A 138,084-nucleotide genomic window follows, 5' to 3' on the forward strand; every position below is an offset into this window, starting at 1 on the left:
ACCACTAATTGTATCAAGAAACATTATAAATACCACCACTAATCGTATCAAGAAACATTATAAATACCACCACTAATCGTATCAAGAAACATTATAAATACCACCACTAATCGTATCAAGAAACATTATAAATACCACCACTAATCGTATCAAGAAACATTATAAATACCACCACTAATCGTATCAAGAAACATTATAAATACCACCACTAATCGTATCAAGAAACATTATAAATACCACCACTAATCGTATCAAGAAACATTATAAATATCGTATCAAGAAACATTATAAATACCACCACTAATCGTATCAAGAAACATTATAAATACCACCACTAATCGTATCAAGAAACATTATAAATACCACCACGAATCGTATCAAGAAACATTATAAATACCACCACTAATCGTATCAAGAAACATTATAAATACCACCACTAATCGTATCAAGAAACATTATAAATACCACCACTAATCGTATCAAGAAACATTATAAATACCACCACTAATCGTATCAAGAAACATTATAAATACCACCACTAATCGTATCAAGAAACATTATAAATACCACCACTAATCGTATCAAGAAACATTATAAATACCACCACTAATCGTATCAAGAAACATTATAAATACCACCACTAATCGTATCAAGAAACATTATAAATACCAACCAGAATCGTATCAAGAAACATTATAAATACCACCACTAATCGTATCAAGAAACATTATAAATACCACCACTAATCGTATCAAGAAACATTATAAATACCACCACTAATCGTATCAAGAAACATTATAAATACCACCACTAATCGTATCAAGAAACATTATAAATACCACCACTAATCGTATCAAGAAACATTATAAATACCACCACTAATCGTATCAAGAAACATTATAAATACCACCACTAATCGTATCAAGAAACATTATAAATACCACCACTAATCGTATCAAGAAACATTATAAATACCACCACTAATCGTATCAAGAAACATTATAAATACCACCACTAATCGTATCAAGAAACATTATAAATACCACCACTAATCGTATCAAGAAACATTATAAATACCACCACTAATCGTATCAAGAAACATTATAAATACCACCACTAATCGTATCAAGAAACATTATAAATACCACCACTAATCGTATCAAGAAACATTATAAATACCACCACTAATCGTATCAAGAAACATTATAAATACCACCACTAATCGTATCAAGAAACATTATAAATACCACCACTAATCGTATCAAGAAACATTATAAATACCAACCAGAATCGTATCAAGAAACATTATAAATACCACCACTAATCGTATCAAGAAACATTATAAATACCACCACTAATCGTATCAAGAAACATTATAAATACCACCACTAATCGTATCAAGAAACATTATAAATACCACCACTAATCGTATCAAGAAACATTATAAATACCACCACTAATCGTATCAAGAAACATTATAAATACCACCACTAATCGTATCAAGAAACATTATAAATACCACCACTAATCATATCAAGAAACATTATAAATACCACCACTAATCGTATCAAGAAACATTATAAATACCACCACTAATCGTATCAAGAAACATTATAAATACCACCACTAATCGTATCAAGAAACATTATAAATACCACCACTAATCGTATCAAGAAACATTATAAATACCACCACTAATCGTATCAAGAAACATTATAAATACCACCACTAATCGTATCAAGAAACATTATAAATACCGACCCGAATCGTATCAAGAAACATTATAAATACCGACCCGAATCGTATCAAGAAACATTATAAATACCACCACTAATCGTATCAAGAAACATTATAAATACCACCACTAATCGTATCAAGAAACATTATAAATACCACCACTAATCGTATCAAGAAACATTATAAATACCAACCAGAATCGTATCCAGAAATATTCTAAATACCATCACGAATTGTATCCGGAAACACATATGATAGTACTTACCGACTGTACATTCTTTATAGGATGCTAATATCATTATAAAATATTCCAAGAACTTGGCCTGCATATTTAGAATACGTTACGTCATGTTTGTCGACGCTGCCATTTTCGAAGTCCATAGATGAAGGAAAACTTATCGAAATACTCCCCCACTGTCCATACAAAACCATATGAACATTAGCATCAGTACCAGCACCATTTAAGGTTCCCGTCTCCAGTTCGATATGATACTTGACTAAGATTGGTACACCTGTAAAATGATAATCATAATCTATCCACCGTCAGAGTTCGTAAGAGTTATTCCCCTTTTCAAGCATGAGCGACGAAGATATACAGATACTAAGTGGGACAGAGACAGACATGTAGTCGGCGGATAGAGAGGTTGTCGTGGGGCACGACCATATCCCCGGGGGATGGACAGGTTATTGTGGTGCAATGCCATGTCCCTGGGATTGAAAGGTTACTTTGGGGCAAGACCGTATACCCTGGGATATTCAGGTTTGCATGCGGCACGGTCTTATATTCGGGTGCAGGACCGGTTGACATGCCGTACGGATATGTCCTAGGGTGGACAAGACACTATGAAGTACAGATATGTCGTAGGATGGAAAAGGCACCATGCAGTACGCATATGTCCTAGGATGGACAAGACACTATGAAGTACAGATATGTCCTAGGATGGACAAGGCACCATGCAGTACGCATATGTCCTAGGGTGGACAAGATACCATGCAGTACGGATATGTCCTAGGGTGGACAAGACACCATGCAGTACGGAGATGTCCTAGGGTGGAAAGACACCATGCAGTACGGATACGTCCTAGGGTGGACAAGACACCATCCAGTACGGAGATGTCCTAGGGTGGACAAGACACTATGAAGTACAGATATGTCCTAGGATTGACAAGACACCATGCAGTGCGGATATGTCCTAGGGTGGACAAGACACCATGCAATACGGATATGCCCTAGGGTGGACAAGACACTATGAAGTACAGATATTTCCTAGGGTGGACAAGACACCATCCAGTAAGGATATTTCCTAGGGTGGACAAGACACCATGCAGTACGCATATGTCCTAGAGTGGACAAGACACCATGCAGTACAGATATGTCCTACGGTGGACAAGACACCAGGCAGTACAGATATGCCCTAGGGTGGACAAGACACCATGCAGTACGGAAATGTCCTAGGGTGGACAAGACACCATGCAGTACGGATATGTCCTAGGGTGGACAAGACACCATGCAGTATGGATATGTCCTACGGTGGACAAGACACCATGCAATACGGATATGTCCTAGGGTGGACAAGACACTATGAAGTACAGATATGTCCTAGGATGGACAAGGCACCATGCAGTACGCATATGTCCTAGGATGATCAAGACACCATGTAATACGGATATGCCCTAGGGTGGATAAGACACCATGTAGTACGCATATGTCCTAGGGTGGACAAGACACCATGCAATACGGATATATCCTTGGGTGGACAAGACACCATGCAAAACGGATATGCCCTAGGATGGACAAGACACTGTGAAGTACAGATATGTCCTAGGGTGGACAAAACACCATGCAGTACGGATATGCCCTAGGGTGGACAGGACACTATGAAGTACAGATATGTCCTAGGGTGGACAAGACACCATGCAATACGGATATGTCTTAGTGTGGAAAAGACACCATGCAATACGGATATGTCCTTGTGTGGACAAGACACCATGCAATACGGATATGGCTTGGACTGGACAGGTCGTCATGAAGTACGGACAATGTCCCCAGATGAACAAATCACCGTGTATCACTCATATGTCCTAAATTGAACAAGTCGTCGTGAAACACAGATTTTGGAACAATTGATCTGAAAAGTACGTTGGTTTAATGAATAAAATATGAGAGTTTTGGGCTTCAGTATGTCGTAAAGCACGATTTGAATTAAAGTTTAAATAACACATTCGGTGGTGTTTAAGCTTATTTTAAATGCTCCAAAATTAGGTAAAGAAAAAAGCTAAACGTTTTGTTTGGTTCTGCCTTTAGAACGCATTATTATATTTTATTTTAAATATAGCAATCCGTTCTTAACCATGCCGTCTTGTCCAGTTCTTAAATTTACTAAAACTCACGACGATTACATTTTAAGTCTCTAAAGTATTGTTGGAGTACATTGATAATAACAGCAACTCAATTTTGTTAACGAAAGATAAACGGGGAAATATATTCAACATGATACGTTATGGTATGAAATTTCCACATTATATGGCCAAGCATTAGGAATTACGAATTAATATACACTGATAGTCGCTCGGGGCCCAAGTCTCGTCCTCCTGACACGTGATCACGCTGGAGTTAATAGATGTTGGCATTCTGTGGTAGCCATGGTTACAGTTGTAAGTAGCGTTACAACCTGTATAAGTCATCACAATAGCGTTCGATATTTGTCGTGGTGTTGCACATTCTGAAAAGATAAACATTCCGTTGAAATCACACACACACACACACACACACACACATATATATATATGTTTCGTTCACGTTTTTCTTTCTTTCTGCTGTAAATAATAATAAGAAGCAATATAACTTATACACATATGGTCAAAATCAAAGCCTAGGGTTGACTCCTGATATATATTGTCAGAAAAGCTAAGACATTTTATGAAAACTGTTCACAACTGATGAAATGTGGTCCTGTTGTATCCTACTAGGTTTCAACTATTCACAAATAATTACCTGTGAATTGTTGTATCCTACTAGGTTTCAACTATTCACAAATAATTACCTGTGAATTGTTGTATCCTACTAGGTTTCAACTATTCACAAATAATTACCTGTGAATTGTTGTATCCTACTAGGTTTCAACTATTCACAAATAATTACCTGTGAATTGTTGTATCCTACTAGGTTTCAACTATTCACAAATAATTACCTGTGAATTGTTGTATCCTACTAGGTTTCAACTATTCACAAATAATTACCTGTGAATTGTTGTATCCTACTAGGTTTCAACTATTCACAAATAATTACCTGTGAACTGTTGTATCCTACTTGGTTTCAGCTGTTGACAACTAATTACCTGTGGTTTGCAGTAACCTTCTCGGTTTCGACTGTTGACAACTAATTACCTGTGATTTGTAGTAACCTTCTCGGTTTCAGCTGTTGACAACTAATTACCTGTGATTTGTAGTAACCTTCTCGGTTTCGACTGTTGACAACTAATTACCTGTGATTTGTAGTAACCTTCTCGGTTTCAGCTGTTGACAACTAATTACCTGTGATTTGTAGTAACCTTCTCGGTTTCGACTGTTGACCACTAATTACCTGTGATTTGTAGTAACCTTCTCGGTTTCAGCTGTTGACAACTAATTACCTGTGATTTGTAGTAACCTTCTCGGTTTCGACTGTTGACAACTAATTACCTGTGATTTGTAGTAACCTTCTCGGTTTCGACTGTTGACAACTGATTACCTGTGGTTTGTAGTAACCTTCTCGGTTTCAGCTGTTGACAACTAATTACCTGTGATTTGTAGTAACCTTCTCGGTTTCAGCTGTTGACAACTAATTACCTGTGATTTGTAGTAACCTTCTCGGTTTCAGCTGTTGACAACTAATTACCTGTGATTTGTAGTAACATTCTCGGTTTCAGCTGTTGACAACTAATTACCTGTGATTTGTAGTAACCTTCTCGGTTTCAGCTGTTGACAACTAATTACCTGTGATTTGTAGTAACATTCTCGGTTTCAGCTGTTGACAACTAATTACCTGTGATTTGTAGTAACCTTCTCGGTTTCAGCTGTTGACAACTAATTACCTGTGATTTGTAGTAACCTTCTCGGTTTCAGCTGTTGACAACTGATTACCTGTGGTTTGCAGTAACCTTCTCGGTTTCAGCTGTTGACAACTAATTACCTGTGATTTGTAGTAACCTTCTCGGTTTCAGCTGTTGACAACTAATTACCTGTGATTTGTAGTAACCTTCTCGGTTTCAGCTGTTGACAACTAATTACCTGTGATTTGTAGTAACCTTCTCGGTTTCAGCTGTTGACAACTAATTACCTGTGATTTGTAGTAACCTTCTCGGTTTCAGCTGTTGACAACTAATTACCTGTGATTTGTAGTAACCTTCTCGGTTTCAGCTGTTGACAACTAATTACCTGTGATTTGTAGTAACCTTCTCGGTTTCAGCTGTTGACAACTAATTACCTGTGATTTGTAGTAACCTTCTCGGTTTCAGCTGTTGACAACTAATTACCTGTGATTTGTAGTAACCTTCTCGGTTTCAGCTGTTGACAACTAATTACCTGTGATTTGTAGTAACCTTCTCGGTTTCAGCTGTTGACAACTAATTACCTGTGATTTGTAGTAACCTTCTCGGTTTCAGCTGTTGACAACTAATTACCTGTGATTTGTAGTAACCTTCTCGGTTTCAGCTGTTGACAACTGATTACCTGTGATCTTGTTGTATCCTACTTGGTCTCCATTGCCGCTGATGAGAGTCTTGGAAAACATGTGACATGTCTTGTTATTGTCGTCAAACACGAACGACATACACTCACATGCGCTCTGTATACATAGAGAGGTACACCTCATCCTGGTGTTTGCTACCTTCTGCCTCGTCAACAGATGATAATTACTCTCTATTTCCACATCACCGACAACACTAAACTTCCTCGAAACAAAATCTTCTTGTTTAGTTCCTGACAAAGAAGATCACTTTTGTTATAATAGTAACTTAACGGTTACCTTACCTATTCATGTTTATATAAAATGTATTTCATCTAAAAAAAAAAACACTATCCATTGTATCAAGAGTTCACGATATGTAGAATCCAACAGTCATGTACAATAGGATTCATGTTTCGGGGGAAGGATAGGGATATTTTGCCCTAAAGATAATAAAATGCTGTCGAACCTGAGACTTTGTCGAGGGTAACCTTGAGGACAAAATATCTCACCATTCACACCATTGAAAGAGTATTTTTGTCTTATCTCTAATTCTAAAATTTTGAGAGAAAAAAGGTTCAGAAGAAGGATGCCATATTACACAAAAATCATTGTTATTATGCAGTTTATCATCTGATCATAGAAAACGAATTCTTGGTACCTAGATTTGGCAAACAAAGTTTGCCCTAGAAAATTAAAACAGAATATAATAAGTCACTGCAGATAACTACCTGTACACATGTGTGTATACATTGTATCAGGGAATGATGTTAATCAGAAGGGTCACATTTTATCGCCCGTGTGCCTGTATTGAATAGGTGTGTGTGTGTCATTTAAAAGATTCACACAGATACACCTTAAAATGTACAAGAGAATCAAACCATTTTTATCGGAAGTGTTATGGTCTTTAAATTTCAAATATTCCCAAACTGTTGCTGAGCAAAGATGTTGACGAACCGGCCAGAACTAAGACGAGAGACATACTTTACTAATTCGTCGTCAGCTGACGAACACAATGACTGACACATTGCACAAACATCATGCGCATCTTTTGAACACTTGTGTTCAATAGATAGGTGAATAATCCATAAACGTTGCTTTTATCATGTCGGTGTTCTAGTTAAAGAGCCAGACTAATAATATTAACACTTTTACTGGTATGAAAAGTACTAAAATGGTATAGAAGTAGATAGCATCCTTTAATACAAAGTTAGAAGTAGATAAAATGATGTCAAATAAAGAACTAAACAACGTTATATAACTGTTTCGTCCTTCTAGGTCTCCTCATTGATAATGTATCAAACAGAACAACATGTTGTTTCGTCCTTCTAGGTCTCCTCATTGATAATGTATCAAACAGAACAACATGTTGTTTCGTTCTTCTAGGTCTCCTCATTGATAATGTATCAAACAGAACAACATGTTGTTTCGTCCTTCTAGGTCTCCTCATTAATAATGTATCAAACAGAACAACATGTTGTTTCGTCCTTCTAGGTCTCCTCATTGATAATGTATCAAACAGAACAACATGTTGTTTCGTCCTTCTAGGTCTCCTCATTGATAATGTGTCAAACAGAACAACATGTTGTTTCGTCCTTCTAGGTCTCCTCATTGATAATGTGTCAAACAGAACAACATGTTGTTTCGTCCTTCTAGGTCTCCTCATTAATAATGTATCAAACAGAACAACATGTTGTTTCGTCCTTCTAGGTCTCCTCATTGATAATGTATCAAACAGAACAACATGTTGTTTCGTCATTCTAGGTCTCCTCATTGATAATGTATCAAACAAAACAACATGTTGTTTCGTCCTTCTAGGTCTCCTCATTGATAATGTATCAAACAGAACAACATGTTGTTTCGTCCTTCTAGGTCTCCTCATTGATAATGTATCAAACAGAACAACATGTTGTTTCGTCCTTCTAGGTCTCCTCATTGATAATGTATCAAACAGAACAACATGTTGTTTCGTCCTTCTAGGTCTCCTCATTGATAATGTGTCAAACAGAACAACATGTTGTTTCGTCCTTCTAGGTCTCCTCATTGATAATGTGTCAAACAGAACAACATGTTGTTTCGTCCTTCTAGGTCTCCTCATTAATAATGTATCAAACAGAACAACATGTTGTTTCGTCCTTCTAGGTCTCCTCATTGATAATGTATCAAACAGAACAACATGTTGTTTCGTCCTTCTAGGTCTCCTCATTGATAATGTATCAAACAGAACAACATGTTGTTTCGTCCTTCTAGGTCTCCTCATTGATAATGTATCAAACAGAACAACATGTTGTTTCGTCCTTCTAGGTCTCCTCATTGATAATGTATCAAACAGAACATGTTGTTTCGTCCTTCTAGGTCTCCTCATTGATAATGTATCAAACAGAACAACATGTTGTTTCGTCCTTCTAGGTCTCCTCATTGATAATGTATCAAACAGAACAACATGTTGTTTCGTCCTTCTAGGTCTCCTCATTGATAATGTATCAAACAGAACAACATGTTGTTTCGTCCTTCTAGGTCTCCTCATTGATAATGTATCAAACAGAACAACATGTTGTTTCGTCCTTCTAGGTCTCCTCATTGATAATGTATCAAACAGAACAACATGTTGTTTCGTCCTTCTAGGTCTCCTCATTGATAATGTATCAAACAGAACAACATGTTGTTTCGTCCTTCTAGGTCTCCTCATTGATAATGTATCAAACAGAACAACATGTTGTTTCGTCCTCCTAGGTCTCCTCATTAATGATATACATAACAGAACAATGTTCCCGGGTTTGTCTACACCTCTCTCACCAATCACCCTCTGGGAGCGTTCCCGGGTTTGTTGACATATTTCTCACGAACCATCCTCTGTATGCGTTCCCGGGTTTGTGTACACCTCTCACACCAATCACCCTCTAGAAGCGTTCCCGGGTTTGTCTACACCTCCCTTAACACCAACCCTCTTGAAGCGTTCCCGGAGTCAGTTTGTGTACACCTCTCACACCAATCACCCTCTAGAAGCGTTCCCGGGTTTGTCTATACCTCCCTTAACACCAACCCTCTTGAAGCGTTCCCGGAGTCAGTTTGTCCACACCTCTCACACCAATCACCCTCTTGAAGCGTTCCCGGAGTCAGTTTGTCTACATCTCTAACACCAACCATCCTCTGGAAGCGTTCCCGGTTTTTTTTTTTTTTTTCTGAACCTTTCCAACGGATCATTTAACAATGTCGTGTTTTTAAGTGGACTAAACTCACGGAATGTCATTTAATCGAACAAATTTTACAACACCTTGTCTAGCCAGAATTGACAGTACAGATAAAACGGCAGGGATCATTATGTCTTGACGGTTCTATCAATACAAACAAATGATATTGATTGGGGAAATGCGAAAAATGTGTAAAAAAAAAATATAAAAATATCTCTTAATACTTACTGGCTGCCATTTCCACAATTATCAGAATAATCAGCATCAACAGCGTTTTAAGTTTTAAAGCCTCTTTATGTTGCATTTTTGTGTAGTTTCCGTCAATGTGAAGAAGGCGTGTGCTGTGTCGTTGATCCTGGCAAATGTTGCCTGTATAACCTATCTTATCTAACATTCCCAAGGACACATACAGAACGGCATGAGAACATGTTTACAAGGCGTTTAACTATTTCATGGGTAATTAGCACAAAGCAACCTGATTGACGCATCTTAATGTACAATCAATAGGTTTTATGTTAACACGCGTATCGGTACGTATAGCAAAACCTATTTCGTTTAATATATATTTAATATCAGAAGTGTTAGGAATAAACTTGATTATGTAGAAGATATAGCAGGTGAGTATGATATTGTATGTCTAACAGAAACTCATTTCGATGATCAGATACCTACAGATGATTTACTTATAGCTGGATTTCATGAACCTTTTCGATTTGATAGGAATTTTGCTGGTGGAGGTGTTCTGGTCTACATAAACGATCTTCTAAAAGTAAACCGCTTAAAGGAGTTAGAATTTCCCGGAGATAGGTAATTTGGATTAAAATCACACTAACCAATTCGTCTTTCATTATAGGTACAGCATACAGACCAGAAAATTCTGTGTTACTCTTTTGGGACAATGTGCGTACTTCTATTAATAATGCTTAAGACATAACACCAAATATAATAGTAACTGGTGATTTAAACGTCGACTTATTGACTGCATCTCCTGACCAATATCTTTTCGAAATTATCAGTTCTTTTCGTATGATTAATGTCATAAACGAACCAACTCGTACTGGACCAACTCGATCCAGCCTTCTGGATCCCATTCTCTTAACTCAGTCTATTTCTTGTATTGATTCTTCTATAATACCAGTTGATAAATCCTTCAGTGATCATGATAGCTGTACTGCTTGTATTAATCTTCCATGTGCTTTTAAAGCTTAAGGTAGGGTAGGCTTGCCGCGATGTCATGGACAAAAAGGGGATTTCCCAGTTTATAATGACGTCAATTGTTTATGCGCGCGAAAAATTGCAATGGTGTGAGTGTCACGCGTGTGTTCATTCAGAATCAGAGTCATAGATGATCCCCCGACGTTTATTTGTGTTCACTGGACAAGGATTGTTATAGTTAATGTTAACTGTGCTGTTACAGTCGCGCATTACGGAACCTGCAAACAAAGCATCCACTCGTCGGTTTGAGTCAGTTGTGACAGCCGACTGAGGTCACCGGGTGCAGTCATGTGAGATAAATGAAATACGTGATGTTTTACAGATATTGAAGCTCATATGTTATGAAATACATCACAAACTATTTGTATTCCACTTGAAATTATTTTTAACATGTCTTTATCGTCAGGTATATTTCCAGCCAATTGTAAAGTAGCAAAAGTTATGCCACTGTTTAAAAAAGGTGACAGACATTCTCCCTCTAACTATAGACCGATTTCTCTTCTATCTACTGTTGGAAAAGTCTTTAAACGTGTTATTTTCAAACACCTACATAATTATTTCGCAGAAAATTCATTGTTTTATAAACACCAGTCTGGCTTTATGCATGCGCATTCTACTGTATATCAGCTCATTGAAAATCACAATATTTGTATTGCTCTTAAAGAGAAAAACAACATGTAGGTATGGTCTTCTGTGATATTTCTAAAGCATTCGATCGTGTTTGGCATAAAGGTTTAATGGCAAAATTAAAATCGTACGGACTTGGTGGTGAGCTATTTACGTGGCTAGGAAACTATGTATTTAATAGGCAGCAGAAAGTATTCCTAAAAAGTGTTTATTCTCAATTAGGTTCAAACTCAGCAGGGGTTCCTCAAGGTCCATTCTTGGACCACTTTTGTTTCTTATATACATATACATATACTTCTTTATTAAAGTCTTCCTCATCATGTCTTGAAACTCAAACTGTCTTAAATAGGGATCTTGATTCTTTAAACTTTTGGATTAAAACTCGGTTGGTTACTTTCAATCCAGACAAAACTGAGGTAATATTTATTTCTAATTCGATTGACATAGATGATGATTTAGATCTCTTAACATTTACAAAGCTTTTATTTTCCCAATTTTAGAGTATGCGTGTGAATTGTGGGACGGTTGCACTAATACTGAATCAGATAAATTAGAGAAAGCCCAAAGAGAAGCTGCTCGTATTATAACTGGCCTTCCTTCTTATGCACGTATAGAAAATTTATATTTTGAAACTGATGATGATGATGATGATGATGATGATGATGATGATGATGATGATGATTAATTTTGATGATGATGATGATGATGATGATGATGATGATGATGATGATGATGATGATGATGATGATGATGATGATTAATGATGATGATGATGATGATGATGATGATGATGATGATGATGATGATGATGATGATGATGATGATGATGATGATGATGATGATGATGATGATGATGATGATGATGAATGATGATGATGTTAATGATGATGATGATGTTAATGATGATGATGATGATGATGATGATGATGATTTGTATGGTGATGATAATGATGATGTGTTAAATGATGATGATGATGATGATGATGATGATGATGATGATGATGATGATGATGATGATTGATGATGATGATGATGATGATGATGATGATGATGATGATGATGATTATGATGATGATGATGATGATGATGATGATGATGATGATGATGATGATGACTAATGATGATGATGATGATGATGATGATGATGATTAATGATGATGATGATGATGATGATGATGATGATGATGATGATGATGATGATGATGATGATGATGATGATTTATGATGATGATGATGATGATGATGATGATGATGATGACTAATGATGATGATGATGATGATGATGATGATGATGATGATGATGATGATTAATTTTGATGATGATGATGATGATGATGATATGATGATGATGATTAATTTTGATGATGATGATGATGATGATGATGATGATGATGATGATGATGATGATGATGAACATGATGATGCAGTGGATGGATGTATGAATGAATTTAAGCATGTTTTTAAAAACTTTGAAAATAAAAAAAAGGAATTGTAAGAACAATAAAACTAGGATACCAGTGTAACACCTACTGTAGGCAAACAGAATAATGTCCGTGATTTCTACTCTAAGAGTAAAACAACCTTAATAAAAAGGACGTATCATGCTTGACAGAGCATAAGATGGTGTTAGTTATGTTTGTGGTACAAGAAAACACATCAATGATTGATTACGATAATGTTCCTGACTGTTGTAAACAGACCATGAATGACGTGTGGACATAGTGTTATTGGTTGTATTTAAGATTAATGTACAAGATCTATGTACATCCATCAATAATGTATACCAACACCAAGGATGAAAGAAGTTTTATGTTTTGAAGCATAAAATCAACATTAAATAGTAAATACTGATCTATAAAGTCACCAGTACTCTGGTGCCTTGAAATATTTTTTGTAAAATAACACGAAAGTTTGAGATTGGGTGTTTCGGTAGAGTCCACGTGCACATGTTCCATGAGAGTTTAACCGTACATAATCAGAGAGAGAGAGGGGGGGGGGGGAGAAAATACTTCAGGGTCAAGTTGATGGTTTGTGTATAAAAAAAAACCAATATTTTATTCTATTTACACTTTTACATAATTTGAAAAACACAGAAGATCACGTTCATTCTTATTGGCTTACCAGTTTTGGAGCAAGTTACCTCTCTCCTTTCTTCAAAAATTTGTCCATCGTTCAGCTGACAAATCTATCAACAGGAAAGAGGATAAAAAGCAGTTACTTGTATTTATTAAAAAAAAAACAATCTTTTTATTCAGTTTATGTTTTGATCATGATTAAAACTACACGTTGTTAGCGAACAACTTGAGGGCTTTTCAATTATATTCAACCTCTTACGTAATAAAGGTCATTACCACAAACCATTCAAGCAATTTATATATTACATGTCTAGACTGTAGACTGTACAACATCAGATCATTTGTTTGTGTTACCTGAAAACTTAAAGTTGACCTGTGACTCAAAATTTCCTTACTTATATCAAAAGCAAGTGACCAATCATCATCATCACCCCGAACCTGTTGCTGAAAAGAAGCAATTACAAAATTGACACTCGTGATCTTGAAAGAGGGTCAAGATCATTCATTTGATCAAACTCGATAGCTTACGCCCGAGGGATCTTTCAAAGTATGTTGCCCAGCACTTCTGAATTTTAACCCATAAACCGGAAGTTGACTAAGTACAATGCTTCTACCTACAATTTTCGCTAGCAATTGGCCTCAGCAATCAACTAGCTAAATATCGTCATACTTTGCGTCTTGGATACTGGTTGTAAGATAGTTCTAGATTTTAACAAAATACACTTCTGTGACATTGAAAGCGGGTCAAGGTTGTTAATATTAGCAAAATTGAAAATCAATGACCAGAGCTTTCTAAATATGGAAGATCAATGATCTAGACCCTGTAGAACTTTAGAAGAAGTTTTTCAATTTTTGTTACCCAAAATAGAAATTTTCAACTTCGAACCCTACCGAGACAAGAAGTTAAATTTTTAATCATATTTTCATCAATACATTCAATAACACTTCATTACAATATGATGTTGACAGCATTTCATTACTGTGTGCCCCATGGTCATTGAAAACATAATATTTAAAACATTTTGACATACAAAATGTAATTGATCCCTGTGACCATGAAAAAGAATAAAGGTCAGTTATGTTATCAAACTTTGTAGCCAAAGACCCAAAAATATTCAATTTAAAATATCTGGCCTTTAGGCATGTACAATTTAAGATGAAGCATTTAAAAAAGTTGTTTCCTAAAATTTCCATTTCGAACTTTGACCTCTACCGGAAACGTAAGCTCAGATTTCACATAGAAATACAATGTATCATTGATTTGTTATTTTAAATAACATATTTTAAAAAAATTAATATATTCAGTCGTTATTGAGATACAGTAATAAAAGGTTTAATCATAGTGGCCTTTTTGGTTTTCTTGTGTTTTACCAATTTGTTGACATCTTAAGATCAAAGAGAATGTTCAAAATGGCGTAAAAAATAAATGGTAAATGCTAACAGTAAAAACCGAGGACATCAAATTCATCGGAAGAAGACGACGACGAAAAAGAAGAAGATGACACGTAACAAGACCAATAGGGTCTATCAGCTACTGAAAAGCCCTGTTGATAAGAAACTTATTTTCTTACGTCGCAATGGTGTTTGAGGCATGCATTGCGAAATCTTCTATCCGAAACGAAAAGGAAAGACAACATTTATTTTCTTAAACAAACATGAATGATGAAATTGGCATAATCATATCTTTGTTCTACTCTTAGATTTTTTTCACAAACTGTCTCTACGAGAATATTTTTATTGACAAGCTTCTATACAGTCAACCCTGAAATCGAAGACAAAATATATATGGGATAATTTTGAATCTTGATTTTGTTTTAGTTTTAATTATCCTCCTGGGACTGATCATTGTTGTAATCCGTACAAACGTGTCAGTAATCGATAACCATTACATCGAATCAATATCACAGTAAACCATAAGTGTTCAATCATTTATATACAGAAATAAATCGATATACAAATTATATTCTTAGCAACAGATAAGCCGGAGTTGACAAATTTATTAACTGAGATGGTTAGATAATTAATATTTTTTTAGAAGAAATGAAAATGATTGGACATACGATATCAACTGGAAATCGTTGGAAATTTCTATCCAATCGGTGTTAACTGGGTTCATCGTCCCGTAAACCTCCGGGGGCATTTTAGGCGGTTGAACAACATGTGCGATGCCCGTCGCGTGTCGTCCACAGCTACGAGTCGAGCGTCGAACCACCCATCTTAAGTGAAGTTGTCAAATGCTCTCAAGCAGAATGCAATGTACTGGAGTCAACCCAGCATGTTTTATAACTGGTTTAAAGCTGACAATGCATGTTGAATACTTCTTAGAGCTCTCGCCTAAGCTAACGATATCTTCCAATCATCTAAGGAAGTGGAAAACATTTTAGCCCAAGTCTCTTTTTTACTATCTCGTCACACAATTTTCTACCTTAGTAAACTCTGTACATATGATTGTTATTGGTAATTTTAAGAAATGTGACTCTTGTGATCTCATTTCATCAGTTTCAGCATAATTCAAGTTTTTTCATGTTCTTTTATTCGATAAAACTCAAAATCTTCATTTAAAGAGGCTGTAAATTTGTTAGAGAAAAAATATATCCAGATAAGAGGCAAATAAAGATGAAAATGTTATTTGAATAGGGAGTGAAAAAGATGTTGATGTATACCATCACAAGTGGTAAATAACATGGGAAACAACTAAATTAATCCTACTCCAATAGTCAGGGACATTTCCTTCATGTTGGTCATGTCCATGGTAGCTCCTTTAACACAACCAGTTGAAGATTGTGACGTCACTACTACTTCTACTATTACCCTACTCTGATTTCTGTTAATTTGGGAGACAAAGGTGATTAGGCAACGCATTGTGCAACATTTGGTCATAATGAGCGAGAGACCATAGTGTTGCTGACTACGGTGCACGGTAACATCTTGTATATTTATGATGTTTTGCCATCTCGTCACACAATTTTCGATCTTAGTGTACATAGGATTATATTACAGCCGAAAGTGTTGATCGATTCCTAACCATCCGGTACATCAGTGCTCTGCGCATTAATTATTTATCTTATGACACTGACTGCGCAGTTGGTATTGCTGGACAGTAACGTATTTCTCGCATTATTTATCCGAAACGAAATAACTACGCTACATCAATACATAGCGACATCATCTTAAAACTAGGCTAAAACACTGCTAGAACAGACCACAGAGTCTTAAAACTAGGCTAAAACACTGCTAGAACAGACCACCTTAAAACTACTGCTAGAACAGACCACATAGTCTTAAAACTAGGCTTAAACACTGCTAGAACAGACCACAGAGTCTTAAATCTAGGCTAAAACACTACTAGAACAGACCACAGAGTCTTAAAACTAGGCTAAAACACCGCTAGAACAGACCACAGAGTCTTAAAACTAGGCTAAAACACTGCTAGAACAGACCACAGAGTCTTAAAACTAGGCTAAAACACTGCTAGAACAGACCACAGAGTCTTAAAACTAGGCTAAAACACTACTAGAACAGACCACAGAGTCTTAAAACTAGGCTAAAACACCGCTAGAACAGACCACAGAGTCTTAAAACTAGGCTAAAACACCGCTAGAACAAACCACAGAGTCTTAAAACTAGGCTAAAACACTGCGAGAACAGACCACAGAGTCTTAAAACTAGCCTAAAACACTGCTGGAACAGACCATAGTCTTAAAACTAGGCTAAAACACCGCTAAAACAGACCACAGAGTCTTAAAACTAGGCTTAAACACTGCTAGAACAGACCACAGAGTCTTAAAACTAGGCTAAAACACCGCTAGAACAGACCAAAGTGTCTTAAAACTAGGCTAAAACAATGCTAGAACAGACCACAGAGTCTTAAAACTAGGCTAAAACACCGCTAGAACAGACCACAGAGTCTTAAAACTAGGCTTAAACACAGCTAGAACAGACCACATAGTCTTAAAACTAGGCTAAAACACTGCTAGAACAGACCACAGAGTCTTAAAACTAGGCTTAAACATTGCTAGAACAGACCACATAGTCTTAAAACTAGGCTTAAACACTGCTAGAACAGACCACAGAGTCTTAAAACTAGGCTAAAACACTGCTAGAACAGACCACAGAGTCTTAAAACTAGGCTAAAACACCGCTAGAACAAACCACAGTGTCTTAAAACAGACCACAGAGTCTTAAAACTAGGCTTAAACACTGCTAGAACAGACCACAGAGTCTTAAAACTAGGCTTAAACACTGCTAGAACAGACCACAGAGTCTTAAAACTAGGCTAAAACACCGCTAGAACAGACCACAGAGTCTTAAAACTAGGCTAAAACACTGCTAGAACAGACCACAGAGTCTTAAAACTAGGCTAAAACACTGCTAGAACAGACCACAGAGTCTTAAAACTAGGCTAAAACACTGCTGGAACAGACCATAGTCTTAAAACTAGGCTAAAACACCGCTAAAACAGACCACAGAGTCTTAAAACTAGGCTAAAACACCGCTAGAACAGACCAAAGTGTCTTAAAACTAGGCTAAAACACTGCTAGAACAAACAGTCTTAAATCTAGGCTAAAACACCGCTAGAACAAACCACAGTGTCTTAAAACTAGGCTAAAACACCGCTAGAACAGACCACAGTGTCTTAAAACTAGGCTAAAACACCGCTAGAACAGACCACAGAGTCTTAACACTAGGCTTAAACACTGCTAGAACAAACCACAGAGTCTTAAAACTAGGCTAAAACATTGCTAGAACAGACCACATAGTCTTAAAACTAGGCTAAAACACTGCTAGAACAGACCACAGAGTCTTAAAACTAGGCTAAAACACCGCTAGAACAGACCACAGAGTCTTAAAACTAGGCTAAAACACCGCTAGAACAGACCACAGAGTCTTAAAACTAGGCTAAAACACCGCTAGAACAGACCACAGAGTCTTAAAACTAGGCTAAAACACTGCTAGAACAGACCACAGAGTCTTAAAACTAGGCTAAAACACTGCTAGAACAGACCACAGAGTCTTAAAACTAGGCTAAAACACTGCTAGAACAGACCACAGAGTCTTAAAACTAGGCTAAAACACTGCTAGAACAGACCACAGAGTCTTAAAACTAGGCTAAAACACTGCTAGAACAGACCACAGAGTCTTAAATCTAGGCTACAATGCTAGAACAGACCACAGGCTAAAACACTGCTGGAACAGACCATAGTCTTAAAACTAGGCTAAAACACCGCTAGAACAGACCACAGAGTCTTAAATCTAGGCTAAAACACTGCTAGAACAGACCACAGAGTCTTAAAACTAGGCTAAAACACTGCTAGAACAGACCACAGAGTCTTAAAACTAGGCTAAAACACTGCTAGAACAGACCACAGAGTCTTAAATCTAGGCTAAAACAATGCTAGAACAGACCACAGTCTTAAATCTAGGCTAAAACAATGCTAGAACAAACCAGATTCTTTTCATTCTTTCTTCTCTTTTTTTCTCTTTTTTTGTTTTGTTTTTTTTTGTTTTTTTTGTTTTTGTGTTTCCTTTTTTTTTTACAAATCCAGATGGTGGAGTATGAAGGAGATGCAATAAAGATGTTGTCTTCTTCTTATCAGTTAGCGAATTAAAATATAAAACTGTTTGGCGACGGTGAAGAACGACAAAAGTGACGAGGCTTTGGCGATCCCCTTTCGTCTTTCTGTCCCGAGCCAAAACGCAGCTTATATTTTAAGACACTGACAATGCATTCCATTTGTCATGAAAACTTTGTGAAAATTCATACTATCGTGAACTTCATCACTTTAAACCTATTCAATCTGTGTTTATTTGCCGTTGAGACCATGATAAATTGTACTTGATTACGAATTACGCTCCGCGCGGAAATATAGGTCAACATTTATATGGATATAAAAAGCAATTTTATTAGATTTTGTCAATAAATTTGATTGTTACAACAAATAAACTCACTTATCTAAACAGTCATTTCCATTTTTAATGAATCATTCAGTATATCCGGAAAAAAATTGACGAATTAATGCACACGTTAAAATACAATTTTCCAAATATAGCAAAAATATGCAAGGCACATATATGTAGAGTCAGATAATTAATTAAACACCATTAATTATACAGCTGTATGTACTGTAGTAATACTATGGGACCTAGGATCAAGGAGGCGACTGATGAAAATTAAAAAAAACAATATAAGATATCAATATCTATATGGTGAGGCGCTCTTATTCAATGTTTTAATAAATTCATAATTTGCATGTATCTAACCATTACAAAATAGCATGAAACACATGAATTGATGACGTAGAAATTTTTATCCCAATTCAATCCGAACATCATAGTGAACACATCAGCAATGTTAGTAATGGTTAAGGCACAATGTTAAACAAGACACACAGTTAATGGCACTCTTGTTAGACATGTTTCCATCAGGAGCATTTACGTTAACCATCAGTTATAAAAAGACAAGAGGCCAAAGGGGCCTTAACGGTCACCGACGTGAACTCACAACAGGATACAATTGTAATGAGTAGTATACAGCAAATGAGAAAATGAGAAATGCTATTTGTACAGGGACCGAGGAATTTTTCTTTGAGACCATTCCATCCATGAAGAATATTTGATTCTACCATTTTTGAATATTGAGAATTTTTTTTTTTAATCTCAGTCAGTTTGACCTTTTTTTTTTTGGAATGCTGCTAAATGACCCATGGGGATGGGGACCATATAATTTTACAACTTTGATTTAACTTTGACCATGGAAGGTTTCTATCAAGTTTCATTAAAATCAGTTCAATGGTATTCCAGAATATGTCAAAAAATGAAAAAAGTTTTCGGACGTACGACGGAGGACGGAGGACGGAGGACGGACGCTAGACGATGGACGATGGACGATGGACAAAATTGTATCGCTATAGGTCACTAGAGACTTTGTTTCCGATGACCTAATAAAATTTATCTATTTTACAACAATTGCGAAACAAATTATTTCAACATAAATTAATTGCTCTAGTTGGTCCTGATGTAACCACGCAGGTGGTCTTATGGTGGAAGGACATGGAGAACCGTAGTTAAAACCTTTACACATCCGTTCGGGAACTGAAGCCCGGGCGGCTGGCTAAAAGGCGTCATCCAATCACCCAAATATCGTAAATATTTGAAAGCGAAAGCCATGAGATTACACCAAAATATTCAAAAATAAAAAAACATCAGATGTATCAAAATCACAGGTGTACCTAAGTAGTTCTTGAAGCACTTTTTTTTAATCAATATACATAACTGTAGTTCATCGTTTTACCATAATTCACACATACATATATAAACACACAATATAAAATATCAATTTCAAACGTTAATACAAAATTTAATTGTTAAAGGAACAAGAAAATTTGTTAGAAAATAGAGATGACGTAAACTTAAATACGTTTGTATAAACATATCAAACACAAATATTAAAATTATAATATCATACACACAACTCTATATTTCAGAGTGTTTTTTATTGTTTATATGAAAGGCACATTTTTTTTAATAGATAGCTTTTTCTATCTCCGACAAGTCTTTTTGAAAAAAAATCTTTTGCTTACTCTCATTAAGAATTACATTCACTTTAATGTTTGACATCCTTTTTATTCGATAAAAACAAAATAATGCAGTTATCTAAAGAACAGCATATTAACAAAAACAAAAATAGAAATAACATGATATTAACAAAAAAATAAAAACATGATATTAACAGAAACAAAAATGAAAATATAGTGAAGATTCCACAATGCTGTTAATTGTCAGTAGTCTCAGATGCATTCGAAACCAATTTAAGTTGGACTTACAGCAGCCTACCACGAGTATTTATATTTTTACGAAACACGATAAAAAATAAAGATAAATTCTGTCATACGAGTGATACACTATATTATTATTTACTGGAAAAACAATCCATTTTCTTTTTATCACATGTTTGTAATAAAAAAGGAGGTCCAACACAAAAAAGTGGAGTTCATAAAAAGTTACTTGGCATCAGATAGTTGAACGATACGCTTGGCAACAAGACGACGCCGCTGTAAATAGGATGTTTGTTGTCGACGTCATTTTAAATAAGGTGTTTGACGCGGTACTCTACCCTTTTAAGGCATTAGCTGACTCGAATTGATTTCAAAACTATTTCAATATACCAAATTAGAGAAAAAGTTAACGGGAAAGTATTGATGTATAACCACCTTATTTAACTTTTGATTCATTTGCGTCCTAACAGTAAAATTGACGAATTTCAATGTCCAGAAAGCATCGCTCTAATTGCTAAAAGCTACAAAACTTAAATCATCAATTCTAAAAGTTATATCATAACCAAAGATAAAAGATGAATTCTTACATTATCACCACAGTGTAAATGCTAATCAATAACAGAGCTAAGATTTTTTTTTCAATTCTATTTCATTTTACAAATTCCACATCCATTTTTTTTAATTCCACTTCATATAATATATATGTGCATTCCCGTTTTCCGTGTTTGCCGGTTACCTATTTGTATATAACTGAACACTTCCTGTTTATAGTTTGGATAGTAACGGCGATACTTCTTTAAACTATTATTTTGAATGACAACATTTAAACCACTACCGCTCTTATTGGTTTCTTATCATTCTTATCAATTAAAACAACTAAATGGTCTTGAATGACAGAGATCTGCCGCGATACTGATGTAGTTTCATGCTCATAAACATTGTCCTTCGAAGAACTATTCCTTCTTTCACTTAGTAACGTGTCTTTTTTATCAGATTCTGAGGTTTCAGAGAGAGAGCTGAAGCGTTCTGCCTTCAACAGATTTTCCTCTGACTGGTCCCGAATTTCATTGCCTTCTATATCATTCACCCCGACTGTTTGATCGGGCGATACCTGAGTATTAGTAATTTCGATATCCGCCACTGTCCAGGACTCATCATACTCTCTTATTACATCGTTTAACACTTCGCGAAAATGGAGATTTTCAATGTCAACCCCTATGTCCTCAGGTGCCTGCAAATATTTTCTAAATAACCAGGGAATGAGACCTCCAGCTATGGCTGTGAGCGTTTGGTTTGTGCTAATGGAATCAGATTCTTCACCGAACGACAAAGCTACGATCATGATGAAAAATAAGAAGAAGAAAATTCTTAAAATGCTGTTGATGACATCAATAAGATTCTGGCCCAGTGGCCCAGGCACGCCTACACAATCCATTATACACGCCTGCGAGAAGAAATTCCTTGGAATATAAGGCGTGTCTTTTCTGTCCAAAAAGAACATCAGCCGTTTTGTTTTCCAGAACAGGTTTACATCATCGTGACCTAAGCTGAAGTTGTCACTTGGTATGGTGCTCGCTTTCTCTGCATCGGGATCGCCAAGAGGTGTTTCATCCTTTAATTGGAATGCCGTATTTTTCTGGATATTTTCATTCAGTAGAGATACCTTGAGGATGTCCTCTTTTGTTTTCTTCATTGCCTCAGCGATAATGGTATTATTAAACTTAATGTAGCGATTTGTCACACCGCCAAATAGATCCCGAATATAAAATCCGAGCATGAGAGCTAAGATCACGTATTTCGTTGTAAATGACGCGTTTAAAAGCAGACCAATCAAAACGTAGATCATGATATCAATGTAGAAAGACATACAATCTAGTACAATGAAAATTATCAAAGGCATGGAACAAACTAGAATTAGTATAATCAACATATCAGCGGGCGAACACAACTTACTATCTTCGTCATTCTCGTCGTCTTCGTCGTCCTTTGTATCTACTCCATCCGTATTTTGTATAAAAATGGGATCGAGCCCTAATCCATCCGACACGTGCTTGGCGATTGCTCGTACACAGCTACTTCTAGACAAACAGCCACACTTGTTAGATAGGACATAAGTGAAAAGGTAGATTGGCATTGACAGAGTCAGGTTGACAGTAGGGAGTAGGTAGAAGATGAAGTTAAACACGACGAAAGGAAGAAACAGTACGAAATAAAACAGAGCAAGAATCCGACCTAACATGTTACTCTGTTGTACGACGGAACGACACGCTTTATATATCGTTTGGAAGGCTAATTTTATCCGCCGTTTACGCGAATCCCGTAAACACTGTTTCAGAATTTCAATAACTACATCTATTCGGCGTGACCCTCGAATCTTGAAGAACTGTACAAGAACGAAAAGTCCTAGAAGAATTAGATATATAATGTACAGCTCAAGACGAGGAATAACACTGACTCCAAAGCTGTTATATTGTAGAAGGTCAGCATTCAGCTGAAGCTTTTCTAAGCTGTTGACAATAAACCACGCTGGTTCAGTATACGAAAAGAAGACCGCTAATCTTATTATAACTGGGATATTAACCAAACTAATGATCAGTAACAAATACGCAGTATTCAAAATCTTTCCTGAAAGTACACTAAAAAATTCTCGAACTGACCTACTGTCGCTAAAATCACGTCTCCTCAGTTCGTATCGGGCAAGCATATCGTACAGCATAGTGAAGGGTCCAAATGGATCGGCGTCCTTTTCAATTAACTCGTCTTTGTCGACGTAAAAATGGATCTTCTCCAGCGTACAATCATACTTGATATTTTCATTAAATGTGGCAAGAGATTTACAGAATCTCGGCATATCTTTAAAATACCTTTCTGGTATTTCAATCGGAACCTTTTCTTCGTGATGGTCATCAGAACGTTTCGTAACATTGACGTGAAGTGGAATGTCGAGCTTATGTTGGAAGTATACGTCACTTGTGTTACTGCGGAACAGATCGAAGGGTATCAGCAAAGGAGCAAACATAAGAGCTACCAATGGTAACACGATGATACACAAAAAGAAAACATCCATCCATTTGTTACGTTTTAGTTCATTGCAGGTTGTCTGAAATTCTTCATCCTTTGTACAACACACAAAATAAACTTCAGTGCCCGTCTCACCGTCCCTGAATCTAGCGTTGCATATTTCGCTTCCTATCCAGGTGTTGTTGTTGACGGGGTCAGCAATGTTATTAAGAATAAAATTTTGTACATCTTCTGCTATTTCCGACGCCGATTTTGAACTTAAACATCCCCCTGGATTATCTGATAGTTGAATATCCATACTGGCGACTCCGTATCTCAAACTCGTCAGGGACAACGTCTCAAAGTTCTGTCTGAGCCAAAGCAGACCCTTTCCATGGTTTCCTGACACGTGGACCCATGTAAGGGGTTGAGGAGTATACATAGAAATAGGGATTTCTTGGCTTATATTACTGTACGAGAAGATCATGAATAGCATATTGTACCCAGTGTCCAATGCGTTTTTAAAATCCTCACTGTTTTTATCAGCAGATAAACTGCAGCTTGTACCCTGTGAGGAAATGTTTTGTCCGTCAGCTATAAGACACACCATCATTAGCGTAAACGATACCACCAAAATTCCATTCATACCGGCAGCCATTTTCGCTTCTCTATTTAATGGTCTGGTAGGTTATCCTTATATCTGGCACGAATTTATTTCTGTAAAATAAAGATATCAAATTAAGTTAATAAGTAATATGTACTAATGCAGTATAAAATCGAAAATTAAAAAAAAAAATACCAACATGTCAACATAATCATAATCCAAACTCAAATTCCATAAAACTAGGGCGAAAGCTATGAACAAATGAAAGTACCAAAAAAAGTACAAGGAGAATAAGGCCAGGTGTTGCAGTCAATCCAAGTTAGTAATGTCGCGTTCTCAAATGAAAACAAGGTATGCAACAACGGAACCAACAGGCAAACTGAAGCCGTTTCAGCCGTTTCCTCAATGTTTTCCTACAACGAAACCAACATAGACAGCTTTCCAGCAAGTTGTATGATAAGTGCGATTATTTTAATTTCCCTGTTGTGAATTTTCCATTTTTCCAATTTCCCAAAGCATATGGCGTTTACACGTCGCGTTTGATACAAAATACGAAGACCTGTTCCCAATATCACGATTTTCGTGCAAGATGTCAATTTGCGGACTGACTGATGCACAGGGTTTGAAAGGATGCAGGTTAATGAAAATCATAAGGAACATTTACGGTCGTCAGTGATCTCATAGAGAAAATATTATATTCCTTTGTGCGATATAAAAAAATGGCGCTTGAAGCTCGTTAGTTTACCTGTTGGTTCCGTCGTTATAAACCTTGTGTTGAAAACATGTCACGATTTATGTGAATTAAATAAAATTTACATTGCTGGTGTCGTCAATGATAATATATATATATGACTTTACTTCTAATTGTGAAGGGAGATTTTTTAAAAACATATACTAATCAGTATAAACATTCAAGGAGTTACCTCCCCTGTCTCAATTATCCTCGATATTCCAGGGATTACGCTTATTTTCGCTCTCTGCACCCCCGGAACATGTCATGAAAAAACTGAAGGTTCCATGTGCGACACCTCGTGGACAAGACGAAATAACTAGTTTGCTAATTGAGATTTAAAGCGCAAGTCCAAACCCCAAATGTATGTACATTATTATACTTTTACACTCCTTCACCTAGTACATCTCTGTGAGACCTTACGAACCCACCCCTCCTCCCCTTCCCCCTCCTCGCCTTTGCTAAACCACTTTTCTCCCAGCATCAAACATTTCATAAGCATACTTTTGTACACCTATGCCAATTAAATTCGTGTAATTGCGTTCGAGGGAGTTCAGTATTGAAATGTTGAAGAGCAGATAGTCTGAAACGACATATTATTCCCGGAGGCACAGGGACTTGGCACGAATTTCCAACCCACGGTCCATATGTATGTATTATTTGCCAAGTCCCTGTGCCAGGATATACACCCCAATCACCATATCACGTAAGCATATTTAGGATGCTATTTTTAGAACTGAAAGTAATTACGTACATGTGTATTTATTAATATTGACAAATGTAATTATCCAAATGATTCGGTGAATCACATCTGTATAAAGTTAATCATTCCTCAGCAACGTCATACCATAACTATGCATAATTAAAATGAATTAATAATTGAATATAGTTATTTAAATATATCAATCATAGTTTGTTGATATATGAGAGTGGCGAGAGTCGTAGAATAACAAACATTTGTGTCATTAGAACTTAGAACGTTTAGACACGATAGGACTGAAAAGTAACAGGTCTGATTGTAAGATAACAATAGTACGCTCTAGTGTTGTTGTTCTTCCGTCGACACCAGGAACGAGGAAGTCATATGCAGAAAGTATACACATGCCATTCACGAGAAATAAGACCGTGCAGCTCTATATATCATCACATGAATATGAAGCATGTTAAAATTGGAAAGTCAGTGTAGTGTAATACTTCAACATACCATCCCCTAGTCCCACACTTACCGCGCGTTCTGATTCCTCGTTTCCTGCGCTAAAACTCTTAAGGGGTTGGGAAATGATCTTAAATTAGTGTTCAGCGATGTTTTAGGATTTCAGCTGCTAGCACTAACGTCTGTTTAATAAATCCGAAATACTACTTGCATTTTTCTGCTTTAACATTTATATTTATTATTTACATGATTTTATTTTGTAAAATTCTATATAATTCTGAGCAAATCTCGGTTCCGACCATACCTTTCATGTCACAATATTAATTTTTCATGCAAAACAGAGGGTTGTGTTGTCGATCTGATGTAATCATTTATTAATAGTGTTTCCTTAAAAATGCTCGGTCCATAGGAATAAACGGAAGAATTTATGTTAGTGCAATATACAAACATGACATATAGCAGGATATTACGGTCTAGTCTATATATAGAAACCCACGCCGTAATTATCTAGGTCAGACTCAGTCCCGTGAAGCAAGACAAAAACATTTTGATATCGCCTCTGCTTCAATCAACGTTCCGGCATCAAACGCTGTCGTGAATCTGTGACGTTTCGTTAACAGCAGTGAATATATTGTCAGTATGTGTTGTCAGCAGTGTAAAGCAAATACATACCTTTAAACTATAGGCATGCAATGTTCAAGCGGATATCGTAGAAGGCACACATTATATTAAAGGTCACGCCCATGTACAGTAACTTTCTGCATCATTGCGGTCTATGGCTCGGGAGAAACACTCTATGTAGAGTGTGCCTATGGAGAGACTTAGTACAATTATCTTATGTGTGTGTACACAACATAAGGATGATGTGCTCAGTCAGTAGACTACGGATGTTTAAGTGTATAGGCAGATGTGTAATGTCTTATCTATTCAATGACATGTCGATTTTGTCTCTCTGATGTTCCACAATTTGATTCACATAAGATTTTTTTTCTCCAAAAATGGTTCAGCATAATTGTTATTAGTCTTCAGCAATACTGGCTACGTAGATAAAAACATAAAATAACGATTTTTAAATTCAAATGAATTTTAAAGTAAAAACAACGTTTCTTAGCTTTTATAAAATATAAAATGTACTTGTTTCTTAATAATTGGCCTGCAAAATCCAGCATCATTTTGCCACTGACGAGTCTTAGAGGGCTAAATAGTTGTAAATACAGTTTAATTTATTATTTGCCAATCAGTAAGCTGCTTTAGGACCTCGAAGTTTGTCATGACCCACATGTCACGTTTCAATACATTAACATGCATTTGGCTTTCTTTTGAATTTGTCTAATATCAGAATTACGAAATGTATTCCATTTTAGGGTAAATGCAACTTTCTATCTGATATTTGACTTCCGACTATTTTTGGACTAGACTTCAAACTTTAGGCCCTATGTATCACTGACGAGTTCTAGATGGGAGGAAACAGTTGTATGATGCAGTTCAATTTATATAGTTGACTTTGTTTATTTCAAACATTCTATACGAAGGTAATTATTCACTTACATGTCTTTTGTACAATCCTTGGTTCCATTGTTTATACCTTGTTCTCATTTAAGAACATGGCATTACTTACTTGAATATACCAAGGTTTACATGGCGGATGTCATCGATATAGCAGAAGACGCCTACTTTTCGGAACACATGGTCTTATTCACATTATGTTTTTTCCAGGAGTCTCTGCGTTAATCTTTATTTTGATGATTTGTTGTCCTCGATTTATTGAATCTGAGTTTTGATTATAATTATGTTATCATGCTGGTATTTCCTTTCTTTTAATCTCAGGATGAAAAATTACTTTTGGACATTCGTCAGAAGCCCGCGGTCTAGAAACTACGTATGAATGTATTATGTCATCTTCCTCTTAAATTTCCTAAATCTTGATCAGTGTTGTAAACTGCAGAGAGCAAGATGTTGTTCTCTCTGTATATAATGGATACATCCTTGCATCTTCAACCTACGATTGATTGTATTTGAATGAGTTGACATGGATGGACCAGAAACCTTTACACAAACGGTTAATTAGTTCTCTTATTACACATCAATCCAGTGGGTTAGATTACAAAAATACACATAGATGTATAGAGGTTACACAATGACCGGTTGTTGTACAATATTTCTTTCACTCGAGTTACAAAGTTACAAAAAACACCAGCTTTAGCATTCGTGCAAATATATTTCATTGATTAAAAAAAACAACTAAAGGAATTGGGCTAAAGTTCTGACAACTTGCTAGGCCCTCTCCTGACAACACAAGACATGACTTAAGATATAACGTGATGGCAAAAAGGTCTATCGTATACACAAACTACTAAAAAATGTGACAGTAAGAAGAGAAAGGAAGAATTAGGATGGAGGAGAAAGAAGGGGACATAAGGATGTGGGTAGGTGGGGTTCTGGTTGCAGCAGCTGTCCACTAGTTAGTATCAAACGTGTTTTTATAAATGACTGTACAACAAATATTATGTTACCATTTGTTTCAAAAAGGTACCAATGTTTGACAGAGCATCAAACAATCTGATTCGAGGATAAGAAAATTTTGAACAGACAAAATAAATAATGGTACGTTTCTTCATTACCATCACCACACTGACATGCAGGTGAAACACAAATACCTACGTCCGTTCCGTGAATCGAACCCAGGACGCCTAGGTGAAAGGTGAGTGTGTTAACACTGTGCCACCCGACCACCCAATCGATTTTCGAACCTAAATCTGTGCAGTAACACCACTTCTCTCAACTGATTCATAGACCCAAAGATTAGCAAATTCGCTGCTTTGCAGGGCCCCAGAAGGCCTACATCAGTGCTACATATGTGTAGCAAGAAAACCTCCATCCAGTACACCCGCCAATTATCGTCTTTTTAGTACAATTTAATTTCACAATAAGTTGCTCAGTTATTATGAACCATATTATTTTCAACCATTACATTAACGTATGATTATCGATATATTTATATTGACAATATTCTCCCAGGTGATGCTCCTATGCTTTTCAAAGAATTTGTATTAGCATATATTACCATAGGATAAAGATTTTCACCTCTAACAGCTGTTGCCTATAGTATGAGCTGAGTTTTATTTTTACTTTCACTTGTCTTTCGTATGTATTAGGTATATACACTTCCCCTTTACAGAACCCCGGATATGTGTACTTCAATAAGGACAAATAGGGAAATTAAATGAAACTTTCCACAGGGCATACACTACTGGAGTACAAACCGTACTACACCGTTAACAAAGTTCACTGAAAAGGTAAGTTATAGCAGGTAGTCTCGGGTATTGTTTGAAGGATATTGAAATAACATTCAAAATTTCACATATTTGATGTGATCCTAAATACATATTATTATATAGATATTTAACACATCTATCATAACATGAACAAAAAGTTAGGATGAAAGTTTTTTTGCATCATCATATACTTTAAAAGCTGTGGATTTAAGTTTTTACCCACTAAGATTTATTATGCAACTATTCATTTTGATAAAACGTACTGTATAGTGACACTAACAGGTGAAACAAGGGGCTACTTCATCACTTGATTAATAATCTTCCGTTTCCTATAATCTCCTTCACGAGTTCCCTCAACTATATAACAAGTATAACTCATCACTTGGCTATAGAGTATCTCATTTCAAATCAGTACTGAATAAAGACATTTGCTTATGTATCTTGTATCATTGGCCATTTCAACATAACATGATGTAACCTGAAAATTCACAATATTTACACATAAGCAAAATATATTGTTAAATAGTGCTCTTTTTAAAATTATAAATGGTTATTATTTTTATTTTAGTTTAATGTCGAAATAAAAATATTCTGAAAAGTTACTATATAAATTATTTTATAACAGAATTCGTTTTCAACTATTTAAAAGAATAACCGATTTTACGGCCGAAAGAACGCGAGAAGACATCTTCAAGTATACCAAGTATATCAATTACAACATAGATGAACTGACAGCCACTTCAAAACTCATTTACATATGACACACAGCTTTATGGTTCTAAAAAGGAAATTGCTTTCAAAGTTCATTTTCTCACTTCTTATAATCCAATAAAACCAGGGAACAATTTTCCTCTTTTTTTATTTTGCAAATATTTACGTTGGTTGCAAGTTCTAAACACATCGAAATCTACCAAGCTTTTAAATAACAAAAGTACTTGTGCAATTTCTATACAAAGTATTCTGTAAGTAATGATATGTGGAAAAAAAGAAGGATACAATCACTTGTGTTTATTAGTATAATCAAAACAATGACCCTAAATGTAAAATATAGTATGCTTATCTTCCAACGAATAACTGTTTTTGTTGGATAAATGTGTGTTTTAATAAAATCTTATATAATTATCATAAACATTAGTTATGGGCTATGCATATTCCTTCTTTGTTTTTTAACTTCTTTCTGCTATTTAAAGTATTTAAGATCGACATGTGGATTGGAAGTAATACTACAGTATGTTCCATTTCCAGGGGAAATTACAATCCCATCAAGTCCAGGAACGGGAGAAATCGGGAAATATCAAGATGCTTTTCATCGTCCTGCTGTCACTTATTGTAGCGGTTGATTGTCAAAATATTTCTACGAATGTTAGCAACGACAGATTTTCTACCGTTCGAAGTCTTCCGGACAACACCAGTACCATTTTTAACCCTGATTCTACTGGAACTGAACCTTCTTTCCCGTCACTGTCCGGTAAAAACTGCAGCCTTGTCGTCAATAAGGATTCGGAGGATTTGAAGCAAGCGTTGATCTTGGGGAACCATATGCTCATCGTGACTTTCTCCTTCAAAAATGAGAATCGAGAGACCCCTATTTCTATGGAAACCCCGCAGCCCTTGACATGGGTTCACGTGTCAGGAAATCATGGCAAGGGTCTACTCTGGCTTAGGCAGGACTTTGAGATGTTGTCCCTGACGAGTCTGCGATACGGCGTTGCTAGATTAGACGTTCAACTAACAGACAGTCCAGAGGGATGTTTGGGTCAAAGGTCAGCGTCGCAAATTGGAGAGGATATTCAAACCCTTATTCTGAACAACCTTAATACTGATCCTATTACAAATACCTCCTGGATTGGCAGTGACATATGTAACGCGAGATTCAGATTTAACGAGACACCAACAAATACCCAAGTGTATTTTGTATGTTGTCAAAAGGATGCTGTTTTTGAGACAAGTTGTTATGAACTGGAACGAACCACTTGGATGAACATTTTCTTACTAAGCATTCTCGTCTTACCATTCATTGCACTTATGTTCGCACCATTGTTGATCCCTTATGACCTGTTCCGGGACGATAGCACTGATATATTCTATCAACACAGGGTTGGCACCCCACTCCAAATCCATGTTACAAAATTGTCTGACCGTTGTCGTGTGACAAAAGGATCACTTGAAATTCCAAAAATATATTTTAATGATATGCCAAGATTTTGCAGCACTCTGGCCACTCTGAATGACAATCTCACGTACGATTGTACACTCGAGAAGATACATTTCTATGTTGAAAGGGACAACTTAATTGGTAAGGACACAGATCCATTTGGACCCTTTACCATGCTATTCAATATGTTTAGTCAGTATGAACAGCGCAGACGCTCATTTAACGAAGGAAATTCGTTTCGAGAATATTTCAGCATACTCAAAGGGAAGTTATTGAATACTGCACATCTACTTGTTATCATTACGTTTGTCAACATTCCATTCGTTATAAGAATAATTTTCTTCGTGGTTCAAACCATCCCAGATTGGTATATTACCAACAGTTTAAAAAAACTCGAACTGAACGCCAACGTTTTACAATATAGTAGTTTTGGAGTTACCTTTATCCCGCGGATACAGATATATCTCACATATCTAATTCTCATTGCTCTTTTTGTACTTGTACAATTCTTCAAGATTCGAGGAACACATCAAGTTGATATCGTCTTGGAGATATTGAAACAGTGTTTACGGGACTCGCGGAAAAGGCATACAAAACAGGCATTCCAAACGATATATAAAGCGTGTCGTTCCGTCGTACAACAGAGTAACATGTTAGGTCGGATTCTTGCTCTGTTTTATTTCGTACTGTTTCTTCCTTTCGTCGTGTTTAACTTCATCTTCTACCTACTCCCTACTATCAACCTGACTCTGTCAATGCCAATCTACCTTTTCACTTATGTCCTATCTAACAAGTGTGGCTGTTTGTCTAGAAGTAGCTGTGTACGAGCAATCGCCAAGCACGTGTCGGATGGATTAGGGCTCGATCCCATTTTTATACAAAATACGGATGCAGTAGATTCAGATAACAATGACGATGAAACGGACAAGTTGTGTTCACCAGCCGACACATTTATCATACTCATTCTGGTCTGTTCGATTCCGGTGCTAATATTTGTGTCACTTGACAGTATATCGTTCTATGTCGATATATTCATTTATGTCCTGATCGGTCTGCTGCTTAACGCGTCATTTACAACCACATACGTCATCTTATCGCTAATGCTGACTTTTTATATTAAAGACTTATTTGATGGTGTGACAAATCGATACATAAAGTTTATCAATATCATTATTTCTGAAGCGATGAAGAAAACAAGGACAGATGTTATTAAAGTGTCATTACTCAATGAAAACCTCCAAAAAAACACGGCATTTCGGTTGACTGGTGAGGCACCTTTAGGGAAACCAGAAATTCTTCAAGAGACCAGTAACGACCTCAAACTCTCACACGAAGCAGATGTCTTGCTGTGGAGAACGAGACAGTTGATGTTCTTTTTGGACAAAAAGGACACGCCTTTTATACCGAGGAAATTTTTCACTGAAACGTCTGTCATGGACTGTTCGGGAATCCCAGGACCTCTTGGAGAAAGCCTCCGAGCTGTTTTGATAACCATTTTGAAGATTTTCGTTTTCTTGTTTTTGATCTTGCTAGTTGCGTTGGCGTTCAGCGAGGAGACAGAAACCCCGGGCACTAACCAAACCCTCACAGTGATCGCTAGTGGTATGGTCCCCTGGTTATTGAGAAAGGTTTTACAAGCTCCAACGGAGCAAAATGTTGACGTCGACAACCTGCATTTTCGGGAAGTTTTCAATGACGTCATAAGACATTATGAAGAGACTTGGACTGTAGCAGATATTGAAATTGCACGTGTGCAAGTGTCTGAAAACCAAATAATTAATGATATCGATAGTCACGATGACCTAGATAAACCACGTGAGGAAACTTTTAAACCTAGTTCTTCAAGTCACGAATCTAGTTCTGAAACTGTGGAGACTATGGCAAGCGGCAGCAGAAATCCAACAGAAAACTCTGGTGAGATAGTATCAAAGATAAAGCGGAAATCAGACTCGCAAAACCACTTAGTGATCCTAGTGGACAAAAAGTCATCAAGAGCTCATGTGGTTTAGAAATAAATGACAAAAAAAAAACACAAATTCTTCATTAATATCACAACACTTCTGAAAATCTTGCATCAGGTTTTGTGGGAGTAAACTGGAATTCACGAAATAGTGAACTCTGATAATGTTTACACAATGGTGAAAACTGCATTTTACAAAAACAAATGTAGTGATAACAATGTTATTAATAACTTGATGTGACATTGAGTCATAATTGAAATATGTATTATATGCGACAAACGAGTGAATGGCATCAGATTTAAAACACTGTTTTGGCAGATCTAGAATGAGATATAGACAGATGATATAGATTCACTCCAGGATTCGTCAGTGACACTATGGCCCAAGATGCAGAAGAGTAACGCTACATTGTTTCAAAATATATTTTGACAACATAGAGAGACAGACCTCATTTCTACTTGACCAACGAAAATCGTGTTTATATGATATCAATTCATTTTGATTGTATATACTTCTCTTCAGTTGTCGATATTTCCTATTTTAGTCCATTTTATAATTATTTCAGCCCTCCTATGTCGATATTTCTTATCTCAGTTCTTTTACATCTATTTCAGCCCTCCTATGTCGATATTTCTTATCTCAGTTCTTTTACATCTATTTCAGTCCTCCTATGTCGATATTTCTTATCTCAGTTCTTTTACATCTATTTCAGTCCTCCTATGTAGATATTTCTTATCTCAGTTCTTTTACATCTATTTCAGCCCTCCTATGTCGATATTTCTTATTTCAATCCTTCTATAATTATATCAGTCCTCCTTTGTCGATATTTCTTATCTCAGTTCTTTTACATCTATTTCAGCCCTCCTATGTCGATATTTCTTATTTCAATCCTTCTATAATTATATCAGTCCTCCTTTGTCGATATTTCTTATCTCAGTTCTTTTACATCTATTTCAGCCCTCCTATGTCGATATTTCTTATCTCAGTTCTTTTACATCTATTTCAGTCCTCCTTTGTCGATATTTCTTATCTCAGTTCTTTTACATCTATTTCAGTCCTCCTATGTCGATATTTCTTATTTTAGTCCTTTTTATAATTATTTCAGCCCTCCTATGTCGATATTTCTTATCTCAGTTCTTTTACATCTATTTCAGTCCTCCTATGTCGATATTTCTTATCTCAGTTCTTTTACATCTATTTCAGCCCTCCTATGTCGATATTCCTTATCTCAGTTCTTTTACATCTATTTCAGCCCTCCTATGTCGATATTTCTTATCTCAGTTCTTTTACATCTATTTCAGCCCTCCTATGTAGATATTTCTTATCTCAGTTCTTTTACATCTATTTCAGCCCTCCTATGTCGATATTTCTTATTTCAATCCTTCTATAATTATATCAGTCCTCCTTTGTCGATATTTCTTATCTCAGTTCTTTTACATCTATTTCAGCCCTCCTATGTCGATATTTCTTATCTCAGTTCTTTTACATCTATTTCAGCCCTCCTATGTCGATATTTCTTATCTCAGTTCTTTTACATCTATTTCAGCCCTCCTATGTCGATATTTCTTATTTTAGTCCATTTTATAATTATTTCAGCCCTCCTATGTCGATATTTCTTATCTCAGTTCTTTTACATCTATTTCAGCCCTCCTATGTCGATATTTCTAATTTCAATCCTTCTATAATTATATCAGTCCTCCTTTGTTGATATTTATTTTTTCAGTCCTTTAACAATTATTTCCGTCGATTTTTTTTAATTCAATATTTTTTCATCGCATTTGTACCTATGGCTATCTCAGATTTAGTTTGGTCCACGTCTGTTATTAATCCGTGAGTATCTAATTCTTGCGGATTTTTTTCGTTCATTTAAATATCAGACTATCTGTATTTATCGTGTAATGCTTTAGCAAGAAATAGATATATGAAATAAAACAGTTTGTTTCACTGTAGGCAGGATTCCGGGAATAAATGGTTCGGAACCGGTAGTAAGTACTTTGGCAAATAAAGTATTTTTGAGTAAGTACTCGAAATATATTTCCAAATTGCTTTGTTATTCTTGTTCAATATTCCGGAGTAGTCCAAAGAACAGTGTACCGGCAATTTTTGTCAATAAAACATATCAATATGTAATTAATACGAGAAAAGTAGAAGTTTATTCATTCACAGAACTGAGAAAGATCTTTCTATGATGGACCGCAATATTCCCTCTTGGGACTTTTGTAAAGTGCCAAGATGACCTCAAGGCATGCGGTTACACAGCCTTAAGACCAACAGTGTATATATTTGAACGTTGTCAACAAAGACAAAAATCCCGCGTTTTGTAAATCCGTATCTACATTTATTTGGAATCACAATGTGGACAGAATTGAGGAAGCGACGACAGCTAACAGATGTGGTATTATTATATTATAATTTATTATAGAATAACCAGTGTCTTAATTGACTGTAATTATCAAATGTTCCTTCATCAGGATTTAACTGTAACAGTCGGTATTGAGACAAACACATGGGTAGATCGTTTTCGGACAGAATCGTCCAATATCATTTAGAAAGAAGAAAAACTTGGATATGGGACAGGAAATAGGAAGACGGGATGGGAATTGGAAGTAAGGGGCGGGAACAGGGAGTGTGGGGTGGGAACAAGGAGTACGGGATGGGAACAGGGAGTACGGGTTGGGAACAGGGAGTACGAGGTGGGAACAAGGAGTACGGAGTGGGAACCGGGAATTAGTAATCCAAATTTGATTGTCACGGTATGTTAAGATTTGAAAAAAGGATGGAACATTAATAAGCGAGATTTCGAATTTACAATTACAGACATCGTATATACGAGAAATAATTATATTAATGAAACAACATGTCATATCATTTCCATTGGTGCGTGTGAAGTTGACTTTTTCAGTGTGTCTATTACTTGTAAGAGTTACCTCCCGTCGCACCTGCTGTACGTTATTACGTTGGAGCTGTAGAAATATGAAATAGATAAGATTTATCCTTTGCAAGGCAGTAATTAGCAATATGAGACATATTTGACATCATATAAGTTACAGTATAGGTCATAATGCTTGAAATATTTGGAAGAATAGAAATTAAGTAAATAACCTGAAGAATTCGTGCTTATCGAATGTACTGTGAAAGGCGGTTATTTTTCATGTGATATTTCCTTACCACCATAGACACACGTGTGGGATTGCAAGTTGACATATCAATGTACATCACCTATATGGGAAAATGTGTTAATTGCAACAATGATGTAATTCAATCAGTACTGACTGACCAGGATAACACAGGTAATGTCTTATGTTCAATATCATTGGAAAATGTCTAATTTATTACAGGAAAGCACAAGTTTTGTCTTTGTACAAGTTGACAGGAAACAACCTGATAGCAGAGACGTATGTGTTATATAAGTCTCTGCTGATAGCATGCTCTAAAACAACAATGCAACTTTTATGAGAGATAGTTTTAGGAATGGCTATATAAAAGTTTTACAAACACTAAAACAGATTAAAAAAGTGGTAAAGATTATAAAAAAAATGGACTTGGACAGTAAGCAAATTATAGGTAATGCAAGCGACATACATGTATGCTGTAACTATACATTGAGCCGTCCCAAGTTTATAACAGTTTCCAGAAGATGAGAAAGGATTCAGCCTTTCTTAACTCATAGGGTAGACTGTTCCACACCTGGGTCACCTCAAATCGGAAGGATTTCTTACCATACCTAGCCTAGTTGTTTTGACCTGCAGAATAATAGCAGTGAGGTCAAGCTTGCAATTATTATTTGAAATCTTAAAATTCACGACTGGTAAATTAGATATGTACTGTGCACTGGTATGTAAAATCTGAAAAACTTGCACAGCCATACTTCTTCAGCATCAAGTATGGGAGAAAGAGCAATCAAAACAAGGTTGTGATTTCCTCCAAGCTGACCTCAGTAAATTAGAGATGGGGAGAAATCTGTCAGATAAACTTCAAAGCCAGGAATTGTTGTATTAATAGATTTCACTGAAAACAAAATTAATCTCCCTTCATAAATCAACGCAAACTTTGTAGTGAAGTTCTTGAAAATACCCAAGCAAGTAAATATAAAGGAGACCTAACCAACGCAGACCTCGGAGAAGTTGCATCATATCAACTGCAAACAAAGCTAATAAGACCAGGCACTTCTTACAAGTACATCATAACATGAGCAGACATATACCTCTCTTGTCAAACTGAGTATTTAGCTTCAACTTGCAGTGAACCACATACAGCAGTTAACATCCAACACCGACCTGCTTGATATGTTTTTTTGATAACCACTAAATTCTAGTGAGCCTTGCTTTGTAACAACTTAGATCCAGGCTCTAACCTGGGAGTCCTTTGTGAAAAACAATGACTGCTCACAATAATGTACAGAATCAGTAATACATTAATTATTGTAGCATGTTTTACATAATTGGACAAAATTTGAGGTGCATGCCCACAAGCTACTCCTAATCACCAGGTACGATTACCTACCCTTCCTTTCTCTGATTTATTGTAACGTTGAATTCTCTTTACACATTCGTTTCAGGTTTGTTAGTTACTTGACAGGCTTTTATACGCTCATCGAAAGACGGACGTATTATGGTATGGCACTGTCAATCCGTCCATCCGGCGTCCGTCGTAAACTTTTATTTGTCCGGAGATCTCCTCCTACATTTTTCAGCCAATCTTTATGAAACTTGGTAGGCTTAATCACCATGATATGAATTGTGTTTTCTTGAACAGGGTTTTGATTTGGTGATTTGAACAAGAGTTATGGCCCTTTGTTTACTTCACTATAGAAATCTTGCCCGGAGATCTCCTCCAACATTTTTCAGTCGATCTTTATGAAACTTGAATTTGTGTTTTGCTGAACAAGGTTTTGATTAGACGATTTGAATAAGAGTTATGCCCCTTTGCTGTTTTGGATATTCACGGGCATATTTTTTTCCGCTTTGGGGTACTCTTGTTTATCTCTGCAGCTCCTCCCATGACTGGGTATCGTCTCGCCAAAGGAGGTCAGTTTTCTGGCAAAGTCACAGACATTTCCCAATGCAATAGTTTAAATACTTCAGGTCAGCCTTAACCAAATTCCTCTCTAATAAACCATCAGACAGTACTATATACAGTAAACTAAATGATAAGGTAAAAGGACATTTCTTTACTTCTAACAATTATTTAAATGCCACAATATTCAGACTGCCATCATTGACAAATACACTCAATTCTTTGAGATCTGTCACTTCTACAAATGAAGAATAACCAAGAGAGCCCAGTAAAAGAAATACACTTCTGTAAAATTCATATTAAAAGGTATGCTGGATCATAATGTATATGATTACAAGTGATGGTTCTATATGATCAGTTTCAGTCATAAACAGTAGAGATTAGTTTATCAGTTGATGGGGCATTAGAACACAGGGGCTGGTAGAGATTAGTTTATCAGTTGATGGGGCATTAGAACACAGGGGCTGGTAGAGATTAGTTTATCAGTTGATGGGGCATTAGAACACAGGGGCTGGTAGAGATTAGTTTATCAGTTGATGGGGCATTAGAACACAGGGGCTGGTAGAGATTAGTTTATCAGTTGATGGGGCAACAGATTACCGTTATATTTGTGTATTCTGACCTACCAACCATAGTGAATGGGTAAGCATTAGAAACAGGGGCTGGTCGTTCAATCTATGTGCTTGATGGGGCATTAGAACACATTGAAACATAATTATCATATTGGGGCAACAGATTACAGTTATATTAGAATGAATGCATTAAATTCTTTGCTTTATTGAAACATAATTATCATATTAATTAGAATATGCATTAATTCTTTTTTAATTTATATTGAAGAATATTACCTTATATGGTGTTCCAGTTATTGACAGTATGTTGATATTTTTTCAGTTACAAGCAACACAAAAACATGATAGAATGAGGGAAAAGAAACAAGGGCCATTGAAAACAAAATGTTTACAAAACAATTTTGTCAACGACATCTTTGCCTCCAAAGGCAAAACTATTTATCAGAAATTTTGTGGAGGTTATCTTATAGCAAGGATTCCAGCCATCAGTCACTGGAAGACATTCTTGCCAATCCTGGACCAGAATCAAAGTTACCCGATGCAATGAACACTGAATTCAAAGATATGGAACCAGAAATGCAGGAAAAATTTAAGAAAATCGTCAAATGTGAATACAAAGTTCGAAGACTGATAAAATTGAACAAGGTTTGTGCTTAATTTACTGCAATAACCTTAGTTTTAGCACAAGTAAGCTTGGGACATATAACTAGTTTGATATTTAATAGAGGTTTTGAATAGCTCCACAAAATTAATAAGTTGCCTTTGCATTTATTATGATTGTTTTTTTGTTTTTGACTTTTATAAAAGTTTTTTCTACCTTAGAGTTACTTCCCTTGTCTAAGTTAATTGACAGCAGTTATTACTGCATGTGTAGTGAAAATAATGGTGAAGTATTTTGTCTTTGAGCAAAAAAATTTGAGGAAAATATAAAAAGGAACTCGTAATGTGAAAAAATGTCAATAAAATTTATATACAGGTAATGATGCTCTGATGAAGTTACTTGTCGTTTCAGATTGTCAGTGTGATGACTGAGGACATGTGGAATCAATTGTATCATGCTCGCTTCATTGATGATAGAAATAAACTTATGGAAAAGTTTTATGGAGAACAAGAGTCAGAACATTTTCAGAAAAACAAAAAACCGAAAACAACAAATAATAGGGTATTTGGGGATTCTGAGGCAGTGGAAAATACCACTCAGGTCGCAAGAATTTCAAAAAATATCATGAAGTATTCTGTATTTAAACCAGAACACTTCCAACTACGAAGACAGACTCTGTCGCAATTGTATGGCTTGGATTTGGTCATAGATCTGAAAGGTGTTCATGAATTTAAGAGGAGTGAGCAAGTTCATGTGCTGAAGACAGTACACAGTGCATTAGGTAGGAATTTCAAAGCACGAGAACCATTCCACATTACTGTGTGTAATGCTAAATTGGAACATTTACAAAGACCACAATATGACTTTTCCAATTATTTTGAAGACTTTACTGAGAAGAGTTATCTAGATTTATTTCCGAGGAGAAACTTAGTATACTTATCACCAAGCTCAAATTCTGGAAGGGTTCAGTTTGATCCCCGACTCACCTACATAATCGGTGGTTTATGTACGGACGAACACAAAGATATCAGTTTAGAAAGGGCAAAAAAAGACAACATTAAAACCCAAGAACTGCCCCTCAGGAATTATCTCAGGTAAAATCAAATCAATCAATATACTCGTACTCTACAGAATCTGTAGATATAGAATGTACTCGTACCCTACAGAATCTGTAGATATAGAATGTACTCGTACTCTACAGAATCTGTAGATATAGAATGTACTCGTACCCTACAGAATCTGTAGATATGGAATGTACTCGTACTCTACAGAATCTGTAGATATAGAATGTACTCTACAGAATCTGTAGATATAGAATGTACTCGTACTCTACAGAATCTGTAGATATAGAATGTACTCTACAGAATCTGTAGATATAGAGTGTACTCGTACTCTACAGAATCTGTAGATATAGAGTGTACTTGTACTCTACAGAATCTGTAGATATAGAATGTACTCGTACTCTACAGAATCTGTAGATGTGAAATGTACTCGTACCCTACAGAATCTGTAGATATGGAATGTACTCGTACCCTACAGAATCTGTAGATATAGAATGTACTCGTACTCTACAGAATCTGTAGATATAGAATGTACTCGTACTCTACAGAATCTGTAGATATAGAATGTACTCGTACCCTACAGAATCTGTAGATATAGAATGTACTCGTACCCTACAGAATCTGTAGATGTGAAATGTACTCGTACCCTACAGAATCTGTAGATGTGAAATGTACTCGTACTCTACAGAATCTGTAGATATAGAATGTACTCGTACCCTACAGAATCTGTAGATATAGAATGTACTCTACAGAATCTGTAGATATAGAATGTACTCGTACTCTACAGAATCTGTAGATATAGAATGTAATCGTACCCTACAGAATCTGTAGATATAGAATGTAATCGTACCCTACAGAATCTGTAGATATAGAATGTACTCATACCCTACAGAATCTGTAGATATGGAATGTACTTGTACTCTACAGAATCTGTAGATATAGAATGTACTCGTACTCTACAGAATCTGTAGATATAGAATGTACTCGTACTCTACAGAATCTGTAGATATAGAATGTATTCGTAATCTACAGAATCTGTAGATATAGAATGTACTCGTACTCTACAGAATCTGTAGATGTGAAATGTACTCGTACCCTACAGAATCTGTAGATGTGAAATGTACTCGTACCCTACAGAATCTGTAGATATAGAATGTACTCGTACTCTACAGAATCTGTAGATATAGAATGTACTCTACAGAATCTGTAGATATAGAATGTACTCTACAGAATCTGTAGATATAGAATGTACTCGTACTCTACAGAATCTGTAGATATAGAATGTACTCGTACCCTACAGAATCTGTAGATATAGAATGTACTCGTACCCTACAGAATCTGTAGATATAGAATGTACTCGTACCCTACAGAATCTGTAGATATAGAATGTACTCGTACCCTACAGAATCTGTAGATATTGAATGTACTCGTACTCTACAGAATCTGTAGATATGGAATGTACTCGTACCCTACAGAATCTGTAGATATAGAATGTACTCGTACTCTACAGAATCTGTAGATATAGAATGTACTCGTACCCTACAGAATCTGTAGATATAGAATGTACTCGTACCCTACAGAATCTGTAGATATAGAATGTACTCGTACTCTACAGAATCTGTAGATATAGAATCGTACCCTACAGAATCTGTAGATATAGAATGTACTCGTACTCTACAGAATCTGTAGATATAGAATGTACTCGTACCCTACAGAATCTGTAGATATAGAATGTACTCGTACCCTACAGAATCTGTAGATATAGAATGTACTCGTACTCTACAGAATCTGTAGATATAGAATGTACTCGTACTCTACAGAATCTGTAGATATAGAATGTACTCGTACTCTACAGAATCTGTAGATATGGAATGTACTCGTACTCTACAGAATCTGTAGATATGGAATGTACTCGTACCCTACAGAATCTGTAGATATAGAATGTACTCGTACCCTACAGAATCTGTAGATATAGAATGTACTCGTACTCTACAGAATCTGTAGATATAGAATGTACTTGTACTCTACAGAATCTGTAGATATGGAATGTACTCGTACCCTACAGAATCTGTAGATATAGAATGTACTCGTACCCTACAGAATCTGTAGATATAGAATGTAATCGTACCCTACAGAATCTGTAGATATAGAATGTACTCGTACCCTACAGAATCTGTAGATATAGAATGTACTCGTACCCTACAGAATCTGTAGATATAGAATGTACTCGTACTCTACAGAATCTGTAGATATAGAATGTACTCGTACCCTACAGAATCTGTAGATATAGAATGTACTCGTACTCTACAGAATCTGTAGATATAGAATGTACTTGTACTCTACAGAATCTGTAGATATAGAATGTACTCGTACCCTACAGAATCTGTAGATATAGAATGTACTCTACAGAATCTGTAGATATAGAATGTACTCGTACTCTACAGAATCTGTAGATATAGAATGTACACGTACCCTACAGAATCTGTAGATATAGAATGTACTCGTACACTACAGAATCTGTAGATATAGAATGTACTCGTACCCTACAGAATCTGTAGATATAGAATGTACTCGTACCCTACAGAATCTGTAGATATGGAATGTACTCGTACCCTACAGAATCTGTAGATATGGAATGTACTCGTACTCTACAGAATCTGTAGATATAGAATGTACTCGTACTCTACAGAATCTGTAGATATAGAATGTACTCGTACTCTACAGAATCTGTAGATATAGAATGTATTCGTACCCTACAGATTCTGTAGATATAGAGTGTACTCGTACTCTACAGAATCTGTAGATATAGAGTGTACTCGTACTCTACAGAATCTGTAGATATAGAATGTACTCGTACTCTACAGAATCTGTAGATATAGAATGTACTCGTACTCTACAGAATCTGTAGATATAGAATGTACTCGTACCCTACAGAATCTGTAGATATAGAATGTACTCGTACCCTACAGAATCTGTAGATATAGAATGTACTCGTACCCTACAGAATCTGTAGATATAGAATGTACTCGTACCCTACAGAATCTGTAGATATAGAATGTAATCGTACCCTACAGAATCTGTAGATATAGAATGTAATCGTACCCTACAGAATCTGTAGATATAGAATGTACTCGTACCCTACAGAATCTGTAGATATAGAATGTACTCGTACTCTACAGAATCTGTAGATATAGAATGTACTCGTACCCTACAGAATCTGTAGATATAGAATGTACTCGTACTCTACAGAATCTGTAGATATAGAATGTACTCTACAGAATCTGTAGATATAGAATGTACTCGTACTCTACAGAATCTGTAGATATAGAATGTACTCGTACTCTACAGAATCTGTAGATATAGAATGTACTCGTACTCTACAGAATCTGTAGATATGAAATGTACTCGTACCCTACAGAATCTGTAGATATAGAATGTAATTGTACCCTACAGAATCTGTAGATATAGAATGTACTCGTACTCTACAGAATCTGTAGATATAGAATGTAATCGTACCCTACAGAATCTGTAGATATGAAATGTACTCGTACTCTACAGAATCTGTAGATATAGAATGTACTCGTACCCTACAGAATCTGTAGATATGAAATGTCATCATTGTACTGTGCAGAATCTACAGACATAGAATATACAGAATGATTCTTTCTGATTGAGAAAGATTGACTTTGTGATCAAACATTGTCATATTTAAGTAAAGTACCATGCTTTTGTGTTTCAGACACGTCAAATCCAGGCTAGCAATTCCAATTGATGAAGTGTTGACTGTTATGCTGAGTCTAAGAGATAACGACGGTGATTACTTAAAGGCATTTCGGAGTATCATCAGTAAGCCTAAAGGCCATTTACTCCTGTCTGGTTTGTTAAAGGGATCACACAGTAAGTACCTGTTACTGTTAAGGTACACTTACCTCCATTGTCTTTTGTATGACACTATAGAACTTATCAAGATAACTCCTTCTGATCATGTGGGTCACTTTTTTATGGAAACAAAAAGTTAACTCAACAGTTTTATTAGGATATGTTTACAAAAGTGTTGTCAGCAAACACAAGTAGGACTTATCCTGCTAAATATGTTGAAATAAAAAAATCAGGAAATACATTACTTGACCATTGTGGTTTGGTGTTAGTGTGCATCCCTGCTGATAGTTTTAGGTGTTTTCTTTCAGCTCAAGTTAGGCACACTTCAATCATTTTTTTTTTTTTTTTTTTTTTTTTTTTTTCTTCAAAATTTGATATGACATGAACTACTTATGCTACCTTGTGTTTTGTAGACCTGGATCATTGTTTATAAATCCTTATCAGTATTTCAGAAAATACCACAGAGATAATTCTCATTTCTCTTACAAGGTTCAGATTGTACAAACGTTGATATGACATTTGCAACCAGTCTAAAACCAAAACAATTAACGGGAAGCCATTTGAAATTTAGAATGTTGAATTTTGCATTGAATGTGTTTCTCAGAAAGTGCTTAATGCAGTGATCAATCAACAAATTATTTTCATGAGTTCTTTTACTGCCAAAAACAACGGGTCCCACAATGGAAAATTTTAAGTATTTCCAGAAGTTGTATGAGTCCCAGGAGTACAGGACTCAGGATTCGCGTGAAGATTGATAACTGTTAATGGATTGTAATTTTGGAATTGATGGAAAACCAACATGGCAATCGTGCAACTATTTTGGATTTTGAGGGGAAAAAAATCCTTATTGTTTAGAGAGTCTGAGAGGAATTTCACAATAGACCTTAGTTCTGTATAATTCTATAGAGAAACCTAGAGGGGTTACTGATGGCCATCTTTGGTTATATTAGTTCAAGTTTTTAACACCGTTTCTCTTGAGAATTCTTTTCACAAGAAAGCTCCACATGGCTCTAAGCTGTCGATACTATTAGAAAAACAAGATGGTTGATAGATCACCATGTTCGATTTTAAGTTTTGCTTTATCAAGAAAATAACTCTATTTCTGGCATTGACAATTAAGGTTTCAGAATATCAAGAAAGAAAAACGCTGAAACGATGTTATTCTCCTTATCTTAAAATTTATTAAATTAATGTTTTATTATAGGAACTTCAGTGCCAAGTGATGGACAACTCATACCAGATGTGGAATCCTTCATTGACAATCTGTTATGTGAACGTAAAAGTTCACCCAGAAAAGTGTACAGAGGAAAGCCCAAGCTTTTTAAACAAGAGAGGGAATGGTGGGTGAATACACGAGATATGGCGATACACAAGTAGTACTGTATTCGTTCCATACAAGGCCGGGAGGACAGGGCAACACAAATGCATTCCCAGCAACGTCACACTGGATAAACTTGCTAGGGTCTGGATGTGAGAAGAAAAGGCCAGCATTGGTCACTGTCTGGCCCAGACAGGGGTTTTTATCCACTCCACTTCCTGGGAATCAAAAAATGTTAGACTCACAACTGATGTGTACATTTTACAGGCTTAATACATGAATGCATATCATACTACAAGAGTACTTCCCACAGTGACGACAACACATTCCAATCCTCTCCAGTTCAGTTACATTTAATAAAACCTGAATTGGAGATGATTGGACTGTGTTGTTGTCACTCTGGGAATTTCATTTTACAAGTTTTAGTGAGGACTCTGTACACTAATATTATCCATGGCCATTCCAGACATATTTCACTGATCTTAACCGACAAAGGGTCAATGTGCCTCCATCCTTCTGCTTTGAAACTATAATTTTATCAAGCTAAAAGCCTATTTTGAAAAAGTAAGTATTTGCATGTGGGGCACCACATATGTGGTTTAAGAAAAGACTTTTTGGCAATTCATTTGGTAGATTATCAGTATCCAGCAAATTAACTAAATACATGCACAGAAAACATGGATTAAGACTAGCAAATACCACCTACACAAGTTAATGACAATATTCCATAATGTGAGATAATTTTCTGCTGAACTTTTTTGTGCCTCTAGTCACTTTCATAATAATTAAATGAGCAAATGTAGGCTTATAAACCATGGAAATATTAAAATCAGACAGTTTATGTGAAACCCTTCATGTCTGTGTAATGTTATCAACCTCGGGTAAGACAGTTTATGTAAAACCCTTCATGTCTGTAATGTTATCAACCTCGGGTAAGACAGTTTATGTAAAACCCTTCATGTCTGTGTAATGTTATCAACCTTGGGTAAGACAGTTTATGTAAAACCCTTCATGTCTGTGTAATGTTATCAACCTCGGGTAAGACAGTTTATGTAAAACCCTTCATGTCTGTGTAATGTTATCAACCTCGGGTAAGACAGTTTATGTAAAACCCTTCATGTCTGTGTAATGTTATCAACCTCGGGTAAGACAGTTTATGTAAAACCCTTCATGTCTGTGTAATGTTATCAACCTCGGGTAAGACAGTTTATGTAAAACCCTTCATGTCTGTGTAATGTTATCAACCTCGGGTAAGACAGTTTATGTAAAACCCTTCATGTCTGTGTAATGTTATCAACCTCGGGTAAGACACTTTATGTAAAACCCTTCATGTCTGTGTAATGTTATCAACCTCGGGTACTTTTATTGGAAACTTTAAAGTTTCATTCATACTTTCTTTTAGTGTCACATAAGTTTATAACACAATTTTAAGAAAGGCCTTTTGAAATTTGTGCAAATTAGCACAAACATCAAATGTTGAAGTTCGTATAACTTTTAATTCTATGAAAGACCTGCAAAAATGAATCATAAATGAAAATATGTGTAAATAAAAATTAGATCTACATTTAAAATTTAAATTCCTAGATCAAGGGTTACTTTCACACACTGGAGATCTGACCTGAGATAACTTTAAGGAAACTCATTAAGTAATTGTCGAGAATTTGTCTGCATATAAAACCTAATACAATAATATATGAGATATTTCTCTGCATGGCCACCATTTCACAGAATAGATTTATTTCTTCATTGAGAATGAGTTCCAAGACCTTACCAATCTCATCACTGGGCAATGTTACAGTTTAGGCTGTAGTATATATATATTACAGAACTTTATCATTTTTTTGCAGCAAATAAAGAATAAAACAATTATGCTATTGTCTTTGTGTGATGGCTCTGTGATATTATGGTGTGATGGGCAAATATTGAATTGTTTAACTAAATTTCATTCGTAATGGACACAGATTTGAATTTGACTAAAAAATTGTCCATGCCTGTGTCCACTACTTCGTCAGTGTGTAAGAGGCCTGTGTCCACTACTTCGTCAGTGTGTCAGGGGCCTGTGTTGGCTGGTGTGGTATTTACCTGTCAGTGTGTCAGGGGCCTGTGTTGGCTGATGTGGTATTTACCTGTCAGTGTGTCAGGGGCCTGTGTTGGCTGGTGTGGTATTTACCTGTCAGTGTGTCAGGGGCCTGTGTTGGCTGGTGTGGTATTTACCTGTCAGTGTGTCAGGGGCCTGTGTCCACTACTTCGTCAGTGTGTCAGGGGCCTGTGTCCACTACTTCGTCAGTGTGTCAGGGGCCTGTGTCCACTACTTCGTCAGTGTGTCAGGGGCCTGTGTTGGCTGGTGTGGTATTTACCTGTCAGTGTGTAAGAGGCCTGTGTTGGCTGATGTGGTATTTACCTGTCAGTGTGTCAGGGGTCTGTGTTGGCTGGCTACTGTGGTATTTACCTGTCTGTGTGTCAGGGGCCGGTATTGGCTGTTGTGGTATTTAACTGTCAGTGTGTCAGGGGCCTGTGTTGGCTGGTGTGGTATTTGCCTTTCAGTGTGTCAGGGGCCTGTGTTGGCTGGTGTGGTATTTACCTGTCAGTGTGTCAGGGGTCTGTGTTGGCTGGTGTGGTATTTACCTGTCAGTGTGTCAGGGGCCTGTGTTGGCTGATGTGGTATTTACCTGTCAGTATGTCAGGGGCCTGTGTTGGCTGGTGTGGTATTTACCTGTCAGTGTGTCAGGGGCCTGTGTTGGCTGATGTGGTATTTACCTGTCAGTGTGTCAGGGGCCTGTGTTGGCTGGTGTGGTATTTACCTGTCTGTGTGTCAGGGGCCTGTGTTGGCTGATGTGGTATTTACCTGTCAGTATGTCAGGGGTCTGTGTTGGCTGGTGTGGTATTTACCTGTCAGGGGCCTGTGATGGCTAATGTGGTATTTACCTGTCAGTATGTCGGGGGCCTGTGTTGGCTACTGTAGTTATTTACCTGTTAGTGTGTTAGGGTCCTGTGTCGGCTGTTGAGTCTGTGTCTGTGAACTGTAAACACATGATTGTCTCGTCTGATCCCACTCCAGTAGTGATGGACAATCAAGCAGATTAGCACTGCCATCAGGAGAACATTCAATAAATTTGTGCTTGTTTCCAGGTACAGGGAAGTATACACTGCCTGTTGCCAGGTTCTGGGGACTGCAGGGATTGGACACCTGGGTTCCAGAAGATATGGTGACTGCTGGCAAGGCTGTTGTCTGCTTCTGTAATGGTTAAATCAATGTTAAACAGAAGGAAAGACATTAGATTATAGAAAGCAATACTATAATGCCAGTACAAAAGACAATCATGTAATATGATGTATTGTGCTCTTACCACATGAGGGAGATATTGAACACTTACCACAGGAGAGAGATATTGAACATTTACCACAGGAGGGAGACATTGAACACTTTCCACAGGAGGGAGACATTGAATACTGTGGTGAGACATTGAACACTTACCACAGGAGGGAGATATTGAACACTTTCCACAGGAGGGAGACATTGAACACTGTGGTGAGACATTGAACACTTACCACAGGAGAGAGATATTGAACACTTTCCACAGGAGGGAGACATTGAACACTGTGGTGAGACATTGAACACTTACCACAGGAGAGAGATATTGAACATTTACCACAGGAGGGAGACATTGAACACTTTCCACAGGAGGGAGACATTGAACACTGTGGTGAGACATTGAACACTTTCCACAGGAGGGAGACATTGAACACTATGGTGAGACATTGAACACTTACCACAGGAGAGAGATATTGAACACTTTCCACAGGAGGGAGACATTGAACACTGTGGTGAGACATTGAACACTTACCACAGGAGAGAGATATTGAACATTTACCACAGGAGGGAGACATTGAACACTTTCCACAGGAGGGAGACATTGAACACTGTGGTGAGACATTGAACACTTTCCACAGGAGGGAGACATTGAACACTATGGTGAGACATTGAACACTTACCACAGGAGAGAGATATTGAACATTTACCACAGGAGGGAGACATTGAACACTTTCCACAGGAGGGAGACATTGAACACTGTGGTGAGACATTGAACACTTACCACAGGAGGGAGATATTGAACACTTTCCACAGGAGGGAGACATTGAACACTTTCCACAGGAGGGAGACATTGAACACTGTAGTGAGACATTGAACACTTACCACAGGAGGGAGATATTGAACACATAGTACAGGAGGGAGACATTGAACACTTTCCACAGGAGGGAGACATTGAACACTGTGGTGAGGCATTGAACACTTACCACAGGAGGGAGATATTGAACATTTACCACAGGAAGGAGACATTGAACACTTTCCACAGGAGAGAGAAATTGAACACTGTGGTGAGACATTGAACACTTACCACAGGAGGGAGACATTGAACACTTTCCACAGGAGGGAGACATTTAACACTGTGGTAAGATATTGAACACTTACCACAGGAGGAAGATATTGAACACTTACCACATGAGGGAGATATTGAACACATAGTACAGGAGGGAGACATTGAACATTTACCACAGGAGGGAGACAATGAACACTTTCCACATGAGGGAGACATTGAACACTGTGGTGAGACATTGAACACTTACCACAGGAGGGAGACATGTTCTTGCATCTTGGCTGTAAACCTCTCCAGTAGGACACTGTACCAGAAACATACGTCCGCCACCACACTGTAGGAACTTGGTGTTGTCAGAGGGATGTGGGTAGTAGCCAATTTTTTCAGTACCAGTACATGGGTTAGTTATTCCAGTTAAGGCATCTACAGCACACAACATGTATACAACACAGGGGCGTGATAATTACTGACAGTCAGTCTACATGTATACAACACAGGGGCATGATAATTACTGACAATCTACATGTATACAACACAGGGGCCTGATAATTACTGACAGTCAGTCTACATGTATACAACACAGGGGCCTGATAATTACTGACAATCTACATGTATACAACACAGGGGCGTGATAATTACTGACAATCTACAACTATATTACACAGGGGTGTGATAATTACTGACAATCTACAACTATATTACACAGGGGCGTGATAATTACTGACAATCTACATGTATACAACACAGGGGCCTGATAATTACTGACAGTCAGTCTACATGTATACAACACAGGGGCGTGATAATTACTGACAATCTACATGTATACTACACGGGCCTGATAATTACTGACAGTCAGTCTACATGTATACTACACAGGGGCCTGATAATTACTGACAGTCAGTCTACATGTATACTACACAGGGGCCTGATAATTACTGACAGTCTACATGTATACTACACAGGGGCCTGATAATTACTGACAGTCAGTCTACATGTATACTACACAGGGGCCTGATAATTACTGACAATCTACATGTATACTACACAGGGGCCTGATAATTACTGACAGTCAGTCTACATGTATACTACACAGGGGCCTGATAATTACTGATGGTGAATTTATTTGATCCTTTGTACACGGGGTATTTTGAAGCTATCTTCTCATCCTCCATAAAAAGGTGACTATATCATATTTAAATCTACTTACCACAATTTGCTCGTGTCTGGGGAGACCCTGAAACAATTAAATCAACAATATAGTATTAATATATATAAATGTTAATATAAACAGTATTTGTTTTACGACAATTGCAAAACAAGTTATATCAACTTATAGTTACCACTCCTGGTGGCCCGGATGTAAGCACGTGAGGAGTCTTACTGTGGGAGGAAACAGGAGTACCACTTGGTCGGACAGGTGACCCCTAGCTTTTTAATGCATTTCAGGAATTGAACCCCGGATGGATATTGAGTGTGTTACCACTGCACCACCGACCATGTACTTGTAATAATTTGTGTACAATATGGTACTATATAAGGTTTTAACATGTTAAATACTCTTTATTGATAGTTACTGAACAATGTCTGACGTTGTTTGCAAGCTTTAAGACTGACGGAATACTACTCCCTGATAATTTTTTATATCAAAAAAGTCAAAAATCCTTTTTCTTACATCAGAAAAGATTGAGATGAGGACATGTTTTTAGGTGCTACGACTTCGCTGTTGATTAGCTGATATCAAAAAATGTACCCGATTTTCTCATATCAAAACATAGATTCATTTGATATCAAGAAAAAAAATTTTTTCTGTAGAATCGGGAGCATCAGAAATCGTGATCACTGAGACAGAAATAAAGGAACATGTTGTACAAATACATATACTATATTGTCATCGGCAGCTAATATAGACTGTAGCAGGGAGCTTAGTTGTAAATTTGGAGAACTGCAAGTTTTAAAATACATGACTTCAAGTTGATAGCTGAAAGTTGAATTGGCGGTCCTTGCCGACCATGTCATGGCAAAATTGAAGGCACAAGCGAAGTAATTTGATTGGTTCCAGGAGAAAAAAAAATGACCAATCACTGGCTCATACGCTCCTTTTGACGATTGCAAAGGAGCGACACCCAACTTCAAAGTTATCAGAATATAGCATTACGAAACCGAGATTCATTTTATGTACATCAAAGGACCAAACTAGATTTTATATCTTGTTCACAAAGTGTCGCACGTGGTACATTCAATTTTGCCGTGGCATGTTTCGGGGTGCAGAGAGCGAAATTGATCGTGACCCCAGGCATGTTACAAAATGACCACCGTGGCCGTCATATCGAAATTTTGACGAGACGAGACATGATAATACTTTGTAAACTTCATTTTCTTAACATCACCACTAGTTTTCAACTCAATGGCAACAGTTACAGTAGATCAAAAGACGTTTAAAATGTGTTTTCAAAATGGCGGCCATATTGGATTGCGGACTGACCTAAACAATAATATCACTCGGCAAGGACCCTCCTAGCATTTGGTATATCAATTTTTTTTTTAAAAATGCGCGGACGGCAGACAAAACACCATGACTCTGTCCTTCTGATCCTTCATTAAAGATAGAACTTTTGATGAGTTTCTATCAGTGATAGTAAGGGGTTACTACTGCGCTACTGTAACTGGAAGACAATACCCTTTATGATCAGTTTAACTGGTAAAATCGGCGGTACTAGCAGCAACAATAGAGAATCATCTGAACTAGTCCTTTTCATCAAATATGTACGAGGCCTCTGGTCGACCGTTATGGCGTTACATATTGGTCACTACTGCGCCAACTGTGAAAAAGGGGTCTGTCCTAATTTCTAACGATAACGGCTTAAGTCGAAGTCAGATCTTGGTCACCTAACCTTTCTTCCAAGTGAATAATCAATCTTATATATAAAAAATACCTCACGTGGTAAATCACCTAAACTGGATGTATCAAAATATACCTAAATATGTTGAAAAAGGAGGATTTGTACCGTAAATCAAGAAATACAGTATTCGCGAAGTTTAAGTGATTTACAGTAATATGCTAGGACAGACAGACAGACAGACAACGTGCCTACGTAAATTATACCACACGTGTACAGTACCGTCACTTACTCGTGACCTTCAATGGATTTGTGACCTTGACCCACAAGCGAATTCATTCATCGTTTTAAATTAGTCATAAGAGATAGTTACCACCTTCCTTATGTTTCAGAAATAAGATTCGCCTTACGGTAAGATTACCCGTTATTACACACATAATGATATTTGAAATTTAACGTCAATATTTTAGCTGATAAAATAGTCTGTATTTCTGTAATATTGCTAAACCCAAATACAATCAATATATTGCGATTCACGGATAAAAACAAATTAATTAAATCAATCAAAATAGAATTGAAAATTCAATACATTTCAATCAAAAAATTAAAATTTCAAATTTAGTTTGACACACGTTATAACTTTAGTCGGGTCAGTGTTGTCTTGACCTTTGACCGAATTTAACATTATAAATCATTCTGTTGGACTCTACTTGCCGACAAGTTTAGGTGCGGGTATTTTCGGGCTTAAATAAATACAAGTCTAGCACGCGACATACACGCCATATCAGTTGGAGGTCGCGCGCATAAATTATCTTAGTAACGATGATTTTTTTATTTAAAATGTTGTACATATTTATGGTTTAAATATAATTTATTTGTTTTAAATTATTGTTCCTACTTTCAGTTACTGGCAGAATTTAAATTAAAGCATTTTACCAAATGATTGAACAGCATCTTTGATGGAAAGTCTTGGAGAGAGAGAAAAAACTTGTGACAAAAGACAAATATTGTTTTCCAATTATTCCAATGACTGGAAACCATTAACAAATGCTTCTTTGTGGATGTGTTCCTTTAAGATATTTGAATGTTTACTTATTTCGGAACCGAACAGCTAACGTGCCTTAGGAGGCGTTTAAGTCAGACTAAAATGAGAAGTACCACTAACGGTGTACGATGAAGTCACGGCAGTTTGTATTGCGGAGCGGACTAGACCACTAAAAAAGATTCACATTGAAAATAAAAATGAGAGAAAAAAATGGAAAATAAAAATGGAAACGTCTCTATAAAAAAATTCAAACGACTTTGAACCCAATTTGGATACTGAAGAAAATATCCTGAACGTGAAAGTATAAAAAAAAAAAAAAAAACAAACAAAAGAAAAAAAACCAAACAAACAAATCAAAAACAAAACAAAAACAAAAAATATTTTTCAAAAAGAGATTTCTGCAAATAATAGGCAGTATGATATCTGAGCAGTATGATATCTGAGCAGTATATCAGCTTGTATCACAATAAACGTCCGTTATGGAATTGGAGGAGCAAGGCAGGGGAGATAGGGAGTGGGGCTGGGTTACGTTACGGACATCGCTTACCTTGACCATTGCTACCCACAGCCAGAACGATTAACACGGTCGTGAAAAGCAACTTCATGATACCTGACACAGCTTCAACGGTTCCAAAGGATTCCTTGGTGTTGACGAATCGTTGGCGCGTGTGTTCCCTGCATCGCTGGTGTGCATTTTATATACAGGTGCACGGTGTTAATCACAGGCTGGGGTTAAAGGTTTCTTGTGAACACCCTCTTTCGCGTGGTATGGTCTCCAACGATTAGAGTGATGCATCTATTTGCACACGTAATAGATATGCTGACACGCGTCAATTAGGTGTGAATTAATTGGTCGTAGCGCGTGTAACGAGGATCGCGCTGCATTTTTTCTAAGTACTTTTTAATAATAATTTGGACTGGATTTAAAGCATCGTAATTGAGTTTTCATTTCATATGAGATTATTTTTGCGTGCATTAGCGAGAAAAAATACAACTTCAAAATAAAATTTAGAAATGATTTTCATAAAATCTCATATGAAACGAAAACACATTTAAGACAGTTTCATCACATAAATCATTAAAGAATTAAATTAAGCAGGCATTCGTTTCGTTGCGATATTTTTTTAAAATACAACGCCATTGTCCAAAATATGACATCATAATCAATTTCTGACAGGTACAGCCAATGAAAACCGTTCTATGGGTGATTTACAGTGGTGATTTATGGGAAATATTATGTGGTGTTTTAGTGGATAACAGACAATTTATGCAAAATGTCACGAGCCAAAAGGAAGCCATAAGCCCGACCATGACCCGAAATATAACCACGAGGCCACATCAAGTCGAAATATACAAGTTTAAAAGATCATAAAAATTTTCGTGAAGCAACATTGCAGGAAAGACTGAAATGTCGTTTCATTATCACCAGTGAAAAGCAATTTATCGGATTACAAATAAAACGAAATTGTCCATTACTGTTCTTTTGTGTACTGAGTAGACACGATGAGAGGATTGGATTTCTGACCTTCGTGTCCCGACACTAGAGACTTACACAACTGACCTAAGATCACTGTACACCAAGGTCACGAAGGTCACATAGATACCAGCAATTCCCTGGGGACAAAATCATGTTCATAAACGTAGGTTTAAGTTGTAATTCATGAAATTTTTCCAATTTTAATAATCAGTAATTGAAAGTTTGTTGTGTGGCGTAATATAGGGTAAGATATTATTGAGTTGTTAACAACGAACGTTTTTTTAACCTGACCTGTCGTTTAAAATCTCCGTACACAATTGTTATATTTGGTGTCTTTGATGACCTAAACAGCTCATTTTAAACCGGATTTTAAAAAATCTTTAATGTATGTTTAATTTTAACGAAATCAAACTTCTTAATTAAAGATGGGCAATATCCTATTGGGAGATTTTGTTTAAATGTTTGGTAGTTTATCAAACGAGACGTCTGTGTTGTTAGTGCTGTAAGTTTACCGAGGCTTTTTATGTCATAGAGATGCAAAACTTTTGACTACAAAGGGTGGAACCCACCGCTAGTGACGTAGAACGTTCGTATGACAGTACACATATATAAAACACGGCCGCGAGACAAAGCTCGTGTGCCGTGCCAACATCATATAGGGGAATAGTTCGCACCGTTTAAATTTCAATTACAAATATGAAAGTGTTGGTATTTATGTTGTGTGTGGCGTTGTCTGTCGCCGTTCCGACGAGAGGTAAGTGTTAAATACCATGTTCGTGTGTATAACAAAATTCAGCTTTATCATAAAATTGAAACATCGAGTCTTTAATTTTTATCTTCGGAGACAGTCTTAACAATTACTTTTTTTTAAATAACCATGAGTGATTGCTGAAATTCGCTTATCATTTTGATAACATCTCGTCATTTTTAAGCTCTTTAACAGTGGACCAGTATACAAAATATAATAAAAACAGACCTTTTTCTATTCAATTTTTTTTCTGTAAAAACCTGCTTTTTCCTGATTAATTTACCACTATCTGTGAATGTTCATTTTTCATTTTGCAAAATTCTGTGAATATTTGTTTAGATTTTCATTTTCATTTTGAGCCTTAAAATGTTTTTTTGAAAGTTTATATCGTGAAAATTGATCATTTATTTCTGTTTGTGCTGTTTATACACTCATACCTCTGTTTTTAAATTTTTACATTACAAATGTTATCTTTAAAGTAAATTGATTTTATTTCAGAAAAGAGACAACTGCCGAACTGTGTCAGTAAGTATACAACTTGTAAAACATAATAAAATGTCATTTGTGATATCGTTATATCATGACAAAATATATGTTCTGGGAACTATTTATGAAGACTAAACCATGTTTTGTTTATCAAGCTATAGCATATGTTGTTTATCAACACTATATCTTTTGTTATTTTTCGAGACTAGTTCAGGTGTTGTTTATCAGGACTACAGTAAGTGTTGTTTAACAGGACTACAGTAAGTGTTGTTTATTGAGACTAGTTCATGTTTTGGTATTCAAATCGCCCTACGCCCGTGGTCCATCTGTCAGTCCGTCCGACCGTAAACAATTTTTGTTATCTCTATTTCTTGAGAAGTAGTGGATGGATCTTTCTCAAGTTTTGATTTTGGGGACTGATCAGAAAACCAAAATGGCCGAAAGGCGGCCATCTTGGACTTTTTCAATATGATTTGTTAACGTTATTTCTTGAAAAGAATTTGACAGATCTCTCTCAATTTCTTATGTAAGTTGTCCTTGGTCTCTAGTTGTGTCCATTTAATTCTGGGACTGATCAGTAAAACAAAATGGCCGACAGGTAGCCGTCTTGAATTTTAACTGAAGTTTTGTTATTGCTCTTTCTTGAGAAAAACTGCAGAGATCTTTCTCAAATTTCATGTATAGGTTCCTCTTGATCCCTAGTTGTGCCTGTATGAGTTTAGGACTGATCAGAAAAGCAAACGAATTGGTCGACAGGCGGCCATCTTGGATTTTGACTTTGATTTCTTGTTATCGCTATTTCTTGAGAAATACTGCATAGATTTTTCTCAAGCTTCATGTATAGTTTGGAACTGATAGAAAAAAACAAAATGGCCGACAGGCAGCGATCTTGGATTTCGCCTAGTAAAGATTGTTATCCGTATTTCTTAAGAAGTACTGAATGGGTTTCTCTCAAATTTCATATGCATGTTCCCTTTGGTCTCTACTTGTGCCCGTTAGAAGAAACAAAATGGCTCCAAGGCGACCGTTTCTGATTTGGCTGGTAAAGATCGGCATCACTATATCTTCAAAGGAATGTTCAAATTTCTTATCATTAAGTGCAAAAACAGAGAAGAGAAAAGAAGGGACATGATCCATTTTTAAAAGAACAAATAAAGATCAAACAATGGTGGTGCCAAGATCCCTCTGGGATCTCTTGTTTATCAAGACTACAAGATATATTATTTCTTGGTGAGATCGTATCAAATGTTGTTTTGATAAATGTATGGTGTGTTGTTTGTGTAAATGGTATCATGTGTTGCTTGTCATTGTTGTTAAGACCATGGTCTGTTGTTTGTCGTTAACAACATTGCACGTGTTGTGTAGATCGCGGAAACAATTGAGAAGATAGTATACTTCTTAGTTTACGCCATAACATGCCTTATTTGTCAATGATATAACAGATGTTATTTGTTGTTTAGTTAGTATCACGTGTTGTTTGTTGTTTAGTTAGTATCACGTGTTGTTTGTTTAGTTAGTATCACGTGCTGTTTGATATGATAGTATCACGTGCTGTTTGTTTAGTTAGTATCACGTGTTGTTTGTTTAGTTAGTATCACGTGCTGTTTGTTGTTTAGGTAGTATCACGTGTTGTTTATTGTTTAGGTAGTATCACGTGTTGTTTATTGTTTAAACCATAGGTGTTTAGCCTAAATCATGTGCTTTTGGACTATATATTGTTTTTGTTTAGCCTGTAGAATACAATGTTGTTTAGGCCATAAGACATATTGTTTTTATACCATATAAGGTGTTATTTAGACTATATTAAGTGTTGTTTCGACCTTTGTATGTGTTGTTTATCCTTTACCAGATAATGTGTTGTATAAACCAAGTGGAGACTAAGCTGATTTAGAACTAAGATTCACGGTTTTGGCTAACTATATTTACTGAGGGAAATTTCTGTGCTCAGATACTTTCCAGAATGTGCCCAATCCTTGCACGTCCAACTCCAACCGAGTGTATTTCCCCCACCCTGGAGACAACACAAAGTTCCTCCAGTGTGACCGATTCGGCAGGATGTACATCGTCCAATGTCCAGCTGGTGAAATTTATAACCAGGCAACAACTTCCTGTATCACGGTAGGTCATCAAATCCAAGAGTTAGTCATCAAATCCAAGGGTTAGTCATCAAATCTATGAGTTAGTCATCAAATCCACGAGCTAGTCATCAAATCCATGAGTTCGATGAGTTCGTCATCACACCCCAGTGTTAGTCATCAAATCCATGAGTTAGTCATCAAATCCTAGAGTTATTCATCAAATCCAAGAGTTAGTCATCAAATCCACGAGTTAGTAATCACATCCAAGAGTTAGTCATCACATCCAAGTGTTAGTCATCAAATCAACGAGTTAGTCATCAAATCAACGAGTTAGTCATCAAATCCATGAGTTAGTCATCAAATATAGAAGTTAGTCATCAAATCCAAGAGTTAGTCATCAAATCCAAGAGTTATTCATCACATCCAAGAGTTAGTCATCACATCCAAGTGTTAGTCATCAAATCAACGAGTTAGTCATCAAATCAACGAGTTAGTCATCAAATCCATGAGTTAGTCATCAAATATAGAAGTTAGTCATCAAATCCAAGAGTTAGTCATCAAATCCAAGAGTTATTCATCAAATCCAAGAGTTAGTCATCAAATCCAAGAGTTAGTCATCAAATCCACGAGTTAGTCATCACATCCAAGTGTTAGTCATCACATCCTAGAGTTATTCATCAAATCCAAGAAATAGTCATCAAATCCAAGAGTTAGTCATCACATCCAAGAGTTAGTCATCAAATCCCAGTGTTAGTCATCAAATCCACGAGTTAGTAGTCACATCCAAGAGTTAGTCATCAAAGCCAAGAGTTAGTCATCACATCCACGAATTAGTAATCACATCCATGAGTAAGTCATCAAATCCAAGGGTTAGTCATCAAATCTATGAGTCTGTCATCACATCCATGAGTTAGTAAGAGTTATTCATCAAATCCAAGAGTAAACCCAAAGGTTAATTATGTGATAAAAGTGTGAGACATCATTACTGGTGACTATTCTAATCATTATTATTAAAAGAACCAATCTTAAGACAATGGAGGTTACATTAGAAATCTGATCTACTCAATACTGATGTATAATACCTATGTTACAGCCAGTTGTAGCCACCACACCAGCTACAGTACAAGTTGTGAACTCTCTTCCTTTAACACTTTGATGTATTATATATTACAGCCAGTTGTAGCCACCACACCAGCTACAGTACAAGTTGTGAACTCTCTTCCTTTAACACTTTGATGTATTATATATTACAGCCAGTTGTAGCCACCACACCAGCTACAGTGCCAGTCGTGAACTCCCAGTGTACTGCTATGAACATAGCCAAAGGAAATCTCTACTTTGCCATCGCTGGCAGTCCAAACCAATTTATCGAGTGTGATCTAAATGGCAATGCTAACATCCTGACTTGCCCATCAATGCTTGTCTGGGATGAGTCGAGACTCTCCTGTGTATATGCCTTCACACAAGTCAACCCAACAGCCAATCCTGGTTCAGGCACAGGTAAGATTCATCCCAACATCTCTAGCTGGTCAAGACTTTGTTAGACAGCATACTATCTGTTTGTTCACACTTAAAGCATTCTTTCATTTATGAGATACCAATGGTATCTGAAGCAGTGAAATTGTCAGGTCATCCAATGTTGTCAGGTTTTATGATATATGGAGTCAAATCCAACATTTTTCACATTTGTAGAAAGACATCTTTCTTCTTTTTGTGTTTGTTAACATGTTGTTTCCAGACGTTATGATTAACACTAAATTATCATCATCATTAAGAGGTCATGATCCATTGATAACAAATTTGTCCTTGACCTTTGTTTCTAGGTAACATGATCACCGGAGCCACCAACCCATGTCAAGGACAAATTGTTACCCCAGCTGGTCTGTTCTTCTCACACCCCGATCCAAACAAATTTATCCAGTGTGACATTGCTGGTGACGCTTATGTCCTCTCATGCCCCTCAGGACTGGTATGGAATGAATACAGCAAGACCTGCGTCTCTCCATACCTGGTGGCTGGCTCAAGTGGATAGGCTCTCTTTACAAGTGGGTGGCCTCCCCTATTTTAGTGGGTGGCCTCCCCCTATTTTAGTGGGTGGCCTCCCCTATTTTAGTGGGTGGTCTCCCCTTTTCTTGTGCCTAGTTCCACTGGTACACTGTTGATCATTCACAATTATATTTATGTCACCAATTAAAAAATCATTACTGTATCTTGTTGTATTTGTCTCTGTATACTTATTTCTTGCTCTTCCCAAGTCCCTACACTCAGATAATTAGGGTACGTATAGCTAACATTGCTCGACAACCTTATTATCTTATTCATCCGAGTGGTAGGTGTTTGTTTGTGAATGATGAAAAATGTTCCTCCCCTTCAGGATAATTACATAATTTAGCACTCCATATTGTTTTGCAATTGTTTTTACTTTTATTTGTGTCATCTCATGAAGTGAATAACTTTCCCTTTCTCTACAAAATCAGCTCAACATTGTATTTCTTGAATCATGCTTTTAGAATTGGGAATGAAATGAGATTTTCACTTTATATGATATTATATAAACAAACCAATGATAACACAACACAGATTTCTAATGTTAATCATAACCATGATTTTTATCAAAATAAAAACCTTTTCCATCAAAATATACAATTAAATAAAGAATAAAGGAATACATGTTAATTTTCACTTTAAAATGTTTCTATCTATATCACTAATTATGTAACAACACTCTCCTTACAATATACAGCTGATAAAATTCCTAACTATATCACAGACAGGAGACATTTAGGTGTAATACTCTGGTGTTGTTAGATATACAATGTCAGTTTCAGTAGGGTCAGATTAGACAATTATTCTGACAGAAAAGCAGACCTCTAGGTCTTATATACTGATAAATTAGATATTACACCAAACAATGTCTTTTACAGCAGTGTCCAGGTTAGACAGTATTCAGTCAAGACAGTGTCCAGGTTAGACAGTATTCAGTCAAGTCAGTGTCCAGGTTAGACAGTATTCAGTCAAGACAGTGTCTAGGTAAGACAGTATTCAGTCAAGTCAGTGTCCAGGTTAGACAGTATTCAGTCAAGTCAGTGTCCAGGTTAGACAGTATTCAGTCATGACAGTGTCCAGGTTAGACAGTATTCAGTCAAGTCAGTGTCCAGGTTAGACAGTATTCAGTCATGACAGTGTCCAGGTTAGACAGTATTCAGTCAAGTCAGTGTCCAGGTTAGACAGTATTCAGTCAAGACAGTGTCCAGGTTAGACAGTATTCAGTCAAGACAGTGTCTAGGTAAGACAGTATTCAGGCAAGACAGTATCCGGGTTAGACAGTATTCAGTCAAGACAGTGTCCAGGTTAGACAGTATTCAGTCAAGACAGTGTCCAGGTTAGAGTGTATTCAGTCAAGACAGTGTCTAGGTAAGACAGTATTCAGTCAAGACAGTATCCGGGTTAGACAGTATTCAGTCAAGACAGTATTCAGTCAAGTCAGTGTCCAGGTTAGACAGTATTCAGTCAAGTCAGTGTCCAGGTTAGACAGTATTCAGTCAAGACAGTGTCCAGGTTAGACAATATTCAGTCAAGACAGTGTCTAGGTAAGACAGTATTCAGTCAAGACAGTATCCGGGTTAGACAGTATTCAGTCAAGACAGTATTCAGTCAAGTCAGTGTCCAGGTTAGACAGTATTCAGTCAAGTCAGTGTCCAGGTTAGACAGTATTCAGTCAAGTCAGTGTCTAGGTAAGACAGTATTCAGTCAAGACAGTGTCCAGGTTAGACAGTATTCAGTCAAGACAGTGTCCAGGTTAGACAGTATTCAGTCAAGACAGTGTCCAGGTTAGACAGTATTCAGTCATGACAGTGTCCAGGTTGGACAGTATTCAGTCAAGACAGTATCCGGGTTAGACAGTATTCAGTCTAGACAGTGTCCAGGTTAGACAGTATTCATTCTAGACAGTATCCAGGTTAGACAGTATTCAGTCAAGACAGTATTCAGTCAAGACAGTATTCAGTCAAGTCAGTGTCTAGGTAAGACAGTATTCAGTCAAGACAGTGTCCAGGTTAGACAGTATTCAGTCAAGACAGTGTCCAGGTTAGACAGTATTCAATCAAGACAGTGTCCAGGTTAGACAGTATTCAGCCAAGACAGTGTCCAGGTTAGACAGTATTCAGTCAAGTCAGTGTCCAGGTTAGACAGTATTCAGTCTAGACAGTGTCCTGGTTAGACAGTATTCAGTCAAGACAGTGTCCAGGTTAGACAGTATTCATTCTAGACAGTGTCCAGGTTAGACAGTATTCATTCTAGACAGTGTCCAGGTTAGACAGTATTCATTCTAGACAGTGCCCTGGTTAGACAGTATTCATTCTAGACAGTGCCCTGGTTAGACAGTATTCATTCTAGACAGTGCCCTGGTTAGACAGTATTCATTTTAGACAGTGCCCTGGTTAGACAGTATTCATTCTAGACAGTGTCCAGGTTAGGAAGTTTACCGGCAGTGTCTATCTTATTGTATAACATTGCTGTGATCCTGATGTATTTAGAAATCTCTCACAGGTTGTGAACAACGTACAAATATAACAGAATCAATGATATGATAACTTAGTAAAAACTTCACTGTGAATTAATCCTACACATACTGGTTCAGTAGTCATCTTCCCAATCATCTTAACTAAATACCAACCAATAATTTATATATCTCTTAATCCCATCTCAAATACCAACCAATACTTTATATATCTCTTAATCCCATCTCAAATACCAACCAATACTTTATATATCTCTTAATCCCATTTCAACGGTGTCCAGACATTTCTTTATAAATTTTTTATAATAAAGGTTTGTTTAAATAACATAAACAGTTTTCTTTTCACACACAAATATGTTCCCATATATTACCTGAAACATACACCATGTAAGGCAATTTAGGCACATAACACTTTCATTATAAGATGTAATTCACATACATAATGAATTGTACATACCATATGATGGTCTTTTCATGCACAAAATGGATATGTACTTTTTGTACATAAAAAAGATGTTGATTTTTTTAAATTTTTGAGATGTGCACATGATATGTTCTTTAAGTATATATATGATCAATCTAAACCTGAGTATGTGAGTTAAAATCCAGCATGATCATCCTATACCGGCGTATTTTATCTATTTATCTGACAACAGCTGATTTGAATACTAATACAGTGAGGTAAACAGATGATTGACAATATCTGTTGATTCAGAGCACTTGAGCTTGTAGTAAAATTTATTAAACAAAATTAAATTCTTTCCAAATGTTTGGATTCATCAATAGATAAAATCTTCACTGAACAACTTGATGTAAACGACAGACTAAAATATCAGAAACAGTTAACAGAACATACACGTTAAACAAGAATCGTTCTATAATTTTTCTTTATGGTCAAAACATGACTTAAAAATTTCTTTTCTAATACCAGGATAATGCATGGTAACATGTAAACAAACCTCATGCGCTCCGCATATTTGAATTTTATATCAACATAACATGAAAAACGGACCTCCACTGTTCGTTGAACTAGTTCATGATGTCTAAGATTCCGAATCAAAATAACAATGTTATTGACTAAAACATAAAAAAAATCCAATAACAAAGCACACACAAGCTTATCTATTTTCCTATAAAGTTTTATCTCTCTCTGGACGGAATGATAATGTAAAATTTATCTTGTACAAAACATATCAACGTGTTCATACATATTCTAATTGTTTAAACAATCTCAAGCATTCTAGATACATTCAAACATTAAATAGATATATGAAAATAGAAGGCGAGATTCGGAGATTCAAGAATATTTCAATTGGTCGCTAGCAGAAACTATCTAGTACATGTACTATGGGTTGCTATAGAAACCAAGGACATGTCTCCTTAATGAGCAGCAACACCAGGCTTTCCCCAGAATTCTTCCTTGCGTTTCCTGGCCCGTTCCAGCGTCTCCGATGCTAAAGAACAGCTGGAGGCGACAGATCGTGCCGAGACCGATAGGACATCATCATCAACATCTGAAAGTAAACAAAATGTGATCGATAATGTTTTATAATTATTAAGATCAAAACCTAAAAAACAGAATGAAATATAACCTAAAGCTAGAAATAATCTTATAATTCTGAGACTATTTCCATTAACCCTCAAACACTACATCCAGAAATCTCCAGGAACTTTTAAAACTACTGGCATGTGATAAATGTGGTAGTTGTGTCCCGAGAGTTTACAATCATCAATTTCTTACACTCAGATACTTCACAGACTCTAGGAAACATCAATTTCTACCACTCAGATATTTCACAGACTCTAGGAAACATCAGTTTCTACCACTCAGATATTTCACAGACTCTAGGAAACATCAGTTTCTACCACTTAGATACTTCACAGACTCTAGGAAACATCACTAGTATGATGTATCTCAGGTCACCTCAAGCTTTATATTGATAACAAGTACATGTCTATATGATAGCCCCCTACAGTATAGATGATACTTGTCTATACTAGTTTTAACTCCCAGTATAGTTGGTGGTATCCATGCTGTGTTTAATTACACTGTAATCACAGTCGGCAAAGATATCGTGAAATTAAATACCAAGTGAAAACATTTTCACGGTGAAACAAATTCTCAGAAAAACTATATTTATATGTAAATATTTACATTCTGTGCTGCATTAGCCTATATACAATGTACCATCAATACACCATTTAGTAGTATATAAAACTGTACAGAAATATACCTATGTATCGCCCAGTTATATCAAAATGGCTGCAGGTCACATTTAGTTTTAATTCATAAATAGATACATTCACAGTTGTTGAACTTAAGAAGCCTTTATAAACATGAAAGCTATGAGATTGTAAAAAAACAAATTTATAGTCAAACACAAAATTTGTCATAAAATCTTCATCATCACACAAAATCACCAAATTTGTCAATGCACTTTTATTCCAAACAAATGAAAATAACTGAAATATTTTACTTGATAGAAACAAATGATTTATACTGTTATACAAACACTCAAGTTAACTTTGTGGCCGTATTTCTGTATTTAAAAGGATTTTTAATAATAATGACTTGAAGATCTACACAATGTTTTTGGATATGACGGTAGTATGAAGCTGTATCAAAACTACCAAATATTAAAAATCTGAAAATAAATCTTTAATCAAACAGGAAAACATTTATGTGAAGCAGATGTGAAGCAAATATAGACTGTCTACTAGCTATATATTTACTCAAGTATGTAATCCACAAAATACTACAACAGAAACAGCTCTAGGCAATGAAAAATATAAGTTTATAGTAGATGGTGAGATTGGTGAGTTTTGAGTGAAAAAAATATCTTTAAAAACTCATCTATTGGTCACTATGCAAGCAGTACCATGCCACACGACATCTGACACACTTACAAGGTGTAGACTTACTCCTGGCCTGACTATACAATGACAGTACCATGCCAAACGACATCTGACACTTTTACAAGGTGTAGACTTACTCCTGGCCTGACTATACAATGGCAGAACCATGCCACACAACATCTGACACACTTACAAGGTGTAGACTTACTCCTGGCCTGACTATACAATGGCAGTACCATGCCACACGACATCTGACACACTTACAAGGTGTAGACTTACTCCTGGCCTGACAATACAATGGCAGTACCATGCCACACAACATCTGACACACTTACAAGGTGTAGACTTACTCCTGACCTGACTATACAATGGCAGTACCATGCCACACGACATCTGACACACTTACAAGGTGTAGACTTACTCCTGACCTGACTATACAATAGCAGTACCATGCCACACAACATCTGACACACTTACAAGGTGTAGACTTACCCTTTGCCTCACTATACGATAGGGCAGGTTGGTTGTAGGTGGAGCCAAACCCCTCCTTTATGGTGGCAGGGATATTAATCCCCCAGGAATTGTTTACTACAACAACACCACAGAAATGGCTGTTCAGATCAAACAATCTCTGGAGCTGCTTTTGTTCACATTTTCATCTTGAAGTGTTGAGATGTATCCTAAAGCATATTAACTTTTCGGTATTTGCTAATTTTTTTCCCACGTATTTTGCCAGTATTTAACCTCTATTAAAACCATGTAACCTACACATAACCTTCAACTTAAGAGACAGGAGTTTAAACTCTGCTGTTTGTTGGTAATTCTACTGAACAACAATTGAATGTGAGGGCTTACATTCTGTTTTTCTGTCTATTGTTAATTAATGAACATAGTTAAAAATATACACATCAATGTTAAATGTTAGAAGAAAACTTTGTTATTTATAATATGTTAAAATATCAGGAAACCACGTACCTTGTTTTTTGAGAGGACTGTGTACATAATTGGTTTGTAGTGGCTGGTCACATGACATGTCATCATCACGTAGGTAGTGTGTGTCGCGTGATGGCATACCGAATGTTGGGGTCGGGTCTATTGGTCCTTTGCTTACATCCACTGGCTGAAATCAAGAATTTAATTCATCTGTACAAACGATCTTGAATTGTACACTGTCCCTAGTGATATCAACATTTTCAGTATAAAGTCGTACCATTAATTGCTAATTCTTTTCACAATTACTTGCACTGATCATATTATTTCCCTCACAATTAAAAGTAAACTATTAAAACTTTTTAATCAGCTAATTATAAAAAACCTTATAATAGAATTTAAACAATGTTTTCACACAGTCTGATAAAGATTTGAAGATTATCTCTTTTCTTTCAATTATTCTTCTTTCCTGATGCTTTTTTTCCTTTTTTTTTTTTTGACTACATTTTTACACCATCCATAATTATAATATGTAACGTACTGAAAGTTCTCTAAAATTATGATAATTTGCTTGCTGACTTTTCCACAAGTCTTTCAGGTTTTGAAAGACATTATATCATAATGGGTTAAAAAATTCTGTCAATTTTTGTCCTTAAATCAAACAGGTTGAAAAGGACACGTCACTTGTGTATATAAATTCAAAGCTACTCCTGTGAAATGTCTTACTGCCAGTTTTACAAGCCTCATACCTTAGTATATGTCTGTCCTGCGATTGGCTTCCTCACAACCTCCTCCACAGGTGCAGCATCATCATCTTCTAAATCTATCAGAAACGAGATGACACAACAAATTTGTAAATAACATCTTTAAAACACCAAATTGATTTCATTTTCTTGTAACAAGGAAAACGACCATTTCCTTTTAAAGACATGTAATTTAATTTTTTTTTTTTTTTCAATTTTACCTATATTTCGACCTAACAGGAAAAATAACTATGAAAGTTTATCATGTGTGTAAACATTAAAAGCAACATATCACCTTGCATGAGCTTGACATAGAATCTAGTGACAGGTTAAAATAAATTCACCTTGAAGAGAAATAGGTTGTGATCTTGAGACAGCCTTCCTGCCTCTGGGGCGTGTCTTCTGAGGTGGTGATGTCAGGATGGCCCCACCCACAGCAGGTGTGGTCAGGTCAAGGTGATGTCGGGCACCAGAGCGCTTGCTGCTCAATTTCTGCTGCCATTTTGGGGTTGGGACACGCCCACCATCTGTCTCTTCTACTGTGCTGGTACTGGGTGCTATAACACTGACCAAAACATCATACAATACTGATGTGTGTCAAAATCTTACCCAATCAGTCAGTTACATGGCATATATCTCTGTATACTAATTCACATGTAGAAATATCATATTTACATTTATTGCAACCCACGAAATGCGAACTTTTCCAATATACTATAGTCTTTCACAGGAGTGTAAAGTTTGATAAAAATCCCTCAGGAAAAAAGGTCGCTGCCTAATCGGTTTTTCTTAAAAGCAGTAACAATGACCCTAAACTTGACCCTAGAACTCTGAACTTATGTTTGCAAATCTTAGGGAGAGATCTGGTTTCTCTAAGTAGATGGCTAGCAAATCAAATTTTCCCATTTTCTTTTAGATGTTTATGACTTTCAGAAAATCAGTTTTTGTTATTAAAATGTATTTTTGAATGTTGTAATAATGTGACATATTTTTTATCAAAGTTTTTATATTTGAAGATTAAGTATGACATCTGGTCCTGAAAATGTGCTGTTCAGTGATGAGAAAGACCATTTTGTCTTCGATAACAAAATAAGGAATTATTTCATTAATAACCACCCAACCCCCCCACCTCCACCCTCCCAACCTCACAACCCCCCCTCAACAGAAGTTGTCAAACAATAAGGAGCCTGTGTAAATTTTGTAGTTTATTAAGCATATCCTGGTATTCCCTGTCAGACAAATTACTTTTTTTCTTCCTTAATTACAAAATGTACACAATAAAGTGATTTCCACATCATCTCTAAACAATTTACAATTTATATTGAGTATATGCTGTGACATACTATACAGAGAGAAAAGTTAACCTTTGACTTCTAATTAATGTCTTACCTCTCATCTTCATCCTGGTTACCCTGCCACGCCAATTTGGCGACACCTGCCTCTGTCTCCAGGTCCTGCTCCTGTACCTGTTCATCTGATGCCATTGTGGCCCTGGCTGAGTCACGTCTGTAACACAAATCACTTGTGTCTATGATATGAAAATAAATAAGTGTTAAGATTTTATACACACTTCATGTTTACTAGACATTCTATATATAGAACCATTCACCAAAGACTTCCTTTATTTCTGGTTTTTTTTATCTCGTCATAAAGATGTAGATTTTTGTCCAGGATTACTAAATTCACAGTAAAATATTTTAAAACAACAAACTTTAATTCTTCCACATTTTATTTTGCATCAAATTGTCAAAAGATGAGTGAGAATTAATTTATGTTAAAAGTTTCCTTTAATCTTTATAGCAATGGAAATAAATTGGGAGATTAAATTTTGATGTTTTAGAAAAAATGTCGTGATTACCGAGTAAATAAACTAAATTCTCACAAAATAGGACAACAATTTTTCCTTTGATAAAATTAATATTTCTCTTACGAAGATTTCAATATTTTCAAAAAATGACGATCACTGTGCTTGTAACCATATCTACAATCAACAAACTAAATGTATCAACCGTTTAGATTGATATTTTAACAAGAGGCTGCATTTCTAAACATTCATCACATATGGCCACATGACCCCTTAAATGAAACTGGAGATGGAGTACCTTAGTACCGCATTATCTGTGTATATTAGTTCTATATGTATAATGGTGTCAGTCACATACCATAGGGACAAAGTAGGCAGACCACTCATCTTATTGACCTAGGTATCATTCTGCCATCATTTATCAAATAACTGTGTCACTGAGGCCAGGTCAAAGGTCATAACCTCTGCCCCTGTGTCACTGTGACCTCTGCGGATCACCAAGACTTACTGGTATACCAGATTTACCTTCTGGATCAAAGTCCACTTACACATGTAGTCTAGATTCTTAAATATTGTAGCTACAGTTTAAATATCATAACTACAGTTTAACTATCATAACCACAGTTTAAATATCATAAATATCATAACCACAGTTTAAATATCATAACTACAGTTTAACTATCATAACTACAGTTTAAATATCATAACTACCATTTAAATATCATAACCACAGTTTAAATATCATAACTACGGTTTAAATATCATAACCACAGTTTAACTATCATAACTACAGTTTAAATATCATAACTACAGTTTAAATATCATAACCACAGTTTAAATATCATAACTACGGTTTAAATATCATAACTACAGTTAACTAATCAATGTAAGGGTGTCAGTCCTTGAAACAAAATTATTTATTTATAATTGATATGCTAGAGAAATGTGTATTTCTTCTTTCTCTTACTTTTATTTGTTGGTTATCGTCATTATGAGCAAAGTCATCATGGGCAAAGTTATGCTCCAGATTTGAAAAAGACGGATTGACAGACGGACAGAAAGATGGACAGAAAGATGGACAGAAAGACGGACAGAAAGATGGACAGATAATGCTATATCTTCATCAATAATCCCAATAAATTTCTTGGTAATAAAGTCTGACTCATATATTTTTTTTAATTTCACAAACAAATTTATGCCAGATCAGTAACAAGGAATAGCCAACCCCCTAGACTTTTATGTGAATTACATGAAATAACCATGTCCCCTGACCTTACGTCACCTACAAGAACTAACCCTGTCCCCAGACCTTACGTCACCTACAAGAACTAACCCTGTCCCAAGACCTAAAGTCACCTACAAGAAATAACCATGCTCCTACACATTAAGTCACTGACAAGGAATAACACTGCTCCCAAACTTCATATCATTAACATGAAATAACCCACCCCCCCAACAATAAGTCACTGACAAGGAATAACCCCACCCCCCAAACAATAAGTCACTGACAAGGAATAACCCCACCCCCCAACAATAAGTCACTGACAAGGAATAACCCCACCCCCCAAACAATAAGTCACTGACAAGGAATAACACTACCCTCAACAATAAGTCACTGACAAGGAATAACACTACCCCCAACAATAAGTCACTGACAAGGAATAACACTACCCCCAACAATAAGTCACTGACAAGGAATAACCCCACCCCCCAACAATAAGTCACTGACAAGGAATAATCCAACCCCCCAACAATAAGTCACTGACAAGGAATAACAAACTTTATATCACTAACATGAAATAACCCCATCCCCCAACAATAAGTCACTGACAAGGAATAGCCCCACACCCCCAACAATAAGTCACTGACAAGGAATAACACTGCCCCCAACAATAAGTCACTGACAAGGAATAACCCCACCCCCCAACAATACGTCACTGACAAGGAATAATCCAACCCCCCAACAATAAGTCACTGACAAGGAATAACCCCACCCCCCAACAATACGTCACTGACAAGGAATAATCCAACCCCCCAACAATAAGTCACTGACAAGGAATAACACTACCCCCAACAATAAGTCACTGACAAGGAATAACACTACCCTCAACAATAAGTCACTGACAAGGAATAAATCTGCTACCAGATTATTAGTCACATCTATGTGTTGGCTTCCTGGGCTTATTACAGAATAAATACAGTATTTATGATGGTGACAGTGTGCTGCCAAATGTTTATCTAACCCCAACATCAGTCTTATTACTACAGAAAGGCAGACAGCAGCCGTATCAGTCTGTTAGACAGTGTACCTGTACACAGGTGAGCTCTGCACTGTTGTCATGGAGCAACCAATCTTTAATCTTAATTGTAGACAGACAACAGCTCTGACAGACAAGTGAAAGCAATTTTACATGTCTACTGTTGTAGTAGTATGGGTGTGTGAAATTCTGCTGCTGTGTGATTCAATTTACTTCTACATACATTACGTAACCAAACAGGTATGATCCATGAACCAGCACTCCCCATCAATTTATTGATTACCTGGTCAACAGGCAACCAGCCAAAGTACCGAGACACCAGAACATTGTGTACCTGGCTCGGCATCCCCACCATATAAAATATAACAGCTGTATAAGAACAGACTGGGTTCCCAGGAATGAAATGATCAGTGTGGCCGGAGTGTTACGACGTCACACATTCCGTTATTTGTGTGTCTGGTTAGTGACCTCTTTGATATATCTCACAGTAACTTGGGAGAGCTAATTAAGGAGATCTGAAGCTGGAAATTATACAAACCTAATACCTCAAGGTGAGATACTAATGGTAAGTAAACATATCTATACAGCATTAATAACCAAGCCAGACAAACCAGATAAGTAAGGAATGCCGTACTAATGGTAAGCTTATCAGAGAATATCCCCACTGTCATTGTCTTTCTCTGACTGGCGTACTAGAAGCACCAGGTGACAAGAGTACGTTAATTAATGTTAAACTTCTCAGTCAACTTCAACTAGTGTGCCCATATCAATGGTAAGTTATTAATGCTGCACATGCCATTTGACTAGGAATAGCCACAATAATGGTAAGATTCACAAAAAGTGCCAGATGGCTAGGCTATGTCATATTAATGGTAAGCCTTTAAGCCATGGTTACTGATGTCGTAACACATATAATTAGTAAAAAGGATACCGTAGGGATAAATAGAGAAATCTTGTAGTCGTAAAAAGGCAAACATAGAGATATTGTATTCAGTACAGGTAAATATCAAAATAAACTGCATGTTAGTTAATAAAGATATATTTCATATCAATACAAGTAATAAATATAGAGATCTTGTATGACAGCAAAGATGGATAAAGAAATACATTGTATGTCGACCTAGGTAAATATTGAGGAATATTGGATGTCATTACAGGTAAATATAGTTACATTATATGTAAGTCATGGTAAATATATAGATATGTTGTATGTAAGTCAGGGTAAATATATAGATATGTTGTATGTAAGTCAGGTTAAATATGTTGTATGTAAGTCAGGGTAAATATATAGATATGTTGTATGGAAGTCATGTTAAATACATAGATATGTTGTATGTAAGTCAGGGTAAATACATAGATATGTTGTATGAAAGTCAGGGTAAATATATAGATATGTTGTATGGAAGTCATGGTAAATATATAGATATGTTGTATGTAAGTCAGGGTAAATACATAGATATGTTGTATGTAAGTCAGGGTAAATATATAGATATGTTGTATGGAAGTCATGGTAAATATATAGATATGTTGTATGTAAGTCAGGGTAAATATATAGATATGTTGTATGGAAGTCATGTTAAATACATATATATGTTGTATGAAAGTCAGGGTAAATATATAGATATGTTGTATGGAAGTCATGATAAATATATAGATATGTTGTATGTAAGTCAGGGTAAATATATAGATATGTTGTATGGAAGTCATGTTAAATACATAGATATGTTGTATGTAAGTCAGGGTAAATACATAGATATGTTGTATGAAAGTCAGGGTAAATATATAGATATGTTGTATGGAAGTCATGGTAAATATATAGATATGTTGTATGTAAGTCATGGTAAATATATATAGATATGTTGTATGTAAGTCATGGTAAATATATAGATATGTTGTATGTAAGTCATGGTAAATATATAGATATGTTGTATGTAAGTCAGGGTAAATATATAGATATGTTGTATGGAAGTCATGGTAAATATATAGATATGTTGTATGTAAGTCAGGGTAAATACATAGATATGTTGTATGTAAGTCAGGGTAAATATATAGATATGTTGTATGTAAGTCATGGTAAATATATAGATATGTTGTATGAAAGTCAGGGTAAATATAGAGAAATATTTGTACAAGTAAATATAGAGATATACTGTCACTACAGGTAAATATAGAGATGCACTGTCACTACAGGTAAATACAGAGATGCACTGTCACTACAGGTAAATATAGAGATATACTGTCACTACAGGTAAATATAGAGATACACTGTCAATACAGTTAAATATAGAGATACACTGTCAATACAGGTAAATATAGAGATACACTGTCACTACAGGTAAATATAGAGATACATTGTCACTACAGGTAAATATAGAGATACATTGTCAATACAGGTAAATATAGAGATACACTGTCACTATAGGTAAATATTGATATACACTGTTGTATATCAGTATATGTAAATATACAGAGATGTACTGTATATCAGTATAGGTAAATATACAGAGATGTACTGTATATCAGTATATGTAAATATACAGAGATGTACTGTATATCAGTATAGGTAAATATACAGAGATGTACTGTATATCAGTATAGGTAAATATAGAGATGTACTGTATATCAGTATAGGTAAATATACAGAGATGTACCGTATATCAGTAGAGGTAAATATACAGAGATGTACTGTATATCAGTAGAGGTAAATATACAGAGATGTACTGTATATCAGTATAGGTAAATATACAGAGATGTACTGTATATCAGTATAGGTAAATATACAGAGATATACTGTATATCAGTATAGGTAAATATACAGAGATGTACTGTATATCAGTATGTATATCAGTATAGGTAAATATACAGAGATGTACTGTATATCAGTATAGGTAAATATACAGAGATGTACTGTATATAAGTATAGGTAAATATACAGAGATGTACTGTATATCAGTATAGGTAAATATAGAGATATACTGTATATATTAGTATAGGTAAAGAAATGATTTATATCTCTGTAGATATGATGAATTCCTTTACTCTGAGACAGAAATTTCATTTCAGTATGTCTGGCTTTACTAAAACCTTACTATTTTTTAAAACTATCTAGATTAACTTCAATCTCGTTACAGAGATTTTTGTCACAAATAATAGACTTCGATATATACATAGGTAGGTTACATTTATTAATCCACAACTGTCAATATATACATGTATCTTACATCAGGTGTAACAGCTGGCCTCAGGCCACTGTCTACAGATCTAGATAGGGTCAACTCTAAGATGAATCACATGTTCTTGTTTTTTTAGGTAAAGCATGAGGACATGTACTTCAGGAATGTTTATGTCCATACCAGCATAGACAACAAACTAAAGATTCCAGAACTCATCTAAGAAACCTTTACTTATACGGTAAACATCTACAGATACAGGAAAACCTCAAAAAATACGGTAAACCTCTACAGATACAGGAAAACCTCAAAAAATACGGTAAACATCTACAGATACAGGAAAACCTCAAAAAATACGGTAAACATCTATTGATACAGGAAAACATCTACAGATACAGGAAAACCTCAAAAAATACGGTAAACATCTATTGATACAGGAAAACATCTACTGATACAGGGAAACCTCTACAGATACAGTAAACATCTACTGTTACAGGAAAACCTCTACAGATACAGGAAAACCTCTACTGTTACAGGAAAACCTCTACATATACAGGAAAACCTCTACTGACACAGGAAAACCTCTACAGACACAGGAAAACCTCTACTGTTACAGGAAAACATCTACTGATACAGGAAAACCTCTACTGATACAGGAAAACCTCTACAGATACAGGAAAACCTCTACTGTTACAGGAAAACCTCTACAGACACAGGAAAACCTCTACAGATACAGGAAAACCTCTACAGACACAGGAAAACCTCTACAGATACAGTAAACATCTACAGTTACAGGAAAACCTCTACAGATACAGTAAACATCTACAGATACAGGAAAACCTCTACATATATAAGAAAACGTCTACAGATACAGGAAAATCTTTACAGATATAGGAAAACATCTACTGATACAGGAAAACCTCTACTGATACAGGAAAACCTCTACAGATCTTATGATTAAAAAAAGCATCTGAAGATAAAAGACAAAAAAACAAAGGATACAGAAAAAAAGTCAAAAGATAGAGGAAAACATTTTCGGATACAGGAATGCTGTCTACGATAAAGAAAATGTTAAAGGATATAGTAAATTGTCCAAACCAGAACAGCAATATTGAGACCTGTTAATTATCAAAGGAAAACCATCATACAGAAACAGATTGGAAATATCAAAAATATTCTTAAGGATACACACAGTCCAAGAAAACAGCTGTTAAAGAGTGGTGATCATGGAAATAAATCTATTTTATTGTGAGATGATTATTGTATAAATACACATGACCTCAGTTTTAGACACAATAAGTTAAGTTTCTCTTCACAATCATACACACAAACAAGGTAATCTGTTAACATGTGAATCAGACTTAGTGTACAGAAGAGATAGCCAGGACCAGGAAACAACTGTGGGTGTATACCACTTCCTCCTGTCTACCATCACTACACAGACAACGTGTACTTATCATCGGTCGCATAACATACAAGGAGTGAGAGATCAGCTAAACAAAACACTGATAGAAACAAAAGGTTGGTGTCAGACACTGTCTTAATCACTCTGGAAACCAGGTTCAGTGATGACTGAATGCTGAAGGAAATTTCTCAGTTGTGACATGAATGCATCTTGTGGAATCTCCAGGAGAGTAACAGTGATACAATTGGAAAAGCCTATACTGAAATTGTGTTTGCATTCAACTAACGACAACATCTTAAACAGCTTGGTTTGGATTAATTTTAGACAGCATCGTGATTTTCTAAAATCGCAGATGATTTAAAAAAACTGCACTTTGAAGAGCACGGGTAACATGAAAGAGATTGTGCTAACAGTTGAGAACTAGCTGGAACAAATCTACACAGCCGTCCAACCCTGAACTAGCTGGAACAAATCTACATAGCCGTCCAACCCTGAACTAGCTGGAACAAATCTACACAGCCGTCCAACCCTGAACTAGCTGGAACAAATCTACATAGCCGTCCAACCCTGACATAAGGAACATTTTTATAGTAATTCTAAGTTTTCACTGCAGCACAGGTATGTTATGTCATAATGATTCCTATCTGACCACTGTCCAGTCCCAGACTGGTACATGTGTACTAGGAAAGGATGTCCAGTCAAACACTGGTACAGGTGTGCATGAAAATGATGTCCAGTCAAACACCAGTACAGGTATGCACGAAAACGATGTCCAGTCAAACATCAGCTCACGTGTGCATGAAAATGGTGTCCAGTCTGAAAATAGCACAAGTGTACTAGGAAACGATGTCCAGTCCGACAACTCTTCAGCTATACTAGGAAACAATTTTCAGTACAACTCCAGTACAGGTGCACTAGAAAACGATGATCAGCCTGATTCCAGCACCCTGCCTGACCCCTGTGGTCCAGTTATGACTTTTGACCTGCTTGGTCCAGTGGGAGAACGTCTTCTTTGTCCCACATGTGTTAGTGTGTCTTTGAGCGGAGAATTTGTGGTCAGTGACACTGACAGTTGTTTTGTGGTAATCTACAGCAGTACAGGACAGTATCTAAGTCACTTCAGCACCATCCCAAAGAGGATGTTTTACATGTTTCTAGATCTAGCTAAATATCGGCCGCAGGATGTAGCCTGGCTCTCATCTAAACGTATAGTATACACCCAGCCAGCAGGCTGTCGGGTTATCATAGCAGACTGGAAAGGTAAATCTACAGTGACCATTGAAGGGAGGCCTCTGTATGAACCATATGGTGTTTGTGTTGACCAGTCAGACAAAATTTACATCACTGATAGGGCTAAGGGGAGAATACTCTGTTACAACTGCGATGGTAAACTTATCAAGAGTTTAGGAGTTTTTGGATCAAGGGAAGTACTATGTCGTCCTCATTATATTTGTGTCGCAAATAATGGGAATATCTGTGTAAATGAACTGAGTAAAGATGAGAGTCGTGTACATGTTTATTCTAAGAGTGGTACTTCTAGTTGTGTGGTAGCAAAGGGAGATAATCACAGCTTGGGGAACATTGCAGTCGATTCCGAAGGCTTTGTGTTACAAGTGGATTTACAGTGTGACCATTTAGTGATGTGTTGTCCACCTAAATTAAATGGATACACTTACAAGACCGCAACAGGAGAAGAGGAACACAAAGGCAAAAACAGCCACTTACTGGTCAGTAGGACCCTGACCTCTGACCTCGGTGGCATAACTTTGACCAACAATGATCACCTAGTGTGTATTGATCGTAAGGAAAAACAAGTCAAGAATTACATTTGGAACAATCACAAGGAAAATTTGATTGCCCTGTAACATAAGGACTTAAAAAATGCTATTTCATACTACATCATTGCAAGATATATTTGAATATACATATTTTCATTTTTTCCGATGAGCAGTGCAGTGAATCCAACACACATGTCAGCTTTCATGAAAATTTTTCCATCTATTATCATTCGTTATATTTTAAATAGAGATTTAATTTATTCAACTTTATACTGACTGAACTACAGTAATATATACCATGTGAGCAATCATCCATGAACACCCAGTGTCAGTGAACCCTCAGTGTCCATGAACACCCAGTGTCAGTGAACCCTCAGTGTCCATGAACACCCAGTGTCAGTGAAACCTCAGTGTCCGTAAATGCCCAGTGTCTGGTAACCCTCAGTGTCCATGAACACCCACTGTCAGTGAACCCTCAGTGTCAGTGAATGCCCAGTGTCAGTGAACTCTCAGTGTCCATGAACACCCAAAGTCAGTGAACCCTCAGTGTCCATATGAACCCCTAGTATCATGACCTCCCAGTGTCGATGAACCCCTAGTGTCCATATGAACCCCTAGTATCCATGAACCCCCAGTGTCCATGAACCCCCAGTATCCATGAACCCCTAGTGTCCATGAACCTCTAGTGTCCATGAAGCTCTAGTGTCCATGAACCTCTAGTGTCCATGAACCCCCAGTGTCCATATGAACCCCCAGTGTCCATGAACCCCCAGTGTCCATATGAACCCCTAGTATCCATGAACCCCTAGTGTCCATGAACCCCTTGTGTCCATGAACCCCCAGTATCCATGAACCCCCAGTGTCCATATGAACCCCTAGTGTCCATGAACCTCCAGTGTCCATGAACCTCCAGTGTCCATGAACCCCCAGTGTCCATATGAACCTCCAGTATCCATATGAACCCCTAGTGTCCATGAACCTCTTGTGTCCATGAACCCCCAGTGTCCATGAACCTCCAGTGTCCATATGAACCCCTAGTGTCCATGAACCTCTTGTGTCCATGAACCCCCAGTGTCCATGAACCTCCAGTGTCCATATGAACCCCTAGTGTCCATGAACCTCCAGTGTCCATGAACCTCCAGTGTCCATATGAACCCCTAGTGTCCATGAACCTCTTGTGTCCATGAACCCCCAGTGTCCATATGAACCCCCAGTGTCCATGAACCCCCAGTGTCCATATGAACCCCTAGTGTCCATGAACCTCCAGTGTCCATATGAACCCCCAGTGTCCATATGAACACCTAGTGTCCATGAACCTCTTGTGTCCATGAACCCCCAGTGTCCATATGAACCCCTAGTATCCATGAACCCCCAGTGTCCATATGAACCCCTAGTGTCCATGAACCTCCAGTGTCCATATGAACCCCCAGTGTCCATATGAACCCCTAGTGTCCATGAACCTCCAGTGTTCATGAACCCCCAGTGTCCATATGAACCCCTAGTGTCCATGAACCTCTAGTATCCATGAACCCCTAGTGTCCATGAACCCCCAGTGTCTAGTGTCCATGAACCTCCAGTGTCCATATGAACCCCCAGTGTCCATATGAACCCCTAGTGTCCATGAACCTCCAGTGTCCATGAACCCCCAGTGTCCATATGAACCCCTAGTGTCCATGAACCTCCAGTGTCCATATGAACCCCTAGTGTCCATGAACCTCTTGTGTCCATGAACCCCCAGTGTCCATATGAACCCCTAGTGTCCATGAACCTCTTGTGTCCATGAACCCCCAGTGTCCATATGAACCCCCAGTATCCATGAACCCCCAGTGTCCATATGAACCCCTAGTGTCCATGAACCTCCAGTGTCCATATGAACCCCTAGTGTCCATGAACCTCCAGTGTCCATGAACCTCCAGTGTCCATATGAACCCCTAGTGTCCATGAACCTCTTGTGTCCATGAACCCCCAGTGTCCATATGAACCCCTAGTGTCCATGAATAACCTCTTCAATATCTTATTTTTAGATAAGTCCCTATTTATGACTGTGTTGAAGTTTTTACTGATCTGTATTTTCAATTTTCAGAATTTCACTGAGTAGAAAAGCAAAACATTTGTCATTTTCACATCCAGTACAGCAAAACATAACATGCAGAACCCACATCGCTGACAATAATAAATACTGAAGTATTTTTGTATCGTCTTATTTAAACAAATTCAAACAATAAACATAAATGTTGATTCCATGTTGTTACATGTACAGATAATTAACCACATCTGCTAAAAAACTGAGGTACATGGTGAACTGTCTATTTCATCCATCTCATCTCACAAATACATGCCATTAAGTATATTGGTTTTACAAAAATAAAACTCCTGTTTTAACAGAAATTGATTTTCTATGTCGACCCAAAATGTAATTTTAAAGTAATTTTTTGATAAAACAATCAAGTTATGTACTCGATGGTGTAGGTGTCCATGCTTACATTAATTAACAGGATATCTGTTTGTCAGACACCTGTATGGATAGGCAAGAGTAATCACAACTGATATGCCAAGTCAGATATTGCTATGTGTACAACAGGTAAATAAACTGTAAGCAGGGCAACAGGAGAAATACAGTGAACTTAAAAGGACAGGATAAAAATGAGTTTGAGAAATCAGGCGTATCTGAAAATTCAACAATAAGGAATATAAAAACAAGAGGCCCATGGGCCTTAACGGTCATCTGACAAAAAGCAAGCCAAACCTAGAAAGTGGGTTGAGGTCATTCATTTGAACAAACTTAGTAGCACTTCATCCCAGCATGTCACAGGCCCAATATCTACACTCTGAGCCTTTTGGTTAATGAGAAGAAGTTGTTTAAAGATTTTAACATATTTGACCCCTGTGACCTTTAAAGTGGGTCAAGGTCATTCATTTGAACTAACTTGGTAGAGCTCCATGCCAGTATCCTCTGTGCCAAGTATTAGCCCCCTAGACCTTCTAGTATTTGAGAAAAAGTTGTTTGAATGAAAAGTTTACGCACGGCGCACTGCGGACGACGACGGACGAAGCACGATGGCTATAGGTCACCCTTTGGGTCAGATCTAAAAAATGTCAGGATCACACATATATATTCAAATAATGGAGGTAGAGTTTTACTGTACTTGAAAAAGAACTTCATATTTATGAGAATTTGAATAAATCAAAGTCAGAAATGTAAAAGCCATGTAACATGGACCACATATACCTTACATAGCAGGAGTCAAATGTGACACATCAACCTCACACATGAAAAGATGGGGAAAAACAGGTGTGGATTGTGACACATATACCTTACATATGTAGAGGTGGGAAAAACAGGAGTCAAATGTGACACATATACCTTACATATGTAGAGGTGGGAAAAACAGGTGTGGAATGTGACACATATACCATACATATGTAGAGGTGGGAAAAACAGGAGTCAAATGTGACACATATACCGTACATATGTAGAGGTGGGAAAAACAGGTGTGGAATGTGACACATATACCATACATATGTAAAGGTGGGAAAAACAGGAGTCAAATGTGACACATATATTTACATATGTAGAGGTGGGAAAAACAGGTGTGGAATGTGACACATATACCATACATATGAAGAGGTGGGAAAAACAGGAGTCAAATGTGACACATATACCTTACATATGTAGAGGTGGGAAAAACAGGAGTCAAATGTGACACATATACTATACATATGTAGAGGTGGGAAAAACAGGTGTGGAATGTGACACATATACCATACATATGTAGAGGTGGGAAAAACAGGAGTCAAATGTGACACATATACCGTACATATGTAGAGGTGGGAAAAACAGGTGTGGAATGTGACACATATACCTTACATATGTAGAGGTGGGAAAAACAGGTGTGGAATGTGACACATATACCTTACATATGTAGAGGTGGGAAAAACAGGTGTGGAATGTGACACATATACCTTACATATGTAGAGGTGGGAGAAACAGGAGCTGGATGTGACAATCCTGTGTTTGTTTGCTTACAACCAAGTAAAATGGTCTTTCATCAATTTTAATGGTGTGTGATTTTTGGCCTCTTCTGGATAAAGTAGTGTATTCTTCTCACTTAATCAGGTATCACTGATTTTCAGTGACCTGATACCGTTTGAGTAATATAATATATAATAAACCCAAGTGGTGATGCCACTTGGGTATGCTGTAAATGAATCTGTATTTAATTTTTCACTTCATTGCCCTACATACCTTTTGGTATCCATACCCCATGCACAGTGTCCCGATGACCAACCCAATGCACAGTGTCCCGATGACCAACCCAATGCACAGTGTCCCGATGACCAACCCAATGCAGTGTCCCGATGACCAACCCAATGCACAGTGTCCCGATGACCAACCCAATGCACAGTGTCCCGATGACCAACCCAATGCACAGTGTCCCGATGACCAACCCAATGCACAGTGTCCCGATGACCAACCCAATGCAGTGTCCCGATGACCAACCCAATGCACAGTGTCCCGATGACCAACCCAATGCACAGTGTCCCGATGACCAACCCAATGCACAGTGTCCCGATGACCAACCCAATGCACAGTGTCCCGATGACCAACCCAATGCACAGTGTCCCGATGACCAACCCAATGCACAGTGTCCCGATGACCAACCCAATGCACAGTGTCCCGATGACCAACCCAATGCACAGTGTCCCGATGACCAACCCAATGCACAGTGTCCCGATGACCAACCCAATGCACAGTGTCCCGATGACCAACCCAATGCACAGTGTCCCGATGACCAACCCAATGCTTTGAACTGAATCCGGCTCTACCTTTTTGTTTATATTGATATTTGTTACTTACAAATTACCAGAGACATTAAACAAAGTGCAGGATGCAGGATTTCTGTTTTGTTTTTAGTTTTAACAAGTAAACCACATAATACTGTCAGTGCATATTTTCACTATTTTCATGATATTGGACTGTTGACTTTTAAGTAAAAAAGAGACATTATATAACTTAAGTTCTTACTCTTCAATGGCAAAATAGGTCAGATTCTAGAATAAGGCATTCCAGTTTCAAAAAATCCTAAATGGCAAAATCTGCAGATAAAGAAACAAACCTGTAATACGTAACTTTGCTACTGTATATTCTGATATTGAGTATAACAGGCAACCAGAAGAATTAATATACCAGATAGCTCAGCATTGTTAGAAAGCTGCTGAACTTTGTATTTATTAATGGTAAACAACCGATCGTTTTGACAGAATTCAGACAACCAATGTGTGAGGTGTCCGTCTGACATTGACTAGATAAGGACTCATGTAGTGAGGAACTGAACTGTGTTTAAACAACCTACAACCATACAATTTTGTCAATGTTTTGACATGAATAGGTAATTTTATCCACAAAGGTTGTTAATACTGTTATAAAGTCTAAAGTTGACCAAACTGACCTTTTTATAGATCATTCCCAGACCGTCAAACTAATGAGAATAATGAAATGAAACATATTTGGATTTTTTATATATATTTTCCAAATATGACAATAATTATATCACTTTTCCAAATTTTGTCCAAATGGATTTCAGTAAAGTACTGTAGATAAACATATTTTAGACCTAATCTTATTTTAGCATTTTCCTGCTGAAAGTATTGTGCTAATATATATGATTGTGCTAAATGAAGTTTCACGAAGCAATGTGGATGTGCAAATTTAGATTTTCATTGAGCTGACTACCAAAAAATGATAATATTAACACTATGAAAGCAGTAATGAATGAAGCAATGTCTGACGTACCGTGATGCTCCATTTCTTGCTGAACCTGTTTCTAGGGACAAGGCAGAAAGTGTACTATGTCCACTCCGGACGGAAGACTGGACATCCCAGGCCTCAGCCTGTTGGGCCATCAACTGGACGGCGTGTTCCCGAGAAAAGTGTGTACCTTGAGCCCTCTTGCGGTACTCCTGGGCCTTCCTCCTCAGTTCTATTACCTCTGCGAACCAGTTGGACAGCGATGGACCTTCTGTGTTTTCTGCAGGCTGGAAACAAGTAGAGCATTTAGTGAAATATTGCCCAATATAAATAGGATGTTAAGTGAGATTGCCATGAGATAATACAAACATATGTTCATTGAAATCATACAGAGCTACATCTCATGCATAACTCAGCTGTTTGTTCAGCTTAATTGGGCCGGAGACAACACATTAAAATAGGCCTGGATGTTCATAGAGTCAGGCCTGGTCTGGAAAACATTTACACATACAAAGTATTATGTTTAGCTAGGATATCGTGTAAGCTTTGGACTGGAAACATCCAATGAATATAAATAGCACTTGTAATGAGTGAGGATCATCTTGGTGGATACAAAATGTTAACATGTACTTAGGGCTGAATAAAACATTGTCATACTGGATGTAAAAATATTAACATTTACTTAAGGCCGAGTGAGCATCACCTTACTAGATACAAAATGATAGCATGTACTAAGGGCCTGAGACAATATATATACATGTAGATAAGACAACATCAATTGTAAATTACATCTAACATACAGGATATACAGGATGTAAGTTCATTTCCTGCAGAAATTTGTGGGTATAAATGACATAACCAAACAAAATCTCTCTCCATTCAGGGACAAAAGAGTTATCTCCCTTCTGAAACACTCTCTCTCAGTTTACAATACAAATGTCTGCTGCTTTTAAGTAAAAAGTCTGAATGGAGAACAAAATAAAAGTTATTCTCTGATTATGATGCTGAAACTCACACTATCATTTCTTATGGTTGTGTTACGTCTCTTTAAAAGTATGTACTTGTATACAGAGAACGAGAAAAACTCACTTAATGAATGTTATATACCTAACCCATACTGATAACATAAAACAATATTATCCTTGAATAAAATCCCTAAATTCTTTTGTTAAAATGATAAAAGCATGTCAAAATAACAGAACCTTCCCTCAAAACTAGCCAGTTTAAACCTGGTGTGTAATTCTACATATGTCACTGTACCAAATACTGACAAGTTCAAAATATTTTAAAATATACAGACCTAACCAAAATACTGATTGTATCAATTATCAACACAATCATATTACCATCTACTGAAACCATTATGCTAAATACTTGCACACTATTATAAATGATACATGATATACATGAGAAATTCAAAATTTATAACAAAATTTTAACTTGTATCAGATTTTGATACTTAACAACACACACACATCCTTACTATAAAGAGGCATGCTAACATATTTAATATGTGGACCGAGAAATAAAATTAGTCACATTGCTTAATTACATACAATACAATACAATACAAAATGGATTTTGAAGCCTATGTTATACAGTGATAGACTACCTCAGGTGCCTGTAGGTGTGGTGGGTTGGCTCCTCTCCATGCTCCCTTAATGTAATCAAAATTGCTGGGAGCCTTAAAGTTATTACGATACTCACTCCTCGATCGTCTGAAACAGTCAAACATTTACAGTATAAAAGTATTTGAAACATGATGTGTTTATGAAACACTATGCTCCTAGTTGCAACAAAATTCTGTACTGTGTAAGGCATGTGCTAATTACATGTACACTTTGTGAAATACTTATGTCTTCATTGTGGTAATGATTTTTTTTTTACTGTCAAATGTAAGTCAAAGGTCACGGCCAAGGTCACAAGGTCAAAATTTTGGTACCACCAGAAAGGACTTGTCAAATGGACCCACACATGCCAATATGAAAGCCCTACCTCTCACGGTGCAATAGTTACGGGCAAGGTTGTAATAACTTGTTTCGCAATTGTTTTCAAATAAATAAAGCTTATAGTTTTTAGACAGAACAAAAACATTAAGCCCTCGTTCTTTCCATCCTTGGGCATAAAAATTTCATACCAGAAATAGTCTATCATCAGCAAGTATTGGGTATCTCTTCTAAATTCATGATCATCACAATTTCTCAAAAATCATTTTTGTGTATCGCATGAAAATCTATAATGAGGTGAAAATGAATAATTGAATGCAAGGGTGAAAGGGTGTTTCCCTGCTAAATATAACACTTGGAATTCTGATTATTCATAAAAAATTATGACTGATTTGTCAAAATCAGAGTTAAAGATATAAGATCAATTTACAGTGCAATGAAATATCATAGGAATCTATGACCACACCCACCTGAGCTGACCATGTGGAATGGGTGGGCGTGGCCGGACCTCTATATCTGGTGTCTCCTTGGTAAGACGTTTGTTATCGGAAGTGATAACAGGACCTGACCCTGCAGCTGCCATCTTGTCTGGTGACAGAGCTGCAAGTTACATAAATTAAAGATTATGTCCCCTGCTTTACTATCACTTATGTTAAAAAATATTGATATTTCTGTTTTAGTTCATATTTTTCATGTGAATTTTTATATAAACATCACACTCATTGGATGATAGTTTTGAACTTTATAACTGAAGGCCTTACATTACTTAAACATTTACAAATAATCATATTTATCATAAACATATTTCTTGAAATTCATATTAAAGAGATCAAACCATCAATTTTCCATAATCAATTGCCACAGAGATTAAAAATAATTAAAATTAATTTCAGTAGTGACTAATACCACAATGAACATTGTCTGATTTGAGGTACAGTGTAGTTAATTGTGAGTGTGGACAGACACTAGCTGTCTGGCTGACTGAAGGTTTGAGGCACAGTGTAATTAATTGTAAGTTTGGACAGACACTGTCTGGCTGACTGAAGGTCTGGGACACAGTGTAATTAATTGTGAGTGTGGACAGACACTAACTGTCTGGTTGACTGAAGGTTTGGGACACAGTGTAATTAATTGTGAGTGTGGACAGACACTGGCTGTCTGGCTGACTGAAGGTTTGGGACACAATGTAATTAATTGTGAGTGTGGACAGACACTGGCTGTCTGGCTGACTGAAGGTTTGGGACACAGTGTAATTAATTGTGAGTGTGGACAGACACTGGCTGTCTGGCTGACTGAAGGTTTGGGACACAGTGTAATTAACTGTGAGTGTGGACAGACAATAACTGTCTGGCTGACTGAAGGTTTGGGACACAGTGTAATTAATTGTGAGTGTGGACAGACACTAACTGTCTGGCTGACTGAAGGTTTGAGGCACAGTGTAATTCATTGTGAGTGTGGACAGACAATAACTGTCGGGCTGACTGAAGGTTTGGGACACAGTGTAATTAATTGTGAGTGTGGACAGACACTAACTGTCTGGCTGACTGAAGGTTTGGGACACAGTGTAATTAATTGTGAGTGTGGACAGACACTAACTGTCTGGCTGACTGAAGGTTTGAGGCACAGTGTAATTAATTGTGAGTGTGGACAGACAATAACTGTCGGGCTGACTGAAGGTTTGGGACACAGTGTAATTAATTGTGAGTGTGGACAGACAATAACTGTCGGGCTGACTGAAGGTTTGGGACACAGTGTAATTAATTGTGAGTGTGGACAGACAATAACTGTCGGGCTGACTGAAGGTTTGGGACACAGTGTAATTAATTGTGAGTGTGGACAGACAATAACTGTCGGGCTGACTGAAGGTTTGGGACACAGTGTAATTAATTGTGAGTGTGGACAGACAATAACTGTCGGGCTGACTGAAGGTTTGGGACACAGTGTAATTAATTGTGAGTGTGGACAGACACTAACTGTCTGGCTGACTGAAGGTTTGAGGCACAGTGTAATTAATTGTGAGTGTGGACAGACAATAACTGTCGGGCTGACTGAAGGTTTGGGACACAGTGTAATTAATTGTGAGTGTGGACAGACAATAACTGTCGGGCTGACTGAAGGTTTGGGACACAGTGTAATTAATTGTGAGTGTGGACAGACAATAACTGTCGGGCTGACTGAAGGTTTGGGACACAGTGTAATTAATTGTGAGTGTGGACAGACACTAACTGTCTGGCTGACTGAAGGTTTGAGGCACAGTGTAATTAATTGTGAGTGTGGACAGACACTGGCTGTCTGGCTGACTGAAGGTTTGGGACACAGTGTAATTCATTGTGAGTGTGGACAGACAATAACTGTCGGGCTGACTGAAGGTCTGGGACACAGTGTAATTCATTGTGAGTGTGGACAGACACTGTCTGGCTGACTGAAGGTTTGGGACACAAAGTAATTAATTGTGAGTGTGGACAGACACTGGCTGTCTGGCTGACTGAAGGTTTGAGGCACAGTGTAATTCATTGTGAGTGTGGACAGACACTGGCTGTCTGGCTGACTGAAGGTTTGGGACACAATGTAATTAATTGTGAGTGTGGACAGACAATAACTGTCTGGCTGACTGAAGGTTTGGGACACAGTGTAATTAATTGTGAGTGTGGACAGACAATAACTGTCTGGCTGACTGAAGGTTTGGGACACAATGTAATTAATTGTGAGTGTGGACAGACAATAACTGTCTGGCTGACTGAAGGTTTGGGACACAGTGTAATTAATTGTGAGTGTGGACAGACAATAACTGTCGGGCTGACTGAAGGTTTAGGACACAGTGTAATTAATTGTGAGTGTGGACAGACAATAACTGTCTGGCTGACTGAAGGTTTAGGACACAGTGTAATTAATTGTGAGTGTGGACAGACACTGGCTGTCTGGCTGACTGAAGGTTTGGGACACAGTGTAATTCATTGTGAGTGTGGACAGACAATAACTGTCGGGCTGACTGAAGGTTTGGGACACAGTGTAATTAATTGTGAGTGTGGACAGACACTAGCTGTCTGGCTGACTGAAGGTTTGGGACACAGTGTAATTCATTGTGAGTGTGGACAGACAATAACTGTCGGGCTGACTGAAGGTTTAGGACACAGTGTAATTAATTGTGAGTGTGGACAGACACTGGCTGTCTGGCTGACTGAAGGTCTGGGACACAGTGTAATTCATTGTGAGTGTGGACAGACACTGTCTGGCTGACTGAAGGTTTAGGACACAGTGTAATTAATTGTGAGTGTGGACAGACACTGGCTGTCTGGCTGACTGAAGGTTTGGGACACAGTGTAATTCATTGTGAGTGTGGACAGACACTGGCTGTCTGGCTGACTGAAGGTTTGGGACACAGTGTAATTCATTGTGAGTGTGGACAGACAATAACTGTCGGGCTGACTGAAGGTTTGGGACACAAAGTAATTAATTGTGAGTGTGGACAGACACTGGCTGTCTGGCTGACTGAAGGTTTGAGGCACAGTGTAATTCATTGTGAGTGTGGACAGACACTGGCTGTCTGGCTGACTGAAGGTTTGGGACACAGTGTAATTCATTGTGAGTGTGGACAGACAATAACTGTCTGGCTGACTGAAGGTTTGGGACACAGTGTAATTCATTGTGAGTGTGGACAGACAATAACTGTCGGGCTGACTGAAGGTTTGGGACACAGTGTAATTAATTGTGAGTGTGGACAGACAATAACTGTCTGGCTGACTGAAGGTTTGGGACACAGTGTAATTCATTGTGAGTGTGGACAGACACTAGCTGTCTGGCTGACTGAAGGTCTGGGACACAATGTAATTAATTGTGAGTGTGGACAGACAATAACTGTCTGGCTGACTGAAGGTTTGGGACACAGTGTAATTAATTGTGAGTGTGGACAGACAATAACTGTCTGGCTGACTGAAGGTTTAGGACACCGTGTAATTAATTGTGAGTGTGGACAGACAATAACTGTCTGGCTGACTGAAGGTTTAGGACACAGTGTAATTAATTGTGAGTGTGGACAGACAATAACTGTCTGGCTGACTGAAGGTTTGGGACACAGTGTAATTAATTGTGAGTGTGGACAGACATTAACTGTCTGGCTGACTGAAGGTTTGAGGCACAGTGTAATTAATTGTGAGTGTGGACAGACAATAACTGTCTGGCTGACTGAAGGTTTAGGACACAGTGTAATTAACTGTGGGTGTGGACAGACACTAGCTGTCTGGCTGACTGAAGGTTTGGGACACAGTGTAATTAACTGTGAGTGTGGACAGACAATAACTGTCTGGCTGACTGGAGGTTTGGGACACAGTGTAATTAATTGTGAGTGTGGACAGACACTGGCTGTCTGGCTGACTGGAGGTTTGGGACACAGTGTAATTAATTGTGGGTGTGGACAGACAGTTACTGGACAGACAGTAATAATTGATCCATATTGAAATCTTACCTCCTGTACTTTTACTTCTCTTGACCTAAAATGATAAAAATTTTATACATTATGAATTGAATTTCAATAGAAATAGTGTAAGGTTTGGTGGTAATTGTCCAATGATTTTGTTATTTAAGTTTCAGTGTTTAGTGATATCTGACTTTTGTGATAACAGATGTTAGAAGTCACTAACCTTTGACCTTTTCTTTGATGGCTTCCCAGCTGCCTGAACAGGCTTATCTTCCACCTCACTCAGCTTCCAGTTCTGGAACTGGACATCATATTCACTCTTCTTAGGGACGACATCCTTCCTGAATGGGGCGACTGCAGGGTTACTGTTATATACAATCTGGAGAGACATGGAATATTCAGCAGGTGTTTTACATGTTGTTTATAAATTGTTAACATGTTGTTTACCTACATGACTATTACTAGTTACCGCCTCTGCCAGTGTAAATACATCTACTTCATGTAATGGTATCATGATATTTAAAATTATCACTAGATCATTGCTGTTAATCGAAACCATTTCATTTTGACATGCAAATGATATTTTTCAGTTTCGTCATATGACATATGAAATCAATATGATATCCAGATAAACTATAAAATATCATCTGATCAGAGCCAGTGGTCAGCATGTAAAATTGACCTCTGATCAGAGCCAGTGGTCAGCATGTAAAATTGACCTCTGATCAGAGCCAGTGGTCAGCATGTAAAATTGACCTCTGATCAGAGCCAGTGGTCAGCATGTAAAATTGACCTCTGATCAGAGCCAGTGGTCAGCATGTAAAATTGACCTCTGATCAGAGCCAGTGGTCAGCATGTAAAATTGACCTCTGATCAGAGCCAGTGGTCAGCATGTAAAATTGACCTCTGATCAGAGCCAGTGGTCAGCATGTAATATTGACCTCTGATCAGAGCCAGTGGTCAGCATGTAAAATTGACCTCTGATCAGAGCCAGTGGTCAGCATGTAAAATTGACCCCTGATCAGAGCCAGTGGTCAGCATGTAAAATTGACCTCTGATCAGAGCCAGTGGTCAGCATGTAAAACTGACCTCTGATCAGAGCCAGTGGTCAGCATGTAAAATTGACCTCTGATCAGAACCAGTGATCAGCATGTAAAATTGACCCCTGATCAGAGCCAGTGGTCAGCATATAAAATTGACCTCTGATCAGAGCCAGTGGTCAGCATGTAAAACTGACACTTTTTTTCAAACAACATATCTGACAAAACCCAGCAACTAAATCTGACATTTGTAAGAATAATATATTCCACTATTTTCTGGTAATTACCTTGTCCTGTTAAAGTATGGAGGTATTTACCTGTTCAGCTGCTAGGAGTGGAGAGGCCTTTCCCCCCACCTTCCAATCAAACGACTTTTGGTACTCAGATACCTTCCTTTTAGGGCGTGGAGGAGCAATTCCTGCCTTGTACTTCAGGGCAAATTCCGCCTGATGATCAAACACATACGAGATACAGGAAATTTATACAATCCATAAAGGTACACAGTGTAAAATCTTACTGATAAACACCAACTGTTTTATCTTCAAAACACATGTAGGTATAGACAACTTACATCATACCTTATCACAACCATTCTGAAATATCGAGTTAAATGGTGAAATGCATAATACAAGACCTCTATGAAAATCATAACAACGTCATCAGGTTCAGATCCTAAATGCTATATGGCCTGTATTGTACAGGGTTATATCTCACACCTCACAAATACTATATGGCCTGTATTGTACAGGGTTATATCTCCTCACAAATACTATATGGCCTGTATTGTACAGGGTTATATCACACACCTCACAAATACTATATGGCCTGTGTAGTACAGGGTTATATCTCACACCTCACAAATACTATATGGCCTGTATTGTACAGGGTTATATCTCACACCTCACAAATACTATATGGCCAGTATTGTACAGGGTTATATCACACACCTCACAAATACTATATGGCCTGTATTGTACAGGGTTATATCACACACCTCACAAATACTATATGGCCTGTATTGTACAGGGTTATATCACACACCTCACAAATACTATATGGCCTGTATTGTACAGGGTTATATCTCACACCTCACAAATACTATATGGCCTGTATTGTACAGGGTTATATCTCCTCACAAATACTATATGGCCTGTATTGTACAGGGTTATATCTCCTCACAAATACTATATGGCCTGTATTGTACTGGGTCATACCACACACCTCAAAAATACTATATAGCCTGTATTGTACAGGGTTATATCACACACCTCACAAATACTATATGGTCTGCATTGTACAGGGTTATATCTCACACCTCACAAATACTATATGGCCTGTGTAGTACAGGGTTATATCTCACACCTCACAAATACTATATGGCCTGTGTAGTACAGGGTTATATCACACACCTCACAAATACTATATGGCCTGTATTGTACAGGGTTATATCACACACCTCACAAATACTATATGGCCTGTATTGTACAGGGTCATATCACACACCTCACAAATACTATATGGTATGTATTGTACAGGGTTATATCTCCTCACAAATACTACCTGGCCTGTATTGTACAGGGTTATATCTCCTCACAAATACTTTATGGTCTGTATTGTACAGGGTTATACCTCACACACCTCACAAATACTATATGGCCTGTATTTAAAACTTACGGGGGCCTCTGGAGCAGACAGAGCTATTCCTTTGTCCATGTTGGTTTGTACAGACTCATTCATGTTATTAATCATTTTGTCCTTGAGGGGCAGTTTGGTCAGAGATTCCTGTTTGTTGGCGACCATATCACTACTGGAGCTTGTCTTCTTGCTGGATTTCACTGGGCTTTTTCTAGATACTTTCGGAGCTTCCAGCTCACTTTTGAGCTGTAATGGAGGCATGCCCTTCATTCCCCTGGGAGCCATGGGTGTGAGGACTTTGGGGCTCTCCTCAGTTTTGGATGGGGCTACAGGTTTTGAATCCTCCTTTGTAGATTTTCGGTAAATTTCAGTGTTCACTACAGGAGCTGGCTTAGGTTTGGAGGTAACTTGTCTGTTTTCTTTCTCTTTCTGAAAAATTAAATTATTGTTTTTAATTTCGCAAAGTCGCTTTAAAATAAATCATATTCTGAATAACTCAAATATAGCGTAAACCTACATACTTGCAAGAACTGTCATCATGTAACAAACAGTCACATTCTGTCATCACGTAACAGTCACATTGTCATCACGTAACAAACAGTCACATTCTGTCATCACGTAACAGTCACATTCTGTCATCACGTAACAAACAGTCACATTCTGTCATCACGTAACAAACAGTCACATTCTGTCATCACGTAACAAACAGTCACATTTTACATATCACTTAGATAAATACATAGCCAGACATTACTATATAGTACTAGACAAATGACATTTAGAAGCTGTTTGAAAATAAAGAGTATTGTAGTCACCTATACAATATTTACTCATTTTACAGGTAAACATACCCTGGTTTGAGCCAGTCACCTATATATATAAACTGATTTTACAGGTAAACATACCCTGGTTTGAGCCAGTCACCTATATATATAAACTGATTTTACAGGTAAACATACCCTGGTTTGAGCCAGTCACCTATATATAAACTGATTTTACAGGTAAACATACCCTGGTTTGAGCCAGTCACCTATACAATGTTTACTGATTTTACAGGTAAACATACCCTGGTTTGAGCCAGTCACCTATATATATAAACTGATTTTACAGGTAAACATACCCTGGTTTGAGCCAGTCACCTATATATATAAACTGATTTTACAGGTAAACATACCCTGGTTTGAGCCAGTCACCTATATATATAAACTGATTTTACAGGTAAACATACCCTGGTTTGAGCCAGTCACCTATACAATGTTTACTGATTTTACAGGTAAACATACCCTGGTTTGAGCCAGTCACCTATACAATGTTTACTGATTTTACAGGTAAACATACCCTGGTTTCAGCCAGTCACCTATATATATAAACTGATTTTACAGGTAAACATACCCTGGTTTGAGCCAGTCACCTATATATATAAACTGATTTTTTAGGTAAACATACCCTGGTTTGAGCAAGTCACCTATATATATAAACTGATTTTACAGGTAAACATACCCTGGTTTGAGCCAGTCACCTATATATATAAACTGATTTTACAGGTAAACATACCCTGGTTTGAGCCAGTCACCTATATATATAAACTGATTTTACAGGTAAACATACCCTGGTTTGAGCCAGTCACCTATACAATGTTTACTGATTTTACAGGTAAACATACCCTGGTTTGAGCCAGTCACCTATATATATAAACTGATTTTACAGGTAAACATACCCTGGTTTCAGCCAGTCACCTATATATATAAACTGATTTTTTAGGTAAACATACCCTGGTTTGAGCAAGTCACCTATATATATAAACTGATTTTACAGGTAAACATACCCTGGTTTGAGCCAGTCACCTATATATATAAACTGATTTTACAGGTAAACATACCCTGGTTTGAGCCAGTCACCTATACAATGTTTACTGATTTTATAGGTAAACATACCCTGGTTTGAGCCAGTCACCTATACCATGTTTACTGATTTTACAGGTAAACATACCCTGGTTTGAGCCAGTCACCTATACCATGTTTACTAATTTTACAGGTAAACATACCCTGGTTTGAGCCAGTTTTTGTTGCTTGGGAGGAGATGCACCACGAGTCTTCGCCTTGTATTTGACATTCTGCATAAACTTATCATTGGCACCTAGAAGAGCGTAATCTTCACTACCTGGTGACTCGAGACCCTGGTTGAAGTTAGTACTAAGACTTGTCATTGGTCCATCCAATCTCTTCTTCCTCTGCATCGGAGGCTCACATGGCACACCTGTGTTGACAATTATAACATGTCCTCGTAACACTTTCTTATAAAGTTAATTAGTACTTATTTAATTAATTAGAAAACATTTAACCACATACATGCTTATTTATATTTGATTTTCAGTATGTTTGTGTTTATATTGTATGTACACAAGATATGCTTTAGAATTGTGTTACATGTATATCATTATAGTTAAATGACAAGGTAAAATTTTACAAGTATTATCAAAGCATGGAAAACACTTCAAATGATGACTTTAGGTAAATATACAAGTTAAATCATGTGTAAATAAGCTTTTGAAGATACTTTTGTATAATTTACATAACTGCCATGTAAGTATGTGTAGCTATTTTGATATCAACATTTTTATCTGAAATAAGAAATTTTCTTTGCAATTGTATAATTTGTCGCAGAATTCTTCAAATTTAAGTTCTATGTATATTAAAGTCAAATTAAAAAAAAAAAAATACATTTTGTAAAATTAATTTCTGATGTTTTAATGTTTAGTGTCTCTACTTCCATGCAGTAAATACCATTGTATACTTGGAGAATTACCATTACAGCTCACCTATACAAATACTCCTATATGGTGTAAGAACAGCCTAATGTTTTCCTGTTTTGTACAATATCTCTCACCAACACATTAAACCTGGTAAATTTGTGAGAAAATCTTATGCTTAACTCTTTAGTTGCTTAAGTCTATAACGAAAGTACATGTAAAAAAAATCCTCCAAAACTTTGATTTCTGTTTTGAATGTATCACACTAATACACCCATTGTTAACTTTAACTATTGACATTAAAAATATTCTTTGAATAGGTGAGCTAAGGTATTTCACATTGATGTAGGTATTGTATATGCATTGCACACAACAAAATTCACACATGCATGCAGGACACTGCAGGTTAACATGCCATTGTGAAAAACAGCCACACATTACTTATATATGAATATGTATACATAGCACATACTTCACATCTGCAGGTGTATGGATGAAATGATAGTGACCACAAGCTGGGTAGGCTAGCTCAATTTTATTTTTCATGAACCAAAACAAAGGACGAGTGAAAAATATTGAAGAATGTGCAATGATGGAAACTTACACTGACATTTGATAGACCTTTCTCATTACAAGTATATTATATAAATATATCACATAGGCTAACAATATATATTATGGAAATTTTTAAGATGAAGATACAATACTATTCGTTACTTTGTTTTTATCATTACTGGTTCTAAATAATCCAGTGTGATTGTAAAGTGATGGGCTTCCTGTAACCAGGATAAGTCAGATTCAATCACAAATGTCTGATATTTATGTACCCTACAGCAAAAATTCTGATTTTTTTTTCATAATTTGCAATTTTCCATGTTTGTTTTCAAGTAAAAAAATTAAAATTAATGAGACAACATCTCAAATCAGCAATAGTGCCATTCTATGGAGTAGTAATATTAATCTGTAATGAAAACAAGTAAAACTTAAAAAACAAACATTCTGATACACCAGAGGATCTATACCTATTTTTGAAGACTGTCGACCAGCTGCTGGTGCAATTTGCTCTGCACTAGGTGAGAATGAAGCACTCTTGTATGATTGGATTGGTTTGTAATGTTCTTTGTATTCTGAGCTCGTCTGTAAAGCATAAGTGATATACAAATATTGTCATAAGTGTAATCCTTGTTAGTCTAGCTACGAGATACAAGATGAGCTATGATCTATAGAAAGCTTCTTCTTTCTTGAGCTGTCACAATCTGAAATATATATTTCACTACCAGGACAAAATTTGTTCTGTTTGCTGTCCCTGTAGTATACTGTACAGCTAAAATGTACAAATACAATTTTCTTAACTCTTTACTTTTTAGGGTTTTTATTAACTTTTCAAAAAATTACATTCCAGTATTATATAACTAATTTTATATTAAGATTTTTTTCAAAATATTACATGGACATAAATACACATTGCTTTCTAATACCAGTAAATTGTTCTCAAGAATAAGCTGGTACCAGCAAACAAACATTATATGTGATCTAGCCAACCATACTTAACAATGTACAGGTATTGCATGTATCATTGTAAACAGGAAGGGATTGAAAATCAACAAAGTAGCTCACAAAAAAAAATAATAATAATTTCTGAAAAACGGTGTTTGAGTTAGACAATGGTCTTACCAAAAAACTGAAGAAATTTGCATTTTAAGAAGCCAAGATAAGGTTAGCCAAATAATATTGGGCAGTACAAGTACTAGCTAGGCTCTAAAACAACATTTTCTTCAACAGCATTCAGACAGAGTACCACATTTGTAGTAGTAGTAGGCAACATGCAAATACTTGTACATGTATTTTATTATCATATAACTTGCATAGGGCATGCTGGGTAATATTGGTCCATCACCATTTCAATGATTCATCATGACAGAAAAACATATGTCACACAAAATTTAACTTCCTTATTTTAAAGAATATATTGCATGTATACAAAAGTCAATCAAAGAGGCAAGAAACAAGCAAACCCAGTAAAATTTTCATATTTCACAAGATTCTGGTTATCCGCGGAAGCTTGACTTTGTGTGACAAATGTTGACAGGCATGCGTAAATTATAGAAATCATGACTATGTGATTTATAGCATGGACGCACTATTTAAACCTAAGTTCACTGAAGAAAGACCCGCTTTAGGTTTTGCCTGCTCTGGTGTAGGACGGAAATTTTTGCTCCTGTATGATTCAAACCACTTGTAGTGGACATTATACTCAGAATTGCCCTGTGGAGAGAAATTAATACAAAACAATTAATGTATGAGATGAAAATATCATACTGATTATATAGATTCAAATTCTGTGGCACAAGATACGTACCAAACCATATAAAACATGTACTAAGCTGGAACTGCCTATGACACCAATATCAGATGTCAGACCTTTTGATGGAAAGAAATCTAGTGAGCGCAAGACAAATATTCAAGAATCCTTAAAATATCTAAATGTCTTATTTAGGGACCACTGGAAATACCAGATCAACATTACTGTACATGATAACAGAAGATTAGTCTACATATTATATGATATACTTGGAGACATATAGATATATGGCCCTGGAGAGCTCTTTTACACAGAAGTATCAGTATGGTGTATGCAGGAGAAGTCATTATGTATTCCAATGCCTCCTATGGGATTCCAACCTGGGACCTGTGATTTAGTAGTCTTGATTTCAATCAATCAAGCTAAAGACAAGTTCTCCTTAGCCAAGCTGTATAATAATTAAAGCTAATGTTTAATGTTATCCGAAGTACATAAATTATACTTGACCCCATCCAGGAATTAATTTGTCTTTAAGTTTCAAGGGATTAAGAGATGCCCAAGGGACAATGCTGAGTATTACTTCCAAGTCCCTTCATGGGCATCAATGTAAAAGATATCATTATTCCAAGGTAAATTTTAAGGATGAAACCTGTAATCCCTGGTTTTCTACTCTCATGCTCAATTGATTGAGCTAAAGAGAAGATATCTCTCCTCAAATGGTATAAAATATCTCTGCTATTTACCAGGGTTACATGTACAAGACTAAACATACAGTCTGGTCACAAGAGTAGCTATACAGTGCTAATTTTACCTTTCACAACATTTAACTTTAGGTAATTATTCATGGATTTTGTCAAACCACTGATCAGATAAATTTATAAAAATGTAAACATTTCAACAGACAGAAATGCTGTAATTTACATTTATCAAATGAGACTTTGTACTACCGCAAACTAGGGTCAAGAATACCAAATATTCCTATTTCCTCAGTTTTCATCAAGTCATTAGCTCCATTGTAGGCTCGCCTAATAGTACAAATTGTATTTAAACGGCTGATTGGCGCTAACGATTGATGGGTCTAAACTTGAATCATACAAAAACCAAAACCAATATTATGGACTAAAAAACTTTTAAAACTCAAATAGTCTACATGATATATTTGCAAAACATATATCAAATGTATTTCACATTGCTGGCAATCGTAATACAACTTGGATTCTGCAGACACAATTACTGGCTGCTTTAAATCACTTTGACCTGGTTTTGTTTACAAATATTCTGCCTCGATGGCCAAAGTTTAAATGCAGTGTTGCAATAACATTGCAAGTTAATTTTCCATATTTTTCTTTTCAATTATTTACCTTGAAATGTACAGGCATCTTTGAAGTCTGGTTTTTCCCCGAATATTTACGAAATTGTCTACAAACAACAATAACACTCCCTCAGCAACAGATCTACTGCACAGTCTCCGCCATAACAGCGTCGTAAGCGACGTAGAAAATTTTCGGAAACGGTTACCGGTGAGAAATTTCCGGTTTGAAGGTGCCGGTACAACATTTATTTTATTTCTTTTTAAATATTTCTTCTGTTTTCAATCGTAATTTTAAATAACCGACATTTTTTATATTTGTTTTATTTTTCAAAGGTATTTTTATTATATTTCATAAATAGCGCCACTCACTCATACACCATTAACATTCATTCTTCATCATTTGTTGAGAGACTACTTGGAATACCGACACAAACATATTTTACAGACAATCAACAAAGTCACAATGTTTTCAATGTTTTTTGAAATAAAAAATCGCAAAATATATGCACTTCAATTGGGGAGGTAATCAAAACTAAAATATCAAAATTATAATTTCTTCAGTCAGAAGTAAGATCAAACATGCCTTCCTTTTCATAATCTTAATATCGATGAAAAAAACAATGATATTGACAATATAATCTATGGATATCCTAAATGAAAATAATTTTTTTTATTAACATTTTCTGAAAATTTTTTTTTTTAAATATTTTGAAGATACTTAAAAAAAAACTGATTTCCATGAATCATTTACAATTACCCATATAATATTTTTTTAACTTTGTCTCTTGATTGCTAACTCACCCAAATAATGACTTCCATTCATAGCCTCTCAGCAGCTAGCTGACCCAATAGATATAGCTACCAGCCTTTCTCTCCTGTTGATTAGCTGACCCAATAGATGACTTCCATTCATAGCCTCTCAGCATCTAGCTGACCCAATAGATATAGCTACCAGCCTTTCTCTCCTGTTGATTAGCTGACCTAATAGATGACTTCCATTCATAGCCTCTCAGCAGCTAGCTGACCCAACAGATATAGCTACCAGCCTTTCTCTCCTGTTTACTAGCTGACCCAATAGATGACTTCCATTCATAGCCTCTCAGCATCTAGCTGACCCAATAGATATAGTTACCAGCCTTTCTCTCCTGTTGACAAGCTGACCCACTAGATGACTTCCAGACTTTCTCTCCTGTTGACAAGCTGACCCACTAGATGACTTCCAGACTTTCTCTCCTGTTGACAAGCTGACCCAATAGATGACTTCTGACAGACCCACTAGATGACTTCCAGACTTTCCCTCCTGTTGACAAGCTGACCCACTAGATGACTTCCAGACTTTCTCTCCTGTTGACAAGCTGACCCACTAGATGACTTCCAGACTTTCCCTCCTGTTGACAAGCTGACCCACTAGATGACTTCCAGACTTTCTCTCCTGTTGACTAGCTGACCCAATAGATGACTTCCAGACTTTCTCTCCTGTTGACTAGCTGACCAAATAGATGACTTCCAGACTTTCTCTCCTGTTGACAAGCTGACCCACTAGATGACTTCCAGACTTTCTCTCCTGTTGACAAGCTGACCCACTAGATGACTTCCAGACTTTCTCTCCTGTTGACAAGCTGACCCACTAGATGACTTCCAGACTTTCCCTCCTGTTGACTAGCTGACCAAATAGATGACTTCCAGACTTTCTCTCCTGTTGACTAGCTGACCAAATAAATGACTTCCAGACTTTCCCTCCTGTTGACTAGCTGACCAAATAGATGACATCCAGACTTTTCCCTCTTTTTGACCAATTGATTCAATAAATATTTTCATACTTAATCTCTTGAAAGCTAGCAGACTCAATAGCTGACATCCAGACTTTGTCTCCTGCAAGTTACCGCCACACTTAACCTCCTGTTGGCTAGCTTAGCCAATAGATTATTTTCAGACTTAATCTCTAGATGGCTAACTAACCCAATAGAGTATTTCCAGAATTGAAAATTAGCCTTCTGATGGCTAGCTGACCTGGTCAGATTCCCTTTGTTAAGCCAAACACAGCCGAGCACTATCATATTACTTCTTTTATAAATGTTAACTGAACTATCCTTAATAATATTCACCCCTGATTTGTCAATGCTGAGAGGGGACTCTGAGAGTGCATTCTATAGAGCATTAGAGTTTCAAAGTGTTGTTTTGTTGATCCCAACTCTAGGCTGTTTGTATCACATGAAGCTGAGATCACAGATCCTCCTGTGTCGTGGTGGTGGTGTCCTTGGGAGGAGAGACTTAGCCTACTGTTGGCTAGCTGATTAAATATTTCCATATTTAACTTCCTGATGGCTACCAATGGGGACTGGGAGACCAGTTTTTACAGCATCAGAGTTCTAAAGTGTGTGGTTTGTTGGTCCCAACTCCAGTCAGTTGGAATCACAGAGAACCAAAATCATATATAATTCTGTGTTGTCGTGGTAATATCCTTGCGAAGACACTTTACACTCATTGATTTTGGTTGTATGTGGCAGGTCTCCCACATGTTGTTCAATGATATAATTACCAGCTGCTGGGATCATAAACCCAGCAAATTATTTGTCTATGCTATCTTCAGTGTACACCATGGAACTGACATATTGTCTTTGCCTCTTTATGCTACTCTCTAACAATGTACCTTTTTTTGACAGCCATTAACTCTGGTTGTTGCATGAAGCCAACTGATCTCTGAAGAATTTATCAATGAAATGACAATACTGTGTTATTCTAATGTTACCAGGCAAACAGAACTATGGAAAAACATTCTTTCATTGAACTCATTATTTTTGTCCTTTGGAAATATTTCAAGAGGAATACCGCATATTTCACATTCACTAGTATATATTTTGTCCATCTTTCCCACATCGCTTGTATAGAATTTGCAAACATGAATACTGACATTGCATTATGATAAAATACATGGAGAGTAAAAATCTGTCCCTAAATGACTCAAAGTCGGAGAAGAGTAACATCTTTGGTATCAATTTAGTGGCTTTCTTCCTTCAGGAATTAGTTTCACATACCTGTGAAGGACCTAATATCACAGACAACGTTGGTTTTTAGGGTTGAAGTGTCAAGTTCAAGTTTACTGTTTTAAGAAAATCCAAATCTGCTCTCTAGTGGCTACATTCATTTTATTTATGGAAAAGTTTTTGTTTAAGGGTTGAAGGGTCATATTCAAGGATTTAGAAAATCTAATCAGTGATCAAGTGACTTCATTTCTTTTGGGATCTGGATCAAACACACATCTGTCACAGTTAAACCATGGGAAGATAAGTATTCTTTGAGAAACATTTTTTCTTTTTTATATTTACTAGTTTGAAGATTTTTATTGAATTGAAATCTCGTTATTTTACTGCTTTTTTCGAGTTTCACATTACGTTTACTATTTCATTTTTTAAGTTTTGTAGTGTTTTCATTTTTTTATATTTACTCCATTTCAAAGAATTCTTCAGAATATCAGTTCATATTTACCATTTTCAAACATGGGCCGTCAGAGATGGGTTATGCTCCTAGAATGGGACAAAATTTAAGTATAAAAATAACAAAGGGCAATAAGTGATTTCTGATTCTTGTACACTGCCCTCCTCCTCAATGAGATCTATCTACCTATGAAGTTTGATATCTGTTATAGTTTTAGTATAATGTTCCGCACAAAATCTAAGTATGAAAAATAACAAAGGGCAGTAACTTCTAATTTATGTAAAATAGAGATAGAGTGATAGTTCTGGTGCAATGTACTTCTCTTTGTTGAGGTTTACATACCTATGAAGTTTCATATTGATACCTCTTATAATTTTTGTGTGATGCTCTGGACAAAATTATGATGGACGGACAAACAGACAAAGTGGCGAAGGGAGTATAAAAAGTTTCATAATATAAATATAGTGTATTACAATTTTAAATTTACACTTTAATGCAATTAACACTCCCCATGTCCACTATCCTTTTTGTTATGTTTCTTCACTTAATATCTTCCTGACATTTAGCTATTTCTAAAATCAATTCTTCTGTAAAAATAATATGGAACATCACAATACTTATGAGAGATGTACTATTAGCTAAAATCTTCTTAATACAAATCTATCCCACCCCAGGATCCCAGTGGTATTTTAGGAGAATCTAATATAAGATTTACACATGGAAACTTATTGTCAGCCAGAATATTGGTGGAATAAGCCTCAATGGAATAAACACAACATAATTTTTTTTCAAAAACATATATTCATACATTTTTTCAAAAACAAAATAAACAATTAAAATTGCTTTTGTTATATTGTAATTGTTTCATGCAGAATTTCCATCAGATGGTCCAGTGTGTGGTTCTGTAACTTTCGTTTTCCCAGCTTGTTGGAGAGTTTTCGGCATTTTCTGCCGCCTTGGATTTTTGAGTGCTAAGTCTTTTTCCCACTTCTGCTTGTACATAGTATAAAGCCTCATGGTAGCTTGTGCATCCTGAATCTGCAACAACAAACATCAAAGTCTGATAAGCCCATGCCTGGTAATAAGCCCATTCACATACACTGTAGTTTTAGTAATACAGTACTAACCAATGCCGTTGTCCTGTAGCCCACCTCCTTATTTTGAGAATTATTGTCAGAGTACAGTATTTATTAAATGTCCGTTAATAACTAAAATCTTTGTTTAATAGATATCAAAATGTTTGTAAGTGATAAAACTGTTCTCTTTGTTTAATCTTTTATCAGACAACTTGTCCGGTGGATGAAATAATGTGAAGTTGATAAAATGAAATGTTTTGTGACAAAATTTTAAGAGAATGACATAAATATATTAAACAAATATAATGACTTTCTATGAATTTTTTATATAAAATGAACTTATCACTAAACACGGATTTTTATCTGGCATCATAGAGTACACATTTATCAAATAACAATTACACATAATATAACCAGGTGATGTAATTCTCAAAATTTATCGTAATTTGTCTATTTTATTTGCTATAAAATATTCAAGATAAATACCAGAGCAAAAAGACAAAATGTTAAACCAAGTAAAACAAAGTAACTGGAGTGCCCTCAAAACTCTGCCTTTCTAAGCAGGGGAAGGATCTGAGCAGTGTACGCTATTATCTTCCGTTGTTTTGACATGTGAATATGTGAGATATTGGTAAAGTTTGAATTTTAGTCAATGAAGTTATATACATAGTTGCTACAGTAAAATACAGTTTAACATTTTCCACTAAAATTTTAACTGAGAATACAAAGTGAAAGTTTTACAATACCAGGTTACCGCACTGCAAGAGAAATGCCATTATGCATAAGATATCACTATAATATCATTTTCTGTATATCATCATTATCAGAGATAATATTTTCTAACATGTGTTATACACGACACATTTGTTTCATACCGAGCTATGTTCTCCTTCCTGTACTGCCACATCCAGAACCTTGGCCGTCAACTTCTTAAGTGATGGAGTCTTACCACAAAACATTTCTCTAAAAGGTTTATACTTGGATGTGTCACGAATCAGCTTTTTAGGGTGACTTAGATAAAGTACCTGTCAAACAAAGATGAGAAAATCAGGTCAGATACAAGACAATAACAAAATCCTATAACATCTAAAACCTGACTTCACTGACACCTGTCTATAACAACATCATGTTACATCCTAGAGGGAAAGGGAAATAAGTCTGTCCTAGAGGGAAAGGGAAATAAGCCTGTCCTAGAGGGAAAGGGAAATAAGTCTGTCCTAGAGGGAAAGGGAATGAGTCTGTCCTAGAGGGAAAGGGAAATAAACCTGTCCTAGAGAGAAACGGAAATAAGTCTGTCCTAGAGGGAAAGGGAAATAAGTCTGTCCTAGAGGGAAAGGGAGATAAGTCTGTCCTAGAGGGAGAGGGAAATAAGCCTGTCCTAGAGGGAAAGGGAAATAAACCTGTCCTAGAGGGAAAGGGAAATAAGTCTGTCCTAGAGGGAAAGGGAAATACGTATGTCCTAGAAAGAAAAGGAAATAAGTCTGTCCTAGAGGGAAAGGGAAATGTGCCTGTCCTAGAAAGAAAAGGAAATAAGCCTGTCCTAGAGGGAAAGGGAAATGTGCCTGTCCTAGAAAGAAAAGGAAATAAGCCTGTCCTAGAGGGAAAGGGAAATGTGCCTGTCCTAGAGGGAAAGGGAAATAAGCCTGTCCTAGAGAGAAATGGAAATAAGTCTGTCCTAGAGGGAAAGGGAATGAGTCTGTCCTAGAGGGAAAGGGAAATAAGCCTGTCCTAGATAGAAAGGGAAATAAGTCTGTCCTAGAGGGAAAGGGAATGAGTCTGTCCTAGAGGGAAAGGGAAATAAACCTACCCTAGAGGGAGAGGGAAATAAGCCAGTCCTAGAGGGAGAGGGAAATAAGTCTGTCCTAGAGGTAAAGGGAAATAAGTCTGTCCTAGAAGGAAAGGGAAATAAGCCTTTCTTAGAGGGAAATGGAAATAAGTCTGTCCTAGAGGGAAAGGGAAATAAATCTGTCCTAGAGGGAAAGGGAAATAAGTCTGTCCTAGAGGGAAAGGGAAATATGTATGTCCTAGAAAGAAAAGGAAATAAGTCTGTCCTAGAGGGAAAGGGAAATGTGCCTGTCCTAGAAAGAAAAGGAAATAAGCCTGTCCTAGAGGGAAAGGAGATTCCACTTATTTTTAAATGACATGATTATATGTCAAATGGAATCTAAAACTTGTGTCAATACAATAGGAAATTATGAAACTCGTTGGTATCAAATTGTTGCAGTGATCATTTTCATATTTCAGTGCCTCTACTAGGATTCGAACCCAGGACCTCTGGTTTACTAGTCTGATGCTCAACCGATCCAGCTAAAGAGAAGTTCTCTTCAGTCCAGTGGTATATTGCAGCTAGTATTTTACCATGGCTACAAAATACTGTGATATGTCATATATAATTTGATATGTCAAGAGCCTTTTGTGCATTAAACTGACATCAGATATGATCCTTTATGTCCAATGAAATGTCACCTGACTTTGAGGACATCTTGTTATTTAATGATAGGATATTTCAACTCTAAAGAATTCTTGCTATATCTAAACCTCAGAATACTGATACATTGTTATATGAGATGGTTCAGTCACTTACGATGTCAATTTTCCTGTACCAGAATATCTTACCTTTAAATCATTCTTTATTGCATGTCCCACCAATATTCTGCCTTTTATCATTTCTGCTAGGTTTTTACAGGCTTCTGAGAATTCAACACCTATAAATAAATAGAGAAATTCTCCAATTGTTAATCGGCTACAAATAAATATCATTTGATACAAGCCTACGACAAGTAAGCTACCACAGATATAATTCACATACAATTGTTGTTATATGAAACAGAGTAAAATACTAAAATGAACTTTCTGTCACAATTTTGTTCTCCAAATTTACCTTAGGTAAATAACAGATCATCTATGAAATCCATTTATTTATTTATTGATTTTATTTGTTTTTTCTTTAATTCACTTAAATGCAAAGGAATCTTTGGTATTTAAGCATAGAACATTTCTAATATTCCGCCCTCAATTATAAACAAGTTTTAGATATTTATGATATAAAACATTCATAATAATAATGATTTCTTTGTCTGGCGTAAAAAAGCTGAAGTTGTGATTTTGTTCACACATTGACAAGGATATAACTACAGAAGATAATTTAACCCCTATACACAAACCTTTTAGCATGTCCTCCTCTCGAACACCACTGACCCAGGTTCTATAATCTGTCACTTGTTCCTGGGGTTTTACAAACGTGTCATAGATACAATGGCCAAAATGATTGACCAGTGAGACTCTGGCCAGCATGTCCTGTTTACTGTTACTGCCCACACCAACAAACTCGCAGTCTAGAGCTACTGCCTTGGTCAAACTGAAAAGTGGTGCAGTGAAACTTTACAGTCTCAGAGTCACAAGAGGTGGACACACCAACAAACTCGCAGTCTAGAGCTACTGCCTTGGTCAAACTGAAAAGTAGTGCAGTGAAACTTTAGAGTCTCCGAGTCACAAGAGGTGGACACACCAACAAACTCGCAGTCTAGAGCTACTGCCTTGGTCAAACTGAAAAGTGGTGCAGTGAAACTTTAGAGTCTCAGAGTCACAAGAGGTAGACACAACACAAACTCTACAGTCTAGAGCTACTGCCTTGGTCAAACTGAAAAGTGGTGCAGTGAAACTTTAGAGTCTCCGAGTCACAAGAGGTAGACACAACACAAACTCTACAGTCTAGAGCTACTGCCTTGGTCAAACTGAAAAGTGGTGCAGTGAAACTTTAGAGTCTCCGAGTCACAAGAGGTGGACACACCAACAAACTCGCAGTCTAGAGCTACTGCCTTGGTCAAACTGAAAAGTGGTGCAGTGAAACTTTAGAGTCTCCGAGTCACAAGAGGTGCCCACACCAACAAACTCGCAGTCTAGAGCTACTGCCTTGGTCAAACTGAAAAGTGGTGCAGTGAAACTTTAGAGTCTCCGAGTCACAAGAGGTGGACACACCAACAAACTCGCAGTCTAGAGCTACTGCCTTGGTCAAACTGAAAAGTGGTGCAGTGAAACTTTAGAGTCTCAGAGTCACAAGAGGTAGACACAACACAAACTCTACAGTCTAGAGCTACTGCCTTGGTCAAACTGAAAAGTGGTGCAGTGAAACTTTAGAGTCTCAGAGTCACAAGAGGTAGACACAACACAAACTCTACAGTCTAGAGCTACTGCCTTGGTCAAACTGAAAAGTGGTGCAGTGAAACTTTAGAGTCTCAGAGTCACAAGAGGTAGACACAACACAAACTCTACAGTCTAGAGCTACTGCCTTGGTCAAACTGAAAAGTGGTGCAGTGAAACTTTAGAGTCTCAGAGTCACAAGAGGTGGACACAACACAAACTCTGGAGCCTCAAGGTAGGGGATTTCATCAACACAAACTCTGGAGCCTCAAGGTAGGGGACTTCATCAACACAAACTCTGGAGCCTCAAGGTAGGGGACTTCATCAACACAAACTCTGGAGCCTCAAGGTAGGGGATTTCATCAACACAAACTCTGGAGCCTCAAGGTAGGGGACTTCATCAACACAAACTCTACAGCTTCTAGGTTGGGGACTTCATCAACACAAACTCTACAGCTTCTAGATTTGGGACATCATTATACAAACTCTACAGCTTCTAGGTTTGGGACATCATTATACAAACTCTACAGTTTCTAGGTTGGGGACATCATTAACACAAACTCTACAGCTTCAACGTTGAAGACTTCATCAACACAAACTCTACAGCTTCTAGGTTGAAGACTTCATCAACACAAACTCTACAGCTTCTAGGTTGAAGACTTCATCAACACAAACTCTACAGTTTCTAGGTTTGGGACATCATTATACAAACTCTACAGTTTCTAGGTTTGGGACATCATTATACAAACTCTACAGCTTCTAGGTTTGGGACATCATTATACAAACTCTACAGTTTCTAGGTTGGGGACTTCATCAACACAAAATCTACAGCTTCTAGGTTGGGGACTTCATCAACACAAACTCTACAGCTTCTAGATTTGGGACATCATTATACAAAATCTACAGCTTCAAGGCTAGGGACATCATTAAACAAACTCCAAATCTTCTAGGTTAGGGACATCATTATACAAACTCTACAGCTTCTAGGTTCCTGACTTCATCAACACAAACTCTACAGCTTCTAGATTGGGGACGTCATTACACAAACTCTACAGTTTCTAGGTTGAGGACATCATTATACAAACTCTACAGTTTCTAGGTTGGGGACTTCATTATACAAACTCCAAATCTTCTAGGTTAGGGACATCATTATACAAACCCTACAGCTTCTAGATTTGGGGACTTCACCAACACAAACTCACAAACATCATTATACTACAGTTTCTAGGTTTGGGACATCATTATACAAAGTCTACAGTTTCTAGGTTTGGGACATCATTATACAAACTCTACAGTTTCTAGGTTGGGGACTTCATTATACAAAATCTACAGCTTCTAGGTTTGGGACATCATTATACAAACTCTACAGTTTCTAGGTTTGGGACATCATTATACAAACTCTACAGCTTCAAGGCTAGGGACATCATTAAACAAACTCCAAATCTTCTAGGTTAGGGACATCATTATACAAACTCTACAGCTTCTAGGTTCCTGACTTCATCAACACAAACTCTACAGCTTCTAGATTTGGGACGTCATTATACAAACTCTACAGTTTCTAGGTTGGGGACATCATTATACAACCTCTACAGTTTCTAGGTTTGGGGACTTCATCAACACAAACTCTACAGCTTCTAGGTTAGGGACATCATTATACAAACTCCAAATCTTCTAGGTTAGGGACATCATTATACAAACTCTACAGTTTCTAGGTTTGGGGACTTCACCAACACAAACTCTACAACTTCTAGGTTTGGGACATCATTATACAAACTCTACAGTTTCTAGGTTGGGGACTTCATCAACACAAACTCTACAACTTCTAGGTTTGAGACATCATTATACAAACTCTACAGTTTCTAGGTTGGGGACTTCATCAACACAAACTCTACAACTTCTAGGTTTGGGACATCATTATACAAACTCTACAGTTTCTAGGTTTGGGACATCATTATACAAAGTCTACAGTTTCTAGGTTTGGGACTTCATTATACAAACTCTACAGCTTCTAGGTTGGGGACTTCATTATACAAACTCTACAGCTTCTAGGTTTGGGACATCATTATACAAACTCTACAGTTTCTAGGTTGGGGTTTCTCATCAACACAAACTCTACAACTTCTAGGTTTGGGACATCATTATACAAACTCTACAGTTTCTAGGTTTGGGACATCATTATACAAAGTCTACAGTTTCTAGGTTTGGGACATCATTATACAAACTCTACAGTTTCTAGGTTGGGGACTTCATTATACAAACTCTACAGCTTCTAGGTTTGGGACATCATTATACAAACTCTACAGTTTCTAGGTTGGGGACTTCACCAACACAAACTCTACAGTTTCTAGGTTGGGGACATCATTATACAAACTCTACAGTTTCTAGGTTTGGGACATCATTATACAAACTCTACAGTTTCTAGGTTTGGGACATCATTATACAAACTCTACAGTTTCTAGGTTGGGGACTTCACCAACACAAACTCTACAGTTTCTAGGTTGGGGACATCATTATACAAACTCTACAGCTTCTAGGTTGGGGACTTCATTATACAAACTCTACAGCTTCTAGGTTTGGGACATCATTATACAAACTCTACAGTTTCTAGGTTGGGGACTTCACCAACACAAACTCTACAGTTTCTAGGTTGTAAACAAACACATGGACTTCATTATAAACAACACATCTACAGCTTAAACAAACACTAGAGTATTAAACAAACACATGTACATTACACAAACTAAACAAACACATGCGTATAAGTAAACAAACACATGTACTGAGATAGGGTAAACAAACACATGTATCAATAAACAAACACATGTACTGAGATAGAGTATAAGTAAACAAACACATGTTGAGATAGAGTGTATCAAAATACAAACATTGTACTACAGTATAACTATCATGTAAAATAGTAAACAAACACATGTACTGAGATAGAGTATTAAACAAACACTATACACAAACACATGTACTGAGATAGAGTATAAGTAAACAAACACATGTACTGAGATAGAGTACACAAGTAAACAAACACATGTACTGAGATAGAGTATAAGTAAACAAACACATGTACTGAGATAGCGTATAACTATACAAACACATGTACTGAGATGTATAAGTAAACAAACACATAAGTAAACACAACTGAGATAGACTAAACAAACACATGTACTGAGATAGAGTATAACAAACAAACACATGTACTGAGATAGAGTATAACTAAACAAACACATGTACTGAGATAGAGTATAAGTAAACAAACACATGTACTGAGATAGAGTATAAGTATAAACAAACACATGTACTGAGATAGAGTATAACTAAACAAACACATGTACTGAGATAGAGTATAAGTAAACAAACACATGTACTGAGATAGAGTATAACTAAACAAACACATGTACTGAGATAGAGTATAACTAAACAAACACATGTACTGAGATAGAGTATAACTAAACAAACACATGTACTGAGATAGAGTATAAGTAAACAAACACATGTACTAAGTATAACTAAACAAACACATGTACTGAGATAGAGTATAACTAAACAAACACATGTACTGAGATAGAGTATAAGTAAACAAACACATGTACTGAGATAGAGTATAAGTAAACAAACACATGTACTGAGATAGAGTATAACTATACAAACACATGTACTGAGATAGAGTATAACTAAACAAACACATGTACTGAGATAGAGTATAAGTAAACAAACACATGTACTGAGATAGAGTATAAGTAAACAAACACATGTACTGAGATAGAGTATAACTAAACAAACACATGTACTGAGATAGAGTATAACTAAACAAACACATGTACTGAGATAGAGTATAACTATACAAACACATGTACTGAGATAGCGTATAACTATACAAACACATGTACTGAGATAGAGTATAAGTAAACAAACACATGTACTGAGATAGAGTATAAGTAAACAAACACATGTACTGAGATAGAGTATAACTAAACAAACACATGAGTATAACTAAACAAACACATGTACTGAGATAGAGTATAAGTAAACAAACACAAACACTGAGATAGTAAACAAACACATGTATAACTAAACAAACACATGTACTGAGAAACAAACACAGTATAAGTAAACAAACACATGTACTGAGATAGAGTATAAGTAAACAAACCATGTACTGAGATAGAGTATAACTAAACAAACACATGTACTGAGATAGAGTATAAGTAAACAAACACATGTACTGAGATAGAGTATAAGTAAACAAACACATGTACTGAGATAGAGTATAAGTAAACAAACACATGTACTGAGATAGACTATAAGTAAACAAACACATGTACTGAGATAGAGTATAAGTAAACAAACACATGTACTGAGATAGAGTATAACTAAACAAACACATGTACTGAGATAGAGAATAACTAAACAAACACATGTACTGAGATAGAGTATAACTATACAAACACATGTACTGAGATAGAGTATAACTAAACAAACACATGTACTGAGATAGAGTATAAGTAAACAAACACATGTACTGAGTATAACTAAACAAACACATGAGTATAACTAAACAAACACATGTACTGAGATAGAGTATAAGTAAACAAACACATGTACTGAGATAGAGTATAACTAAACAAACACATGTACTGAGATAGAGTATAAGTAAACAAACACATGTACTGAGATAGAGTATAAGTAAACAAACACATGTACTGAGATAGAGTATAAGTAAACAAACACATGTACTGAGATAGCGTATAAGTAAACAAACACATGTATAAGTAAACAAACACATGTACTGAGATAGAGTATAAGTAAACAAACACATGTACTGAGATAGAGTATAACTAAACAAACACATGTACTGAGATAGAGTATAACTAAACAAACACATGTACTGAGATAGAGTATAACTAAACAAACACATGTACTGAGATAGAGTATAACTAAACAAACACATGTACTGAGATAGAGTATAAGTATACAAACACATGTACTGAGATAGAGTATAAGTAAACAAACACATGTACTGAGACAGAGTATAAGTAAACAAACACATGTACTGAGATAGAGTATAAGTAAACAAACACATGTACTGAGATAGAGTATAACTATACAAACACATGTACTGAGATAGAGAATAAGTAAACAAACACATGTACTAAACAAACACAGATAGAGTATAAGTAAACAAACACATGTACTGAGATAGAGTATAAGTAAACAAACACATGTACTGAGATAGAGTATAACTAAACAAACATATGTACTGAGATAGAGTATAACTAAACAAACACATGTACTGAGATAGAGTATAACTAAACAAACACACATGTACTGAGATAGAGTATAACTATACAAACACATGTACTGAGATAGAGTATAAGTAAACAAACACATGTACTGAGATAGAGTATAACTATACAAACACATGTACTGAGATAGAGTATAAGTAAACAAACACATGTACTGAGATAGAGTATAAGTAAACAAACACATGTACTGAGATAGAGTATAAGTAAACAAACACATGTACTGAGATAGAGTATAAGTAAACAAACACATGTACTGAGATAGAGTATAAGTAAACAAACACATGTACTGAGATAGAGTATAAGTAAACAAACACATGTACTGAGATAGAGTATAAGTAAACAAACACATGTACTGAGATAGAGTATAAGTAAACAAACACATGTACTGAGATAGAGTATAAGTAAACAAACACATGTACTGAGATAGAGTATAAGTAAACAAACACATGTACTGAGATAGAGTATAAGTAAACAAACACATGTACTGAGATAGAGTATAAGTAAACAAACACATGTACTGAGATAGAGTATAACTATACAAACACATGTACTGAGATAGAGTATAAGTAAACAAACACATGTACTGAGATAGAGTATAAGTAAACAAACACATGTACTGAGATAGAGTATAACTAAACAAACACATGTACTGAGATAGAGTATAAGTAAACAAACACATGTACTGAGATAGCGTATAACTATACAAACACATGTACTGAGATAGAGTATAAGTAAACAAACACATGTACTGAGATAGAGTATAAGTAAACAAACACATGTACTGAGATAGCGTATAACTAAACAAACACATGTACTGAGATAGAGTATAACTAAACAAACACATGTACTGAGATAGAGTATAACTATACAAACACATGTACTGAGATAGAGTATAAGTAAACAAACACATGTACTGAGATAGCGTATAAGTAAACAAACACATGTACTGAGACAGAGTATAAGTAAACAAACACATGTACTGAGATAGAGTATAACTATACAAACACATGTACTGAGATAGAGTATAAGTAAACAAACACATGTACTGAGATAGAGTATAAGTAAACAAACACATGTACTGAGATAGAGTATAAGTAAACAAACACATGTACTGAGATAGAGTATAACTATACAAACACATGTACTGAGATAGAGTATAAGTAAACAAACACATGTACTGAGATAGAGTATAAGTAAACAAACACATGTACTGAGATAGCGTATAAGTAAACAAACACATGTACTGAGATAGCGTATAACTAAACAAACACATGTACTGAGATAGGGTATAAGTAAACAAACACATGTACTGAGACAGAGTATAAGTAAACAAACACATGTACTGAGATAGAGTATAACTATACAAACACATGTACTGAGATAGAGTATAAGTAAACAAACACATGTACTGAGATAGAGTATAACTATACAAACACATGTACTGAGATAGCGTATAACTATACAAACACATGTACTGAGATAGAGTATAAGTAAACAAACACATGTACTGAGATAGAGTATAAGTAAACAAACACATGTACTGAGATAGAGTATAAGTAAACAAACACATGTACTGAGACAGAGTATAAGTAAACAAACACATGTACTGAGATAGAGTATAACTATACAAACACATGTACTGAGATAGAGTATAAGTAAACAAACACATGTACTGAGATAGCGTATAAGTAAACAAACACATGTACTGAGACAGAGTATAAGTAAACAAACACATGTACTGAGATAGAGTATAACTATACAAACACATGTACTGAGATAGAGTATAAGTAAACAAACACATGTACTGAGATAGAGTATAACTATACAAACACATGTACTGAGATAGCGTATAACTATACAAACACATGTACCGAGATAGAGTATAAGTAAACAAACACATGTACTGAGATAGAGTATAAGTAAACAAACACATGTACTGAGATAGAGTATAAGTAAACAAACACATGTACTGAGACAGAGTATAAGTAAACAAACACATGTACTGAGACAGAGTATAACTATACAAACACATGTACTGAGATAGAGTATAAGTAAACAAACACATGTACTGAGACAGAGTATAAGTATACAAACACATGTACTGAGATAGAGTATAACTATACAAACACATGTACTGAGAAAGAGTATAACTATACAAACACATGTACTGAGATAGAGTATAAGTAAACAAACACATGTACTGAGATAGAGTATAACTATACAAACACATGTACTGAGATAGCGTATAAGTAAACAAACACATGTACTGAGATAGAGTATAACTATACAAACACATGTACTGAGATAGAGTATAAGTAAACAAACACATGTACTGAGATAGCGTATAAGTAAACAAACACATGTACTGAGATAGAGTATAAGTAAACAAACACATGTACTGAGATAGAGTATAAGTAAACAAACACATGTACTGAGATAGCGTATAAGTAAACAAACACATGTACTGAGACAGAGTATAAGTAAACAAACACATGTACTGAGATAGAGTATAAGTAAACAAACACATGTACTGAGATAGAGTATAAGTAAACAAACACATGTACTGAGATAGAGTATAAGTAAACAAACACATGTACTGAGACAGAGTATAAGTAAACAAACACATGTACTGAGATAGAGTATAAGTAAACAAACACATGTACTGAGATAGAGTATAAGTAAACAAACACATGTACTGAGATAGAGTATAACTATACAAACACATGTACTGAGATAGAGTATAAGTAAACAAACACATGTACTGAGATAGGGTATAAGTAAACAAACACATGTACTGAGATAGCGTATAACTAAACAAACACATGTACTGAGATAGAGTATAAGTAAACAAACACATGTACTGAGATAGAGTATAAGTAAACAAACACATGTACTGAGATAGAGTATAACTATACAAACACATGTACTGAGATAGAGTATAACTATACAAACACATGTACTGAGATAGAGTATAAGTAAACAAACACATGTACTGAGATAGGGTATAAGTAAACAAACACATGTACTGAGATAGCGTATAACTAAAAACGTTTCAGTTACCCAGTGGAAATGCCCTCCTTCACCAACACACTGGCATCTTGTTTTTTAGTCTTCACAACAGGCCGTTTTGGTTGAACATCTAGTAGTGACTCATCCACATCATCAAACCATATATCTGGTGGTCTGTAAAAAAACAATCAAAGGACTGAAAGTACTGAAACAGGGAAAATAAAAACAGTGTTTAAATACAGTCCACATCCTTAACATCAAACCATATATCTAGTGACCTTAAAACCATAGTAATTTAACACTTGAGTCCACACTCTGAACATCAAACAGTATATCTGGTGAACATAGTCCACTCCAAACAAAATCCTTTGTTAGCACAAATTCTGAATTTTACTTATTGCGACACCTATATTACATTGTAATACATTACATCTGAACTCCTGAATATTCCTCTGCAATGAAATATAGGGTTTTATCTACAGTAAGAGGGTAAGACATATTTTCACTGAGCTTTTGATATTGTCATTTATTTTTGACCAATCAGATCACAGTATTTTGATATTTTCATTTATTTTTGACCAATCAGATCACAGGAACTGCTGTTAAATTATTCAGAATGACAACTTTTGTATTGATAGCCTTATAATGTGGTAGGGAACCTTCAATTCACATGTAATAATCATATTCAACAGAATGTTTCATGTGTTGTATTCATTTATTGTGTGTTAAATATTGTCCAGCTAATTAAAGATAATACAGCATGGATATAACTGACATATTCAAACTGGATTAATGAAAGGTGTGAAAAAATTGTACTGATAGAATATTCCTCGTTTCTTATGCACATTTTTGATGAATATCAAAGTTTCCATTTCACAGGATTAAATATGATATCCTCTTTTTCTGCTGCAATGATTCCTAGAATCAACGTATGATATGTGACTAACCTGTGTACATAAAAATGACATCGCATTTTCAATTTCTTTTCAGAAACTGTGATAAACATGGATAGGTATCTGCTTATTGCAAGGTAAACAATACATTAGAAAATAAGAAAATGTTCTGTATACCATTTGCTTACATTCAAGCACTTTGAGTATATTATACTCACTTTTCTGGTTCAATTTTCACTTCCTTTTTTCTTGAGTTTTGTTTTTTTGGTTTCGCCACTGGTAAAATTTTCTAAAACAGAAAAAGAGGAAACTTTCCACACTTAACAAACAGATGAAAGACATATTTTGCACAGCACAGTGCAACTGTAATGTATAACAAATATCACCTTCTTGAAATAATATATAGCATGATATAACATTCTGTTTGCTGTTCAACAGATAAACTTTAGGATATTTATACTTGAAAATATTTGTGCATTTTGCTCATCAGGAAAGGTACAGATTGATTCTCTGTATGAGTGAACAGGTTTAGTTCATATCTATCAATTTATTCCGAGTTAAAATCAATACACTATGTTATGATAATAAAATACCAGCCAATTTCTACCATACAGAACTCACTAAGGAGTCCTGATGTGACTGAGGTTCTGAGATGAAGGATATTAACTTTTAACTATCTAGGAATAAAGTGGACTCGTTACCTGTTTCAATTGTTCCCAATTAGAAGAGAAATCTTCTGGACGACTTGGAATTAGAGTAGGTTTTTTGTCTGTCTTTAAATGAACACTTGTATTGTTTTTTTCTGTCTCTCCTTTATCTTTTCCTTTCACATTGTTCATCTGTCTTTTTTTCTTTAAAACTTTCATATTTCGTTTTTTTCTATCTTTTTTTCTTTTTGAAGATGTCTGTGTTTTTGATTCCGTCTTATTCTCCCCATGTGACTTCTTTAACTCATGCTTTTTGGCTTCTGACCTTAGGTCACTCTCTGTGTGATTATTTTCCTTCAATGTTTTTGCTGTGTTTGCTATGTCAACTCGCTGCCTTTTCTTGTCACTTTGGATCCTTTTTTCACTTTGAAAATATCCTTCTTCCCTCTTCCTCTTCATCTTTTTGGGCTTTTCCATACCATTAATCTTCAATCGAAAAAAAAAATTAATAAACTAAGTCTATAAATATGAATGAATATATTAAGAATATATGTAGAAATACAAACTGATTCCCACAGTACCTCATTAAAAACACAACCACATATTCCGGTACATCTCAAGTACATATACTTTGTTTTTGCAAGGAATGGGGAAGTGAGTGTAAATTCTAAAATGCAAGCACAAACAAGCACAAATTATCTGTTATAACAACGATATATCCTATTTTTGGAGTTACATGAACAACAACATGGATTCAGTGCATATTTTTGTAAAGTCATCTGTATTGTAAAATTGATAAAAGGCAAAGTGTTCAAATTTTAAGTATACAAAACAATGAAGTAAAACCTAAAATCTGGCTTTTGTGGCTGCAGGAGCATGACCCTAAACAATACTTATTCTTGAAAGCCATGTTGATTAGCTGATCATAGGATTACTACAGGATTATGTATGAGGTGAGGGATTCATGATTAAATAAATGTACTAAGTCTGTGAATTCACTTATCAAATGTTCTAACAGGATCTGGTTTTTAACATTTTACTATGTCTGCCATTAAACTGTTTTGAGATACATGTACCGTTTTGTGTTGAAATATAAAGATGTCCATTTTGTTTCAAATTTGTGAAAGAACTTTGTGTTTCTACTATAAAGCAACCCCGGATTCGAGTAACTAATTACTCAAAGGAGTATATATCCCTCACATGCAGGACTATCACTCATAGACGAGGTTGTGCCCAATATCAGGGAAGTCTATCAACACATAAAAACAGCTCGTGTAGTGATTCCAATGCATTTCTTTTGAGATGATTGAAAAAAAATAACCGAAATACATAAAATAATGAATTAACTGTTACATTTTGTAAATTGACTCTGCACTCTGTCAGCTTGACATAAAAGAAGAGAACCCGAGAAAGAAAATAACTTAAAGATAAATCCCATGTGATACCACACGTACCTTTTCGGATCCTAGGCGCAGACATCTTGAAATCACGGAGAAAATATATCCGAGTTTTTGATTGGCTAATTTTAAACGGGGTACAGTAAATGATAAAATTTAAAGTAGGAAACTTGAGAGAAATCACAATCACACATATTGAACGATAAAAATTTACGTACCCTAGTTTTGACCAGAAGTGATTTATTTTGATCTTAATCAAATAATTAACAATTATTGTCTCAGCATATCAGCCTTATTCAAAACGATATATAGAGTTATATCAGACTTATGAAAATAACTGCAAATTTTGAACAAAATCACTAAATAAATAACAACAGATACTACCAATAACAGAACAGCTATTTCTAAATTATCTCAATTCATGCATGAAGTCCTTTCCTGAAGCAGCTCATCAAATTTCAAATTACAAATTAATTTGACAAGGAAACACGTCACACGTAACTGCTTAGTTATGGATGTGTAAAGATAACAAAATTTATTTAATTGTGGGCCTAGATAGCACCTCCCCATCTAGATCTTGACATATTTAATCACTTTGGATTTTCTTCAGTTGCTTATCAGGTTTTTTTATCTATATACATCAGTTATGGAAGTAACCTGTCAGGTTTGAGAAGGTGACAACTGTTATCAACTCTCCTACTGTACATCTATCTCCATCAGTTATTGAAGTAACCTGTCAGGTTTGAGAAGGTGACAACTGTTATCAACTCTCCTACTGTACATCTATATACATCAGTTATTGAAGTAACCTGTCAGGTTTGAGAAGGTGACAACTGTTATCAACTCTCCCTGTACATCTATATACATCAGTTATTGAAGTAACCTGTCAGGTTTGAGAAGGTGACAACTGTTATCAACTCTCCTACTGTACATCTATATACATCAGTTATTGAAGTAACCTGTCAGGTTTGAGAAGGTGACAACTGTTATCAACTCTATATCCTACTGTGACAACTGTTATCAACTCTCCTACTGTCATCTATATACATCAGTTATTGAAGTAACCTGTCAGGTTTGAGAAGGTGACAACTGTTATCAACTCTCCTACTGTACATCTATATACATCAGTTATTGAAGTAACCTGTCAGGTTTGAGAAGGTGACAACTGTTATCTTCTCTCCTACTGTACATCTATATACATCAGTTATTGAAGTAACCTGTCAGGTTTGAGAAGGTGACAACTGTTATCAACTCTCCTACTGTACATCTATATACATCAGTTATTGAAGTAACCTGTCAGGTTTGAGAAGGTGACAACTGTTATCAACTCTCCTACTGTACATCTATATACATCAGTTATTGAAGTAACCTGTCAGGTTTGAGAAGGTGACAACTGTTATCAACTCTCCTACTGTAGATCTATCTCCATCAGTTATTGAAGTAACTTGTCAGGTTTGAGAAGGTGACAACTGTTATCAACTCTCCAACTGTACATCTATATACATCAGTTATTGAAGTAACCTGTCAGGTTTGAGAAGGTGACAACTGTTATCAACTCTCCTACTGTACATCTATATACATCAGTTATGGAAGTAACCTGTCAGGTTTGAGAAAGTGACAACTGTTCTATAATCTTAAAATGCAAATCTAATGGAACTATTTTACAAGTTCCAACTTTTCAACTGAGAGTCCGGTTTCATCAATTGAGTCCTGCTGGCCCAAATATAACATTGTGTAGACCAGTTTGAAAAGCATTGAAGAATGTTAATGTATGAAACAATAAATATGCAATTAACAATAAAAACACTGAACAGATTGTACTTAAGAGATTTAATCTTTATTTACAAAATTTGTGGTGCAGATGATGAACAAGACTTTGCAGTCAAATGATAATTATGACAACAATGTAAGTAAATTTTCTAGGATTATAATATTTGCTGGTAATTAAAAGTAGATTGACTACATGCAGACCATGTGATGAGATTGTAAGGATGATGTAAATTATCACACGACTGTTTGTTTATATTAAAAAAAAAAGACTAGTCACATTCACAAATTTTCTATTTTTATGCCTGAAAATTAATTGTAAATATATCTAAAACTGGATCTGATACCTGAACTCTCTGAAATTATAGGCTTTTTCTTGCTTGATATAGACATATAAGTATATATGTTAGCTACCTGGGTAGTATACCTGGTTGTTTCTGATTTCTAGGAATGAAATAGAGAAAATTAACTTTATATCCATTGCTAATTACCTTTAGTTAATTATAGTGACTTTGATCAATGTTTAAAACAAAATATTAAAATGGAGATTAATATGTTTATAATGGCAAGACGAAAGTATAAAAATATGACAATGATAGACAATAAATAGGAACCATAAACAATGAGGGGTGTTTAGAGTACCTATATAAGTCAATTAAAATACACATTTCCCTTGCATTTCCCTCGCATTTCCCTCATGGAAAAATGAGTTAAATGCATTATATTAGCAAAGCCAAGGAAGAGAAAATACAGGTCACAGTGACCTACATGCCATATATTGATAAAGTACATAAAATATAGGTCACAGTGACCTACATGCCATATATTGATAAAGTACATAAAATATAGGTCACAGTAACCTACGTGTGATGTAGGGACAGAGCAGTAACCTACATGTTATATATTGACAGAATATATGGAATATAAATCACAGTAACCTACACGTGGTGTACTGACATACTACATCAAATACAGGTCACAACGACCTACATGTGATGTATTAACACAATACATAAAATACAGGTCACAATGACCTACATGTAATGAATTGACACAGAAAGTAAACAGAATATAAGTGATGATTATAAACTTCTTACTTAATCATCAAAGAATGACCGTGTTGAACTTTAATGGAGAACATAACATAAGTTTGTAGATACAGAAAACATTTAAACCACTGACACAGAAAAAAATCCCTGCTAAACTTGTTTAAGAATTAAATGACAGATGACCATTCAACATAAATTGGTAAAACTAATTAAAAATTGCAATGAAATCCCAAGGATATTTTCATGATGAGCCATTATTTAAATACCAATTGGATACATTGGGAAAAAACCTTATTATACACAGGCACAGGTGAGAAACAATATTGCATTGTCTGAATTGACTACAAAACACACATGCAATGTGGACATTTTCTGTATACCAGTGGAACAAAACCCAAATGTCACACATAAACAAAAATAAATGTGGAGATAAAGAAGTGATTCCTGAAGAACTGATGGTTTTGATGCTTAGTATTCACCTGAACCCTGCTAGTTTTATACCGTTACATTTATTTGGAGAGAATATGAGCTGACTTACAAGTACTACACATAAATATAGTATCAATTAAATACAACAAACCTAAAGAGTGGATGACTATATATACCAGTCCCTCTACTATGTATACTAACAGGGAGTACAGAACATTGAAACAACACTCTATTTTGGCCTCACACAAGAACATCTATCTACAAGTATTTCCCCAGTATCTTACACACTAGACAATTGTTGCACCATTCACTGCCACAATACCAGAATGTGATATAGTATACCAAATGAATCAGATTGTGTTGAGTTGTCTCCCTTGATAGAGCTTCCTGAGTGCACAATACAAATTAGAAGATATCTTTGTTTTCTATCAGAATCATTTTCCAGTCAATCATTGACCGCTAAAATTGTTGTTCATTATGTAACCAGATCACTTCTATAAATTATTGATGAATGCATTTTATAAAACAAGACTTTGTCACATTGTAAATATACAAAACAGGACCTTGTCACATTGTAAATATACAAAACAGGACCATGTCACATTGTAAATATACAAAACAGGACCTTGCCACATTGTAAATATACAAAACAGGACCTTGTCACATTGAATATACACAAAACAAGACCTTGTCACATTGTAAACATACAAAACAAGGCCCTGTCACATTGAATATACACAAAACAAGACCTTGTCACCTTGTAAATATACAAAACAAGACCTTGCCACATTGTAAACATACAAAACAAGGCCCTGTCACATTGTATATACACAAAACATGACCCTGTCACATTGTATATACACAAAACAGGACCTTGTCACATTGTAAATATACAAAACAGGACCTTGTCACATTGTAAACATACAAAACAAGGCCCTGTCACATTGTATATACACAAAACATGACCCTGTCACATTGTATATACACAAAACAGGACCTTGTCACATTGTAAATATACAAAACAGGACCTTGTCACATTGTAAATATACAAAACATGGCCATGTTACATTGTAAATATACAAAATAAGACCTTGTCACAATAAATGAGACCTTATTGTTAAAATGTGTATGTATACTATGAAACAGAAATAAAAAATTTAAAAACAATAAAATGGTCTTTCACTATTAATATACTGTAATTACGATTTCACTTGAAAAAAATATCAAAATTTAAATATCTAAAAGATAGCTGGCATTGTTTTTTTTTTATTAATACAAAAAAAATGTCTAAATAATATAAATGATTTTTACAGCTACATATCAGTTGAAATTGTGAACACCTTACCCTAACAAAAACACCTAGATATACAGGTGTAAAGGTGATTTCACATTAAGTTATACTCAAGTCTATCACACCAGCTTGTATAACCATATTGCTACTAATGCATATTTCATTTGCAAATATCTCAAATGTTTTTCAAACATATGGTGACAAAAAAATGAACATCTGGAAACATTTTAGAAACTGTCACCTTCAAAAATGATATATATTAAGGAATCATAATTCAATATTAATTTTTAAAGCTTTTTCAATAACAGAGCTGTATTTGGCATCTATTAATTTTTTTCATCACTTTTCAATTAGAATTTACCATAATCAGCATTAATCTATGGCACTAGAATGTAAAACAAATTACACATCACATCAATTTCTTTATCATTATTTACTTTAAAAATTGAACATTTCACCAACCGTAAATTTATTTGATTTCCCACCTTGTAAAATCATATTTCACTGTGGTAATATTATATAGACACTGAAGTGCTCTGTAATAAGGTTGTACCTAAGCTATCATAAAGTGTCAAGACCACTGTCTTGTTAAATATGTCTCAAATGTTTCCTAGGGTTCCAAGAAACCATGACATTTGTTTAAAGTATAACAGTAAATTGTTATCAATGAAGATTCAGGATTTAAGACCAAGCTAGAAGTTAGTATAAAGGCTTAACACACAAACCTTCACTATAAGGAGGTATTATAGAAATGCTGCCCTAGAAACACAACATGGATTGGAAACAAGTACTCCACATTTATCAACAACAATTATTTCTATAAAAAAAAACAACATTTTTTATGAACACAATGCCACAACACTCCCTTTTTTCATAAAAAAATTCATGATTTTAAAACTGTTTTGAAATTACATTATATATTAATAATTTAAATCTTCATTTTGGAATAAAATTACCAATTCAAGCTTATTTGTTTAGCATGTTTCATAAAGACATCATGAATGACAGAACTGTCAGGCACTTTTTAAAAGGTTGACATTTATTGTAACATAATCACCAATATAATACATCAGTACTGGTACAAAATATAGGGATTAAACATATCCCATTATCTCACTACTGGCAGGATGACCATATATGGGCATTATTACATTACTGGCTGAATGTTACAAAATGCCATTTTCACTTATTTGCTATCACTGAAAAGTGATTTGTTTAGGTATTCAGAGAAATCATCCAGCACAGAGAAAACAGATGATTTTCAAGACCGGGTTTTGAAAAAACAAGAAATGTGTAATCATCAGGAATGTATAGAAAAGTTAATGACTTTGATTTTTATTAATGTGTATATCCTAAAACTGATACAATGTCTTAACTTTCATCGTATTATGAAATGTACACTGCTTAAGCTATAAACTGAATTCATTTTTTCACAAATATATAGATAAAAAACAAAAAAAAAACAAGATTGGCATTGCAGAAAAAACGAGATTGAAATTCCAGAGAAAACAAGATTGAAATTGCAGAATAAAAGAGATGAATGTTGGATAAAAGTACTTCATAAAATTACAAAGATTCTAGTTAATCTCTGGGACCATTTAAGTAACTTTCTTGCAAGAAATGCTGATGTCCTGAAGGGCTTAAACATTACAAAATTAACTGATGGTCTGAAGAATCACAAACTGAACTGATGACTGATAGCACGGAGCAAGTCACAAGCTGCGCACTTAAAGCCTTCATTGGTCATAAGCAATCCCCCTACCAAACATTGTACACACAGCTTGAGCAAAGCTTTCCTCAATCACCTTTTTACTCTCTAATATATACATATAACTTACTCTCTAGTTTGGAACATAAAAACAACTATATCATACATATAACTATGTACAAATGATGACACTTAATGAGTTACCATGGAAACAATCATCAGACCACACTTTCGTTCTTTTGATTGTCTGTGATTTCCTTCAGAACCTCCCATGACGATTTCTTGGGCAGGAGGTTAGTTGTGTCATTATGGACGATGACTGGCGCAGCAGTATCGCTTCCTGAAAGAGACCCTGACTGATGGCCATTGGAATAAGGTCCTGATGACGGAGGACCAGACATGCTGTCCATATTAATTGCATCCATGTAGGATGGTGGCACACGCTGCATTGTCTCTGTCTGTGGCACAGCTGCCATTGCGGCAGGAAAGGCCATGTTGGAGTAAGCCTGATTCACAGCTCCAGGCTGCTGTTGTGGTTGACCTTGAACAACCGGAATACCAGGGTGGCCTACATGTGAGGGAAGATTGTAAGTGAATACTGAACTAGCTATAGAGCCTGTCTCTGTCATAGCAGCCTGTTTCTGCTGATGGTCACCATCTGTCATCGCGCATAACGTATCCCAGTTGGACTTACGGGGTTTGCCGGGAATGTGAGCTGGTTGCATTGGAACATGTCCTTGCTGTGGGACTTGTTGCACTGGGTGGTGTATTGGCTGTCCTGGGAGTGGTTGTCCTGGGATTGGTTGTCCTGGGATTGGTTGTCCTGCCTGAGGTTGCATCATGTAGCCAGTCTGCGGATTGACACTGTATGGAGCTGTGGCATTAGGGTAACCAGCAGGATAGGCCTGAACTGGCATACCTTGTGCTGCCCCAGGATACCCACCAGGAACCATCTGGGGAGGCATTGTTCCTGGGGGCATGTTGTATTGGAGGTAAGGTTGACCTGGTACCTGTGGGGCTGGTACTTGCTTCTCTTCTCGTGGGACAGCTTTATCAGCATGGGACAAATCTTCACGGGATTTGGCTCGTTTTTTCTTTTTCTTCTTTTTACCACTATCAGAGTCTTCCGCTGCAGCGACAGTACTTACTGAGTTTGTTGACTTCCTAGGTTTGGGTTTAGGTTTAGGTTTGGGTTTTTCCACACTGCTCTCTGTTTCTGTCTCTGTCTTCTTCACTCCCTTTGTAGTCTGTGTCCCAACAGCCGACATTGACTTTGATCGTCTCTTTTTCTTCACCACACGTTTTGGCTGCATGATAACCGACTGTTCAAGTCCAGTCTGTGTGGCAGTTTCACGCAGCGTCTGCGTCGATCTTTCTTTTGTATCTCTCCCAAGTTCACCCATTGAACGGAACATTCTCTCCTTATCACGACGACTGATTGGTTGCTCGTAACCATCTGTTTCATCATCATCATCATAGGCCTGTGAGTAGGAACGAGAGTGACGTCCTATTTCCATATCATCGTGGACATACGTTGATGCAACAGACTCGGTGAAGGAACCTTTTCTGCCTCTACGTCGATACAGTGACGAACGTGAAGCGTAGAGAGACTGACGGGATGATGACCGTGTAAGAGCTGAAAAATGAACAAAAGTCACCATTAATATCGTACTGTCAGAGGTAGTCATGTGGGATAACATCTACAGAGGTAGTCATGTGGGATAACATCTACAGAGGTAGTCATGTGGGATAACATCTACAGAGGTAGTCATGTGGGATAACATCTACAGAGGTAGTCATGTGGGATAATATCTACAGAGGTAGCCATGTGGGATAACATCTACAGAGGTAGTCGTGTGGGATAACATCTACAGAGGTAGTCGTGTGGGATAACATCTACAGAGGTAGTCGTGTGGGATAACATCTACAGAGGTAGTCGTGTGGGATAACATCTACAGAGGTAGTCGTGTGGGATAACATCTACAGAGGTAGTCGTGTGGGATAACATCTACAGAGGTAGTCGTGTGGGATAACATCTACAGAGGTAGTCGTGTGGGATAACATCTACAGAGGTAGTCGTGTGGGATAACATCTACAGAGGTAGTCGTGTGGGATAACATCTACAGAGGTAGTCGTGTGGGATAACATCTACAGAGGTAGTCGTGTGGGATAACATCTACAGAGGTAGTCATGTGGGATAACATCTACAGAGGTAGTCATGTGGGATAACATCTACAGAGGTAGCCATGTGGGATAACATCTACAGAGGTAGTCATGTGGGATAACATCTACAGAGGTAGTCATGTGGGATAACATCTACAGAGGTAGTCATGTGGGATAACATCTACAGAGGTAGTCATGTGGGATAACATCTACAGAGGTAGTCATGTGGGATAACATCTACAGAGGTAGTCATGTGGGATAACATCTACAGAGGTAGTCATGTGGGATAACATCTACAGAGGTAGTCATGTGGGATAACATCTACAGAGGTAGTCATGTGGGATAACATTTACAGAGGTAGTCATGTGGGATAACATTTACAGAGGTAGTCATGTGGGATAACATCTACAGAGGTAGTCATGTGGGATAACATCTACAGAGGTAGTCATGTGGGATAACATCTACAGAGGTAGTCATGTGGGATAACATTTACAGAGGTAGTCATGTGGGATAATATCTACAGAGGTAGTCACACATATCTTTTCCACTGTCCTATTATATGCCCAACTATATACATATGAATGTATTTTTAGTTGAAGTAAAGTAAAAATCTATGATATTCTTCAAGAATTAGAACAAACTACATTTCATTACTGATGACAGTGGCCTCAGAATTACATGTGTCATAGAAAAATTTTCAAACCAGTCAGCATTGTCTACAAGGATAACTACTACTGACTTGTATCAGAAGATAACAGACTATAGTTGATATTAATCAGCCTTATTCAAAAGGTTAATAGCAACTGACTTACAAGGTAGGGAATTCAACTTACGAGGTAGTGATTCCAAGTCATACATGCTGTTAGGCGTTCCTGGCCTTGAGTCTTCTCCATCACTCCTGCCTTCACTCTTTCTCCTCCGATGACCAAACCCGTCACCACGGTTACCGAGCCGTGGAGATTTCTGTGCTCTTTTACTGGCCCTTGCGGTATTTTTCTGGAAATTTCCAGATGTGGGTTCATATTCCTCCAGTTTCATGTCTTTTTTGTTTCCCTTTTTCTTGCTTTTGTCAGGTTTCAGGGAATGCTTAGTGTTTGGTCTCTGATCATCCCTACTTGCGGCTGTCTCAGCAGACGAGGGGCCGCTGTCGTCTCTGTTAGCACTTGCTTTAGCTATTTGATTAAACTCTTCCTCAGAAGAAGATGCAGTTCTATAAGCTCTACGGATACTAGCATGATTCCTCCTCTTATTGGTCGGGGATTTGGACACAGGAACAACTGGAAGTGGAGGTGGAGAGTCTCGTGATACACCTGATGACCCTAAAGACGAGGAAGAGGAAATTCTCTTAGCCCTCTCCTCTGCATCTCTGTTATTATATGCGTTTGACGCTTTGAATTTTGCGTTAGATGATAAAGCTGATAAAAATGGAGATTTTGGAGGTCTTTTCATATCTTCAGTCTTATCATACATATCATCATCGTCCTGAAAGTCAATATTCGGCTGTTTACTGTGTTCACTTTGATTTTCCTCAGACTTAGTACTGGAGTGGAAGTTCAGAGTTTTAGGACGGGAACTTGGGCTGCTGGAGCCTTCTGTCTCTGACAAAAGTTTGGTTTTAGCTCTCGGAGATGCCTCATGTGTGTAGCCATTTTGTACAGCATTATTTGTAAATCCTACACTAGTAGATTGTCTCCCCTGCTGATCCAAAGGCTGCTTTGCTTGATTGGCCTTGTATAGAATTTTAGCCTTCTGTGCACGGCGATGGCAACACACAGCCAAGATAGCAATAAAGAGGAGCAAACAGAAGACACCTGCTACTATCCCCACTATCAACCCTACTTCTGATGGGTTAGCATTGTCTCCTGGCAAAACTGGGATGGCTGTAAAATATCAATATAAAAGTCAGCAAAAAGGCATCAAATCAATGGAGTTATTTTTCAATCATTTTCAATGTACTACACCTGCAGCTCAATGATTCCATCAACTTAAGAAAAACTTCTAGTAAAACAAAAGACAAGCATACATCTTATTTTCTTAAGCTGCATATGACAGAGGACATTTTCAAAGCTTATCTATTCAATCACAAGTACTGATTTCATAAATGGAAGTTCAAACATTATTTCTAAATTTAGGACAAATAAAGCACTCAAATTCCAACAAACAGATTTAATGCCACTGATTTATCTAATAATTTCTAGACTTTAAATCCTAGATAAAAATTAATTGTGGGATTGGACATTTCCAAAATATTCTTCCATACTTATTGACATCGAAAGATATTCCAAAATTCTTAAGGGGAAAAAGCGAAAGAACAAAAAAAAAGACAAAAAAGAACGAAAGAAAACATCATCACCATACACCTACAAGCTACATAAAGAAAAGCCTTAGGATCCAAAGTAATTCATTTGATGAATTCTTATCTTGTTCAGGTAAGGTTATTGGACAAGAGTTAAAATCATGTAAAAATGTGCAACACAAGACAAAAGCACATGCATTCTCTATACAGAAGTACTATAAAGTTGTTCATTTTTCACTTCAATTCTAGAGGATTGAAAGGCACTATGTTATCCCCTCAATATAAAATTTTGGCATCAAATCTTTGATTAGGTTAATCAATTGTATAAAAACATCAACCAATTTATTCTGATATTTGTCAAAATATTTATAAGTTCAATTTGATAACAATATTGATCATCATCATACACTACATTATGAAGACCTGACTGATCTCCAGATGACCAACCAATCAAAGTGCTCATTTCTCTCGGCTCTAACCATGGTTGGTAAATATCAAACACATATGAGAAAAGTGTCCGGAATCTCCACCATGCCAAGATGACTACATCCATTTTAAGCTGCCTTCCACCAAAAAATAAGTGTTTTCATTGGATAATGCTTTATCTGCATTCTCATTTTTCATTATCGTAACTAAATCTGAAGGAAATGAAATCAGACTTTATATTTTCATTATCGTAACTAAATCTGAAGGAAATGAAATCAGACTATATATTTTCATTATCGTAACTACCTCTAAAGGAAATGAAATCAGACTTTATATTTTCATTATCATAACTACCTCTAAAGGAAATGAAATCAGACTATATATTTTCATTATCGTAACTACCTCTAAAGGAAATGAAATCAGACTTTATATTTTCATTATCGTAACTAAATCTGAAGGAAATGAAATCAGACTTTATATTTTCATTATCGTAACTAAATCTGAAGGAAATGAAATCAGACTATATATTTTCATTATCGTAACTAAATCTGAAGGAAATGAAATCAGACTTTATATTTTCATTATCGTAACTACCTCTGAAGGAAATGACATCAGACTATATATTTTCATTATCGTAACTACCTTTGAAGGAAATGAAATCAGACTATATATTTTCATTATCGTAACTAAATCTGAAGGAAATGAAATCAGACTTTATATCTTCATTATCGTAACTACCTCTGAAGGAAATGAAATCAGACTTTATATTTTCATTATCGTAACTACCTCTGAAGGAAATGAAATCAGACTATATATTTTCATTATCGTAACTAAATCTGAAGGAAATGAAATCAGACTATATATTTTCATTATCGTAACTAAATCTGAAGGAAATGAAATCAGACTATATATTCATTATCGTAACTAACTCTGAAGGAAATGAAATCAGACTTTATATTTTCATTATCGTAACTAAATCTGAAGGAAATGAAATCAGACTATATATTTTCATTATCGTAACTAAATCTGAAGGAAATGAAATCAGACTTTATATTTTCATTATCGTAACTAAATCTGAAGGAAATGAAATCAGACTTTATATTTTCATTATCGTAACTACCACTGAAGGAAATGAAATCAGACTATATATTTTCATTATCGTAACTAAATCTGAAGGAAATGAAATCAGACTATATATTTTCATTATCGTAACTAAATCTGAAGGAAATGAAATCAGACTTTATATCTTCAACACTGCTTCAACTGGTTGATTCATCAATTCATCTCTTTCCTTCCATTTGCAACACAGCTAAAAAGGCATATGAGAGATGAGTTTTGATTGGCAGAGGAAGTCCTGTTGTATTGTAAACATGTAGGTCATCTTAATGAGACCCTTTACAGGTCACCATCAGATCTTCATAACATACTGTATAATGATTATCTGTACTTTAATAAGATGCTACAATTTTAAAGTTTAATATTTTTTCGTAAATTTAAAAGACTCTGGAATCATTAAAATATAGATCACAACTACATGGTACATAGATAGAAAGGACAACAATTGAAATAACGGGATGTGCTTAATAATGAGCGTGGGCTTATTGCAGGTAAAATACATAAATATATGAAGGATAATATCAAGTGAAACAAACTAAACAAAACGTAAATAAACTGAAGTAAAACTGAGATTTAAACTAAGAATAACCACAACAAGAAGGTCAGAGGTCACCTACATCCATGTGGTCCTGGTACAACAGTTGAAGGAAAAAAATATGTAAACATCACATCAGTACAGGTGTGGAGCTATAAAATTATCTAATAAAACAACATATTCTTACCATAACATATTAATTGTATCTGTTTTGCAAAAAGCCCAGGGAGATAAAGAAATTAAGCCATTATTTCTTAATTACTCAAAGCTAGGGGTGGACCTTATAAAGGAAATGATATGACATTGGTTAAAATGTTACAGAAGAGCACTCTGCAGTACATTAGAGTGGGCTTATTACCAGACATGGGCTTATTACCAGACGTGAGCTTATTGCTGGATAAATACAGTCTGTATAAAAAACACTTTTCAGTGTGATTTTGCTCATTTCAAAAAGTAAATCTTGTATAATGATTGCTTATTATGAGTTCAATAACTTTTTTGTAAGTGGAATACAACAACAAAAGCTTACAAGGTGTTTCAGTACCTTAGGACAGTACCAGTGTCTCTGCAGAATCTAAACTATTACAATATGCTGACAGACAACAAAGGCAGCTAAGATTAAAATTGTATGTTAGTGTGACTCTACAATAAATACAACTATTTTTGTTTGGAATGGAATAAACTAAGAGAAGAAAATTGAAAAAGACTTTCCAGAGAAAATAGGATTACAACACTCTGTCACTTACGTTTTGTGCTTGTAAGGAGGAACTGAAACTTGTACGAGGAGAAATTATCTCCTCGAAGAAAGTTCACCGTCACCTGACGTGTGTTTGTGTATATTTGTCCAGGGTTCTTTGTACCGCACCGAAATGTCTTCTGCAACACAAAAAAAAACATTTACTTCCAGCTGCTATATTCTTACATCAATGAATAATTCACTGCTAACTCACTTTTTACTCATCTCTCTTTATAATATTATTTCTATTTGGTGGAATTTCACTCTCCGAACATAGTATTGTGAGATTTGCATAAACATGGTTATTCTATATGGACAATTCTCCTAAATAAGAAATGCAATGATGTGTATACAATCATCAAAAACATATATATGAGATACTATGTCCTGTCCACCATGAATTAATACTTACTATTTCGGTGCTGTAAATGAAGTTAAGTGTGATGGTACAGTCAATGAGATTAAGTACTGTTAGGTCAATAGTGAGGATATGCTCAGGGTTGGTGGCACGGAAAACAATACTACAGGGATTGGGTACGTCTGTGTTTATCAGAATGCCCCCATTGACCACGACAGGTGCCCCCTCCGGCACATCCAGGAATCCAGCGTAATCACACTTCTCCATGTTGTCTAGCAATTACAAACACATAACATTAAAATTTACTCCAAAGTTTTAATGAGAATCAATAAAATTACTCATGTTTGGTGTGATGGAGGGATCTCATCCCGAAGGAGAAGAATATTAAGTAGGCAAACAAGAAGATATCCAAGTGCTTGAAACTTCATAATCGTTCTTCGATGGCTGAGGTAACCCAATAGCTATCACACCAACCAGGAATTGAATGATTGATTCACTTAACCTTTTGACCTTCTTATGTATGTTTTAATAACTCAAAGCTTTGCATTGTTAATGTGATGTCATAACTTTCGTTAAAATGGGGAATCCTCCTGTCTCAACCCTATGGTTAGACAAGGAAATCCTGAATCACCTGAAGTATGGATATATCTGTCCAGGATGAAACATGAAATTCTCCTACCCTGGACAGGTAAATCCACACTTTTTACCATTGTGAGAATCCTTTGTCTCATCTCTAGGGTTGAGATGGATGATTTTCCTATCAGGACAAAGATACCATGTCACAGTAACAATTCACTGATGTCAAGCAAATGATTTAATTCACATCATCAATCACATCACATCTAGGATGCAAAGCATTGGGACAACAAAAACACATACAAGTAACTAATAAGGCCAGCAGGGTACAAGAAAAATAATCAATAGCCCCCTTGTTGGCAACATTGGGTGACCTCAACCCTCAGGAAAAGATGTTTAAGTTGCAAACTCTCTGCAAGACTTGTGCTTACTAACTTCATCATCTCTAACCAAGGGTTGAGATCCACTGATCTCACCTCCAAGGAGGAGAAAGATTCTATCAATCCCAAACCACTTAAGTATGGATACATCTCAGTCCAGGGTCAGAGATTTAATGCATCTTTGAACACAATACATTACAACATTTTAAATTTTTTCAAGACTTTGTGAAATCACAAAATTATAATTTTAGACAAAAAGATATAATCTTGTTCAATACCTAAACAGACCCCGAGACATGTAAAGATACTTACAGGTGTTGGCCTCTGTGCCCTCCATCAGGAGGAGAGCACAAGTACACAACAGTATCTCCTTCCACATTACAGCCATCAAAAGGTCAGGTGATATCAGGTAAAGTTATCAACATGCTGCTTGAGGTGAATATCAACAGGTGAAAACACTACAGGTAACTCTCACTGTAAAAGTAAAACAAATATCAGGTAATTCAACACATAACTCTCAGTTAATTTACAGTATGGACATGGGTAAACAACATGTTACCCTCAGTTAATTTAAAGTATGGACACATGGGTAAACAACATAATTGTTTATCATTTCTCGGTTCCCAGTGGTGCTACATCCTGTTTATATAAACTTGAGTTGTACCCAAGAATGTTTTAGGCCATAACTATTTAAAAGCTCTTCATTATCCAAGACAGATTCCACAGATTTACTTCTACATGACTGGCCTGTTCTTCTGCCCCCTAAGGCTTAGACCTGGAAGTTTTCTTCACCTAAGGATGCTTCAGACTGACATTCTATCATTTCTGCAAAGGATTTGAGAGAATTTTCTACAATGTAAATGTACCTGGCTCTAGGGGACTCACACTATCCTTCATGCATAGCTGAGTCCATTCAGCCAAGTATTACTCCAGACCATATTAGTCAAAAAGATTTTTTTAAATTTGCCTCTTTTCCTCTGCAGGTGGTCTGATACACTGAATAAAACTAAAAAACCTGAAAGATTTATCAGACCAATATCACTTCGTCAAAATAGCTTTATTCCAAAAGAAGCAGACCCCACCCAAACCCCAAAAGTTGATGAATGGTTGACATTATCATTTGTGCCTGATGAGCTTAATCCAACTCCCTCCCTAAATCCTCATCAAGTTGTTGCAGCTCAAATTTGATCTCTAGAGAACAGCTAACGAGTATATCATATTTATTGTAGATAGCACAGATATACCATGGCCATGATAAAGTGAATCATATAAACACATAAATAGCAAAAAATAGGTCTGGGGTGGGGAAATTTAAGGTGGGGCTGGGGGTTCACTTCACCTTGGCCATGGTAAAGTGAAGCATAACACTATTACCTTACTAATTAACTTTTTTTCATTAATTGTTTTGCAATTCACCCTGATTCAATTATATAAACACATAAATAACAAAAAATAGGTCTTGGTGGGGAAATTTAGGGTGGGGCTGGGGGTTCACTTCACCTTGGCCATGGTAAAGTGAAGCATTACACTATTACCTTACTAATTAACTTTTTTCATCAACTGTTTTGCAATTCGCCCTGATTCAATCATATAAACACATAAATAACAAAAGATAGGTCTTGGTGGGGAAATTTAGGGTGGGTTAACTTCACTTGGTGACTCCAGAGACAACCACAGTCCATGTTTGAAATCTACATGGAAACATTTAAATCTCCTTTAGCTTGAACACTTGGGAGTGGTCAACAGAGTTGTTACAGAAAGGAGTAATGAATAAATTATTGTCACTGCTAGGGTTTGAACTATCAAGTCTTTGGTCTTTAGCCAGACACTACCGCCTGACTAAAGGGAAATTCACACTAGCTAAGGCCAGAGACGTATATATCACATATGTATGTCTCTGCTAAGGCTAATAATTATAAGGCGATCTGTACACTCAACTTCAATATGTCTCTATATAGTTTTCTTAATTTAATTATATATGGGTCAAATATTACCTAAAAGTTAATAATTCATGAATTCCACTATAATTGACAAGTGAATCAGCGATTATGGTCAGTTTGAAACATTGGTGAACTTGTACATACCACATACATTTTTATGAACGAACATGTATATATACGTATGAGCAATGATATATGTATCCAACATAAGTCAGGTATATGTACACCTTCCCAATTAAGTCTCAATAAGGAAATAGAGTACGCGAGCAGAAGTAATACACTTTCTATAAACCAACCAACCCTACATAACCTTTTGAAAACACAATATTACACTTCCGGTTGTTTGAAAAAAATGCGAATTCCGAGATTGTTTATTCCAATTTATCTGATTACAGGTAAATCAAAGTATGGTTGACATATCAAAGGTATGACGATTATTTCTAAAATCTAACTATTATTATGAAATACTTATCAATAACGTATATTTTCAATTAACAGCTTTTCTCTTCACATTACCTGTCTTATTGTTGTTTGGTCAACGACGCCATTTTGGATTCAAGCTAAATTGTGTCATTTTACCTGAGGCGAAAGGTAAAACTAGTCGATAAGACAGGTGGATCAAGTAGTTAATACATTTGATATATTAAGATGAAATGCCGATGTAATATATGGGAAAATAATAAAGAATACGTGTAATGTTAAGCTGTGATATTAGATCAATTTTATGTAAATATCATTTAATTTCTATATTTTAGATCGCGTTACCTGTGTATCGGTTAATCGTGCCTCTTTTGTGATATCATCATTATATATCATCTACATGTTATCAATTAATCATAGGAAACATACCCTGTTTACAGAAATCTTGCAACCTAGCCAGCCACAGATGTAACATATTACTCTATCAGATTATCATAGAAATCTTATTATCGTGCTTTAATGGTATGAAGCTATATATAGACGATATGTCACACTATCTCTTATTCTCTACCTGGGAACGTCATCAGTTGCTGTTTTACCTCGGAACATTCACATGAGAGTACCACGGACTTAGATACCGACATGTACAACCAAGTACACGAGATTATAAAAAGA

General features: G+C 36.3%; 8 protein-coding genes across 8 annotated transcripts; 3 read left to right on the forward strand and 5 right to left on the reverse strand.

Moving 5' to 3' along the window:
* Positions 1-20,958: 20,958 nt before the first annotated feature.
* LOC132548061 (uncharacterized) lies at positions 20,959-27,599 on the reverse strand. Its single transcript, XM_060211886.1, has 2 exons — positions 27,485-27,599; positions 20,959-25,042 (listed from the first exon to the last, which is right to left on the reverse strand). The coding sequence occupies exon 2, from the start codon at positions 24,981-24,983 to the stop codon at positions 22,149-22,151; it is 2,835 nt and encodes a 944-aa protein (XP_060067869.1). The 5' UTR covers positions 24,984-25,042; positions 27,485-27,599; the 3' UTR covers positions 20,959-22,148.
* A 3,718-nt stretch (positions 27,600-31,317) lies between these two features.
* Positions 31,318-34,337, forward strand: LOC132548084 (uncharacterized). The gene has a single exon (XM_060211908.1). The coding sequence runs from the start codon at positions 31,318-31,320 to the stop codon at positions 34,249-34,251; it is 2,934 nt and encodes a 977-aa protein (XP_060067891.1). The 3' UTR covers positions 34,252-34,337.
* A 12,153-nt stretch (positions 34,338-46,490) lies between these two features.
* Positions 46,491-55,513, reverse strand: LOC132548085 (probable endochitinase). Its single transcript, XM_060211909.1, has 5 exons — positions 55,456-55,513; positions 52,234-52,260; positions 51,277-51,449; positions 49,621-49,885; positions 46,491-46,868 (listed from the first exon to the last, which is right to left on the reverse strand). The coding sequence occupies exons 1-5, from the start codon at positions 55,511-55,513 to the stop codon at positions 46,654-46,656; spliced, it is 738 nt and encodes a 245-aa protein (XP_060067892.1). The 3' UTR covers positions 46,491-46,653.
* A 1,568-nt stretch (positions 55,514-57,081) lies between these two features.
* LOC132548099 (uncharacterized) lies at positions 57,082-61,898 on the forward strand. The gene is made up of 5 exons (XM_060211924.1): positions 57,082-57,139; positions 57,632-57,658; positions 59,568-59,737; positions 60,951-61,197; positions 61,521-61,898. Exons 1-5 carry the CDS (start codon positions 57,082-57,084, stop codon positions 61,727-61,729), a joined length of 711 nt encoding a protein of 236 aa, XP_060067907.1. The 3' UTR covers positions 61,730-61,898.
* Positions 61,899-65,503: 3,605 nt separating this feature from the next.
* On the reverse strand, positions 65,504-100,444 carry LOC132548060 (nuclear protein MDM1-like). The gene is made up of 16 exons (XM_060211885.1): positions 100,357-100,444; positions 98,835-98,958; positions 95,989-96,200; positions 93,984-94,373; positions 92,627-92,755; positions 91,493-91,648; positions 91,318-91,342; positions 87,326-87,455; positions 86,522-86,627; positions 84,955-85,196; positions 70,135-70,251; positions 69,090-69,310; positions 68,752-68,825; positions 68,048-68,192; positions 67,565-67,660; positions 65,504-65,730 (listed from the first exon to the last, which is right to left on the reverse strand). The coding sequence occupies exons 1-16, from the start codon at positions 100,372-100,374 to the stop codon at positions 65,597-65,599; spliced, it is 2,319 nt and encodes a 772-aa protein (XP_060067868.1). The 5' UTR covers positions 100,375-100,444; the 3' UTR covers positions 65,504-65,596.
* Positions 77,951-79,734, forward strand: LOC132548059 (uncharacterized). Its single transcript, XM_060211884.1, has one exon. The coding sequence runs from the start codon at positions 78,003-78,005 to the stop codon at positions 79,245-79,247; it is 1,245 nt and encodes a 414-aa protein (XP_060067867.1). The 5' UTR covers positions 77,951-78,002; the 3' UTR covers positions 79,248-79,734.
* A 4,145-nt stretch (positions 100,445-104,589) lies between the features above and the next one.
* On the reverse strand, positions 104,590-119,306 carry LOC132548091 (uncharacterized). The gene is made up of 7 exons (XM_060211915.1): positions 118,877-119,306; positions 118,394-118,464; positions 117,334-117,456; positions 107,983-108,176; positions 107,435-107,523; positions 105,694-105,843; positions 104,590-104,780 (listed from the first exon to the last, which is right to left on the reverse strand). Exons 1-7 carry the CDS (start codon positions 119,297-119,299, stop codon positions 104,607-104,609), a joined length of 1,224 nt encoding a protein of 407 aa, XP_060067898.1. The 5' UTR covers positions 119,300-119,306; the 3' UTR covers positions 104,590-104,606.
* A 7,375-nt stretch (positions 119,307-126,681) lies between these two features.
* Positions 126,682-134,360, reverse strand: LOC132548087 (uncharacterized). The gene is made up of 4 exons (XM_060211910.1): positions 134,148-134,360; positions 133,746-133,875; positions 129,460-130,506; positions 126,682-128,099 (listed from the first exon to the last, which is right to left on the reverse strand). The coding sequence occupies exons 1-4, from the start codon at positions 134,358-134,360 to the stop codon at positions 126,682-126,684; spliced, it is 2,808 nt and encodes a 935-aa protein (XP_060067893.1).
* Positions 134,361-138,084: the final 3,724 nt, after the last annotated feature.

The sequence above is a fragment of the Ylistrum balloti genome, unplaced genomic scaffold (genome assembly GCF_031769215.1).
Source record: "Ylistrum balloti isolate Yb309-2 unplaced genomic scaffold, AGI_CSIRO_Ybal_v1 Utg370000, whole genome shotgun sequence".
Classification (NCBI taxonomy): Eukaryota; Metazoa; Mollusca; class Bivalvia; order Pectinida; family Pectinidae; genus Ylistrum; species Ylistrum balloti.

Excerpts from the sequence above, each read along its gene's own strand:
- LOC132548091 (XM_060211915.1), bottom strand. The coding sequence starts at position 119,299 with ATGGAAAAGCCCAAAAAGATGAAGAGGAAGAGGGAAGAAGGATATTTT. Across the intron at positions 117,457-118,393 it reads GTGAAAATTGAACCAGAAAA|ACCACCAGATATATGGTTTG; the intron begins GTGAGTATAATA and ends GTTTTTTTACAG. Across the intron at positions 107,524-107,982 it reads AGAGGAGGACATGCTAAAAG|GTGTTGAATTCTCAGAAGCC; the intron begins GTTTGTGTATAG and ends ATTTATTTATAG.
- LOC132548060 (XM_060211885.1), bottom strand. Across the intron at positions 96,201-98,834 it reads AGTGAACTTAGGTTTAAATA|GTGTGCCATGTGAGCCTCCG; the intron begins GTGCGTCCATGC and ends TTGTCAACACAG. Across the intron at positions 91,649-92,626 it reads CACTCCTAGCAGCTGAACAG|ATTGTATATAACAGTAACCC; the intron begins GTAAATACCTCC and ends ATGTCTCTCCAG.
- LOC132548061 (XM_060211886.1), bottom strand. The coding sequence starts at position 24,983 with ATGGCTGCCGGTATGAATGGAATTTTGGTGGTATCGTTTACGCTAATG.
- LOC132548085 (XM_060211909.1), bottom strand. The coding sequence starts at position 55,513 with ATGAAGTTGCTTTTCACGACCGTGTTAATCGTTCTGGCTGTGGGTAGC. Across the intron at positions 52,261-55,455 it reads TGTGGGTAGCAATGGTCAAG|GGTCTCCCCAGACACGAGCA; the intron begins GTAAGCGATGTC and ends TAATTGTTTCAG. Across the intron at positions 51,450-52,233 it reads CCAGACACGAGCAAATTGTG|ATGCCTTAACTGGAATAACT; the intron begins GTAAGTAGATTT and ends TGTGTGCTGTAG.
- LOC132548099 (XM_060211924.1), top strand. The coding sequence starts at position 57,082 with ATGAAAGTGTTGGTATTTATGTTGTGTGTGGCGTTGTCTGTCGCCGTT. Across the intron at positions 57,140-57,631 it reads TGTCGCCGTTCCGACGAGAG|AAAAGAGACAACTGCCGAAC; the intron begins GTAAGTGTTAAA and ends ATTTTATTTCAG. Across the intron at positions 61,198-61,520 it reads CAATCCTGGTTCAGGCACAG|GTAACATGATCACCGGAGCC; the intron begins GTAAGATTCATC and ends CTTTGTTTCTAG.
- LOC132548059 (XM_060211884.1), top strand. The coding sequence starts at position 78,003 with ATGTTATGTCATAATGATTCCTATCTGACCACTGTCCAGTCCCAGACT.
- LOC132548087 (XM_060211910.1), bottom strand. The coding sequence starts at position 134,360 with ATGGAGAAGTGTGATTACGCTGGATTCCTGGATGTGCCGGAGGGGGCA. Across the intron at positions 133,876-134,147 it reads TCATTTACAGCACCGAAATA|AAGACATTTCGGTGCGGTAC; the intron begins GTAAGTATTAAT and ends TTTGTGTTGCAG. Across the intron at positions 128,100-129,459 it reads TGACTTGGAATCACTACCTC|CTCTTACACGGTCATCATCC; the intron begins GTAAGTTGAATT and ends TTCATTTTTCAG.
- LOC132548084 (XM_060211908.1), top strand. The coding sequence starts at position 31,318 with ATGTTCCATTTCCAGGGGAAATTACAATCCCATCAAGTCCAGGAACGG.